The 144,179-nt window shown below is 36.5% G+C and overlaps 3 protein-coding genes, 1 long non-coding RNA gene and 1 pseudogene across 7 annotated transcripts in view; 2 read left to right on the top strand and 3 right to left on the bottom strand.

The window, feature by feature from the left end:
- The first annotated feature begins 28,835 nt into the window (after positions 1-28,835).
- NADK1 (NAD kinase 1) lies at positions 28,836-67,553 on the top strand. 2 transcript variants are annotated; one of them, XM_028233246.2, is made up of 12 exons: positions 28,836-29,073; positions 32,967-33,114; positions 33,240-33,359; positions 39,664-39,801; positions 44,706-44,905; positions 45,322-45,435; positions 45,629-45,723; positions 52,391-52,497; positions 53,284-53,357; positions 57,058-57,136; positions 57,373-57,680; positions 66,953-67,553. In XM_028233246.2, the coding sequence occupies exons 1-12, from the start codon at positions 29,047-29,049 to the stop codon at positions 67,259-67,261; spliced, it is 1,719 nt and encodes a 572-aa protein (XP_028089047.2). In that variant the 5' UTR covers positions 28,836-29,046; the 3' UTR covers positions 67,262-67,553. The 2 variants fall into 2 exon arrangements, with proteins under 2 accessions (XP_028089047.2, XP_082760182.1); XM_082904056.1 differs by lacking the exon at positions 39,664-39,801.
- On the bottom strand, positions 48,305-49,434 carry LOC145806650 (histone H2A.6 pseudogene; annotated as a pseudogene). The gene has a single exon (XR_014349966.1). The product of XR_014349966.1 is annotated as a histone H2A.6 pseudogene (transcript).
- Positions 67,554-90,478: 22,925 nt separating the features above from the next.
- On the bottom strand, positions 90,479-103,149 carry LOC114318115 (uncharacterized). The gene is made up of 7 exons (XM_082905243.1): positions 103,102-103,149; positions 94,798-94,988; positions 94,519-94,668; positions 94,174-94,316; positions 92,762-92,905; positions 92,483-92,607; positions 90,479-91,067 (listed from the first exon to the last, which is right to left on the bottom strand). Exons 1-7 carry the CDS (start codon positions 103,147-103,149, stop codon positions 91,023-91,025), a joined length of 846 nt encoding a protein of 281 aa, XP_082761369.1. The 3' UTR covers positions 90,479-91,022.
- A 56-nt stretch (positions 103,150-103,205) lies between these two features.
- On the bottom strand, positions 103,206-106,289 carry LOC145807282 (ferric reduction oxidase 6-like; the record flags this gene model as incomplete). The annotated part of the gene is made up of 5 exons (XM_082905242.1): positions 103,206-103,384; positions 104,293-104,731; positions 104,829-105,084; positions 105,559-105,862; positions 105,953-106,289. Coding segments are annotated over 5 exons (1,500 nt in total), but the record flags the coding sequence as incomplete, so codon positions are not given.
- Positions 106,290-131,149: 24,860 nt separating this feature from the next.
- LOC114289511 (uncharacterized) overlaps positions 131,150-144,179 on the top strand; it is a 24,373-nt gene continuing 11,343 nt past the window's right edge. For both annotated transcript variants that reach the window (XR_014349964.1, XR_014349963.1), the window contains exons 1-2: positions 131,150-131,397; positions 131,518-131,577. This is a non-coding gene — a long non-coding RNA (uncharacterized LOC114289511). The remainder of the gene's footprint in view (positions 131,398-131,517; positions 131,578-144,179) is intronic.

Genomic DNA, 144,179 nt, shown 5'->3' with positions numbered 1-144,179 from the left:
TGATGAGTTTTTCTACAAAATTTGCTACTGGCCAAAAAAAAAAAAAAAAATTAACAACAATAATAATGTGACAATAACGTTTATGCAATTAACTCGATGTGTTTTATCTATCTATCTATATATTATATAAGTAAAAAATGAGTTTTCAAGAATATTGATTGTGGGAGTTCTAAACTCTCAAACTAATTTTGTTAATTTGTTAATTTTTAAAGAATTTTTTTTAAAAAAAATCTATTGGTTAGTTCCTTAAGTCAAAAAACTAAAAAACAAAAAAGGCTCTAATTATCTATGATTTTTAATTTTAAAATTCAACACAATATGATAAGTCACCCTCAGTCTTTCCAAAAATAATGTTGATCAAAACAATTCAAATAAAGAAATAATAAATGCACTAATTATCTATGATTTTGAATTTTAAAATTCAAAATAATATGGTAAGTGTAAATCATAAAGCATTATAAATTTACGCAGCGGATAAAAATAATTCGTATCATACCTTAATGACACAACCTCATGGGTAAATCACGTGCTTCCAAAATCTGATCAGTCAACGAACCCAGCAGTGGAGTGATACTACAAAATGAGTATCACTCACACAAGTCACAGTGCAAAATGGCTTGATCGTTGTTTTCTGGGAGAGAATCAGAGAGAGAGTCTGGGAAAAAAGGTTATGGGTAAAAATCACATAACGTATATCTGATATACGTATATATTTAGATTAACCATATAATCTCATATATAACCAATATCTATCTATCCATCTATCCATATCTATTGATATGATAGATATAAATATCCTAAATGGTTATCCAAATAAGTTTTGAATTCAAATTCAAACTTACATGGATAAGATTCAAAAGGTTCAGGTTCAAAGGGTTCTAAGGGTCATACCACATGGGCGCCCAATTTCTAACATCTCCCACTTGGACATGAGTTGGCATGATACTGCCATATCTCTATCTCAATCTCCCCAAAAAATAAACAATCTCATACTAGCCACTGTACCGTGCGACTGCTGAGAACACCTGCACGTGGGAGCTCTATACTAGAAACTCAAAATGAGCCAGCATAGAGACATCAACCCAAAAAGAACAGAAATAGTGTCTCATATACCCCAGACCCATTTAATTACACCGGTCTAAAAAACGTCTCTAATCCCTCAAAAGAGCATGTTTGACCCTCTCAATTCTTGCAATATATTCACACTCAATCTGCTTCTCATACAGAGAGATGTGAGTTGCCGACAGTGAATATACAACAGTGGTGTAATACTAGATGATCTTCCCTTTGCCCTCATGCCATTTAGTTTAGGATTGACCACTTTCCCAGTGATGTCCCTTAAGGCCGAATCATACATGACCGCAAGCAACATACCAAAGTAGCAGAACATCAACCCCTTACCTTATGACATAGTCAAAAGTCACAAAAGGGTACATAAATGAAAGTCATATCAATAATGACACGTAAGACTCACACGGTGAGGAAACAGGGATCCATTCTCTCACCTCATTACTCAGTCGCCAAGCACATATAGTATGAATACATGTTACGGTGGAGTAACTCTTCCAAAAGAGTGACGCCATCCTCGATACACCGTACAGATATAAATCTAGTCGCTTTCTAGCGCCTAACCCGAATTCTCTATTTGCTCGCCTTCTAGGCGCCAAATGAGATCTCGCATCTGGCTAATCATACCAGGCACAACATGGAAAATGGGTACTAATATCCATGTTTGATCCTTGACACGACCTCATCTTGGTTGTAACCAAGGCGACATATATAGTGGATTATTTAAGCCTCTTTTGGCTCCAAATAAAAATAAACCACTAGTCTCATCCTTGCTCGCTCCCAAGCGCCAAGGGCGATTGCTCGTGTGAGTGAGCCAATCTTGCCTACTAACATCATCATCTGCTAATCATTATGACACAAACCATAATAGTGTCAACATCCCATCATCTCAAAATAAGTGATCGATTAAAAAAAAAATTTGACCACAGCTTGCGCAATTCTAGATTCCAAACATAAGCCTTATCAGCACCTCTTGCGATAAGTATATACAACGGAATCCACTATGTGCGCCTCACATGAAGTGATTCAAGATCACAATTCTAGATTGCAAACATAGACCTTATCAGCACCTCTTGCGATAAGTATATACAACGGAATCCACCATGTGCGCCTCACATGAAGTGATTTAAGATCATTACCTCTTGCGCAATAACCTCTCTAAAGATATTTTGATGACCAATTTGCGTTCATTCTTGATGCGCCCAACTAGCGCATATGCACCTAACTAGCGCATTGAATCTTACAAGGAGCAAATTAATATACTACTAGTAAAGCATTTTATCCACAGTCTAATGAGCACGGTCAATGTCTAAATAACTCAGTTGACCATTTACCAAAGATAACACTTATCATGCCGAATACGCCCACATAGCGTGCTTTAGGCTCCCACAACAAAGAAAAGATCAAGGAATATAGGTCATATGTTTCTCCCAAAGACAATTCGAGGATTCACTCAATAGCTAAGGCTCTGGCTTTTACCGATAGGTAAGTCAATAGGTTTACAATTTTGCATCTAGAATCGTTCTAGGATATTCCTTATGTAAGTCATCGAAGACAAAACATAAATTCTCCCAAAGCAATCCCTAAGGATTGTACATCCGAGCATATAAATTACATCACCCATGTCCATCATATCTAAAATAGAGGACTGCCCACCCTAGGTGGCGACAACCGTATAAATTCCTGGCTCATAATGACTAAGTAAGGAAAAACTTCTTTTGGACCATTGATCATGCCTCAGTGGTCTTCATCGATCATCGTTGGCCTATCATGGCTTGACGAAATCTAAGAACCACTATTTGGATAACTGTTTTAGGTTGTAAAAGATTTATTGGAACTAGAAACCTTTTTGCGCTCCTAACTTTTCACCATAAAAGTAGAAGGTAAATCCCTACGGATCTACTTATCCAATTCTCTAACGAGAAAGTTGGGTCACAATGTCCACAAATCAATGTTCCGAACTTATGTCAATCATAGCCTAAGTCAAAATAACCTCACTCCCCAGGAGGAAGTCTTCTCATGGTCTACACTTTCTTCAATGGTGTGACTTTTCGGTATCTAGCGAGCCTTATGCCTCAACAATGACTATCCAAATTACGCATAACTTTATAACAGTTTTGCGTCATAATGGAAAGTCAACCAAATTATAAAAAATAGTTAATCCTCAAAGACTTTGTCTTAAACTGCGCAACATTGATTCACTTTCTAAAAATAGGGGACTAGAGCCTTAGACATTATCCTAGGCTCTTTATCATCTTGCGAAGCAATCATGAATGTTTCCCTCTCAATCACCCAGTGATGACGTGAAAATTTTTCACATTCGCTATGACGCAACTAAGAATGTAGAGTATTCTTCTCTAATGGAGTAATCCATTAGTAGGCACATCGCTCCCACTGTCCCTAGGATATTGGAAATTTATTTCCATTCTCAACTAGACTACATAGAGCGCTATGCTTAGAATTCTCTAGCTTATAGAGTTCCAAAAACTCTATTCACGTCACCTTTACTAATAAAACTTTATATGACTTAGTTACACTACCACAAAGCTGCTTACCTATATGCACATGACCCGGAGGGTTTACATGACCACATACAATAATGCGCCACACGACCCTTTGTGTTTACAAGACAGCATACAATAATGTGCTATAGAACCCTAGGTCTTAACTTCACAATCTTATGAGAAGTAAAATAAAGATAAGCTGCTTAACGGTTACAGATCACCCATAGATGACTCTCCACTAACCCATTACTCAAATGAAGTGTAAAATCTGATATGGAGGGCACTTAGTTAGGGATATAGGCAACAAACTAGTGCAATTCCCAATTGAAAAACATTTTGTGCCATTATCCACCTAACATTAACAATATTTAATTCCTTATCTCTACTACACCATTGTGTTGTTGAGTACTAGGAATAATCAATTTTCTAAGCATCTATCTCTCTTCACAGAGTTTTCTAAAATAACTCAAATAAATACTCGCCACATTGGTCAAAACTAAAGGCACGAAAACTATTATCTCATTGGTCTCAACCTCATATGTGCTATGTCAAAAATCATCTCAAAACTTTTGACTTATGGGAGATCAAATAGTCTTGACTCAGATGCGTATCGTAATCTATAAATGTGTTGAGATTGAGGCTTAGCTATCATACCCTTACATATATCTAGTCACAAATATCATAGTGGACTAAATGCGCTAAAACAAATGACCTTCTACGGCTTTCCTACTTACTTGTGCGCACCCATTGCGAACAAAGTTACACATTCACATGAGAGCAGGATGTCATAAGCTAGTGGGTCCGAGAAGGCCTACTCAAACCATCGTGTCATCATCTCATTAATGTGATTAAGTATAATAAGCCACTGGTTCATGACCAATGTCATAAACTAATTCCAATTATCTTAATGTGCGAGTTCTCAAAGACAAGTTTTAAAGGTTTAGGTCCAACTAGGTAATGACTCACGACTAATTCATATTTACTAGATCATAAAAAGATGTCATGGAGATATCGAGTACGCCAAAGTCGCAAATTTAACTAGTAAGTGCTAATCCCCTGCACATTCAAGTCAATTTTATTCTCCATACACTTTACTGCATCTAGTTGAAAGATAACGATACTCTTCTTGCCATATCTATTTCTCGCTTCATAGTTACCTGCAATTAATTCTACTATCCACAAGAATGAGAGAATAAGCTATCAACTATGACAGCTCCTAAAGTAACTTAAGTGCGAATTAGGCTAAAGAGTCTAATTCAACACAATACTCTCACGAGCCATGCGTCAAATTCTTAGAGTCATAACAACCTTGTCAGCCTTGACCTTTTCATTATTATACTGCAACGTTTGCGCTTAGTGGTAAACGTCATTCAAAAACGTTAGCCTAGCTAAGGAATCATACAAAGAAGCCCCTCTTCATGTCTCACACTCAAGTGTGGAAATAGTAAGTGTCCAGTCTTAGACAAGTTGGCAATGCTAATAGATTTTGCAGCCACTAAGCGCTAATCTTTTCACTTAGTGTTAATAAATTTTGCAGCTTCTAAGTGCTAATCTTTTCACATAATGTTAATAGATTTTGCAACTTCTAAGCGCTAATCTTTTCACTTAGTGTTAATTCAACGCACACTATTACAGTGCATGAAATTTTGCTCCATCCACTCCTAATAATTGGGTAGAGAGCAAAACACTGCTCATACTGGCTACTTATCTTATACTTAATGACTAATTTATTTAAGCTCGCATTTCTTGGATGACGTGACTCTTGAATGTTACTTCATCTAATGATGTAACATTATTTACAAGTCAAATTACAAAGTCAATCCGCGCAGCTCAATAGTCAAGATCATATACAGATCTATTGTGGGCTTACTAATTTCATAACTCCAAAACTCGCCAACCAAAACTACGTAGCGTGCCGCTAACCATAGCGCACACATTAGTTTTTATTATGACAAACAAGGCAACAAAACCACGGCGACTTTGAGTCATGTTTCCTTACTTCTGCTCAATTAAGACTTGACCTAAAGTCTCCAAGACTTTTGCTCATCTAAAGAATGAGATTACATTGTTCACATTTGAACATCTTTACTAAGTCTAGGTCAACCAATTAACTTCCATAAGATAAGTCAATTTAGAGAGAAATTCGCATTGGGATTAATTTGATTAACATAATATAATTTTGCCACAAAAATCTAAATTAAATAGTGACAATATTACACAAGTCGCAAGATTGAAAATCCGCTATGCTCGTAATCATCTTTTGTGCCACAGGCGACAATTATCCAAAATTTAATTTAATTTATGCGCAAAATATTGGTTTTCGGGAGTTAATCTACAAAGATTTCTCTCAACCGAATAGCCTCTCACTGATTATGGCATCCCTAAAAGCATGATAAAAAAAAAAATTCTAATTCCATACAATAGCATCATAATGTAGATTCACAATCAATACATGCTATGTTACATTTAATAATGGAATTAAAATAAAAAACAATTAATCATGCTATTCTAATCACAACATATTACAAACTCAAAAAAAAAAATAATATGCTGTATTTAATATTCAAATTATGCCATAACAGAAACTGTATCACTTCTGAAATTTTCTGAAATTTTTCTGAAATTTTCTGGAATTCTAAATAACTAATAAACACACATTAAATTAGAAATAAAAAATTTCAAAATCTGATAAACTGAAAAAATTATTCCAGTAAATAGTAAAACATTTGAGAAGTCTACAATAAAAAATTCAACCCCAGAAAATAATTTATGCAATACCAAAAGCATTTTAAAGCATAAATAATGAATTATAATCACAGGAAAAATACTTTTTATTTTCATAAAATTTTACAAAAGATAGAAAATATAATTCTGAGTCTAACGGTACTAACCACGCTTAAAACAAAGCTATAATAAATTAATTATGACTATTTAACGTAATTCTGAATTTAAAAACAAAACTAACAGACCCTTACATCAACAGCCAAGCCGGCGGAGGAAAAATGGCGCAGCTCAACGCGCGCGGCTCAGCACGTGGCTCAGCACGTGGCGTAAGTGGAAAGCGCGGAACAGCGCGCGCGTAGAGGTGCGTGAGAGCGCGTGGAGGCGTGCGGAAGCCTCCCACGGCGTTAGGTCGCGCGTGAGGCCTACGCTCCGCCTTCCAGGGTGTTTTCTGGTTCGATTTTTGTACTGTCGGACTCCATTTTTCACAATAAAAATATTTATGGCATTAAAAATAACATTTAATGAACATAAAAATGAAGTGTATCACATTCTCAATCAATGAGAGTTGAAGTGCAAAAAACCGTGCACTTCATCTTCTTTCTCCATTAATTTTCATGCATATAATGTGTATATATTTATATAAAAAAAATACACATATTTTAATGCATAAAAAATAAGCACGAAAAAACCCATATAGGCTTTGATACCAATGTAAATCATAAAGCATTATAAATTAACGCAGCGGATAAAAATAATTTGTATCATACCTTAATGACACAACCTCGCGGGTAAATCACGTGCTTCCAAAATCCGATCAGTCAACGAACCCAGCAGTGGAGTGATACTACAAAATGAGTATCACCCACACAAGTCACAGTGCGAAATGGCTTGATCGTTGTTTTCTGGGAGAGAGTCAGAGAGAGAGTCTGGGAAAAAAGGTTATGGGTAAAAACCACATAACGTATATCTGATACACGTATATATTTAGATTAACCATATAATCTGATATATAACCAATATCTATCTATCCATCTATCCATATCTATTGATATGATAGATATAGATATCCTGAATGGTTATCCAAATAAGTTTTGAATTCAAATTTAAACTTACATAGATAAGGTTCAAAAGGTTCAGATTGAAAAAGTTGTAAGGGTCATGCCACATAGGCGCCCAATTTCTAACAGTAAGTCACTCTCACCCCACTCTCACCCTTTCCAAAAATAATATAAAACCTATAACTTTAAAAACCCAACCAAATTAAAAATTCAATACAATTTTCTCTTTAAAATATCTAGTATTTGATCTTTTTTTCAGTTCGACCAACTCCGTTCCAAATATAATGGTGCAAAGGTTAGTTTCTCTCTTTCTTTGCCAGTAGTTCAAATTTATTTCAAGTTTGTTTGTTTGTGTTTGTGTTTTTTTCTTTTTCTTTTTTTGTAAATTTCTATTTTCATGTGAGTATTTTTTTTCCCCTCTATATGTCTTTGTTTTTCTTCAATGTATTTTTTTTTCCAACTAAATTTGTAATAAAGATATATCTATTTATCTATCTTTGTTTTGGGAGTAGATTTCAAGTTTTGTTTTATTTTTATTTTTTTGGTGGATGTTTGTGTATTTTTTTATATGTCTGTAGGACTTTTATTTTATTTTTTATTATTTATATTGTTGTTACTATTTCTTTTGATATATGTAAATTCATAATACAGTTATGTGTTTTTCACAAAATAGGGCATCTTACACTGTTCTTTATGGTTTGGCCTTTTTTTTTAAACAAAAATTTCAATTTTTTTTTATTTGTAAAAAATTAAAAACGTTTAATTGACTTGCCCATCAATAAATAAAATTTTAAATAATGAACACTGTTCCATAATTTATGGATTTAAAAAAAAAAATTATCACCCATATATGGAATAAGAAAACCTAAAAAAAATTAATTTTTGATTATTTATTTATACCCGTGCTACGCACAGGTAATTATGCTAGATTGGGGTTGGAGGTAGTACGCATAGAAATAACAATGATGATGATGAGCTCGGCCTGAGTATTGTTTGGGCGGATTTTGAAAAAGTGAATATTACTTAAAAGGATAGTAGATAGTTTGGATGATTAATTGATTTAGAAAACTAATATGTGGTTGAGATTAATAAGTGTGAATTTCACTATTAAAAAAAAACAAAACAAAATTGAATATGGATCATAAGTTGTTTTTTTTTTTATATATATAATTTTGGGTACTTTTGTATAACCATAAGAAATTATTGTGATCACATGTATTCATCACATGTTACTTATCATCTCATGCATTGTTGTTGTATTATTGTAATGAGTTCCATTATTAATGTAGTGGTGAGACATATAAATAAAACAGTCCCGTTAGATAGCTCAAAAAATTGAAGGCTCGAGTGCTCCGAAATTCCAAAACGACGTTGTTTTGGCTTTTTTTTTTTCTTTTCTTTTCTTCTTCCTTTCCATGACTCGTAGAAGAAGAAGGAAGAAAAAAGAAGAAGAGAGGAGAGGAAAGAGATAGAGGAGAAGCCAAATCTAAAAAATCTAGAAAATCAAAGCCAAATCTGGAATGAAAATCAAAGCCACATCCATGAAACAAATCAAATCAAAGCCAAATCCATGAAACAAATCAAACCCACAAATCCATGAAACACACACACACACACACACACACACACACACACACATATATAGATATGGAAAATCAACATGTAACACACACACACACATATATATATAGAAAAAGAGAAGAGGAGAAGAGAGAGGGCGGCAACGGAGGTGGTATAGCGGCGACAGTAGTGGTCACAGCAGTGACGGAAGAGGAGGAGGCGAGGACGGCAACGGCAACGACAACGACAACGACGTGAAAAGATCGGCTCCCCCTTCCTTTTCTCTCTTCCTTTCTTCTCTCTCCTTCTTTCTTCCTCTGTTTGACAGATAAAAGAGAAAGGAAAAAAAAATCAAAATTACGTCGTTTTGAATTCGGGTCATTCGAGATTAAGAAATTTCGAGCTCTGAAGCATTTTTCAAATAAAAATATGTTTTGTTATTATTTTTATTGATAATTTATTTATTTATTTTTTCGTAATGTTCAAAAAAATAATTTATGTTCATTGTAGATGACAAGTCAAAAATAAATTTTAATCAATTTAAAAGGAAAGTTTGAAAGAAAATATATAATGTTAAAATATAAATTTTCAAAAGGACAAGTTGACATAAATGTAATGTTAAATTCAAATTTAATATCACAAGTCAATCCTAATTCATGTTTACATAAATCTTATAACATAAGGCAAATTATAATTTTGATACTAGACAAATTTTCAGACTTTACAAAATATGAAAAAAATTAATATATTAATAAATGTAATTTACTACTATCATATGATAAATTAAAAATGCGAAACTCATAAGACAAATGAATTTATATTTTATCATAAATATAATTTTTGTGATTTATTTTTTAATTTTTACCAATTAAATTATGACATATATTTAGAGTACAAAATTAATGACATAAGAATAAAATAAAAATTTTATACATGTAACTGTGACAAAAATAAATAAAATTTCATTGATTCTAAATCATTTTTGCTATAGATTCTAGATAAATTTTGTAAGGGTAAATTACAAATACACCCCCTGAGGTATAACTAAAATACGAATCGCCCCCTTTGGTTTTGAAAATTACATTTCATCTCCCGAGGTTTCTAATTTCATAACAAATCATCTCTTTCATTAATAATTCATCAAGTTAATTAACAGTTTTTAATGATGTTATAAATATGTTTCAATTAATAATTTAGATAATCTTATTATTATATAGGAGAGCAATTATGAATTTTATTTTTTTAGTTAATTTTGCTACTGTTGGCTACACATTTTGTGCTAGCCAGTGACAATTCGACGCGTGACAAAGTAAGGGTAATATAGGGAGACCAGGCAGGTCTTCGATCCTGATCATACACGTGGCAGTTAATATTGGTTGTTATAAGATCTGAGTAGTAGCGGATCAACAAAGAGATGTACGGTGACATGGCTTCAACGGTTGCTCACATTCAAATTCGAATATAGGGGGGAAGCCTAACTGCAAGTGAAGGCGTAGTGGAACTACTTATAAGGTAGCATGATCAGCGATTACGGAGGAGCAGTTCGACGGTTTGAAGTACAATTCGATGGTTATCTTCGGAGAGTATAAATAGCAGGAAGGACTTCAGAGAAGGGGGGAAGAAAGATCTAAAGAATTACTTTACAAATTCCAGTGTTATTTCCTGTCCTTTATATTTCTGTACTTTAAGTTCTTGCGCTGCACTTCATTTGTAGGAGTAGTTTTCGAGTATATTGCCGCTGTAATTCTCTACGGAACTAAGATCATTGTAAGTTTTCATACTAATGAAATGCTTCAGTTTATTTAACTGTTCTTATGCTCAAGTTCTCTGAAGTCAAATTACCAGTAAGCCACTAGTAAAAGTCCTCTTTATTGAGGCCAAAAGAACAATAACACAATCGTCTGAATAATTGTTTGGCAATTACAATTCTGTAAGGACTGATTGATCCTTGCTGGCACGCTCATAATTACAAAAGTAACATTCGAAAGCCAAAAAGCCAACATATATTTTTGGCACGCCCGGTGGGACCCTTTAAAAAATGGCTAGACGTAGGAGACAAGGAGAGAACGAACGATTGGAAGAACGCGTGGAAGGAGAAGTGGAGACATCCAATCCAGAGGATAATGTGATAACACATCCTGTGGAGACTACTATTTTATCAGAACCCATGGTCGAACAGACCAATACTTCAGAGCAAATACCATTTGTTCGTAATAGTGGACGAGACCAAGGAATTGGACCATCTAGTGTCCCATCTACCTAGCCAGTCAACCCGTGGGGCGGCTTAGTAGATGCTATGGGACAGCAATTAATAAACACAATGGAAAGGTGGGCAGTATCCTTTTTGGATTGAATGAATAACCACCAACCAACAAATGTAAGACACATGGAGGAAATAAATGTCCCTCAACAAAGATTGGCTAGACAGCCTATGCAAGCTAATGGACATTCCAATGGTCAAACCAGTAATCAGACTCATGAAAGATTCCCGCCTCAGTCTTGGTACGAACCCATTTCGAGGCCTGCGGCAGGCCAGAATGCCTCAATATTTAACAGTGAAGCCATGCAAATTGGTGGATCTGGCCCAGTACAAGAAAATGGCATAAGAATGGTTCCAAATCCAACATTCGAAGCCCTACCTGGCACTAGGGGGTACAATAATCCCTTATTCGAATTTATACACGGGGGGTTGGAAGGTTTCCCTACAAGTAGAAGGGATACAATACCTGTTCCAGCACCTTTCGTGGGTCCTTTCGTAGGACAGGCTCAAAGAGGTTACTTACACCCCCAACAGCAGCCTGTACCACAGGGACAGCCAGTCCCGAATGTACCACCTTATGGACTAAGGGGACCACAAGCACAAGTTTGCCCGCCAAATCCTGTGTTTGTTCCCCCAGTAGTGGTTCAGCAGGCACAAAATATGGTCCTTAGGGACCAAATTACTGAGATAGTTAAGGAGTTGTGTGGGCCAATGGCTCGGGGGGTCCAAACTCCTGTGTATAGAAAACCATACCCAGAATGGGTCGATAGGGTACATGAATATCCAAGAGGTTTCAGGGTACCAGATTTTGCCCTCTTTCATGGGAACGGAAACCAATCAACAGTAGAGCATATTGCTAGGTTTGCCACTCAATGTGGTGAATTTACCAATCATGACTATATGAAATTGAGACTATTCTCGAATTCTTTAACTGGGGGAGCGTTTGTATGGTACATTAATCTTCCACCTAGCTCCATCCAGACTTGGCAGCAAATGGAAAAGGCATTTCATGCCCAATTCTTCCAATCTGAGCCAGAAGTTTCCATGGCAGACTTGGCAAGATTGAGTCAAAGGCCTGAAGAGAAGGCTACTCAGTTTATTTCTAAATTTAGGAGGGCTCGAAATAAATGTAGAGTAATCTTGCCAGAAACGGAATTCGTAAGATTGGCTCAAAATGGCCTAGAGTTCAGGCTTCGAAAGAAGTTTGATTCAACAGAGTTTAGAGATTTAGTAGAACTGACTTATAAAGTATCTAGATATGAAGCATTACTAGAAGAGGAACAGGATCGAAATAATGCATCATATAGGACATACTACAAAGATCCTAATTATGAGATTGCTGCAGCAAAGATTGTGAGAAAAGAGCCTATGATCTGTGAAGCATTAATTCATAAAGATACGACAATTGACCAGCAGTTTAAAAAGAAAGATCTCCACAGGAAATATTCTTTCGATTTAACTAAGGCAGATGACATTTTTGATCATTTGCTTGCGGCCAACTTCCTTAAGTTACCAAAAGGTGTTAAAATTCCATCTCTTGATGAACTTAAAGGAAAAATATATTGTAAATGGCATAATTCTTGGTCTCACTTGACTAAAAACTGTGTTGTTTTTCGAAACAGAATCCAAGAACAAATTCGGAAAGGGAGTTTGAAGTTCCCAGCTAAAGCTGAAAAAGCCATGGGGATCGATAGCAATCCATTTCCAGAAATTGGAGAGGTGGTAGCCAATGTCATTATGTCAGACTTTCAGAACCTGTCTTTGAAAGAATTGGAGGAAGTCAATGTACAGATGCATGTGGCCAATCAGACAGCAACCAAAAAAGACCTTAGAAGTCCACCAGCTATGGGACGAGATTTCTCACATCAGAGGGAAGACTCTGATGAAGAAGCACTGGATGATGACTCCTTAGAGGCAGCCGTAATGCAACGATTGTGTCCCAGGTGCAGACTGAGTTATAAGTGGTTGAAAGGCCTTCCAGTCGATGGGAAACAGTATTACAGGGATGTGTAGAGGCGTCCCAAACCAACCAATGCTTATAATAAAAGGTCGTATCCGGCTAATGTTAGGCGGCAGCCATTACTGGTTGAGCCTGCAGTTGATAGAATGCATGCTAAAGGCAAGAGGCCCTTATATGAGTCCAGATCACCTAACTATTACAGGTTGGAGAATAGTCATTCTGAAAGAAGATTGGAGAAGAGTTCAGGTTTTGGGATCAAAGCCAGGAATTGGCCCTTTGGGCCAGCTTCACGAAGGACAAAAAATGATCACCATCATCGAGAACCTGAATCAGGTTCAAAGCTTTGAGACAAGGCCAAACAATTGTCTTCACAGCCAACCTCGAAGGTGACCTCGAAAGAAGAAAGAGGCAGTTCAACGTCTGGGTCAGTAAGTTTGTGGGTACCTGGAGTCCCAGATTGGTTTGTGATGCAAAACAAACCTAGAGAAATGCCTACCCAAAGGAATTTTGGAAATCAAAGTAGGATGGTTAAGCCTCCTTTGATGCCCCCAAACAACTGGGTATTGCTGAAACACCCAAGAACGAGGGAACCAGATATGGTCCCCGTTATTTCCAGATCACAAAGGAGGAAAATTCAGCGTAGGTACACCCAATACCAGAGAGACCTAAAAGAAAGTGGAGAGAGTTCTTCGATGATCCAGACTGGAGAAAAGAAGAATCGAAAGTCAGACCATAATTTAAAGCCAGTTACACAAAACGAGGTGGATCGCAGCAGAGAACAGTTGGCTAAGGTTCATTCTGAACTAAAAGTCAAAGAGAAGGAAAGTCTAGCAGGGTTGGAGAAAGCTCTGATGGACAGTGGTAGCGAAACGGAAGAAGATATTGGCGTAAGCCAGAAGAAAGAAATGGTGGAAGAAGAAATGTTCGAAGCTTTCATGGCCGAGCAAACATTTCTGGTTGGAAAACCAGCTGAGGAAAATCATTCGGAGGGACCCGTTAGCAATGAAATACCAGAATGCATCATGCAGGATGTTTCTGAGGTAATTGACCAAGGTGACCAAGAGGGAAAACAGGTACAGCCAGCCATCCAATTTGGCTCGTTTCCCCCGGTATCAGTGAACATGGTACACATACTACCACAGGAATTCCAAGCTGGAGATGAGAATCAAGAGGGGCAGGAAGCTGATCCAATTCCGATCTCTAGTGAAGATTCACAAGCGAGTATGGTACAAGATAATTTCGAAATGGTTACCCCAATGGAAGCTGAATATGAGAGAGAGGAAGTAGTAAGCATTAACCTCTCGTATCCATTCGAATATCCCTCGAATTCCATGACGCAGCATGTTAAGCCTTTGTACATTAAGGCCTTCTTCGATGGGGTTCAGTTAAACCGAGTCTTGGTGGATAATGGAGCGGCGGTGAACTTATTACCGAAATCCTCCTTGAAGAAATTAGGGAAGAGGAATCCCAGGTTGATCCCAACCAGTACAACCATCGCTGGTTTTGCTGGAGACAAGCAGATGGCCTAGGGAATTCTACCTATCAACCTGAGTGTGGGAACCAAGGACTGCATGACAGCGTTTTTCATCATCGATAGCAATGCGAAGTACAATGCTTTACTTGGTAGAGATTGGATCCACACTAATAAATGTGTGCCTTCCTCTTTGCATCAGAAAATGATAATAGCTCTAGGCAATGGGGAGACGGAGGAAATTAATGCAGATCCTCAACCTTTCATAGCCTGTGCAGATTTCGCAGAAGCCAAGTTGTATATTAATGGCGTGGCACCGCTCAGTATACTGATGGAATTCGATGGCTCAGCCGAAGTAATGGCTGATAAGGAAGTAGCACACCTGAAGCATTTAGTTCAGGAGAGTGCTGGTGAAGAGTTAGTGGTTAAAGATGACAATGATGCCTGGTTATAGGCAGCAAGATGAAGCACCAGAAGCCAGGTCTTTAGCTTTAATCAAGTTTTCAATATTGGATATAAAGTCAATAGTCCTGAAAGTTCGAGAGCAAGAGAAAGAAGTCATGACGATTGGCTGCAAGCGGGAGCAGCAACAAGCCAGAGTTTTGACCCTTGATAAATACTGTGCATTGGACATAGAAACAAAAGTCCAAGAAATACAGGAAGAAGAAACCTTGTGGACAGATTTTGTCTATGAGGAGGAGAATAAAGAGGAGGAATCAAAGAGCCTGGAAGCAGAACACAGCAAGGAGATTTCTGCAAAGTCAGAGAAGATCAAAGAAGGATTTCCAGTAAGTACTCAGATACAAGACCCCTTAGAAGAAATAAATTTAGGGGAAGATTCTGTACAACAACCCATTTATATAAGTGCTTAGTTGAGTTCTCTTGATAGGGACCAGTTATTGGTTATTCTGAGAAGATATAAAGATTGTTTTGCATGGTCATACAATGAACTACCAGGATTGGATAGGTCATTAGTGGAACATAGGCTTCCCATGAAGCCTAACTTCAAGCCATACAAACAAAAATCAAGAAGAATGGGTTCAGAGGTGATCCAGAAAGTCAAGGAAGAAATTCTTAGACTACTCAAGGCAGGCTTTATTAGAACAGCCAGGTATGTTGAGTGGCTATCTAATATTGTACCTGTAGTTAAGAAAAATGGCAAAATGAGGGTATGCATTGATTTTAGAAACCTAAATCTGGCAACTCCAAAAGATGAATATCCTATGCCTATAGTAGATCTGTTGGTGGATAGCTCAGCAGGACATCACATTTTATCAATGATGGATGGGCACTCAGGCTATAACCAAATCTGCATTGCGGAGGAAGATGTTCACAAGACAGCATTTAGATGCCCTGGGAATATTGGGACCTTCGAATTGGTTAAAATGCCGTTTGGCCTAAAGAATGCCGGGGCCACATATTAGAGGGCTATGAACACTATCTTTCATGACCTTATTGGTGGATATTTGGAATGTTATATTGACGACATTGTGGTTAAATCCCAATCCATGGAGGAACATTTGTTTCACCTAGAGGCAGCCTTTGAAAGAATGAGAATGTTCAAATTGAAGCTTAATCCTCTTAAGTGTGCTTTTGGCGTATCATCTGGAAACTTCTTGGGCTATGTAGTACACAAGAAAGGAATACAGATCGACCAGAATAAAGCCAAAGCCATCATTGAAGTCGGACCTCCATCAAGTAAGAAAGAATTATAAAAGTTCCTTGGTCAGGTTAATTTTCTTCGAAGATTCATTTCTAACATTGCAGGGAAAACTAAAATTTTTTCTTCTTTATTAAGGCTGAAAGATGAAGAGGAATTTGTGTGGACAACGGAGCATCAAAGTGCTTTCGATGGAATCAAAGCCTACTTGGCCAATCCTCCAGTACTGATGCCACCAAATGGCGTTAAGCCTTTGAAGTTGTACATAGCCTCAGCAGAAGATTCATTGGGAGCTTTCTTAGCCCAAGACAATGAGGAAGGCAAGGAGCAAGCTGTTTATTACCTTAGTAGGTTTTTAAATTCTTGCGAATGTAAATATTCAGCTGTAGAAAAGCTTTGCCTTGCGCTGTATTTTGCTGTAATGAAATTAAGATATTACCTTTTGCCTACAACTGTCTTGGTAATTGCAACCACAGATTTGGTTAAATACATGTTATCTAGACCTATGTTGAGGGGAAGGATTGGCAAATGGGTATTAGCCTTGTCAGAATTTCACTTAGAATATGTGCCCCAAAGGGCAATGAAAGGGCAAGTTTTAGCCAATTTTTTGGCAGACCATCTATCTCAAACAGAGAGTCAAGAAATAATGGAACTCAGTATGGCTAGTGTCGAGCCATGGCAAATGTGGTTCGATGGATCGAAAGCCAATGGCCTAATTGGAATTGGTATAGTAATCAAGTTACCACAAGGAATAGAAACCACACATGGTTTCAGAATAGATGAAACTACTTGTTCTAATAATCAAGCTGAATATGAAGCTTTGATAGTGGGATTGGAAATTCTTATTGGATTACAAGTACATGCAGTTGGCATATTTGGAGATTCCCAATTGGTCGTTAACCAAGTAAAAGGGATTTTCAAGTGTCAAAGTATAAGTATGCTGCTATATTATGTCGTCGCATTACATTTGCTCTCTCAATTTGAAATAGTAAATGTAACTTATGTTCCGAGATTCTTGAATAATAGAGCTAACGATGTGGCGCAGAAAGCTTCGAATTTCAAGAGTAAAGATGGTACCCATTGGGATGTAAGCCAAACGATATACCAAAAACCTATACCACCTTTAAGTAAGAGGAACATGGTCCTAGAAATCAATTATAATGATCTGCAGGAACAGGATTGGAGACATCCAATAATACAATTCTTGGCTGGCCCATCCTCGAAAGCCAGCAGAAGAGTTAAATTGCAATCTGTGCAATACATCATATACAACAATGATCTCTATAAAAGAGGGGGAGATGGTCTATTGTTAGAATGTTTAGGGCCAAAAGAAGCATTGATAGCTATGGCTGAAGTTCACGAAGGTATCTGTGGTGCACATCAGCCTGGTGTAAAAATGAGATGGCTGCTTCGAAGACATTCCTATTATTGGCCGACTATCCTTAAAGATTGCATAGAATATGCAAAGGGCTGCCAGGCATGTCAAAAGCAAGGTACAATAAGGCATGTGCCCATAATTGATCTACATGCAGTAGTAAAGCCTTGACCATTCAGAGGATGGGCCATGGATATGATGGGGAAAATACACCCTCCCTCTTCGAAGCATCATTGTTTTATTTTGGTAGCTACTGATTATTTCACCAAATGGGTCGAAGCCAAACCATATAAAGTTGTAGATCAGACGGAGGTTATTGGGTTCATTAAAGATTTGATCCATAGATTTGGCATCCCACAAACGATAACGGTCGATAATGGGACTGTTTTTGATGGGAAAATGGTAAAATCTTTTGTGGCTGAGTTCGGGATTAGCCTTGTGAATTCCACTCCATATTACGCACAAGCCAATGGTCAAGCTGAGTCATCTAACAAGTCCTTAAAAAAGGGAATACAAAAGGTTGTGGAAGATAATCCGAGAGATTGGCACAACTTATTGTTAGATGTATTGTGGGCTTATAGAACTTCCCCAAGGTCAAGCACAGGAGTCACTCCTTATGCCTTAGTTTATGGGCATGATGCAGTGTTACCAGTGGAGATCAATGTTAAATCCTTAAGGGTAAGATGCCAAGACCAGTTGGATCCTGAGCAGTACTATCAGAGTATGTGCTTGGAGTTAGAAGATATAGATGAAGCTAGAATTTTGGCATTAAATAGCATTCTCTTTCAGAAGAAGAAAGCAGCAAAAAATTATAACAAGAAAGTCAAACACATTGGCTTCGATGAAGGTGATTTGGTGTGGAAGACAATACTCCCAATAGGGATTAGAAGCCATAGATTTGGCAAATGGTCAGCTAACTGGGAAGGACCATATCAAATTCATAGAGTTTTGCCTTTTGGGGCATACCATTTGAAAGATTTGAGTGGTTATGTGCATCCCAAAAAGATTAATGGCAGATATTTAAAACCTTATTTTCCAACTATTTGGGAAACACAGGGAATAAAATAAACACTGAGTACAAGAACATAAAATAGTAAACAAGGAAATGTTTTATAAAGAGTCAAGTACATTGTGCCACAAGTTGGCCAAAAAATCATTGCAATGTTTTAGCTGTTTTTGTACAACAGATTTCCTATTGGTAAACGACGAAAACAGTTGAATAGCTGCAGCCATATCTTTCTTTTGATCAGCCAGTCCTTGATTGGTGATTTGCAGTTTGAGGTCAGTTCGGAGTAAGGCTTGATTCACTGCAGAAAGCTCCTCTTCGAGTTGAGCTTTCCTCTCCAGCAGTTGAGTTCAGAAGTGAGAGGCAGAGGAGTGTTGTTCCTTAAGCGTTGATACTTTAGTATGCACTTGAGAAACAAAACTTTGATCTCTAACCAATTTCTCATCTGCGGCCTTGGCAGCATGATAGATGCTGATGTAAAAATCGATGGTAGCTGTTGTCTGAGATAAGTGGTTAGAGACATCCATACCAGACTGCTCAGCAAGTTTGCAGCATTGAAGAAACCCGTTTTTAATTATAGGCCTTTGTAGAGCCTCGAAGGGAATCCTCGAAAAAGAAATTAGCAGGTCCAGACAGGTGTCCAAGTTTATCAAAGGCACAGAAGGTTGGTTGCTGGAGGAAGGAGAGCTCTCAAAGATTTCCAGCAAAGAATCAGCTAAAACTAATGGCTCAGCCTCCTCATCGAATGTCGGAGAAGTAGAAGCGATGTCAAAAAGACTAGCTAATCTTGCTTCAAAAATATCAATCTCATCAGTAGACATGAGGGGCGCAGAGAGAGTTGCCATAGGAGACACAGAAGATTGCATAGCGATAAGAGAAATGGGTGGTGCATCTTTAATGGTCTCCATGGTCCTAGTCACCAATGAATCAAGAGAAGGAGGGCTGGAGCTAGGTAAAGGTGGTAAGTCACGAATTGGAGAGCTGTCAGCACCCATCAAAGACAAGGTAGCAGTTGGAATCTCCTTGGAAGGAGAAAGAGGAGCAAGACTCGATAAAGAAGTAAATTGAGGAAAGTCAAGAGTCAAGTAAGAAAGATAGGGAGTCAAACCAAGAGGAAGAGGTGCAGGAATGCTTGGCCTCAAGAATAGTGTAGAAAATGTAGACCCTAAAAATGGAAGTATGGTCGGAGTAGTCCTTACATCCTGCATCTGATATACCTTGAGTGAAACTGAGAGAGGTCTCATCGGAAAGATGAACTCAGAAGTTGCTGCTGCCAGAGGAAGAAATGTAAGGCAATGTTAAACCTCGATACCAAAGGTTAACAGAGGAAAAATCGCAGAAGCATAAAAATTACCTGCTCCAGAAGTATCGGCGATAATGGGGGAACTACGAAGGGTGTAATCTCTGGCAGTCTGTTGCCTTCTTACAGTTTCCCTTTGTAGTATGTCAGCAGCGGCAGATTCATCTCTCAGAAATTGTTGCTGCCGTCTCTTCTCAGCTCTCTCGAAGACAATCATGGCTTTAGGATGTTCTTGCTCTATTGTCTTGACGGCTGCTTCATGGATGGTATCTTCGACTGAGACAGGAGCGGAAGCAGACATCTTTTTTCTCTTCTCTATGGCTTTGGTGATTGTCTCAGAATCAGAGTCTTCGACCATATCGGAAGGAGAGACAGTCACCTTTCTTTTCCTTTTCCTTTGTATTGGCAGGGTCTGCTCTTTCTCAATTTCTTTCTCAACTTTTCCCTCAAGTTCTTCAAGCTGCGATCTGGATTCCAAAGAGATGAATTCATCTTCTGACTCTCTGGCAGTTGCTTCATCCCTAACCGAGTCGGATGAAAAGACGATCGTCTTCTTCTTTCTTTTCAAAAATAACTCTTCCTCTTCATCTGATTCTTCCTTTTCTTCCCCTTGAATATTGGATGTTCCCTTCTCGAGTTCAAAGAGCCTCCTTTTCTTTTGTGATTGACCACCTCCACAAAAGAAGAATTAAAGATAAGGCAAAATGCTTTATGAAAGACAAAAGGAGAAAAGACAAGGGTATACCTTTCTTCGAGGCAGCCCAAGTGACTCTGGGAGAAATTGGAGCAGCAGGAGCAGCATGTGCTATATCTGAAACAGTGGAAGAAGTGACAACCCCAGTTTCTTTGGGCTTCGTCACATCTAACACCGTTAGTAGGCTTAAAGGTAAAATGGCCAAATAAATCTCCATGTTAGTCACCCACCAGTTTTGGTACCTCTTCAACACGGTACCTTGAGGAATGAAAGGGGTGTACTCAAAGTTGGCTAAGTCATCTACAAATTTCAAAGTTGCCTCTTCTAGCCTGGATTTCCGGACTTTCAGATCCCTTCTGGTAAATCTGAGATTTGTGTTGCTACAGAGAGGTATTGGGACCCCTTGTGTGAGGCCAAATTATCTAGCAAACTGAGCTGGACAGTAAAGTTCAGCAATGCATTTGTAGGCCTTCGGGTTCAAAGTCCCGATAAATAACTCTCTGGGAATCAGAATGGAAGCCCATATATCCTTATGAATAAGAGAAGTACAGGACTGGTCACTTAGAAAATTCCTCAACCAAGATGGACCAATGGAAGGTTCGAAGGGACGAAAGCGGTAAGTAGGAAGGGAGGCTGGAAGCTGGTGAAAGAAAGAGAAGTAAAAAGCAAAGGTAGAAGGGTAAAGTGAAGCATGCATGAGTAAGAGGGTTTGGCTCGGAAAATTTAAGGCATTTGGATTGTAATTCAGTAAAATAGGCGAAAAGCCAAAACTGAAGGATCCAGAATGGCCCCCCTTGATTAGCATCTAAGGGTTTCTCACAAAAAAGGGAGCAGACTCTATATATGTGCCCTAGAACATGTGGGGCTAAGGCCACCTTTTTCTGTAAAACAAAGGCTTTGGCAAGAGGGGCAAATTCAGGCATAATTCTCTAAGAGGAAGTGCAAAAAAGGAATTTGCAAAGCCAAAACAATAAGAAAGAAAAGAATTCCCGATCAGTCATAGGGCCCTCTCTTTTATTCTCAGCCCTAGCGAAATCACTATAAGATGAGTTAAGGGAGGGGAGAGAGAAAGGGACTGCTAAATCAGGATAATCTGGTCCAAAAGGGGTGCCAATGGGAGATAGTCCCAGTAAATGGCAAATATCAAGAACAGTAGGGGCCATCATTCCACATCTAAATTGGAAAAAGTTAAAGACAGGATTCCAAAAACATAGAGCAGCAGGAACAAGGAAAGGGTCCTCTAAAATAGTTACCCTAGATAGTCTGAGAGCATCGAGAAGACAGAGTTCTTGAAGGTCCAGGGTCCTAGCAGGAATAACCCGATCATACCATTCTTGCCACTCTGGTCTCACCGTGGGCCAGTATCGGTGGGGGCGATTTATCCTCCAGTTCCTCCAGTCAAGACCACCTTCATAGAGAAGACATTGGTTTTCCAGTCGGGGATACAGGGCTGGGAGCTCAGTGAGGACCTCTTTGAATATGGGCCCGAGCACATAGTCTGACTGCACATGGCGACGAGGGACAAAGATGCGTCCATCAATAGCGCTTTTCTCCCCAGCTTTGTACTTTTCACATTCTGCATCAATAATCCTCTTCAGGGCCACAGATGGGCTCGTACGCTTTACGACTGATAGTGAAGGAGAAGCCATTGACGGTATGCTTTTCTTGACAATGAAACCGGGAAAGGAAGTAGAGAGAAGCTGACGATCGGTAATAAGAGGGGTTTGTGTGATTAGAAGAGCAAGTGATTTCAGAACACGAAACAAAAGGGTTTTTAAAGCCCTCGTATTTGAAAATATATTACATGAGCTGTTAAGTATTAAAAGTACGAATACAAAAGCTTCCTTCAATATTGATGCTTTTGGAGGGAAAAACAAAGCCCGGTTGTTAAGGCTAGCTTCGAAGTAAGATATTTTGCTTCGAAGCCAAGTCAAACGGCTTCGAAACAGAGAAGCCAGCTTCGAAGTGGGTTGCCATACCCAAAATATAAAAATACTCGAGTGTTTATTTCACTTAAAAGAGTTTAAAAACCTGTTTTTAGATTTTTTAACAAAGGTAATGTCTTTCGAAGCAAAACTTGAGATTCTTTAAGGATGGGATTTGGTGTTCGAAACATCAAAAGCAATAATGACAATGACTAGATGTTGACTATGGTCAAAACAGGCTTTAAGTGTAAGATTGCTAGATTCGAAGCACTGTTTCCAATTGAAAATTAGCCAAAACTTTATTCCACAAATTGGAAAGGTTTACAATTGGCTCATTTAGTGTTTCATTTGAAACAATTAAGTCCAGATTCAAAGGATGAAATTGTTCGAAGTTCGAAGCTCTGAGTTGGCTTTTAAAACACAAGTAAAAATACAAGTGAAGACAGGGTCAAACAAAGACAAATGAAGAAGAATTTTGTTTATATTAAGATCAGAGCAATTACATCAGCTGACCCTATCTCGGTATGAACTCGAGCTCATAAAAATAAGGAATGGAATAAATAACAAGATCATGAAATTTAGTCCAACAATGATCAATGAACTTTTGTTCTTTCCTTATTCTATCTTCTAAATTTTCTAGCATTGGCTGCATAAGTTGATGTGCTCTCACTTCATAGTAGAGCTCTTCAGCCTTTATTTCAAAAGCCACCTCTCTTAATCCTTGTTCCAATTCATCAATGTCTAAGTCATCCCAATACGCAGAATCTTTATTCTTGAAATCATTGAATTCTTCAATAAGTTCTCTACTTCGTACTGAGCATGAATTCGAAGGGACGAAAGTTGGTCTAAAGATTGTGTAGTAGCCACAGAATTTCGATGCCAGTAAAGGAGCAATGGAAGTTGGTCCAGAAACATATGAAGTTCTGCCTGAGCAAAGGGATTAAGGACATGGCCCCTAGTCAGAATATCACAAGCCCATCGAAGGTTCTTGAGAGGGACTTCGTCCTCGAGTACATTAAAAGGCAAGTGAGAGAAGGCTGCAAGCAAAAGTTGAGCCTGTTTCCGCTCAACTGGGATAGGAGGAGGTAGAGGTTTATAAGGTGGAAAGACATTCTCCATGGATAGGGCAATCTTCAGTTTCTCTATCCAGGAAAGAATTGGTGGGGGACAAGGTATGCATACTTCAATTTCGGGAGACGAAGAAGAAAGTGTGGATGCTTCTGTTTTCGGGGATGATACGGGAGCAGAAGGAACAAAGGCATTAATATAATCAAGCCAGTCAGAAGAACAGATCTTCGCCTTCTGGGCTAAGAATGATGGGTTATACTCTTGTGCTTCTTCTGGATGAGGGGCAGCGTGTACTATCTTTGTAGGCATGGAAGATGTATACCATGCTACAAGAAGATTCTCCTCCAGACTACGCCGATGGTCAATGGGCACATAGGGATAAGCAACTGAACTTCGAGTATAGGAAGGAAACTCTAAAGGGTCAATGAACTCAACAAAATGGTGGTTGATTCGCTCCTTCAAATCATAAGTCTCAGGTACTGACCAGCTTGTCCAGTCAGAACCCCCAGAAGAGGAAGAAGTTGCAACTTTATCCCATACAGAAATTTGCGAAGAAGAGTTGCTCAAATCCATATTTGCAATTTTCCGAATCAAAGGTTTGAGAGCAGATTGTTCGAACTGTAAAGGTAGGTCAGAGGGGAAAATTCTTATGTCTATGTTTGTAGCCTTCTGAATCGAAGGATTAAGAGCAATATGTTCGTAATCCAAAGGTCGGTAATTTGCAAAGGCGTCCATGACCTGAATATAGAAAGGTGGGTAAAGGTGGCCAATAAATGCATGCTTTCGATGAGAAATCGCATCGACATATGACTCTTCGTATGCTTCATCACTGGAGGAAAGAATTAATTTGGCCATGAAATGTATCAGTCTGTTCGAATAACAAGACAGTGAAAGTACTTAAAGGATTAAGACGAGAGTATTAATACAGATGGTGAGTGACAGTTGCATTTCTGGGAAGATGCAAAACCCATGCACGTTCTAAGACGTGGGAAAAGGGACCCTGATCCACTAATATCACCAAGTCTTGGGTATATTAGTGCGGGGGGTAATGTTGGCTACACATTTTGTGCTAGCCAGTGACAATTCGACGCGTGGCAAAGTAAGGGTAATATGGGGAGACCAAGCAGGTCTTCGATCCTGATCATACACGTGGCAGTTAATATTGGTTGTTATAAGATCTGAGTAGTAGCGGATCAACAAAGAGATGTACGGTGACGTGGCTTCAACGGTTGCTCACATTCAAATTCGAATATAGGGGGGAAGCCTAACTGCAAGTGAAGGCGTAGTGGAACTACTTATAAGGTAGCATGATCAGCGATTACGGAGGAGCAGTTCGACGGTTTGAAGTACAATTTGATGGTTATCTTCGGAGAGTATAAATAGCAGGAAGGACTTCAGAGAAGGGGGGAAGAAAGATCTTACATATTCCAGTGTTATTTCCTGTCCTTTATATTTCTGTACTTTAAGTTCCTGTGCTGCACTTCATTTGTAGGAGTAGTTTTCGAGTATATTGCCGCTGTAATTCTCTACAGAACTAAGATCATTGTAAGTTTTTCATACTAATGAAATGCTTCAGTTTATTTAACTGTTCTTATGCTCAAATTCTCTGAAATCAAATTACCAGTAAGCCACCAGTAAAAGTCCTCTTTATTGAGGCCGAAAGAACCATAACACAATCGGCTGAATAATTGTTTGGCAATTACAATTCTGTAAGGACTGATTGATCCTTGCTGGCACGCTCATAATTACAAAAGTAACCTTCGAAAGCCAAAAAGCCAACAGCTACATAAAAAAAAATCTAACAAGGGGTATTTATAATTTTTTAAACTACAAAGACAATTTGTATTTGAAGCAAATCTCAAATATTATATTTATAATTTACCCATTTTATAAATAATTATTTAATTTTAAAAATTAATTTTTGATTAATTATTTATACCCGTGTATTGCAAGGGTAATTATATGCTAGCTATCTTAAAATGACAATCTCACCATGTTGCTACATTATTCAGTACAATCTTTTTTATTACATAACACAATTTTTAATTAACGAATTGTCAAGAAATTATTTAATAAATAATACCCAACATCAAACGTATTAACATATTTTCCTGTTGTCTTCTCAAAAAACATAAGAAAGTGGTAAGATTTATTATTTTAATCAATAAATAGTTGGAGAGCAACTGGACTTGCCTTCCTATATGGCTATGTTTAGTGGAGTTTTTAAAATATAATTTTATATTTATTTTTAAAAATTCTTTGCAATGTGAAAAAATTTAGACTAATTAGTCATTCTCTGGACATTCGGCTGATTGATCAGAACAGTATATTTTTTTTAACAAATAACACCTGTTATTTTTTATATTTTAAGTTAAAAAATCTAAATTTTTAAAAAAATTTTATGAGTTTCGAATAGAATTTTGAGTTATGTGTTTGGTTATGAGTTGTAAATTTTTGTATCAAATATTATATGTCACATCAAAAATTCCTACTCAATTTAAATTTTTTTTCAAAAATCATTTATTAAACAAATTTTCTACACTCAAATCATAATTTAAAAACTCACAAATTTAAAATATAATTATATTCTCAAATCATATTTAAAAAATTCTACCAAAATAACCTATAATTTTCCCAATCGATCATGTCCTGTGTTCGAAGACGCTAAACGACTTTGTCAATGATTGACCGACACGTGTACTGCCTCCATGTTTGACTGTCTGCCCCAAATCCTTCTGGGGACTGACCATGACTACGTGTTTCTGTTTCAGATTGTGACTCGCGGGTCACGCGTGACGTAGGCAGGCCAAGAACGAAAAATTATTATTTAACCCTCGTTTGGATTATGTTATTTTAATGATTTTTTAATTAAAATATAATATAAAAAATTAATATATTTAGTATAATTTTTTTTAAAAAAAATATGTGTAAAAAATACAGATTTTTTTTTACCTTTTTGGTATAAATTATTAATTTTTTTAAATTTTTTTAATGACTTTTTAATTTTAAGATTAAAATTTGAATTGCCAAACAAAGCGTTTGTCAAGCTACGACATGTGAAAATATCTCACAAATCACAAACTATTATGATTTTTATATTTTTTAATTATTCAATACAAAATTATAAATTTCACTTCTTTTATCAATCATAACACCATTGACAGACCAATAATTTATAGAAAATTATTAAATGCTCTATGACACCATGCGTTCCTATCTCCACTTAATCATTAATTGTCATGTCCCTTGCTATTTTTAATTGAGATCTTTCAAATAAGTTATATATATATATATATATATATTTATAAATTATATCAAAATTTTTTACCTTTTGATCAGCCTTGTGTACAAGAATTTTAAAAGTAATTTTTTTTTGAATATTTTAAAAATATTTACAAAAAACATAGCTTATTTTTTATTCTTTGAATTTTTTAAAGTTTTTTAAAAAATTTAAAATTTTCGGTTTGTCCAGTAAAAAAAACTTAAGTGTCTAAAAAAAAATTAAAATTTTCTATTAAAAAAAAAGTCAACTAAAAAGTCATAAAAAGACAAATCCCAACTACCCAACACGACGTGCCCAGTTACCTGGCGTACCAAATAACTTCTAAAGAAGTACCGTAGTCCGCACCGCACCCTATTTTTAACATAGACAAGAATTTGTATTATATGCAGAGTTGACTTTGCAAAGAGCTGTTATTGGGTGGTTTGGGTACAGCCGCACTTGGCACTTCATATATACAGTGTTGGTTTGGAAAGTGGGCTGACTTTTTAGTTTTTTAGACTATTTTAGTTTGGATTAAAAAATTTGATTTGAGAATAATTTTTTGGGTTTTTGATTTTTTTTATGAGAGAAGAGTGTAATGATTATGAATTAAATGTGATGTTTTGTTTGTTGCGGCTAAAATAAATTTTTTTTTATTTTTTGTGACTATTTTAACCACAAACCATATTTCCAAACGGACCTGTAATTGGTGGAATGAATATGATCATAATTTTATATTATGCGATTAAAAAATATAAAAAATTTATGATTTATCTAAAATCTAATCACGTAATATCTTAGGATTAACTAATATTTTTTCCTTTCCAAATGCCATATGGGCTGAAAATGTTGTAAGCACTGCTTTAGTGTTTTTTTTTTTTTTTTTTAATATGTATTTCAAGTTAATTTTGTTACTTATTTAGTTTTTTTTTTTAAGAACTTTATTTAAAATATGAATTGTATCTTGTAATTTTATAAATTACAAATACTTCATTGTTGTAACTTTTTATTTAATGAAATTTACCACAAAAAAAAAAAAAACACAAGAAATTTCTAACTATTTTACTATTCAACAATAAAATGAGTTATTTGTTATGCAATTAGAGACTTGAAGGGATGTGATGTAATTTTTCAAATTATAGGGATAATTCATATTTAAAGCAAACGGTGTATTTATAATTGGAGAAATTACTATTTAGTATAATTTTTTTAAAATAATTACAGATAAATGATAAACTTTATAATTATTAAAATTACAAATTTTTCCATATATGTGTAATTATTTTGTGGAACACCCACTGGATTGTAAATTGTCCTTTGTAATTTACCCTAGTATTTGTTTTTTTTTTTTTTATATAGAAATTGTGTAACTATAAAAAATTATATTAGCTAACTTTTTAAAAATATTTATTAACAAAACTCTTTATTTAAATTAAAATATAATGTATTTAATGTTAATTATATTCTATCGTAACTCTAAAGATTCAAACTAACAAAAAAAAAAAATTGATACCTAAACATTACTCAAAATATATATATAAAAACTAATTTGATAAAAAATTGAAAACATAAAAAATGTTCATTGTTGTTATATTTTTTTCCCCCTTTTTAGGAGATAAATAGTTTTTTTATAATTTATTTTCACCAAATTAATTAGTTTTTCATTTTAAAAAACCATATATATATATTATTTGTTTTGGAAACCAAACCAAAGTTTATTGAATGTTTGTAAATTAAATTTTAGTAGGGTTCTTATTTTAGACAATAAAAAATTTATCTTTAAAAGATCAATATGAAAAATGTGAATTAGTTCTAATAAATGAAGGGGACACACTACAAGGACTATATGGTATAATACACAAAATTTATTCAATAATCTTAAGATAAATTTAAGACATATTTTAAATTAATCAAATTTATAAAACTCATCAAAAAATGGAATATTGCTTTAATATTGGTAATGCATATGTTAGTGATGAGGTTAGTGTGGCCCCCCCCCCCCCCTCTCTCTCTCTCTCTCTAGAATCTCATCCCCATTTTCTTGCTCCCCCTCTCTATATCTATACCAACTGATGTCTTTGTGTCAGCTGCACAATTTCTAGCACCGTTGTGAGGGGGATTCGGTGATCTCTCTCTCTCTACATCAGAGCCATGGCTCCAAGCAAGCTCGACTCTAATGTATGAACTCTCTCTCTCTCTCTCTCTAATTTATGAAGTTTAATTGCATGAAGATCAGGGGATTTGTTCTTCTACTTTATGTGTTTTTTGTGAATTAGGATTTCAATCTCTTTATCTACCTGAAATTGTTCATTGATTTTGGGTTGTCAATTATTGGGATAATGATTGATCTTTCTAGAAGCTGTCATTCTCTGCCAGATGCGTTTTGTCTCTTGTCAAACTCAATTGATGATCTCTCTCTTGGTGGTGAAATCCATTTTTTAGTTTTTGAATAGTGGTAGTCTTCGTATGCTTTGTTTCTGATTCTGTTTATTTTAATTGATGTATAGCATCAAATTCACATATTTTGGGTAGATAATATGGAGAACTACATTTGCTGCATTCATGGAAGAATCAAAGTGTTGTCAAGTTGGTTGTTTATGCTAAATTCAGAAGAATTGTGGCCTTTTGCTTCAACTCCATAACTTACATATGGAAGGAAATACTAAAATAGACTCTACGCAGTCGTAATCGTGATTACTTGGGATCAAGAAATTGTTAATTATTTGTGGAATGAAGAGAACTTTATTATTTGATAATAGATGAAAAAGGAAAATAAATAAATAAAAAATACGATCAGCCATGTGGGAAGTCACATATGTGATGTTTGATGCCGCCTGTTGTTTTATTTTGATGTGTTATATATAGTGCATGACCGTGGCATGATACGCTGTGCATCAAAGCTTGCTATTTTTAACTTTAAAATTTCCAGTTTGTACACTTGAGTTCTAGGTTACCATACGAATGTTTACGAAATACCATCTGAATGTATACCCAGTTTAAAAGTTACCATTAAAAACGTCTTGATCACGTTCTCGAAGTGGATTGAAGTGCTATTTTGTATAGGCATTGCTTTTGTTGTGGCTAAATGGGCAGGGTATAGCTGACAAATCCGATTTCTCGTGCAACTTGTATTTATTATGTAGCTTACTAAATACAAGTCCACAACATAAGTTCAATCTGAGGGTAGAAAAGCCAAAGACAACTGTGAAAAGAATATAATCATCATTTATATCTTCTTAAGGCTGCAACATTATTTTGGTTGTATCAAATAGTTATTCGTGGGCAATGTAATATTTGTTCTGCCATTTTTTCTTAAATCTTGCATGATGTTTGGTTTCTTAGAAATATATGCGAAGTTAAGCACATCTTCTTTCTTGTATGGAAATTTTCAGTTATGTATCAATGGTCTGATCTAGTTAGGCTGTGTTATATTTACTGTTCACTCAGTCTTTTTCTCATGCCGACTTCTGGGAAATATATGAACATACATACTTCAACTTCATGGTTGCATGCAAACAATTTCCATTTTCAAGTTTCATCTCTTGCACGCTTCCCACTTTTACTTAAATGTCTGAGTAATTATTGTACCATTGAAAATATTTAGACTTTTACTAAACATAATATTATTAAATTTCATAAGGCCCGCTACTACAAAGCGAGGCATCGAATTTGCATTAAATGACAGTTTTTATATGGTCATATGCCAGTTTCAAATGACCTACGGTTTGAAAATCTAATTCATCGTCATGATTTAATATATGAGTATGAAGAATCCAGTAAAATTCTTGGAGTATTCTGAATATAAAAAGAGGAGATTAATACATTAAGAATTCCCCATGACTCGGTGGAAGGTTTGCTTCACGAAAACCTTATCATTTGTATGTCTTTGATTGATCCTTCAATTCATCTCTGTTTCCTTTTGAATGCCACTGTTTTAACATATTGAATTAAATATCTGTTTTGAGTCTATTAAATGATGTTAACTGGGGTAGTAATGAAGTCAAAACCTTGTAATTTTCTTTTAGTCAGTTTAATGAAATGGGCTAATTTGTCCTCCAATTCAAGTGAAGCTATTTTATTTTTGATGAGCAGGCGCTAGAAATTCTCTTGCACCAGAGGCATGCCAGCTGATGTTAGTTATTTATTAACTAATGTCCATACTTGTGTGATCTATTCTCATTGGTTTAAGATATTTTTTGCTATAAAGAAATTGAATCATCTTTAGTTTTACAGATGATTTATTGCTTACTTATGCTACATGAAGTCCAAAAATAAAACATTCTAGGGTTAAACCAATATACAAACAAACAAACAAAGATAAAAATGGAAATCATATGGTATTTGGGCAACCCTTCCCTATTTGACAGTCACATTCTTTTTAAATTTGAAAACACAGTAATCTTCTCCATGTGAGTTTTGCTTACATTTGTAATGCTGCTTTAAACAAGGATTTTTTTGGGTGCGTGTGGCGCACATATCAATTCTACAAATATGTTATTTCAAATGGCCTCTTCTGTGAAGTTTAAAGTAGTTTTATTGCTCTAAAAAATACTATTGTATGTATTACTACTGTGCTAATGGCTAACTTTATATGGCCTAGCATTTAAATTATGTGTAGTGAAATGAACTTATCATGGAAGAAGTCAAAGAACATGCTCCTACTATCACATTAAATGTGCCTATGATTTATGTTTCTATTACACATTGTTCAGAATGTATAGTTGTACCCAATATCCTTTATTTGCATAAGTATCCATTATTGTCAAATTATGAACTGAACCGTGAATCATTTTGTTAAAATAGTGAATTGTAAACTAAATCGTGTATATGTACATACATATAAAACCACATATCATAATAATTTAATAATAATTTTGTGAAGATGACACTGTTTTATGCATTATGCAAACATAACCGAATTGCTTGAATCACAATGAATTGTAATGAATCATAGTGAATTGCAATTGAATCATAAGATTCCCTCAATTTGAGATTCAATTGCATTAATCGAGTTGTTTTTCTTGAAACTTGTATTGAATTGTAAGATTCTAACAACCATGCAAGTAATCCATATATAGCAATTTGTGATTCTTATTCGTTGAGAGCTCTATTATTAGAATCTTATGATTTGCGATTCAATTTACGATTCAATTTGCGATTTATCCTAAATCGATATGAATCTAAGAGTGAATCTTTTTTGGGATAGAATCTATAATGAATTGTATGATTCATAATCGATTCACTTTTCATGGTTCATTCAATTCTTAAAAGTATTGTCTGACAGATTTTGACATTTTTTTTTACCTCTTGTTTTTAGTGAAAATAACATAATATAGCTTCTAAGAGTGTTTAGTATGAAAATAACCAATACTCATGATTTGTTATTATTTTGGTGATTAGAGGATTTTAAATAAGATTCAATTAGATCCTGTCAAACTCAACATGTTCTTAACGTTTTTTCCTTATTTTTCCTCAAAATAATGTTGTAATACATCTTCTAAAGATGGTTAAGGTTGAAGTAACTTGCACATATGAATCATCTTATGCTATTTTAGTGAAATCTATATGCTTCAATATTGCATGGGTTGGGTCGGTTAGACCCAATGGGTCCACAACCTTTTCTTAAAATTTTTTGTTGACCAATAAGCATAGACACCTTTTAAAGTGTATTACCCTTTAAAATAAAAGATTCCATTTAATTCTTTCTTATTTTTATACTCTATATAGGGTTCCTTGGTCCGTTTATTGAATTTCAAGAGAGATTATATTATGTTTTTGAATAATTTTATTGTTGGTGGGATTTGGAGCCACCCTTGCTACGAAGGCAATGTCTTCCCAATTAGACGGTGTAATCACGTCTATATAAAAGCTATTTTATAACATATGTCAACAACCATTTATTTCATTCTTTTTCATATATATGATTGTGTAACATCAGTTTTTATAATTTGTATTAAATCTTAATGATTCTCGATTTGATTCACAATTTGCAAAATAAGGATTTCCATTCATGACTATTCTTGATTTGTCAACTATGCTTGAGTGGCCTAAAATCTGCTTTCTTTAAACAGGGAAATGCAAGTGTTTCCCAGCAGGAGAATGGTTTTGTTGATTCATTATCAATCTTGAATTCTGAGAAGGCAGTGCAAGAAATTATTCAGCAACCGCTTATTCTGGGAATTGAGGATAATCTCATAGAGTTCTCCGAGGCAATGAGAAGTATGATTATTTTTTGAATCGATGTAACTGTTCATATTTTTAATGGTTACTATTTTCTATATCTGTGAATTTGGTCTCCTTCTTGATGCTTATATACATGTATGTATTTTCCCAAATCATTTTAGCTGTTGCGAAGGCATTAAGACGAGCTGCTGAAGGGAAAGCTTCTGCTCAAGCCGAGGCAGCTGAATGGAAACGTAAATTTGAATTGGAGAGGGCACGAAATCTTCAGTTGGAGCAGAAAGGTTCTAATGATCAAACATTGTTTTAATAAATTGTTCCTTCATGCGTCTATATAGCGAATATGAACTTACTGATTATGCTGTTTTAAACATTTACACACTTAAACTCAAGTTCATCTAAGCTTTAACCCAACTGGTCAGAGTTGGGACATGAATGTTCCCTTGTCATTCAGGTCTATCTGGTCCATTTATTTATACGATCTTCTCGGATCTCGTAGAGGCACCAGCGGAGGAGAAGGAGAATGAGCCGAGGTGGTGTGATGGGTGTTTAGGAAAGAGAGAGAGAGAGAGAGGGAGATCTAAAGCAGATCAGAGTCCTATGTCGAGATCTGACCATCGTGAGCGATTCACACGTATCTGTCGTCGGCAATGAAGATGGAGAGACCATGCCTAATGGTTGAGATCTGAATCAGATTCAATTTCGCAATCTGAAAATATCTTGAGCACTCAGATCTCTATGATTTCTGCACCAATCAACATCTCTCTCTAAGATCTAAGTCATATTCGATAACGGCGAAGAAGGCTGGGATTCGGTGAGAAATTGAACGATTGTCAAAAACATAGCACTTTGTTTTTTTTTTTTGAAATTCCCACACAGCTGTTGGTGATTGGTGACATCATCATCGTCCATGTACTAATGTGGTAGTAGGTGTAGTGGAGGTGATAGTGGGTTAGGTGAAGTGGAGTGTGTGGTGAAGTGGAGGTAGGTGAAGTGGAGTGTGTAGTGGAGTAGGTGAAGGTAAAGATGGGAGATTCTAACAGCCCCCCGCAAACTCAAGGAGGATAGAAACTAACCAACTTGAGTTTGAAGAGAGGAACAAAACAAGAAAATACATAGAAATAAAAAAAGGATAGGAGACACTGTATGGTCGTGTCAGACCAGTGGTGAAGACACTGTATGGTGGTGTCATAACGTTGCAGAGGACACTGTATGGGGGTGTCATAACGTTGTAGAGGACACTGTATGGTGGTGTCATAACGGTGTAGAAGACAGTTTATGGGGTCATGTCGGACCGTTGTAGAAGACAGTTTATGGGGTCATGGCGGACCGTTGTAGAAGACAGTTTATGGGGTCATGTCGGACCGTTGTAGAAGACAGTTTATGGGGTCATGTCGGACCGTTGTAGAAGACAATGGTGTGACAGTTTACGAAGTCTTGCTGGACCCTTGTAGAAACTAACCGGAATCAATGTCGGGACAGTTTACAGAGTCTTGTCGGACCCTTGTAGAAACTAACCGGAATCTATGTCGGGACAGTTTACAGAGTCTTGTCGGACCCATAAAGGAGCTAACCGGAATCAATGTCGGGACAGTTTACAGAGTCTTGTCGGACCCATAAAGGAGCTAACCGGAATCAATGTCGGGACAGTTTACAGAGTCTTGTCGGACCCTTGGAAAAGCTAACCGGAATCAAATGTCGGGACAGTTTACAGAGTCTTGTCGGACCCTTAAAAAGTCGCACCCTCAAAAGGTGTGCCCAATTTTGTCAAAAGGCGTGCCCAATTCATCAAAAGGTGTGCCATCAAAAGGCGTGCCATCAAAAGGCGTGTCCACTTTATCAAAAGATGTGCCATGAAAAGGCGTGCCAGTTTGTCGGGCGGCAAGAGGCGCGCGATACGCGTGGCTGCCGCGGCTATTTAACCAAGACGAAGGCTGAGGCTGAGGCATACCATTCTGAAACCTCTGAAACCAACCCTTCGCTGAAAAACTCTGCCTCTGCGGAGAGAGAAACTGTGGAACACTTTGTTGCCATTCTGTCACCAACCCTTCCGAACATTACCAGTCTGAAATTGCTATTTCGCTGAAACACTTAGCAACCCAAAAACATGGCCTCTTCTTCCCGTCCAGTTACCCAGAACCTGCTCACGCTCTTTCCAGAACTGAACGAGCCCACAAGAGAAATAACTGGTGCGGTGGCCAGTGAACTGCAACCAAACACCTCTGGTTTTGCTCCATTGAACTTTCCGATGCGGTCGGTGGAGCAAAAAATGGCGATGCAAACTGATATTGAGGCTAATCAGTATACTCTGAAGTCATGCGTGGAAACCATGACGGCGGTCACAAATTTGTCGAACCGGCTGCAGAGTAGGACAAATGAGGTGCAGCATTTAAATTCCTAGCTGGCTCTGCTCCAACGCATGTATAAGGATGCGCGAGCAGAGATAAGCGTGCTAAGGGCAGAAAATAAGGAGCTGAAGCGGAAGGCCACCGTGATGTTCCGATTTGGAGGGCCGCCATATGCTGCAGTGGAGGAGCAGGGAGTAAATGTGCTCGGTGGCATGGGAAACACGGAGGCAACACCGGCAAGGGCCGCCCAGGACGGAGGCAAGAAGAAGAGACCGGCGGCAGAGTAGAGAAGAAAAATCCCACTGTTCGGATTTGTGTTGGTTTTGTTTTGTTTTTGTTTTTTGTTTTTGTTTTTGTTTGTTTTTTTTTTTTTTTTTTTTTTTTGTTTGTTTGTTTGTTTGTAAAATGGTGATCGGGGTGAGCCCCGACATGAATAAAATGAGTTTGTGGAATGAGGAATGTTTTTTTTTTTTTTTTTTTTTTTTTTTTTTTTTTACAAAAAGAGAGCACCAATTAATTTGTATAATAAAAAAATAAAAGTGAGACGGGAATGGATGTGTGTGTAGGAATCTGCTGGGTGGAGGATGAATCATTTATTTTAAAAAGAGAGTTGATGGGAAGGAAAAGACAATGATTTTAAAAACAAAGAGAGAGTGGGAGTGGGGAACATGGACGGGAGGGTATGGGATAAAGTAAAATAAATAAATAAAAGAAAAAGTGTGCTAATGGTGTGAAAGAGTGCTAGTGGTAGATTTGTGAAAAGTGGCTGCCTAATGAATGGTCTTTCCCTCTCTCTTCACATGGGTTGCCTTTCTTTTAAATATGTGTGACAAAACGATACTGCTGAGATCAATTGCTGAAAGTATTTTTTTTTTGGCTAGGTCTTCTTTGAGGCGCCCCTTGGCGACCTTGTTGAAGAGCTCACCGCCTCTAACGTACTCCATGACGAAGTAGATTTTGGATTTTGTGGCCATGACTTCGAAAAGTTGGACAACGTTTGGGTGTCGAACGCGACGGAGAATCGAGATCTCGCGCTTGATGTGAGCGATTAAGCCACCTTTGAGGATTTTCTCTTTGTCGATGACTTTGATCGCCACACTCTCGCCTGTTTGGATGTTTCGGGCATGGTAGACCGTCGCGAAGGTTCCATGTCCGAGGAGTTTTCCGACCTCGTATCGGCCGTGGGGCTGGTGGTCAGATCGATTGGAATCGGATCGGGTCATGGGTTGTACGACCCAGGTGTGGTTGGAAGTGAAGATGGATTCGAAGGGGCTAATGAGATTCAGAGCCGACAGCGATTCGGAGATCACGAAGGGGTTCTGTTCGTGCTTGATTTGAAGTAGGAGGAGAAGCTGTAGGAATAGGAGGTATGTGTAAAAAATTCCAGCGGGCAGCGAAGGCAAGGTTGCCGGCCGGCTGCCCGCCGGTGAGAAAAAATATAAGCCTAAATCTTATTGCTCTGATACCATGTAAAAATTGATGCATGTATTATTGATTGATTTGTTGTTGATTGATTAATTACAATTCCTATACAATCTATATATATAGAAGAAAATGTGGTAGTAGGTGTAGTGGAGGTGATAGTGGGTTAGGTGAAGTGGAGTGTGTGGTGAAGTGGAGGTAGGTGAAGTGGAGTGTGTAGTGGAGTAGGTGAAGGTAAAGATGGGAAATTCTAACATTTTGCAATGAGGGTTTTCTCATCTGCAGACGAGAATAGTCCCCAGGATGAATGCACATATGTCCACATTTGTGCCACAGGTAAGCTTGGGAAATTCTCATATAGCTCACCCCAAGCCAGAGAGTTGAACCAGGGCATCTGTTTCCTTAGACACATGGCTCATAATCTTGCCTATGAACCCAGACATAACTACCCACTTTTTCATTTTTTTTTAAAAAACTTGCAATAAATTCAACTTAAAGAAAATGGTTCCACTATATTGCCATAATGGTTGGACCTTTTTGTTTAGTCCAGTAATGGTTAGACTTTATTGTTCTTGACATCAGCCGTCTTCCAAATTGAACCAAAATTTTCCTATGCATTGGTACAATGATTCGTTCTTTTCCAATTTTTTTTTTTTTTTTTGGGTGCAAGCAATATCTGGACTTTATGCTCTTGGCATGATCATTCTAAGTACTCTTATCAAATTGAAAAGCCCTGCCCACACTACTTTAAGACCCATGTATTTAGAAGAGGGGAACTGGAGCCTTATAACCAACACAAGTGGGGTAACTCCAGGCAATGTGGGACGCATTCTAAGACACCCCTTAGACCACAACATATAGTAGCCAAACAAATGGCACACCAATCATAGGCCTAATTAAGCTCTGATATCAAATTAAAAAGCCTAGCCCACACTTCTTCTTAAAACCTAGGTATTAAGGAGAGGAAAACTAGAGCTTTATAACCAGCACATATAGGACAACTCCCGGTGATGTGGGACACATTCCAACACACCCTCCTAGACCACAGCATACAGTAGCCAGACAAACGACACACTAGTCACAGGCCCAACACACCAGTCATAGGTCCAACCAAGCTCTGATACCAAATTGAAAAGCTCAGCTCAGACTTCTCCTTAAAACCTAGGTGTTAAGAAAAGAGAAACTGAAGCTTTATAACCAGCACAAATGGGGCAACTCTAGGCGATGTGGGATACATTACAACACATCCTCCCAAACCACAACATACAATAACCGAACAAACGGCACACCAATCATAGGCCCAACCATGCTCTGATACCAAATTGAAAAGCCCAGCACACAGTTCTCCTTAAAACCCAGGTGTTAAGGAGAGGGAAACTAGAGCCTTATAACCAGCATAGATGGAAACTCCAGGCGATGTGTGACACATTCTAACACACCTTCCTGGACCACAATATACAGTAGCCATACAAACGACACACCAGTCACAAGTCCAACCAAGTTCTGATACCAAATTGAAAAGCTCAGCCTATACTTCTCCTTAAAACCTAAGCATTAAGGAAGGGGAAACTGAAGCCTTATAACTAGCACAGATAGGGCAACTCCAGGCGATGTGGGACACATTCCAAGACTCTTATCTTTGTAGCTGGGAGACAATCTCGTCCCAAAAGCTTGATCTGTGAGGGAATGAGCCAATTATTTAGATCAATCTTACACCCTCCCTCAGTACAACCATCATTGGCATGTGGAGAAACACACAGACTGAAAATCCACAAACAAGATGGAGTGGGTTGCATGTGGATAAATGTAAAAAATACATACATCGGGACTTGAACCCAATACATCCCCAAACCAGAGGTCTAATATCATGCCAAGAAAACTCTTGCCGATAAGTGTAAGCTATTATGAATGCATATTATGTTCTCTTAGTAACTTTTAGTAAAATTTTTAAGAAAGAGAATATCTGCCATGGTTGTTCCCCATGAAAGGAAAGCCAAAATGATTTTCTGATGCTATTATTTCATCTATAGTCTTCATTTAATAGTTCTCCCTTGAGTTTCATTACGTCACTACCATGGCAGTTGGTTAGTTGAAGTATCAGTTTCATTTTGGATGTTATTAATCTTTATCATCTTGTTTTAGCCATTCTTTGACCAAATTGTTCCATCACTTGGCAATTGCTAAATCCTCCTGAACTTGGTTTTGCTGCATGATTTTAACTTGACATGCTCTCTACAGTATTTTGTCATCACCTTCTAGACAGTAAACATAACTTATGCTTTTACTTTTTAGTTGATCTTATCATTCAAACTTATATTTCTTGGTTTGCTCCATCCTCTTCATGTAATATATGAAGTTGTACATGTTGGCATACAACTAACAGTTTGCTTTGCATAAGGCGTCATTAGTTTCCCTTTTTGTCTCCTATCTTTCAGATGACTTCTCCTTTCTTTTTCTTTTTCTTTTTATTTTTTATGAAGGCTTGTGATAGGCTTAAATGGTATAAATATCAAATCCCTTTTGGAAATATTAATAAAGTTGGCTTGAAGATTTTTTGTTTTAAAGGAGAGGTTATCCTAGTCTTAGGGAAACTTTTTATGAAGAGGTTCTCATAAAAGTTTTGTGCTACATTTAGAAAACTTTTTTTTTTTTGGGCCTTCTGTGTGAAAATCTTTTCTTGTCTAGCTTTCAGTTGGCTTGTTGTTTAGTTGTTGCACCAACTCAAGCAGTGAAAACCTGGATCAATTATTTTCTTTTGGAGAGCTAGCTAATTATATTTGGACTCATTATCATCAGATTGTTGGTATTCAAATACCAGGAAACAAGATTTGTGCAAAGCTTCAAAATTGTTGGGCTCGAGCTTCTCCAGATAATGCAACGGGAATTATTAGATTATTTCTTCAATGTCTTGTTTGTTGGGATATTTGGAAGGAACAGAGTGGGGGAGTATCTGAAGGTACTTGCTCCAACTAACAATAATTGGTCATCTTGATGCTCTACTAGGGAAATTTGCTAACTTTTTCACAAAAAGCGAGTTTTCTTTTGCTTTTTCCGAACTAATCAGTGGAAAGCTGATGGGATTCCAAAGCTTCTGAAGTGTAATAGACCACATGCAAGTTAATAACAATGGAACTAGTTATGCTATTGGCTGTGTGGATGAGTAGGTAGTGAATTGCAATTATCTATGTTTCTCTAGAAGCTTTGGTCGGATCATATAGGTGAACTATTCAAGGGTTGCATGGGGATTAAAAAAAACTCTTCTTCAAAAGAATTTGGACATGCTTTTTTAAAATTTGTTTGTGAGAGTATCTTGAAGTGAACAACGCATAAAGTCTTAGGCTTCTGCAGTGTTTGCACTTCTCTCAATGTCTTTGGAATTATGCTAAAGAGAAGTGAATTGGATTTCGATTGTTTTTCTTAGTTTTGCTAGTGATAATACTCAAATTTTCCCTCCTAATTGATTTCACAAATTCTCAGGAAGGCTAGCAGTTTGGCTTGATTAGGCCACATGGGCTGTGTTTTTCAGTTTTTGTTTTTTGTAACTGTGTTTTTGAGTGTATTTATCTCATTTGAAGGAGTAAGGATTTTATGCCTTCCTCTGTCTTGTAGTTATTATTTTGTGGGATTATTAGGGGTTTCGTGAAAATACACTATGGTATATTTTTCTAGAAACAAAGTAGTTTTCTATTTTTTAATTAATTTTGGGTCATATATATTTCTGATGTGCCATTTTTTCTGTATTCTTGAAGGGTTTTTGTTTTGGTGGTTGTCATATGATTGATCAGCTGACCTTTGTTTACTAATTATTGTAAATATTGTTTCCCATCTGTTTACCTTTTTATTTTCCAATTCTCTTTCTATAATACATACGAAACCCTATCGTGGTAAGCATGTTTCTGTCTCTGTTTTTACTTTAAGCAAATGCTCTGTATCTGGCAATTGGTTGCTGTGGCTCTGGAGGTGATCAAATGCCTTTTCTTCGCTTAATTTATTTAAATCTTTATCTTCTGTTACATTGCATGCTATGGAAAGTTTAAAATTTCACTCTTTTGTAGAGGTGGCTCAACCATTAGGCCACCTAGTCTATTGCCTAAGGCCCACCCAAAAAATTTCTAAAAGATTTCTTATTACTGAAGGCCCCAATTTTCAAAGGCCTTGTAAAAAAGGCCTTATTTTGATTTTAAACCTGAAGCCTGAAGAAACTAAAAGGCCTTATTTTGATTTTAGACCTGAAGCCTGAAGAGACTTTGAACAGCTATTGCTTCAACTTTGTGATGCCCTGAAATTCCTTATTTTCTTCGATATGTTTTCTTGACATTAATTTTGAGGCGCTGAATAATTTTTTTCCTTTCCTTGGAAAACCCTTGAACTAACAACGACTACCTTCTATCAATTTCGCTTCTGCATACTATAGTTCCATTCATATCATTTTCCCTCTTTTGCATAAGAAGTTTGTAAATATAATTTCAACCATTATTGTCTCTCCTTTCTGTTATAGACAAGTTATTAGTTATAAGTCAACCAACTCTCTCCATTTCTGGTTTATACATTTCCACATTCATGATTTCCTTGAAAACCTTGCTCTCTTTTGTGAATATATGGTTTACTTACACTCATTTGTTGCCTGCAAACCTGGTCTAGCACAGCGTTATGAATTTATTTGATTCATGTTAACTTGGTTAAATTAAATCTGTCTTTTAGTGGCTACCTAAACAAAACAATTTAATTGGTGGGCTTAGGACCAGGTATAGAAGGGTGGAAAAGCTTTAAATTTGACAGATGCAAAAAATAGTTGTAATATATGCACTTGATGTGGAATGTGCAGACATTGAGATTTTGTATTTATTATTTTAAATTATAATTTAGTTAGAGTTTTATTTTAGTTAGATTTTTTTTTTATTAATATTAGCTCTCCATTCTATTAGGATTTAGTTTTCTAAGTTAATTGACTTTTATTAGGAGTTTATATTTTGATTAGTTTTGGAATGTGATAGTTAGCTTTGATTAATGAGAGTTTGAGTGTTAAAGGCTGTGGCCCGTTTCTTCTTCTCTACTCTCTTTTATATATATATGGAAACTTAAAAAAAGAAAAGGAAAGTTGAAATTGGCCAAAATTTCGTCATGCTTTTGGGATGAAATGTTAGGGAAGTCATAAAACCATGGCTTTAAAAGAAAATGACGTGAAAGTGAGGATGTTGAGATGGATGGATAGTAAGGAAAGATAAACAACTGCCTCAAGGTTGCTGGAGTTGCCGCTGATGGATGAATGGTAAGGATGTTTCTTGTCATCTCACAAATGAGTCGGAAGTCCTTGCACCATTTGTCAAAATTGTCTAGGACCAGCTCCAGGCGTGTAACAGCCACCCTCAAGTGACCACCAGTCAAGGATCAATGGCTGCACCCAAAGGTCCAGTCCTGCTGCAAAATGTGTTAGGCCTCCTTTGAAGGGAAGAGAAACAGATTGATAGGGCCACTGGCCATCAGAGACTTCCACTCCTGCTGGAACATTCCAAAACCAGTCAATCCACTGTTTTACCACCTTAACCTTCGCTTCTGGAGCATCCATCTTCCCCAATTGCCCTATGAACACGTACCCAGAAGCTTGATCACAGCATCGCCGGAGGAAGGGTCACCTCTACATCACAATCACTCTTCTGCTCATTGCAATTGACTCTTAACAACTTCTGAATCCAAGTGGGGATCACCACTACCTGTAGAAAGGTCTTCAGTTGAGACTCCCTTCTCTGAGCACCACCTGGGTCGAATTCCAGCAGTATCATCGCTGCCTCTGACCACTCCTCACCACAAACTCTGGAATCCGGACCCTGTCCTTCCTCTGCAAATAACAAGAGTTCACCTCTACAAATTGAAGGCTCAAATGCTTCATCATTCTACTTCCCCATCTTAAACTCTCCCATAAAACTACTATTATGAAGCCCCCGCAAGGTGGGAGATCTCTGATGACCTCTCCCATGCTCCACGACCACCACATGCTTACCACCCTTCATGTTCTCTGATGAAGACTGAAGTCTTTAGTCCTAACTGGGCTATGCTTCTCATCTTCAATCCTACATATATGTTCTCTACATCTTTCTAAACCAGTAGGTTGGCCTAGAAAATATTAATGGCTGTGCAAGTTACACAACGTGAATGGTCGAAGTTGAAGTTGAAGGCGTTGCAAGGAGAAGAGGAACGTGAAACATAAATCTATTTGTTGATGAATGATTTCAGTAGAAGCTAAGTTGTTGGGGTCAGGCACAAGTTCTCATGATTTTAATAGCTAAATAGAGGTACAAACTTCTTATATCTGTTCAATTTTGTGGAATGTTATTGTTACTTTGTTGAAACATGAGAATTTCTTTAGTATGTTATATAAGATAAATGTGAATAAAACTTTGGGGTGTATTCAACATTGTTCTATTGCCTAGTCTATTGGAAGTTGTTTCATGGATCATCTTGTTTCCATGACATAAAAGAGGAAAGCTGATGTATTTTGTGTTATAGTGTCCTTGCATGGTTTATCATCCTTCAGGTCTTGTGACCCAGTTGAGATTATTTCCTTTTGAACTTTTTAAGTAATGATTTGTCAGATTGTCATGATTTGGACAGATTGATGGTGTCTTCGTCAGCCGCTCAATTTTAAGGATATGTTTATATTTTTCTATTGCTGAAGATATTCAGAGGACAGTGACCTTTTACTAGAATTAAAGCAATGGACTACTCTCTTCGGATTTACAGTTAGGGAGAAACTCGAGCGAATAGAGGTTTCATCATTATGATCACCTACATTTGCTCTTCAATTTAAATCTTAGGCGGGTGGGTTGGATGATGGAAGATGCTAGTTGCATGATTCAAATGGACTTTCCATTGCTAGACATTAATGCCTTTGCCTTAGGGCCCTCCTGCTGTCCATATTGTTGGGTATATAAAATGGTCATCATCTCTAACAACTTAAGTTTTTATATGAGTTAACAGTGTTGGCTTTTGACAAGGTATTAGGGCTGGAAGGTCCTGTGTTCAAATCTCAATGTCCACTTAATAATCACAATTCATGCATGTTGAATGTATTATATATTCAAATTTGATCCTCTCTAACAGTTTATAAGCGAGTTTGTTTTCAACACTTGTAAAGTGTCTGGGTTTCAAATATACTTCCTTAAAGTTCCATTTTTCATTTGGACCTTTTTCCCTTGCCCTTACAATTATGCTGAAGGAAGAAAAATTCCAGAACAATTCCTTGGGATTGATTTTTTTGAGAGTCGAGAAGAAAAATATGTATTTTGTTTGACTAGGTTTTATGGTTGTCCAGCTTCCGGTTTTGCCATGTGTACAATGAGTGGGATAATGTTACTAATGGTTAGATGCTAATCGATTGAAAAGAGATTTATCAAAAAAGTTAATGGTTAGAGGTTAATGTCCATTCATTTGGTTTGTGGTTTTTGTTTGGATTTTGCAGGTGCTGTCCTGCTCTCCTATACCACCAGTTTCTTTCCCTTCATACTTTCAATTTGCATCTTATCATTGCCTATAGAGGAGGAATCTATGTAACAACATAAACATCTTGATTCATCACAGATGAAACACTATTCTTTCTTTCTTAATCTTTGTCCCCTTCCCTTGTTTGGCTTAATTATGGATATGATATACCACAAAGCTGAAACTTTATGATTATGTGATGTAATTCGTTCACAATTAGGTTTCAGTGTAGCACAGAGTGACACATACGGTTATGTTCTTTCATTCAACTTTGGTCTACCCTGGAACTTTGGCATCGATTTGTATTTAATTAATTTTTTCTTATTTATTTAAAAATTTCAACAACTATCTTCATACCCTGAGATTTTCTGATTTATCTAACAGTGCTGCCATCTGGAGTGAGTAAAGGTGATTTTTACAATGAGAGGGCAGACAACTCAGCAGACCAACCTGTGCTGCTGAATCAAACCTGTGAGCAATCTGAGGTGTGTTGTGGGGAGAACGGAATTTGCTCCCATGAGGTTCTACGGGATGGGGACCCTGATTCTGGTTTGGATGTGGTTCAGAATAGATTTATGAGAAAGGTACATTCCTTTGCATCTGCTGAATAACAGAGCAGGCTCACAATAGTGCAGCGCTTTTTGAAATTTCATTCACTTACCATTATCTGTATTTTAAACCATTACTCATTTCATTGGTATATTTTAATACTGTTACTTGATATTCCTTGAACCACATTGCTTTTAATCAAGCTATGGACTTTATGGAAAGTCTCTGGTCTTATTGAGTTTCTGGTTAGCTTGTTATGGTTGTTGACATGATATAGTTTCTATTGCTTGCCTTTTCATGACTGTATGCTTAGAGAATCTCAAAAAAGGGTTGCAAGGAACTTTTGTTGTGCATCTTTTTACCATTTTTGGTAAAACCAAAATCTTTTGGATGTTTTGGGTAATTAGATACCCAGATTGAAATGCTATTAAAACTTTGCTTTGTGATACAGGCGTCATTTAAATTATCATGGTGTGGCAAAGGTGATAACAACGATCAGCGAAAACATGACATTGTCTCTTTTGAGAAGGGAAATATAACAGCTGCAGAGCGTAGCAGTAAGCAGGTATAGCTGCTGCTGTCTTTATAAAATTTACTTTGCTGCTATTTGAGTCATATCAATGCTGTATGCTGTTTTGTTTATATTGCACTACTCTAGAATTCTTTGTTTCCATACAAAATATAATTCTCAGACTTTTATTGGTTTTAATTTCTCCATTTCATGCAGTGTCTAATTGAACACTCATTCTCAATTGCAGATATCTTTGAAGTGGGAATCTCAGCCACAGACTGTGCTTATTTTGACTAAACCAAATTCACCTTCTGTTCGTATTCTGTGTGCAGAAATGGTCAGGTATGGACAATAATGTTTCCTTAATTTTCACTTTCTGCAGTACTGAAATCAAAATTTTTAACAAATTGCTTCATTAATATGCTAGAGTTGTGTCTTCTGAATTTTCAAAACACTGTTAATGGTGTAGTAACTTTTGAATACATCTTTTGCAATTGTGCCATGCAAGGTCTCTGACATTATTGCTGTGGTGGTTGGTTGATTGTTTTGTCCTATGTTAGAGCTTGCTATACATCAGTTAGGCCATTTCCTAGCAGCTTAAGCTTTTGGGTCAGTTGGTTGTCTAACATGGTATCAGATTGTTGAGGGGTTGGTGGCGGTTAAGCTGCATCGTGATACCTGTAAAAACTAGGGATTATTATTGGGGAGGGGCTTTTGTACTTCAGTTTTTTTGGTGAGATTTATTTGGTGCATTATAAACCTAGTTGATAGGTTTTAATACTCATGAAAAGCCAGTTTGTACGGTCTCTAGGGGTGCTCACGGGTCGGGGCAGGTCTGGTTGCATGTCATCTACCACCTGACTGAATGGGATCAGGTTGAGAAAATCCATCTGCATACGACCACCCATGGTTTCAAAATTGACGTAGCAGATGCATTGGCATGTGGATGTGGATTGGGCATTACGGTTTTGGGCTTATTTTCTCAACTAGTTCCCTTTTTGGTTTGGCTTTCTTTGGGCCTTTCTCCGTTTTTTTTTCTTGGTTGTTAAAAAAACAAGGGCTTATGTTTGGGCCTATTTTGCCATTTTTTGGGAAAGGAAAAAAGCATCATTTTGGATACTTTAACAATTAAATATAATATATTGTAAGAATTTATGTAATTTATGTATTATTGATTGATTGATTGTTGTGTTTAGTACAAATGTGAGAGGCTCCTTATATAGGAGATATAGGTGTAGTAGGTGAAGTGGAGGTGGTAGTGGTGTAGGTGAAGTGGAGGTGGTAGTGGTGTAGTGGGTTAGGTTTAGTGGAGTAGGTGATGTGGTAGTGGTGTAGGTGAAGGTAAATTCTAACAGCCCCCCGCAAACTCAAGGAGGATAGAAACTAACCAACTTGAGTTTGGAGAGAGGAACAAAACAAGAAAATACATAAAAATAAAAAAGATAGGAGACACTGTATGGGGGTGTCATAACGTTGTAGAGGACACTGTATGGTGGTGTCATAACGTTGTAGAGGACACTGGATGGCGGTGTCAGACCGATGTAGAAGACAGTTTATGGGGTCATGTCGGACCGTTGTAGCAGACAGTTTATGGGGTCATGTCGGACCGATGTAGCAGGACACTGTGTGGTCGTGTCAGACCGATGTAGAAGACAGTTTATGGGGTCGTGTCGGACCGTTGTAGCAGACAGTTTACGGGGTCTTGCTGGACCCTTGTAGAAACTAACCGAAATCAATGTCGGGACAGTTTACAGAGTCTTGTCGGACCCTTGTAGAAACTAACCGGAATCTATGTCGGGACAGTTTACAGAGTCTTGTCGGACCCTTGTAGAAACTAACCGGAATCTATGTCGGGACAGTTTACAGAGTCTTGTCGGACCCCTTAAAAAGTCGCACCCTCAAAAGGTGTGCCCAATTTTGTCAAAAGGCGTGCCATCAAAAGGCGTGCCCAATTCATCAAAAGGTGTGCCGGACATGATGGTGAGGCACGTGAGTGCCTTGGTTGGCGTGCCTGTTTGTCGTCTTGTGGCAAGTGGCGCGCGATACGCGTGGTTGCCTTGGCTATATAACCAAGACGAAGGCAGAGGCTGAGGCAGAGAAAAACTGAGAGAAACCTCTGAAAAATCCTTCGTGTTGCTGAGAAAGAGAGTTCCTTGTGCGGAGAGAGATAGTCTGTAATACTCTGTAACGAGAGATATTCTGTAACACTCTGTTGCCCAGAAAATGGCCTCGTCTTCCCGGAGTCTGCTCACCCTCTTTCCCGACCTCAACGAGTCAACAAGAGAGAGAACTGGAGCGGTGGCACTGGAACCTCAACCGAGTGCCCCGGAGTTTACTCCGCTGAACTTTCCGATGCGGTCTGTGGAGCAAAGAATGGTAGTGCAGTCGGATGTGGAGGCCAATCAGTATACTCTGAAGGCATGTGTGGAAAGCATGACGGCGGTCACAAACCTGTCGAACCGGCTGCAGAGTAGGACAAATGAGGTGCAGCATTTAAACTCCCAGCTGGCTCTGCTCCAACGCATGTATAAGGATGCGCGAGCAGAGATAAGTGTGCTAAAAGCGGAAAATAAGGAGCTGAAGCGGAAGGCCACCGTGATGTTCCGATTTGGAGGTCCGCCATATGCGGCAGTGGAGGAGTATGGGGGAGTGATCGTGCCCAGTGGAGTGGGAAGCACAGAGGTAGCACCGTCAAGGACCGCCCAGGACGGAGGCAAGAAGAAGAGACCTGCAGTAGAGTAGAGAAGGGAAAAGAAAAAATCTCACTGTGGGTGTGGTTGTTTTTTTTTTTTTTTTTTTTTTTTTTTTTTTTTTTTTTTTTGTAAGTGTGATTGGGGTTGATCCCTCAAATGAATAAAAGAAGGGAAGGTTTGGTGTGCAAATCTGTATCACACGGAGTGGTGAAAAACAGCAATGGTGTTGGTTTTTTTTTTTTTTTTTTTTTTTTTAATAAATAAATAAATAAAATAAAATAAAATAAAGAAATGGGGGCAACGTGGGTGAGAGAAAAAGTAAAGAGAGAGAGAAAAGCTGTAAAGTGTTTGGTGACAGCTATCTTCTGTAGGTTCTGCTCATGGTATACTTTCTTTAATGCCTCGTGATAAGCATCTTTACAAATGTGCTCATGCTCTCAACAGTGTTGCTGCAATTCCTAGACGTGCAACTGTTGTAAATTGCTGCAGCCAAAACCTTGAATATGGTTGTAATAGGGCTTCCATGAGGAATTTTGGTCCTGTAAATAAGGGGAGCCAAGGAGGAGAGGCTGCCGCACAAAGTAGCAGAGGGCTTCGACGACCCACCAGTCTTCTTCGGAAGCAAAAGGGTGTGAATGTTTGGCATAACACCACCATTCGCAATGGTCACATCTCCAAGAAGCTTACTGAGTTCTTCGTCATTCCTCACAGCAAGCTGGATGTGCCGAGGCACAATCCGAGTCTTCTTGTTGTCCCTCGCAGCATTTCCAGCCAATTCAAGCACCTCAGCGGCGAGATACTCGAGGACGGCGGCGAGGTATACCGGAGCTCCGGCGCCGACTCGCTCGGCGTACTTAACGGCTTTCAAGAACCTGGCGATACGACCGACCGGGAATTGCAGACCGGCCTTGCTGCTCCTCGATGTGGCCTTCTTGGCAGCTCCAGATCCTAGGGTTTTGCCTCGGCCGGCCATTGATGATGATGGTTTCAAAGAATAGGGATTTGTATTTGTAGAGAGATAAAGATCGGAACTTTAGAGAGAGAGAGAATCAGAAAATTTGGGTTTGTCCGGCGGACGGCCAAGGCGAGGCTGCCGCCCGCCGGTGAAGCGGAATCACTAAGTTCTTAACCTTGCTCACCCTGCTCTGATACCATGTAAGAATTTATGTAATTTATGTATTATTGATTGATTGATTGTTGTGTTTAGTACAAATGTGAGAGGCTCCTTATATAGGAGATATAGGTGTAGTAGGTGAAGTGGAGGTGGTAGTGGTGTAGGTGAAGTGGAGGTGGTAGTGGTGTAGTGGGTTAGGTTTAGTGGAGTAGGTGATGTGGTAGTGGTGTAGGTGAAGGTAAATTCTAACATATATTAATAATATGTAGTAGATATATTAGTATTTTAAGTGAAAGCCTAATTTCATGCGGTAGGGTTGGGTTGGGTTTTGCAGATGGAATTATGTATATCCGCCACCCAACCAAAACCCGACTTTTTTGGGAATTGCTAGACCTGCATCCGCCCGCTCATTGCATCAAAACCATTCATTTAAGCTTGAGTTGGGATGGGTTGGCTATATGTTTGCCGAGCCTAGTATAAGGGTTGCAAACAAACCGAGCCGAGCTTTGTAGGGCTCAAGCTCAGCTTGATTATCCAGCTTGAGCTTGGCTCGATAACTAATCGAGCTCAAGCTTGTTAATATTAGTCAAGCTTGAGTTCGGCTCGAAGCTCGATAATAAAATTGTTTTACTATTGTTCACATAGTTATTTATTCTATAATTTAATTAAAGATAAAAGAACCGAGCTTATTTGAGCTCAATCTCATTTATTTACTTAACAAACCAAGCCAAACAAAGCCCTTAACGAGCCAAGCTGAGCCAAGCTCGCGAACAGCTCGGTTCGTTTGCAGCCTTATCTAGTTTGGTCTTATGAGTGTACTCCTTTTGAGAATTTGATATACCACCATTTGGTCCATATCCTTGCTGGTTGAGCTTTGGGGATATTAGTTATCTAGAATGCTTTCTCTGTAGTATGATATAATTACAAAAGAAGAATTTATATGGATATTGAGTTAGTAGCTCAGATTCCGGTGAAGGTTTGAAAGATTTCCAGTAGGGAAAGTAAAAAAAGAGACACTCCATTCCCTCTTTTTTCTTCTCATCTCCCCATTTCGGTTATTAAAATAACTTGTAATTAATTTTGGCAGAGACCTTCACTTCAAATCTGATTTGGCATTATGTAAAAGCACTGCATTTTTCTTTTTACAAATTTTTAGAGGACAATTAATCTGACATAATTTTTATTCTATGTCCATTGCCCCATAACCAGATACCCTAGGTTTTCATATATCTGTAGTTTGAGAACTATCCTGGTAAGGTCCAAAATGGTTCAGGAAATAATGGTTATTTCACCACAGGATTTTGTATTTTTTGACCTGATCCACAAGATTTTGAACTTGCATGTTAAAGGATATTGTGATGCTGCGGATTATCATGCCAATTGATACTCTAAATCTTTGAAACCATCCAAATGCTGGAAATGCAATTAACCAGCCCAGTTTGAATTCTGGCCTTCAAATTTCAGGCCCATTTCCAAGTTCAAATTGCATCTTTGTTGTGTTTTATTGTCTTAAATTATGTGTAATGTCATATGTCTGTTCAGTTGATATCATACCTTTCATTACTTGAGCCTTGGTAGAATGGTCCTAGGATTAAAACCATTTATATCCATGTCAACTATATAGAACCTTTTTACCATGTAATAATTTCCAACTTGTTTGGTAGGAGGTAGAAGTGGGAGGAATTGGCTTATGTGAGATCTGATTCTTTCTCAAGCTATTCATTTGCATTTGAACTAACCTAGTATTTCAAGAGTTGGGATGGAGATACTCTTTGTAAATGTAATAGGAAAAGCTGGTTGGGGGATAAATCCTTGCAGGCCCACTAGAAAATTTATCAAATGATGGGCAGCAATCAGGAAGGAGGGAAAGGAACCTTATTTCCTCCTTTAGATTGTGTTAATATACAAGGGTAAAATAAAAACAAGCAGGAGATGATCTTTCTTCTAATCTTTTTCCTTCCTGTTCAACCAATACACCAAGGCTATATTTGAATCTTGGATTTGTTGAGGAAAAGTAAAAGGAAAGGGAAAATACAGGAAAAAGGAGAAGGAAATAAGATGATCCAAATTCCATGCTCTTGTTTGGTAGGGTTGGAAAATGAGAAGGAAATGAACAATTCTCAAGAAATGGTTTTCCTCTTTTCTTTCTTTCTTGATGAGTTGATCTCATCTGATTTTGCTATCATAGCACAAGGACCCAATTGCCAAAAAATCTGCTGAGTTGCTTTCTCCGCCCTCTTTAATTCGTAATGTGGGCCTTTTCAATTGGATTTCTCATTGTTGGTGGGTCTGTCCATAACCCAGAAATTTTTGTAAGTTTCATTCTTTGACTAGGTTGGCAAAGTAGAAGAGAAGCTTTCACATGATTGGCTTTAGCATCGAGATTTCCTCTCTATTCACTATTTTGTTTTGAATCAATGATCTAATAATCACATAACTATGGGAAAAATAATTCTCCATGTTTTCATTGCTAATTGTGGCTCAATAACTCATTCATTCTCTCTTCTTGGACACATGAAACTCAACCGATATAGTCAGATCTTAAAAAAGTAAGGAGTCTCTGTCTCGGTGTCTCTGCTGTTATTGCAGTATGTGCTTGAGCTCATATCGCTCCTCTAATGGTGAAGAACCAATAAAAGGAAAATCTACCATTAAAGTCGACATACCAGACTGGTGTATCTATGTGGCACTGGTTTTCAGTTGTCTTTTCTATCAGTGGGCTGCTAAAGGTAGGTGTATATTGAATAAACGGCTGAGGCTGCAGAGGCAGTGAAAGCAATGCTGGAGGCGGAGGAGTTTTATGCCTTTTTATCCGCTCTTCTCATTTAGGAAGCTTGGGAGCCATCGTTCATAGCTCTTCCATGCTATTCCTTTTCTTTTTTTCCCCTTCTCTGCGAGAAGCCATCGAGGCTCTCTGGTCTGTGACGAGCATGATTGTGCCCTATAAGGGAAATGAGGATCTTTACCCTCCACTTTCCATCACTATGAAACTAGGGAAGTAATTTCATTTCCCTTAACAATTTTTAGAATCTAGACACAACCTGAATGGAAGATGTCATCCTTTGCTTCTGCTTACAATTTGTTTGGAGCTTACAGTGCAATATTATTTTGATTTCTTTATGGTTTTCTTACCTTTGTGGCTGGATCAGATGAACCTTGGGTCAAATATTATGAGATGCTCATTCTCTTGTTTCATTCCCAGATGGTTGAAAGATCATAAAGAGCTGAACATTGTTGTGGAACCACGAGTGAGGGTAGAGCTTCTAACAGATTCAATGTACTACAACTTTGTACAAACCTGGAAAGATGGTGAGCTTTGGTACATTTTTTACATTCTGAATATTGAAATTTGAACAAGATACTATTTCATGTACCACTTATGATCATGTTTTCATGCTTTTTAATGCTAATTTAAACTCCTAAACTCCTCTTTTGTGTCATATGTTTTGAACTTAAATAAGTTTACTTCTTTGGCATTGCATATGAAGTATCTTTTTACACCGAGACTTGTAACCACTCTCATTGGAGTTCAATTTCTTCTCATGGTTATTGAAACTTATTCATGCCATAGTCAGATTTTATTTTATAATAGCAGCTAAAAACATACATTCACTCTACTATATAGTTGAGAGAAAATCATGTGGTCTGTCTATTAGCTTCTTAGAGGTGGAAGCAATCCTTAACATGGACAACTAATAACAACTTGCTGTTTGAAAATGTAGATGTAGTTGTTGTTTCTCAGTATTGCTATAAAACCTAGCTGTCGAAATGATAAATTGATATATACAAAAAAACCATAACCAGTATTATTGATCTATGAATAGGGGTAATAAGGATAATGTTATTTTGTCCAGTAGTTTTCAGCAGCTTTATTATTGACTCATAACTTGTTTGATGGTTTGGTCAGCAAATCAACATGTCCATTCCATGCCTTCCCTTCTTTTGATTGAAGGTCTAAAGTTACTACACCTTTACTGGCGTGGATGATGAAATTGATCATGTGATTAGATGAGAATCTTTTGTGTTTATTTTCTATTATATTGAATAAAATTTGACTAGTAACCACGTGAAAATCTCTGTTTTCATTATGAACAGACAAGGAAGTTCTGCTTCTGCACGAGAAAGTTGACCTTGTTGTAACTCTTGGTGGGGATGGAACTGTTCTTTGGGTATGTGTGTTGGATCATTATATCTTGATTCAAAATGATTTGAGTATATTTTAGAACATTGCAGCATTATTAATTCATTTGGATGAATACAATCTAATTTTATTACTGTCACATGTAATTTTGTTAGCGGTAGAATCACACAGGTTTGGAATCAGGTATATTTGTGCTATTTGTTTATAAGATACTTAAGGAAATTTAGTTTATACTTTTTAATAGTTTTATTTATTTATTTGTTGATGTTTGATTTGAGATTGAATTTATTGGTGTAATGATAAGGAGAAGGCAGGAGGATATCCTCTCCTGCCATGAGAAACAACAGAAGAAAGGCAACAAGATAATCTAACAAAGGTTGAAGATAACTTCCAGATCTTTAGTCAGTCAAGTGTTTCTCTTGGTTAAAAATCAATTTATAGTTGACTGATTTCTGTGTCAAGAGAGGGAAACCCTCAAAGAAAACCAATGTCAAAAATCAGTCAATGCGAGCACAAAAGCATTGTCAATCCTTTTTTCTCTTATATTCACTTTTGATTGTGCTATAAGACAAACTATCCACAGGCTAGAACTAATGTAAAAAATAAAATATCTAAATGGTGTTTCAAGTTGAGTTGGATTGAGTAGGAGTATTGTGACTACTGGGGTTCATTAGAATCCTCTGAGATCAAATTTGCCGTCCAGGGATTCAATTTCGTCTGTCGCAATCTGAGACTTATAAAGGCTTTAGTCTATGAAGCACGGATACTTCAAATAGGAAGACATATCCGTATCGTATCCGTATCGGATACCGATACTCCTCGGATACTTACGGATACGTATCAGATACTTCTTAAAAGTATCGGATACTTTTCAATTAATTTTTCATTAATTTTGAAGTATCGGATACTTAGTTTTGAAGTATCGGATACTCCGACTCACATATTATCGGATACTTCTTAATTAATTTTGAAGTATCAAATCCTCCAAGTCACATTTTACTCCTTTTACGAAATTAGAATTGTATTATTTCTTGCATAACATCATGATATAATATAATTGCGAGAATAAATAGAATATTTTTACAATACTTTGCTTAGTTTTTTTTTAATAAAAATAACATAGTAAGCTCAAATAATAGAATTCATCAAATTGGCATATCTTCATTATATCATGCGTGTCCCCTATAACCACATAGAAGTAAGGATTAATAAGATAATATAACAATAGTAAAATTAAATATCAATAAATAAATAAGAAAATAAACTTGCATAGAATATTTTTGACTAGTGCAAAAGGAAAAAACATAGGGTCAAGTTATGGATTGTTTTGATATTATAATATCAACATATTAGACTTGTTATTGAAATGAAATATTTGCAAGACCTATTGAAAATTTAAAAACTAAACTAGCTATTAGCTTAAATTAATACCTAATTTTTAAAGATTAATATTTTGCATTATAAAGTTACTGTGATTTCTCAACATTCTTGAGCTTATGTGTAACTCATTGCTAATAATTTATTTATTTTTTATTTTTTACAAACGTATCCTAGCCGTACCCGTATCCTACTTTTTTAGGTTTTGCTGTATTGCCGTATCCGTATCGTGTTGTATCCGTATCTCGTATCTGTATCCATGCTTTCTAGGCTTTAGTTGGTAGGATTAGTTTAGTTTGGTTTAGTTCAAGGCACTTGCTCTGGTGCAAGCTTAGGGTATGGTCATATCAGAACCTGTTCAGTTGGTTCATTTCTTGATACAGACATTGTTACGCCAATTTGAACTGAAAATCAAGCCTTATAGGAGTGTATATCATAGTTTTATTGGTTTGTTACAATGCAGCTTGAGGTTCATGTGAAAGTGGTTCAGACATGTATGAAAGGTTCATGGGTTTTATTTAGTTGTTTGTTTATTTATTTATTTCGTCATTGTTATTGTTGGTGTAAATAGTACTTTCTTTTCTGCTCAGCCCCCTTGTGGAAGGTGGCCTTCTTTGCCCTCCACCTAAGCTGTACTAGACCCTTTGTATTAATAATTCATTGTGATTTATTATTGATTTTTAATGAATAAATTAAGCATAATTGTTGGACTAGCCTTGAACCATGCAAATAATTTGCGCTTATTAAAGAGAACACGTATAGCAAATTAATCATAAAAGCACCAGGCAATGGCAATGAATTATGCAAAACAACCTCTAAACTCTTTCCTGCTATAAACTAAACCTTTTATTTATTTATTTATTTATTTCCTGTTGGTTTAATTATGCTTAATTGTTTTGAAGAGACCTGGGTTCAAATAATTGCTCTCTGTATCTCATCACAGCAGGGGGCACACTTTTCCTCTGGTGTATGCCATGGTTTGGTGCTACTCATGGTATCAAGAGAAACATAAAGTCTAATCTATATTGGGAACTAAAATTTGTCAATTCTCTTAGTGGGACTAACAATCTCTAGAAACATATTGCTGTGCATGTTGGGTTTCAGTTTTCATTGGCTGAAGGCTCCCATCTGAAGATGCATTTATTGATGGTTGTGAAAATGTACCTTTTAAGACAATGTAGGAAACACTGTCAGTTATTGGTACTACTCTTATGAGTTATGCCTACAAAAGTGATTAAAATTGATAAATAGGAACTATAGTGCAATATTGTTTCTTTTATGTTCTTATAGTTTTGTAGTTATCCATTGATAAGGTAATTGGTAATTGACATTATATATTATACATATTACATTCAATTCAACCCTTCATTCCTTGCAGTTTAGTATTATGCATGATGTAGAGTGTTGTCTGTTAAGTTCAGCAAAATAATTTAACAATTAAACCATATTAGCATGTATTGACTCTTAAATGCACACAAAGTAATTTTGCCCTCATCTGATATGACTTTGATTAGAAAAGGATTCTAAGTTGTGGTAGGACACCAGTTACTAACAATAAGGAAAAAGTAGGTTTTTGAGATGTTTTAGAATTAAGATGTTTTGGTCATGTACAATGAAGACCTATAAATGCAATGGTTAGGAAGAGTGATTTGATCATCATAAATGGAAATGTTATGCGGCGGGAGGACATAAACTGACATAGGGTGTAGTTGTAAAAATAGATATGAAACTATTTAATTTAACTGAGCATATACCCATTCATAGAGCAAAATGGCAAAAAAGGATTCATGTAGCTTACCCCACTTAAGTGGGACACAAGGCTTAGTTTGGTTGTGTTAATATACATGGCAGTGTTGCTCAATTTAATGTGATACTATTAAAACTTTCTACCCAATGACAAAGCTAGAGAGAAATAAGAAAAAAAGAAAGAAAGGGGCAAACCGCTGTAATTTCTCTTTCTCCTTCATGGAAAATTTATTTTTAGGAAAACATATAAACAGTAAGAAATTGCTTTCAGTATGCGACTAAACACTACTTTTCATTACCCGACTACTACTACCATTTGGTTAATGAGGTATTACACTAAACCCTTGGATTTGACCTGAACCATTATTCACTCAAAAATTGTATCCCAGAGTCAAGTATGGGCGTATAAAGTACTATTCTACTTAAATACCAGTCACCATGGAAGTGCAAAATTAATCCTTCAAGTTGAATATTTTCTTGGTTGTTTAGTCAAATTTGATAGCCTCTTTTTATTTTTCTTCCCTTTGTGATATTATCTTGTTTTTTTTCTTTTCCTTTTGGCATAAACCTTCATTAGCAATTACAATGTGCCTTTCTGTATGCAGGCAGCATCAATGTTCAAAGGGCCAGTTCCTCCCCTTGTCCCGTTTTCTTTAGGTTCTTTGGGCTTTATGACCCCATTTTGTATCCTCCATTTTTGTTAAAAGGGTGTTCTTTCCTGCATAGTCTGATTTAAATTCGGTAAAAATTGAACCTTGGGCCTGCTGCCTGGTTGCAGTTATTTGTGTGCTGCAAAGCTTTGCCCAAAAGGGATAAATTTATTTAGCCAAATTATACTTTGAACTAAACCCTGGAAATACTAGCTTTTGTTTCTGCAGGTTACTTTCTCTGATCCAAAAGTGATCCTTAACATTATTCAGATAGTGAACATTACAAAGAAACTCTTGATTCAATCCTTCGGGGTCCCGTTAGTATCACATTAAGACATCGGTTGCAGTGCCATGTTATTCGTGAAGCAGCTAAAAATGAATATGAGACCGAAGAACCTATACTAGTTTTAAATGAAGTGACGATTGACCGTGGAATTTCATCATTCCTTACAAATTTGGAATGCTATTGCGACAACTCATTTGTCACCTGTGTTCAAGGGGATGGTTTGATCTTGTCAACAACATCTGGAAGCACTGCATATTCCTTGGCAGCTGGTGGATCAATGGTCCATCCACAGGTATGTCCATACACTGATAATATCTAGGTATGCATGCTTATTCAGTGGAAGTTGGTTTATCTTGACAATGGATTGAACCATAGTATCTGTATTTTTTTGAATTTATAATACCCACAGATTATAAATAACGGCTAATCCATTGTAGTACATAAAGCCAATATACCAACCTTGTCTGAGAAACAATTTTGTTGGGGGACAGTTTTAGTCTGACTTTTGTAAAGTGCTTCCATTTGTCAATAATAGAGAGGCTTTGGAATCTATATGTAAGTTAGAATGAGTTGGAAACAACTGCATCTGTGTATCCTGTCCTCACTTTAATATTCTGAAAGCTGAGTGGGGTGTCGTTGAGTGGAGTTTTTGGAGCTGATTTTAATGTTCATATATGCTCTACATTCTTTTTTGCTCAATAAAAGATTACATGCTTACATGAATGAACCAGCAGAGGAACAAGCATGATGCATGCATTTATCATGAATCATGATAATTCTATCTTGCAGCTTTGAATTCTGATATAAACCAAATCATAGTCGAACCTCTGATATTGTGGGAGATTTTAAATCTTCTCTGATTTATATTCATAAATATTCCACTTAATGTAGCTTCTGTACACCTTTCAAGAACACTTGTTAATGGCTATAAGAAGGGCTTCTGCCTTTTAGTGATTCCTTGGTTTTGAAAATTTCATTCTGAGACACGTCATCACTAGATGGTTGCTTTTTGGCATCACAACTGTCTTGGCCTGGTTGTAAGTTGTGATGTGTGTGGACGTGGTTTTAAAACCTATCTTGTGTAAAATCAAAAGCAAAAATAAATAAATAAATAAATGAAAAGGAGATTATTTTATGCTTCTGTCACAATAGATTTTGCTTTATATATATAGGAATTCATGTGTTTATGTATGTATACATATGTATATATTTGATAAAATAATCATAGATGTACATGAACATTGTTATTATATATTTTAACATTGATAATATAACGTTAATTGTTCCTCGAAATAAAAAATCTATATATTATAAGGTAAAATTGTATATCATTAAGTAACTGTCGCAAAACAATTTAAATTTTCAAATTCTTTTATTATTATTGTAGATTGTAAATCTGTTAATTGCTAGTTGGAGGGTTGACTTAGGTCTGAAACTATATACTGAAAAGTTGATGGCATCATTTTTCTGGCGAGAAGTATGTTCAATAAAAGTAGCAAAAGGGGCAAAGCATACACTGAATGTATTACAACTCGAAAAACTACGAAACTCAAAAACCTACAGATCTCCAACAAAATTCAACCCTATGAAATTGACCAAAACTAAAGAATTACTACAAAAGTTTCGTATAAGCTAAAAATGTGTAGAACGAAGCAAAGACATCTTAAGGTGAGGAATTGCTACCACTCCATTGTCAAAAAGTTTTGTTGGTTCCTCTCCTTCCAATTGCACCATCTCAAAGATACAGGTTCTCCCAATCAACTCTTCCTTAACATCCTGATAGGACGCTAGATATCTATGTTAACTCGCCAATTTTCCCAAAAGCTTAAGCTATTAGAGAATGGGCCTAACAATGTATATCAAACTATTGAACACCCTCCCTCACGTGCAACCCCATCTTGCAAGTGAAGATGCAAACACAAAACCAAACAAAAAGCATCATACAACCAAACAAAGAAAAAGAAACCAAACATAAACCAAATACCAAATGCCAACAGAGAGACTTGAAGCCAAGACCTCTCTCAACTAGAGCTCTGATATAATGTTAAGTCACCAATTGTCCCAAAAGCTTAGGAAATGGGCCCAACAATGTATATCAAGTTATTCAACAATCTAGTTTAGAAAGAAAGAAGTACTTAGTGTCAAAAATTTGTTATAGAGTGGCAAAACACATCATAGGTAGGTACCGGAGACTCAAAGGGTGTCTAGAAAGAGATGAAGGAAACCAGCTGAATAGAGGAGAGAGAGGTAGTGGAGAAATAGAACTTAAACTCTACGAAAGTACAAAGCTTAGTGTTCAAAATGGAAGCCTCAATCTCAAGTGGTGTTTTACACAAGGACACAGCAGGGACATTGTGGGGACACACATGGGACACACAAGTGGCGTGTCCTTCTATTTAACTAATTTTTTTTTAGAGGACATGCCACCTAGATTCTTTTTCCCCTCTTCTTTAGTTCTTTTGATGTATGTTTCATGTTGAATGTTTATTACTTTATGCTTCTATTTAAACAATTAATAGATCATCCATAAAAAAAAAAAAAAAAAAATAAATAAATAAATAAAAAAAAAAAAAAAAAAACATAAACGATAAGACTTAACTTAATAGTAAGGTTTTGTTTTTTTATTTATTTTTTGTTTTTATATTGAATTAGTGTTAGTTTTTGTTAATTTTGATTATTTATGGATGTAATATTAATCTATATAGAACATAAAAATATATAGTTTTTTTTATTGCCGTAACCTCGCCATGTTCATGTTCCTATTTTTTTTTTTCCCCTGAAATTCCCATGTCCGTGTCTGCATTCGTGTCTGTGTCCATGTCCGTGCCCGTGCAGCTTACATCTCTAGTGAGAAACTGTTATGTTTGACGTAAGAGACGTGAGCCTCTATAACTGAATGTTTGAGAATGCTGACAACATCTAAGGGCATTCGTTGGGCTTGTTAACATATAATTAAGCCATTAGAACTTAGAAATGTCTCTTGGTTGGAAACAAGAACTTCTGCAAGTTTGCAGAGTATAGCTTAGTGGTGAGGTTTCTCTCTTTCAGTCTGGCCTATGACAACTTGATCATGTAGGGTGGAGCACTGTAGCGAATTTCCTCCATTTCTAGCCTCACTACAAGTCCCTAGAGTCACACAGTGTGTGCCTAGAGGTTTGGCATCTTGGCCTAGGTTGAGGATGCACACACTGTAACTTCTGCGGAATGAAGTCATGAGGTAACGTAGACTCTTTACTCCCACAAGACATAGATGCTCGACTCCTGTGGGTGACAAAAAGGTAAGGCCTTTGGTAAGTTGTGGTTTTGTTTTTTCTTTTAGAAACAAAGGCAATCAAAATTTGAAAACACCCATCATTTTCATATGGTTTTCATCGTTATGTGAAAATAATTTTTGAAAATCGAAAATCACTTTTTGGTGTTTCTTAGAACGTGGATATTTCTAAAAAATTTCTCGAAAATAGTTTTCAGAAATAATTTGCCAATCAAGTTTTTTGTGTTTTCCAAATAGTGAAAACAAAGCCAAATAGATCCTTAATGTTTGGACCGAAGCATGCATGAAGTGTTGTAGGCCTTAATATATATATATATATATTGGTGGGTTTTTTGGGTTGATAAATGATTTAGTACTTATATGTCTAAGTATTGCTATATTGGCTTGTGGCCTCCCTCGATTAATTGATTGAGCAGGAAGTGGAAACTGAACATAGTTTACCAAAATGGAAATGCAACCAAACTTGACACCATAAAAATGTATTGACGACAGCTTAGGCTTAAAATTTCTACCATTGGTTAACGGTCTAAGAATGGGGATAAAGGTTAAAATGATGGAAATGTTGTTGATTTATGAGTTTCAGGATTAGTGCAGTTAAGATAAATTGTATGTGAAGTATGTAGTAGACTAGCTTTGAAAAGAGTAAAAAGTACACATTGGTGTCCAGGAGATGCACAAGAGATTCCATTTTTGTTACTTTGGTTCATCTGCTAGGAAGGGAATATCATAAATAACATCTGTAAACTACAGTGGAGTGAGGCAAGTGGGGAAGTTCCTTTAAATTTTATCAGACTGCTGTAAGGCTATTGATGAACGCTTGCAAAACAAGGAAAAATGTCTGTCGGATGAGTTGATGTAGGACGATTATGGACAGCAGCAACAGTGTGCTTTTGGGGCTGATTTTAATTGGGTTTATGGCTGAAATTGCAATAATCGTATAGGGGTTTAAAGGGTTTGTTTAGGGTAATAAAGGAGTAACAGTTTGAGTATGAAAAGGTGAGATTTTGGCATTGTTTTAGGCTGTGAACAGTGATTCATAAGCAGTATTTGGGCTATGAAACTGCTGAAATAGAAGTGGGAAAAGAGGAGAAGAAGATAGGTCTAGGAATCACTCTTAGAATCCCTAGGCATCACACCTAGGGTCAGGGTTGCATCACATAATCCATAAGATAGCTTCAAAGCTTTTCAAATTCTCAAAAATATCAATCCTATTAAATTATAATCATTACAGGACTTTATATAGAACTAGGAGATTTCCTAAACCAGCTATTATAATATTTTTGACTTCCAAAATTAATCTAAGATTAAATAAGAAACAAAACAAAGACTAATTAAATTACTTGACCCACAACTCATATTCGAAAATTCTATAAATTATCAAAAAAGCCAACCAATCAACCAACCAAACCAAGCCTTAAGTCCCATCAAATGGGTTTACATGAATCTTTCTTCTCCACTCGACTCTATCCAAGGCCATTTGGTTTGTCAAATTAAGGAGATTTATATCTCCATTTACTACATTAGCCCACGTCAATCTAGGTCTGCCGCTTCCCTTAACACTTTCCTCTACCGTCACTGTCTCATATTGTTAAAAAAAATGTATTATTGATTGATATCTAGATGTGTTACAAGATTGTTATTGATTGATTGATATCTTGTTGATATCTATTACAATGATTCATGATTCCTATATATAGAAGAGGGTGAGTGTGTAGTAGGTAAGGAGTAGGTGAAGTGGAGGTGGTAGTGGTGTAGTGGGTTAGGTTTAGTGGAGTAGGTGAGGTGGTAGTGGTGTAGTGGGTTAGGTTTAGTGGAGTAGGTTTAAGTGGGTGAAGTAGGTGGAGAGTAGGTGGATTTTAACAGCCCCCCGCAAACTCAAGGGGGATAGGAACTAACCAACTTGAGTTTGGAGAGAGTAACAAAACAAGAAAATACATAAAAATAAAAAAGGATAGGAGACACTGTATGGTCGTGTCAGACCATTGGTGAAGACACTGGATGGTGGTGTCATAACGTTGTAGAGGACACTGTATGGTGGTGTCATAACGTTGTAGAGGACACTGTATGGGGGTGTCATAACGGTGTAGAGGACACTGGATGGCGGTGTCAGACCGATGTAGAAGACAGTTTATGGGGTCATGTCGGACCGTTGTAGAAGACAGTTTATGGGGTCATGTCGGACCGTTGTAGCAGACAATGTTGTGACAGTTGTTGTGACAGTTTACGGAGTCTTGCTGGACCCTTGTAGAAACTAACCGGAATCAATGTCGGGACAGTTTACAAAGTCTTGTCGGACCCTTGTAGAAACTAACCGGAATCTATGTCGGGACAGTTTACAGAGTCTTGTCGGACCCATAAAGGAGCTAACCGGAATCAATGTCGGGACAGTTTACAGAGTCTTGTCGGACCCTTGTAGAAACTAACCGGAATCAATGTCGGGACAGTTTACAGAGTCTTGTCGGACCCTTAGAAACTAACCGGAATCTATGTCGGGACAGTTTACAGTTTCTTGTCGGACCCCTAAAAAGTCGCACCCTCAAAAGGTGTGCCCAATCTGTTAAAAGGCGTGCCATCAAAAGGCGTGCCCAATCCATCAAAAGGCGTGCCATCAAAAGGCGTGCCCAATTCATCAAAAGACGAGCCATCAAAAGGCGCGCCAGACACGCGGCGATGTACGTGATCGACAGTGCGCGTGTCGGCCTCTTCGTCATGTTCTATATAAATCAATGCGGAGGCTGAGAGAACAAGTGGAAATCAAACCAGTCTGAAGCCTCTGAAAATCCTTTGAAAAAAACTCTTCCGTTTCTGAGAAAGAGATTCTGGAACACTCTGTTGCCATTCTGTAACCAACCCTTCTCTGAAACACTCAGCAACCCATAACATGGCCTCTTCTTCCCGTCCAGCTAACCAGAACATGGCCTCCTCTTCCCGTGGGCTGCTTACGCTCTTTCCAGAACTGAACGAGTCCACAAGAGAAATAACTGGTGCGGTAGCCAGTGAACTTCAACCAAACACCTCTGTGTTTGCTCCGTTGAACTTTCCGATGCGGTCGGTGGAGCAAAGAATGGCAGTGCAGTCGGATGTGGAGGCCAATCAGTATACTCTGAAGTCATGTGTGGAAACCATGACGGCGGTCACAAATTTGTCGAACCGGCTGCAGAGCAGGACAAATGAGGTGCAACAGTTAAACTCCCAGCTGGCTCTGCTCCAACGCATGTATAAGGATGCGCGAGCAGAGATAAGCGTGCTAAGGGCTGAAAACAAGGAGCTGAAGCGGAAGGCCACCGTGATGTTCCGATTTGGAGGGCCGCCGTACGCTGCGGTGGAGGAGCAGGGAGGAGGCAACTTGCTTGGTGGTCTAGGAAGCAACACGGAGGCAGCACCGTCAAGGGCCGCCCAGGACGGAGGCAAGAAGAAGAGACCTGCGGCAGAGTAGAGAAGAAAAAATCCCGCCGGTGGATGTGGTTGGTTTGTTTTTTTTTTTTTTTGTTTTTTTGTGTAAAAGTGTGATCGGGGGTGTGCCCTGAGATGAATAAAAGATGATTGGTGGTGCAAATTTGTAAATTGTTTGCAATGGTGTTTGGTATTTTTTTTTTATTTTTTTTTTTATTTTTTATTTTTTTTATTTTTTTTTATTTTAATAAGAAGAATAATAATAATAATAATAATGATAATAATAAAAATAGGTATGGAGTGGGTGATATAAAAAAAAAGAAAAGAAAAGAAAGTGGAAGCCCATGTGCTGTCTTCTACGTGTATCAGTGTGAGTGATATAAAAAAGAAAAGAAAAGAAAGTGGGTGCCGCATGTGCTGTCTTCTACGTGTATCAGTGTGAGTGATATAAAACAAAGAAAAGAAAAGAAAGTGGATGTATCAGTGTGCCCCCCAAACCGAGATGCCTTTATTGTTAAAAAAAAAAAAAAAACTTTCTCTCCCTAACCTCTCTCCCCCCCAAACCGAGAGAGAGAGATCGATGTCAGACCGAGACAGGCAAATAGAGCAGCTGAAGAAGTGCGAGCCCTTGAAGGAGTCCGAAGTCAAGCTGATCATGGGTTGAGGGAGACGCGAACGCAGTGACTTTCAGTGATGGAGCCCCATTACTTCTCAGAGCAAGCTCCTGCATCAAAGAAGCCCACTGCCCACCATAACCAATGTCGAAATCTATAACATGAAGTCGATCAAACCCTTCTAAAACTTCAAGGAGTGCTTGGTTACAAGTAAAATGGGCAAATTGAATGAAAGGTGAATTGGGCGGCATCGGGTTCATATTGCTTGTATGGAGAATGAATTGCAGAGCCTCTTTACAGAAAAAAAGCAGCCCTATTGAAAGGCCTACCGATGGGAGAGAGCTGGTGATTGAGCCGATGGTGGCTCGATGTCGCCATTGATGAACAAATATGTGTGAGGCAGAGAAGAGTTCAGCTATGACTTTCTGGCAGCGGAGTGTAGGTATGTGTAGAGGTCCGGCGGGCGGCCAAGGCGAGGCTGCCGCCCGCCGGTGAAGCAGAATTTCTAGCTTCTCAACCTTGCTCTGATACCATGTTAAAAAAAATGTATTATTGATTGATATCTAGATGTGTTATAAGATTGTTATTGATTGATTGATATCTTGTTGATATCTATTACAATGATTCATGATTCCTATATATAGAAGAGGGTGAGTGTGTAGTAGGTAAGGAGTAGGTGAAGTGGAGGTGGTAGTGGTGTAGTGGGTTAGGTTTAGTGGAGTAGGTGAGGTGGTAGTGGTGTAGTGGGTTAGGTTTAGTGGAGTAGGTTTAAGTGGGTGAAGTAGGTGGAGAGTAGGTGGATTTTAACACATATCTTTTCTCTACTACCTCTATTGGTCTCTGTTGTATATGACTAAACCATCTCAATTTATTCTCTCTTAGCTTATTCTCTATTGGTGCTACTCCTACCAATTCACGAATATACTCATTCCTAACTCTGTCTTTTCTAGTCTTGCTGCACATCCACCTTCACATCCTCATCTCAGCAACGTTCATCTTATCTATATGTTGTTTCTTAGTTGCCCAACAATCCCATGCAACATCACTGGTTTAATAGCCGTTCTATAAAACTTTCTTTTTAATCTAGTGGGTACTCGTTTATCACACAGTACTCCAGACGCCCTCCTCCACTTAAGCTATCCCGCCTAAATTCTATGGATCACATCTGCTCCAATCCTTCTAGCTGTTGTGATAATCGATGCTAAATAACAAAATTTTTCACTCTTAGGTAGTTCTTGTTTCTCAATCTTCACTTCTCTATTTCAATTGTTACTATTACTAAAATTAAATTCTATGTACTTTGTCTTAGTTCTACTTATCCTAAATCCTTTAGATTCAAGTGCTGCTCTCCAAGTCTCCAACTTAGTGTTAATTTCTTCTCTATTCTCATTTACTAACACGATATCATTTGCAAAAAAAATTACTAAAAAAGCCTTAACCTAAAAATTCTAGAAAACATAAAAATAATCATAAAATAAGATTCTAATGATAAACATAGTTATAAGATTCCTATTAATTTCTCTTTGAAATCATGCCAATGTCCAAATATCATTTCTTCTTTGAATTTAGCCTTCCTTGAGCTTTTTACACTCTGCAACATGGGTGCTAGGACAAATGAAGTTAAAATAAAAGAGGGACACATTTAGAGGATGGTAGATTAATTTTAGTTAGGTTGGCTATTTCTAAAGATCAAAATCTTCGGAGTCTCTAATTTTGGGGCTTTGGGTTGGTAGGATGTTCTAGTTGGTTTAGTGAGATTGAGTTCACCACATGAAAGATATTCTTTGGCAAGTGATGCAGTCATTCCGTTGCTAACAGGTCCCTTGCAGTTGAGTTCGCAATAATAAAGGACATTGGGAGATCTTTCACTGATTTGTTTAAATCATGTGGTCAAAAAACAATATGAACTACGGCGTAATATGATTTAAATTAAACAGACACGGATACGCTGTGTATGGATTAGGTGATATCATGTGAGATGACTAATTATCCAAAAAAACACAAATGTATATCAAACTAACTGTTTCTTTGGTTTTTAAATTTTTATTTTCATGGACTTTTTCTTACTCATTTTTTTTTTTTTTTTTTTTGGGGGGGGGGGGGGGGGTAGTACCCTAGTTAGTTTGGAAGTCACATTTTGGAGTTCCTTCCCATCATATATACTTATTTTCTTCCATGTTGTGGATTCATATTGCTTGCAGGTTCATAATAAGATCAACTTAATGTTATCTTGATACATTTTTACTCGTTTAAGATAATTTTATTTATTTATTTATTGAACTGCAGGTTCCTGGCATCCTGTTTACACCAATTTGCCCACATTCCTTGTCCTTCCGCCCTCTGATATTACCAGAGCACATAACACTGAGAGTTCAAGTACCTTTCAATAGCAGAAGCCATGCTTGGGCATCTTTTGATGGAAAAGACAGAAAAATGTTGGCACCTGGGGATGCACTTGTGTGCAGCATGGCACCTTGGCCCGTGGCAACTGCTTGTCAAGGTGACTCCACCAGTGATTTCTTGCGCAGCATACATGAGGGTCTCCACTGGAATTTGAGGAAGACTCAATCTTTTGATGGCCCTCGGGACATATAACTGTTTTCTTTTCTTTTGTTTTTTAATTTTATTTTTTCTATTTTTTTTATCCGTTCTTCGGCTGAAAGAAGCTATGTTCTGTTGGGACAGTGTATCTGTTAGTAAGAATGTTCATAGCTTCATCCCACTGTTATTTTAGGGAGGAGATAGCGTCTTCTTTTTTTAATGTTTTTTTAAGTACTTAAAAGTGAAACAGAGTATTTCTTATCTTATGCGAATTGTATTAATATTTAATCATAGGATAACAGATATTACTACCAGAAGTAGATAGAAGAGAATTATATCCTTTATATTATATGTTCTTCTACCTCTCTCTCTCAAGTCCCATTTTCTACTGTGCAAATGTAATGAAATTTCAACTTGCAACTGTAATCTCTTCTGCAATATGAAGCACTTTTCCAGCCTCTATTTGTGCAGCAAAAAAATGAAACGAAGTACTTGTCACTGGGCCAATTTCCGGAGAAACAAATACCCTGTTTGGTTGTGCTTCCATTTTGTTTTAATTAAAAAAAAATGTTTGCAAACTTTTTGAATTTATTATTATTATTATTATTATTATTATTATTATTATTTTGTTGAAAATAACTCCCTTAGGAAACACCAAAAAGTTGATTTTCAAATTTTAAGAATTATTTTTCACAAAAATAAAAATGATGCAAAAAAAATTGGGTATTTGTGAATTTATTGTTAGTTTTGTTTATGAAAGAAAAAAATTTAATTGGACGGATTGATAGGGCAAGACGCACATTAATCATAGATCATTTTTTGAGTTGGGGACTAGATTGGCATTTATTTATATTATTATATAAAGTGAATATATTTAGTGGTGTCTTGAAACTTTCTCTTTTCTTTTGTCAAGTGTCTATTTCCCTACTCAAAATTGTTGACACCAAAATCTTTATTTCCACACACTTACTTACTTCTATGCACACCTTTAATGATTTATTCTTTTATTACAATTTCATCTTAAAATAAAATTACTAAAATGTCCTTATCTTCTCCACAAAAAACTCTAATTTCTTAACCCTAACCCTAGCTACCACCCACCGCTATTGCCGCCACTATTATAGTTTTGGAAACCTGAGCTCATGGAAAAATTTACTCCGAGCAGCCAATATACATCTGTGAACACCTATTGGGATGTTCTCAACAGCAAGCTCTGTGCCACTATAATCACAGCTGGAGTCAACTAGAAGTTGTTCTAAATTATAGCTAAGCTTCCTTAAACTGATGATTTCGACACTAGACCCTCCCTAGGAACCAGAGGCTGGTCGTATATTGTAGCTAAGGGATCCATTCGATACAAGGGAAGATGAAGTGAAGTTTATTGATGAAGATGGTTCAGCAGAATTTGCCATTAACCAAATATCTGAGAATTTGAATCCTCCTCTTGTAGCCCAATTAAGGTTTATATCGATCATACACTATCTAGCCCTATTAATCTACAAACACTCTCTCTCTCTACACCAATAATTTCTCCAGCAGCATCCCTAGAGACTTTGGGAAGAACCGTCTCTTGTTGTCGAAATTTTTTGACAACGGCTTCTCTGGAGAACTACCAGCAGCATTGTGCAATGGTCTTGCTCTCGAGGAATTGACAGTGAACGACAACAATTTCACCGGGCCATTGTTGGAATGCTTGAAGAACTACACTTCACTAACTAGAGAATAGGTGTTGGTTTAGGGTTTCAATATTAAGAGAGGGATATTTTTGACAAAAAAGATTATGCATTGAGTAAAATTACAAAATTCAAAATTAGTTGATGTGTATATTGAGAGAGGACGTGGAGTGAGATATTTTGGTGTGTGGAAATAAAATTACCTCAAAATCTTGAACTTGATCTGTCGACAAAGATGCTAACGTGGCTTAACTTAGACGGTTGTGGTCCAGGATGATAACTTGTGAAATAGGTATATGTCTAGAGCAAGTGTTGGAATCACAGCATGAAGTTTTGAATCTCGACAAGAGTGTTAATGTGGTGCAAGTTCTTTGATCGTGGTCCAAATTGAAGATTTGTAAAGTGGACAGGTGTCTTCATGTTAGAACATGAAACAAAGTCAGCAGTAAGAAGAAAAAAAAAAAGGCAGTTAGAAGCAGTTATAGAAAGTGGACAGTTTTCCAAATGATGGCTGGAGTCCACTTGCATCTTTTAAAGAAGGATATGTGTAGGGGTGTAAATTTGGCCCAGTCTAGTTTGGCCCATGTCAAGTCTCGTGAGCTCCAGCTAAAATTTAGGCCCTGACCCAAGCGTATTTGGGCCTTGGCTGAGCCAGTGGGCTTGGGCTTGAACAATCTTTTTTGTTTTTATTTTTTATTTTTTCAACCAATATTTTATTATTTTCCATTAAAAAAGGCACAGGGCATCAGGCAGGCCGGGCCACGGGCCGAGCCTTGAGTGAGCCTTAAACGAGCCGATGGGCCAAGCCAGGCTTCTAAATGATGGCCTAGGCCTAGGCCTAGGGTCTCGAGCTAGACTCAGGCTCAGGCCCAAATAGGCCTAAACAGGACAGATCCACCCCAGGCCGAGGGCGGGCTTCGGGCCGCCCACAAGCCACAGACTATTTTTACACTCCTAGATATGTGGCTGTGTAGATCGTGGCCAGTGCAAGGAGGATAAAGGCTGGAGATTCAAAGAGGAAAGGATATTCTTCAACCTATTCACAACACTTCTGACATTTAGAAGTAGCAGTAACTTATTTTAGGAGTAGCAGTTATCTAGGAGTAGATCTTGTAACTAGGAGTAGCAGTTAACTTGTAATCTTTGTGACTTTGATCTTGTAACCCTTTGTCCTTGTTATTTGATTCATGTAATGAAGTGGCAAGTTCAATTTCAGTTCGGTTTTAATTTGTTTCTTCTCTTTTACAAATCTGCAAAGAAGTCCTTAAATTTGTTAGGGCAAATTACACAATCACATTGCTTGATCTGTTTTTGTTTTGTAAGAATTTAGTTTTGTCTATTGATTTGTTTTTGTCAATTCAACCTAAACTGAATTTTTACCAACATAATTTGGCACACCGAGTAAGACCTGATAGCGAAAAAAAAACAGACTAATACATACGGAGATCTTGGGAAAAGGCCTGTTGATGGGGTGAACCAAATAAACAATATGAGGAAGTTAGAGATAATGCAGAATATAGCCATTTAGTGGCTTGGCAAGAAGAAGGCCAAAAAAATGGCCAAGATGCAAGTACCTTGGGCCAATCAAGTTGCTCAAATTTGGATATTGGAAACAATTTTGCTCAAATGAAGCAAGTGGTTGATGGCATGTCTGCACAAAGACAGCCAAATGCTGATGGCAAACATGAGAGCCATATTTGAGGACCTCAATGTTGGACCAAGCCAAACAAGGCAAGTTAGAGAGGAGGTTCAGATAAACAAGATACAAGTGTACACTTGGGCCTACAAAGGCCTTACCCATGACTGAATCAACTTCCTTTTACAGACCTCCTACTTTTCAAGAGAAGTTTGAGAAAAGATTTAACATGAACCCAACTTTTGAGTCTAATGGGATGAAAGAATACACTGCAAATCCAGTTTCTCACTTTCATCAAAGTGAATGGAGACCAGGATCTGGACATGGGGGACAACATAGGCCTCTGATAGATGAACAACCTGTATTCGACAGACCTAGAGTTGGAAATTGTGATCCAACAGACCAAAGGTTTAGACAACCTAATTTGGAAACCAAAGAATAAGGCCTCAAAACTTTCATGAACCACGCAATCAACAGCCATATTAGGAGCCTTATCTTGTTGATCTGAGGCCGAGAGGGCCTGGACCTCATCCTCCCCAACAAGAGTTTTATGGAGGGGGGAACAGTAAGCACAAGTAGGTATTGACCATGTACAGAACCATAGAAACCAGATAATGGAGATCAGTTCAGTTTTAATTTGTTTCTTCTTATTTATAACTGTGGGAGCTAGAAAAAAATATGTATCAGCTTATTGGGACTAACCTAAACAGGGCCTACAATGGGTTTAACCCAAACAAATATTAGACCCCATCTATATAAAGAGGAGGGGCATCCCAGAGAAGGGGGAGGTAATCTCTCTACCGCACACAGCACACAAACACTCTTCATTTCTATACATTCATTCTTTCAATCAAAGGACTAACTTTACCATCAAAGTGTCTCCGGGCGACAACCCCGGTTGATTGGTGCTGATCATGCTGTAGATACATAAGGGCAAATATCATCTCTTCGTTGGATCTCTACAATCCATGTGAGAGGATATTTCATGGTCTCACAACTAGCCCCGTCCGTGGGAAAAATCTGAGAAATTCAATGAAGAGATGAATAAATACCACACTCAAGGTGCCCGAACCAGTGAGCACCAAGATTAACCAATCTCTCTCTAGAAAAAGTAGACTCAGGATTTGGTCTTTGTCTTCTCCCTTTTTTTACTATGTTTCTGATTTAAATTCAACTTTGATATATATATATATATATATATATATGTCTACGTATTTTTATGCTCACAGATTTTGTCAAATGAATATCAATTTTGTTTAAGACAGTTGAAAAACAAGAAAAAAAGTTTGTAGATCTCCAACTGGGTCTTCACTTTCTCTCTCTATACGTGCTCTTGAAAAGCCAAAGAATAAGAAAAGCTACCGACCAAAGTTGGAGCCACACAATGCAACTAATTCGGCAACCAAGTGTGCTCAATGACATACCAAGTAGCTCGCTCATTGCTTCGGACCATTGCCCATTTTCCGAACTCACTAAGCGGACTCGTGAAACAATCTCTTGGCAAAAGGTGAAAGTCGTTTGACGTCGATGAAAGGCTAAGAATAAGCCTCGCCGAGCACGTAAAATCGAAGATCATTCTCCCTGACCAACACCAAGGTTCTTTGGCAAGATCGCCTATGTCACTCGGTGATGCCGTCATCTCGCAAGAAGACCCGTTTTCTAGCAAAGGCATTGGCCACCTTGACCAAGCTCAGCGAGGAAAGCTAAAGTTCACCAGTGCTAAACCACGCCGAGTAGAATGGAACGCTAGCTTTCTACACAGCTGAAGTATCTCATTTGGAAAACTGTTTCAAATGGTCTGAATCCAACGCCTTGAATCACCTAGTAGACCACAAGCCATACCGACGACTGCAACACTACAACGAGCTTTCCAAGTTACTAACATTGCGAAGCCACTAGATTAGACCCAAGATCAAGTTCACCAACTTGGCAACATCGAAAAGCCGAAACACGTTAGTCATGCATAGCCACCTCACCGACCAATTTTCACGCCAAGAAGTAAACCGGCTTGATTATCCGCTGCTGAGTACAAATTCAATAACCCATCATGAGCCTCATCAAGATCCTTTGCCGAGCACATTCCTTCACCAAGCACACTCCTCTGCCAACCACACTTAAGCCAAGGACAAGAACTGAACACAATTATGCTCGGCACACACATCCAACTCAATAACATTCTTCGACACAACAACTCAAGTTCCTCAACTTTGCATTGAACAAGATTTTGCAACAAACATTGTTTGGCAAACCGACATGTGGAGCAACGAAAATTTGGGGTTATTTCCCTAAATAAGCCAAAATACTAAATCAATTCCCAAACTAAGCCTAGTTTTGAAAGAATTCTCAAAATAGGCTAAATCGTGGTTCACAACCACGATTTCAACATATATGCGCCTGTCTCGCGTGAAATTTGGGAAGTCTTAAAATCGTAGTTACAAAATGTGCTTTTGATTAATAAATCGCGATTAGAAAATGGGCTTTTAATTAATTTTTTTTCTTCTGAACTCTCTGTTTTAAACCACGCTTTTATCCAAATTTTTTTTTCTTTTGAACTCGCTGTTCTAAACCACGCTTTTATGAAAAAAAAAAATTTATTTTGAACTCACTGTTTCGAACCACGCTTTTTGGCCAAAATTTTTTCTTCTGAACTCGTGGTTGTGAACCACGCTTTTTATACAATTTTTTTAAGTGAACTCATGGTTTGTAACCACGCTTTTAGAACTGATATAAACCCTCCCCAGCCCCGTCTTTTGCAATCACGCTTCTTAGACAACACAGTTCGCTCCTGCTCTCTCTCTTGCTCAGCCCCGTCTCTCTCGGTCTTACTGCTCTGTCTCTCTCTCTCGCTCTTACTGCTTTCTCTCTCTCGCTGTGCACGAGCTCCCTTTCTGCTCTCTGTCCTCTCTCTCGTTGGTATGCTTTCTGTCTCTCTCTCTTGATCTACTTTGTTGTGTTTTTTGTGTTTGTGAAAGTGGGTATAATGTTGGTAGAATAGGGTTCATGAATGTGGTTCTAAACCGTTCTATGGTTAAATCTAACATTTAACATTAATTTCGAATTGAATAAGATTTTTGTTACATATGCCATAAAAATACTCTAAATTCATCCTCAATGAATTGTGAAAATGCCATAATCGTTCTATGGTTAAAACCCTAATTTGATTTAAAAATACTCTCTTAATCTGGTTAATATATATGTGAAATTTGAGAAATTAGGATTACATTTATGGCATCTGTTGAATGAACCTGAAGTTTAGAAAAATTTAAATATTATGTTTCAAATGAGAAAATGAGGGTTATGGTTTTCAATTGAATGTGAAATGAGAAATGAGGGTTTTGGTTTTGAATTAGGGTTTTGAATTGATAAATGTGAAATCATTTTTCAATTAGGGTTAGGGTTTTAAATTGTGAAATAAAAAATGAGGGTTATGGTTTCAAAAATTAGGGTTTAAGAAATTTATAATAAGTTAAATTTTTTTGATAATGTTATATGATTTTTTTTAGGAACAAATTATGTAAAAACGTAGAGAAAATAAAATCCTAAATGATTTGGGTCAAATTGGTTGAATAATTTTAATAATTTAATTTGATTACAATTTTTTTTAAACCATGCCCAATTAAACTTAAAAAATGAAAGCCAATTTTGGGCATTTGGACATTTTACAATTTTCGGCAATTGGACATTTTAAACAAAAAACCATACCATGCCACACCCAATAATTTTACAATTTCGGGCACTTTTGGCCAACTTTGGTGTTTTGTGTTAGATTCATTATTTTGGTATTTTGTGTAATGTTGGTAGAATAGGGTTCATGAATGTGAAAATATTGTCAAAGCAGAAATAATAAATTAGGGTTAGGGTTTATATTTGTGAAATCTGTTTAGAAATCTGTTGAATGTGAAATCTTAAATCTTAAATAAGGGTTAGGGTTTATATTTGTGAAATCTGTTTAGAAATCTGTTGAATGTGAATGTTGAATGGTTTATATTTATCTTAAATATGTTTATAATTGTGAAATCTGTTGAATGTGAAATCAGATTTCTATTGAATGTGAAATCAGATTTCTGTTCAATGTGACATCTGTTGAATGTGAAATCTGTTGAATGTTGAATCTGTTTAGAAAAATTTAGATATTATGTTTGAAATGAGAAAATGAGGGTTATGGTTTTCTATTGAATGTGAAATCAGAAATGAGGGTTTTGGTTTTGAATTAGGGTTTTGAACTGATGAATGTAAAATCGTTTTTCAATTACGGTTAGGGTTTTGAATTGATGAATGTGAAATCATGTTTCAATTAGGGTTAGGGTTTTAAATTGTGAAATCAGAAATGAGGGTTATGGTTTAAGAAATTAGGGTTTAAGAAATTTATGATAAGTTAAATTTTTTTAATAATGTTATATGATTTTTTTTAGGAACAAATAATTTTTACATAATGAATAAATAATTATCTATAATAATAATAATAATTTTCTTGTATATTATTATCGTAATTAACTTTATAATTTCTTGGAAAAAAACATGGCAAAACACAAGAAAATCTAATTTTGTCTATATAAAAATTATCTATAATTAAAATTTCAAAATTTTCTATCCCTTTCTTTCAAAATTTCCAAATTATTATTATTTTTTTCTTTCACTTTCACTTTCACTTTCCACAAAATTTTCTTTTTAATCAAAACATATTTAAGGAATAATCATGCCATTTCCTTTTATTTTCATTCCAATAAATTAAGCACAGCTTAACAATATTTACGATATATTAAAAATAAATAAAAATAGAATCATATAATATATATCAGTGTCATACAAAATTGAATTACAAGGAACTATGTTTAAAGTTGTCATGGTTAGTCTGGAACTAATTATCCCGAGCTCATAGATCCAACTGATCATTATATCATTTTTTATTTCTCTATTATGGAAAGTATAAGGGGATGTTTGGCATAAAAGAAAAGCAAGTTCAGTCAAAAGAAAATGAGGAGAAAATTAAGGGGAAAGGGGCAGAAAATTTTCAGTTGTGAGAGGGTGGCCGTGTCCTTCGCCGCGAATAGTCTAAGTGAAACCCAAAATGCCTTTTTACCTCTTTCCCAAAAAATTACCAAAACATTAGAAGTCAAAAAATTTGATATAAATAAATGAATTTTTAGAAGTGATCCACAAAAAATTACCAAAACATTAGAGGTAAAAAAATTTGATCCACAAAAAATTAGAAGTAAAAAAATTACTTTTTACCTCTTTGCCAAAAGAGGTCTTTCAAGTCGTCATGGAAAATGCTATTATCAAAACATTTGATATAAAAAAAAATTATTTGTTTAAGAATTATGTTTGAAAAAATTAAAATATTTGATTTATAAAATGACTCATTCTCGATAATTTTTACCCACTTGAATTATCCAATTGACTTATTCTCTATGCGCTTGCATTATGTTTATTCAATTAAGTTTTAACTTTTTACGACTTTTTTTTAATTGAAACCTGCAATTTTTTTCCCCCTTTGAATAGTAACCACCAACCATATTTTGCGGCCAAAGGAAAAACTTATTAAAAATGAAAGAAAAGCAAGTTTGAAACAACCCATCCTGTGCAATTCAATTGTAGCAAATGGGTTTAGGTGGAAAAAAAAAATGAAATTCATATTTGTTAAAAAAACTTGAATAAGTTTGATAAGTTAAAAAAAAATAAGTACAAAAGTTGGCACAACCCACTGTTTAGTGCTGATTTTTTAACATTTTTTGTTAATTTTAAATTTAGGATAAATTATATTAGTAGTCTGTAAATTTTGCTTCTTATGTCATTTTTATTCTTATACTTTTAATTAATTCAATTTTGACCCTTAACATGGTGGCATCTCTACATGTAATTTGGTCTAATAAATAAAGACATTAGGATTTTTAACGAAAAATAATTACTAAGTTAGTTGATTTTAACTCAATAAATTTGTAAAGTTTATAAATTTGCTCTTAAAGAGGGACACATATTGCTCATATATGCATTTTTCATAAGTTTTTAATAATTGTAATAAATTGAATTAAATTCAAACAAAGTCGTAAATAACTTATTTTTATCCAATTGACTTATTTTTTATTTATGTTATTTCTTACGTTATTTCCCTAAGTTATTTCTTACGTTATTTCGTATGAGGTTATTTCCCTAAGTTAGGGAATAATCTCATAGGAAATAACCTACCAAATAACTTTGTCATTAAGGTCCCTATTGGCAGAAGCTTGAGCAAATAAAAATAACTTCTCTTTAATTGTCCAAAAATCTCACTAATTGAACCACCAGTTTTAAAAAATTACGTGAACAATGTTTGAAATAAAAATTAAGAACAAATCATACAAAATCAGTGGAGTTATTTCAACCCAATGAAAAAAATAATAATTTCATAGAAAAAGTTACACTATGATTTAAGATTTTTGTATGACTTGTCTACTTTTGTCCAATCGCACTGAATAAATACAATACTTGATACAAATTATACTATAAAATTATATGAACAAAAAAATAAAAGAAGAATCTTCATAATGTCTTCATATTCAAAATTATTGATATATCTGTCTAGTTTATCGAAATACTAATGTCTGAATAGATCAAGATTGGGAAATAATATCCTCAAAATAAGTGTTTTTAAAATTGTTACCATTTACATTCATACGATTAAATCATTTGCATTACCAGGCATTCCAGCTTGCCCATCGGGGAGATCGTTTGCATTACGGCCACTACGGTGTACACACTTCAGCAGCTGCTCCAGACACATTAGCGCCGTCCACGTCAGCGCCTTCCACTTCAGCGCCTGCCACATCAGCTCCTTCGACATCAGTCACCCCACCACATACTACCCCATACATATCTGCAGATTCCCTCGACGTACTTCCTACGCAGCATACTGGCATACCTTATGTGCTTGACCCTGATTGGACACCGCCCCGATACATGCATGACGTTGTTACCCCACCCACCCAGTTACTACCACCAGACAGTTCGACCGCGACCATGAGTACACATGATGCAGTTCTCATTAACATCTCCCACGTTGACGTTGAGGCCCATATTGAGCCCCCCCCAGAGTGCGCGGGAGAGGCCGAGGTTTTGGTCGTGGCGGACGTCGCGGCCGAGGTCGGGGTGCAGGCAAAGGCAGAGGTCGAGCTCCAGCTACAGATCGTGATATTGTTGCCCCAGATGATGGAGTTTCACAGCTCACAGCAGTATCCGATCTTTCGCCACAGACAGGATCAGGAGCAGCACATGCAGTAGAGGGGGGGTCACACTCACAGGCTCCACAGGATACGCATTTACGATTGGGGGAGCCAAATATTCAGAGAGTCTACCACAGGAGACCGAGGAGGGAGGTCCACGGTCGGGGTTTTGGGACTCGGGGCAGGTTAGGGCATTAGCGGGTGTGATGTGGAGTGTATAGTTTATTTTATTTATAGTTTTTGTAAATTAAACTTGTACAGATGATGTAAATGTGTCATACTTATTTATTCGAAAAATATAATTTTACAATTTTTTATTCTTGTTTTGATGATTTCCATAAAAATGAAAAGGAAAACAGGAAAAAAAGGATAAGAATTGATAGGATTTTATTATTGAGGGAGATTGGAGGACCACTTGTGTTGCTATAGGTTAGTAAAAATTTTATACAAAAAAAATCTGGAAAAAAAATGTAAACATTGCATAATGGATAGTTGTGGGGAGAAATATGAATAAAAAGGAAATAAAATAAATATCTAAACAAACACATAATTTTGTTTTCCCTTTTCTTTCACTTTTCTGAATGATTGCATTCACTGTCTTCTTTTCATGTACAAACCAATGATAACCAAACAAAATGTAGACATATATATTTGTTGTTCATCTAGCTTAAACGTGTATTTCAACTATTTGTTATATGAACATGTACTTCATTAAGTATCATTATTATATTCCACATCAATAATGCATGAAATCATGAAAGTCTAGTTCAAGTAGTGTTTTTCAAAATAACAATAACGGAGAGAAAGTAAAGGTGGCATTACAAGAAATATTCGAAAACAATTGAAATATCTCCATTCATTGATAAGTCGTGGATAAGCATTAAAAATTGCATGCATTACAGAAATGGTTTGGGCGTTCATCCAAACAATTTCATTCATTATCATCATCATCTGACATCTCAATATCAGATTCATACATAACATCCATGCTCCAGGCGTAGTACTGGTGTGCATCATCCATTAACCCATCTTCGGCACGCTCATTTGCGGTCTTCATTAGTCCGGACCTTTGCAACGCGGATACGATGCAATGCCCTTTGCAACAACTGTGGAGTGTCAGTTGGCATACGCATGGCTAACCGATGAGGAAATTTAAGATTAACTTCACGACATAGCTCAACGAGAACGTTTGCTCGAGTTTTGCGAAATTCCCACTCAGCTCTCATGGTATTGACGGTGGCACGTGAGTAACGCAAATTTGGATTTATTGGGTATTCAAATTCATCTCCATCTGTAACCCAATAGTGACCCATTGCTGAATATAGATCAACCATCGTATATCTCATGATGATATCGCTCGAAATAGCTGTAAAACTTTTGTTGTGGTATGATGTGATATTTATACCATATATACACATAGTAGCTGTATGTATGAAATTATTGTAAACAACTATGCATCAAAGTTGTCACGTCAACTTTTATGACCTGAACAACTATGCATCAACTTGATAGGAGTTGTCACTTCGACTTTTATGAATTACATAATTTATTGTTATTCCAAAACAAAAAGTAAAAAAAAATAAAAAATAAAAAAATAAAAACCAAGCTGATCAACCGACTAAACGTCTGAATTAGTTAAATTTCTCTGCCTGAATTTTTTTAAAAAAAATAAATGTGAAATTACAATTTAAAAATCTTTAAAATATTTTTAAATTTTTGGAAATATTTATTCACAAATTTGTTTTACTTTTTAGGTGTATTGACATATTTATTATTTATTGTTATTTTGTTATGACACCCCCTCAAAATTTTAATGGATTGAATAATTCACAAGGGCACAGTAGGTATGGTACGATAATAAATTGTAGCTCAGCGCAGTGATACGTCCAACATTTGTCAGTGATGCTCGCCAATGACTTGAACAGATGTAATAATTTGGATGCTTTGTTTTTTCCTCAGATGCTATGTGACTTTGTGCAGCGATGAGGTGATGCATCTGACTTTGTGTAGCGATGTAGTGATGCATGTGACTTCGTGCAGTGATGCATTTCACTTTATGCAGTGATGCAGTGATGCAGTGATGCAGTAATGCATGTGACTTTCTGACTTTGCGACCACATGGCACATCAATACGACCACATGGCAATAGTGTTGATAAACAATTATGTGATGGATTGAAGGAGTAAAGTGTAATTTACTGAATATAAAAAGAAGCAAAAATGTAAAGATGGGAAAATGGGATGACTGTGAAGTTCATTAAGTGAAAATAAGATAAAATATAGGTTGTTTATGAATAATATTACTTTAAAACAAAGAAAATTTAAGCATTTAATTTCAATTATAATTTGTTGAAAACACCAATTTGTACTGAAATCGTCAATTCCAAGTGACTACTTACTGTATTAAAAAAGTAAGCATAAAAAAATAGTTTCATGTGGCGATGTGACAACTCACTGCATGTTGTTTTATTTGACAACTCACTGCTCCAATGTGAAGGGATTGCATTGTCATCCTCTAGCCTACAATTATGATTTTATCTGACAACCATGTCCGTGACTACATCATAGGTACACAAAGTCACGGGTACTCAGGATTGCATGAAATGAAAAGCTAAAAAATAATATCACGGGTATCACTTTTTCCATAGTGCCCCAGCATGCATTATCGTCACTAGATCATCTCTAGTTAACCCTCAGTATGATGTCTATAAATAGCGACACCCCCAGTATGATGTTTGTTCAAGTCATAACAATAGTAATATATCTACAATTACTATTATTATTTGTTTGTTTATTTTATGAACAATGTCTTCAAGAGGTGCAGGAAGTTCACTCCAGCAAAGAAATCCGAAAGTGTGGCTGCTACCTCCATTTACTTATGACTACAAGAGCGAAAAGTACTCGAGTCCGAAGGATTATTATGCTGGTATCCGAGCAGAATGGGCGTTCAGGGTAACGGAGCAAGAAAGATTGTTTAATGATCTACGTAACTTTGGGGCACCGGTACCTTATCGTTGTTCATTGACCATGGCTAGACGAAATATGAGTGACTATGAAAAATCAGTTAGTAGAATTAAGAAGGAGAACAATAGAATGTTGATGCAGAGATGTCGACATTTCATGCTTCAGCTAGCCACCGAAATGGCAAAAGCAAGCAACAGAGATTTGACAGTGATTGAGGGAAATAATGTCTTAAACAATGAAAAATATCTCTCTGACTACTACATGTCAGATGAGGAATGAGAAATCAAACACCTTTATCTTTCATATATGTTTGTATGTTGTCTCATATCTTCGTTACTGGAGTGTAAGACAATGTTGTTGTTCATCTAACGTACGGATGTATTTCAAGTATTTGTTTTATGAACTTGAAGTTTATGAAATAACTACATTTATAACTGCACATTTATTAGTTCATGACTTTCTTTATTGAATTGTAATGAGTTAATGAATGTTCCGGATTAATGAATCGATTAATGTATGTTGAATTATGTGAATACTTAAAACACATAAAACAGAACAGGTAGCTCGGTGAAAAGCTTCCCTTAACTGGGGCTCGTGAAATAGGGATCTTGTACATAAAGAATTTCAATCTCCATCGGGAAAGAAGAAAGAGTCGCCTTCCAATTCCTGGAAGTCCAGTCAAAATGACGACTCTGGTAACGAATGGGGGGTTGATAGATAACTAAACTTGGGGGGCTAGACAAACAAGCTCAAAGCCAAGTGGTTGGTCCAGTTGGGGAACTAAATAAAGTTCATACAAACGACCAACCGCCTTGAACAACACATAAAACAGAACAGGTAGCTCGGTGAAAAGCTTCCCTTAACTGGGGCTCGTGAAATAGGGATCCTGTATGTAAAGAATTTCAATCTCCATCGGGAACGAAGAAAGAGTCACCTTCCAATTTCTGGAAGTCCAGTCAAAATGATGACTCTGGTAAGGAATGGGGGGTTGACAAATAACTAAACTTGGGGGGCTGGACAAAGAAGCTCAAAGCCAAGTGGTTGGTCCAGTTGGGGAACTAAATAAAGTTCATACAAACGAACAACCGCCTTGAACAACACATAAAACAGAACAGGTAGCTCGGTGAAAAGCTTTCCTTAACTGGGGCTCGTGAAATAGGGATCCTGTACGTAAATAATTTCAATCTCCATCGGGAAAGAAGAAAGAGTCGCCTTCCAATTCCTGAAAGTCCAGTCAAAATGATGACTCTGGTAACGAATGGGGGGTTGACAAATAACTAAACTTGGGGGACTGGACAAACAAGCTCAAAGCCAAGTGGTTGGTCCAGTTGGGGAACTAAATAAAGTTCATACAAATGACCAACCGCCTTGAACAACACATAAAACAGAATAGGTAGCTCGGTGAAAAGCTTCCCTTAACTGGGGCTCGTGAAATAGGGATCTTGTACGTAAAGAATTTCAATCACCATCGAGAACGAAGAAAGAGTCGCCTTCCAATTTCTGGAAGTCCAGTCAAAATGATGACTCTGGTAAGGAATGGGGGGTTGATAGATAACTAAACTTGGGGGGCTGGACAAAGAAGCTCAAAGCCAAGTGGTTGGTCCAGTTGGGGAACTAAATAAAGTTCATACAAACGAACAACCGCCTTGAAAAACACATAAAACAGAACAGGTAGCTCGGTGAAAAGCTTTCCTTAACTGGGGCTCGTGAAATAGAGATCCTGTACGTAAATAATTTCAATCTCCATCGGGAAAGAAGAAAGAGTCGCCTTCCAATTCCTGGAAGTCCAGTCAAAATGATGACTTTGGTAACGAATGGGGGGTTGACAAATAACTAAACTTGGGGGGCTGGACAAACAAGCTCAAAGCCAAGTGGTTGGTCCAGTTGGGGAACTAAATAAAGTTCATACAAATGACCAACCGCCTTGAACAACACATAAAACAGAACAGGTAGCTCGGTGAAAAGCTTCCCTTAACTGGGGCTTGTGAAATAGGGATCCTGTACGTAAAGAATTTCAATCTCCATCGGGAATGAAGAAAGAGTCGCCTTCCAATTTCTGGAAGTCCAGTCAAAATGATGACTCTGGTAAGGAATGGAGGGTTGACAGATAACTAAACTTGGGGGGCTAGACAAACAAGCTCAAAGCCAAGTGGTTGGTCCAGTTGGGGAACTAAATAAAGTTCATACAAATGACCAACCGCCTTGAACAACACATAAAACAGAACAGGTAGGTCGGTGAAAAGCTTCCCTTAACTGGGGCTCGTGAAATAGGGATCCTGTACGTAAATAATTTCAATCTCCATCGGGAAAGAAGAAAGAGTCGCCTTCTAATTCCTGGAAGTCCAGTCAAAATGATGACTCTGGTAAGGAATGGGGGGTTGACAGATAACTAAACTTGGGGGCTGAACAAACAAACTCAAAGCCAAGTGGTTGGTCCAGTTGGGGAACTAAATTTAAAACCCAATTGGTTTTACTTGATTTGCTTGTCAAAATCACTATTTACAATTAATTATACACAAATAGATTTACCTCAACACCAATTTGATATATGTCGGATTCTCAATTTAGAAAGTCACATGGCAACAGTGAATTCACTGATTTACCTTACAGTGAGCATGCCCTTATTTTGTCGGTATATACAGATGGATTGTCAAGTCATGTGACTTGGGGCATAGGCTTTGGTTTTCTCGATTTTTTGCTCGATTTTTTTATTACAGTGACAACTCATTTATTATTAATATATGTGGGATTCTCAATTCAGAAAGTCACATGGCAACAGTGAATTCACTGATTTACCTTTCAGTGAGCATGCCCTTACTTTGTCGGTATATGCAGATGGATTGTCAAGTCACGTGACTTGGTACACAATATTTCCTTTTCTCTGTTTTTTCATTCTAGTGACAACTCATACCTTGTTCGTATATGTGGGATTGTCATGCAGGGCCATCTTTCTAAAGCTGTTTATAACCAATTATATAAACGACTAAAGGTGAAGGCACAACCTTACAGCTCATTTCGCCCTACGAGATTATCATTCATTTGTTTTAAAAAATTAGCATGGCTACATGGTTCATGGGAGGAAGTGGGAATCGCAGAGGTGATAAGAACTTACAAAGGGGTGACAGTTCACGACGAGGAGGGAGAAGGGGAAGTGGCGATGCTGAAGATGAAACACCATTTACTTTGTTAGATGCCTCTTGTGCTTATCATGATAGGTTTGGGAAGCGACATTTTGTCATGCCCAAGTACTATCGAGATCCATGTGGTTTGGTGGAGGAACCATCAGATAATCAAACAGGATATGGTTTAGCAAACGCTAGACTTTTGAAGTGGCCCGCACTATTTATAGAGCGAGTCCAAATGGAAAGATTATGTCGGGAAAATCGATTGAAGGTGCCAAAAGCACGTTTTGTTGAGATCCAAAAGGAAGATCACGATAATGTTGATCGACTATGTGAAAGATTACAACGTGAGATTTCTCAAATGCGCCGTAAGTTAGCTCGCGATATGCAGCTATACATAGTTAAGAAGGATGCCTAGAAAAACAAAACAGAATCAAATGATGCGGCTATTAAGGGTATCATGGAGGATCTTGAGCTTGTCTCTGACGCTGAGCTTTTGGATTATTCAGACTCTGAGCCACCTACCGATTTAAACGCGAATTAGGTGTTAATGTCTACACTTCGGCAATATTAGGTCATGCATTAACATGTAATGTCTGTGTTAGAGTAAGTGTTTTCGTAATGAGTTTGTCAGATTGTCTGGCTAATATTTGTCTGTCTAACTGTTATGTTTATCTATGTATTATGTGTTCAGTTCATGGTGTCCACAATGTATTGTTGTCTGAGACTTATGTCTGTACTACCTATGTATTTTTGTGGGAGACTTATGTGTTTTTTCCTCAAGGTTTTATGAATTACATTATCACATTCTAACCCAAAACAAAGACAACATAAAAAAACAAAATTATTTAAATGAAAACGGCTTTAGTAAAGCCAAAACAAATTTCTGAATAACACATTCTAACCCAAAACAAAGACAAGAGAAAAAAATAAAAAATAAAAAACTTCACATGAAAACGGCTTTAGTAAAGCGAAAATAAATTTATGAATTACATTATCACCTTCTAACCCAAAACAAAGACAACAGAAAAAAAAAATTATTTACATGAAAACGGCTTTAGTAAAGCCAAAACAAATTTCTGAATAACACATTCTATCCCAAAATAAAGACAAGAGAAAAAAATAAAAAATAAAAAACTTTACATGTAAACGACTTTAGTAAAGCGAAAAGAAATTTATGAATTACATTATCACCTTCTAACCCAAAACAAAGACAAAGAAAAAATATATATATTTAAATGAAAACGGTTTTATTAAAGCCCAAACAAATTATTGAATAACACCTTCTAACCCAAAACAAAGAAAAAAAAAAAAAAAAAAAAAATTTACATCAAAACGGCTTTACTAAAGCTCAAAAAATTTATGAATTACATTATTACCTTCTAACCCAAAACAAACACAAGAAAAAGCAAAATAAATTTACTTTAGTCAAGCCAAAAAAAATGCTGAATTACACATTTTAACCCAAAATAAAGACAAAAGAAAAGAAAAAAAAATTAACATGAGAGCGGTTTTAGTAAAACAATTTTAACCCAAAAAATTATTCTGAAATACATTATCACCAAAACAATGACAACAGAAACAAAAAAAAAAAAAGCCAAAAAAAAAAAATTTCTTCTTCAAAGTTCAGTTAAATTGAAACTAAAAATTTTTTTTGCCAAAAAGCGTGGTTCAGAACCGCGCTTTTAGAAGAAAAAAAATTTAGGATAAAAGCATGGTTCACAACCATGAGTTCAGAAGAAAAAATTTTGGCCAAAAAGTGTGGTTCAGAACCGTGCTTTGAGAAGAAAAAAAATTTAGGCTAAAAACGTGGTTCACAACCACGAGTTCAGAAGAAAAATTTTTGGCCAAAAAGCATGGTTCGAAACAGCGAGTTCAAAAGAAACTTTTTTTTTCATAAAAGCGTTGTTTAGAACAGTGAGTTTAAAAGAAATTTTTTTTTGGATAAAAGCGTGGTTTAGAACAGCGAGTTCAGAACCAAAAAAAATTAATTAAAAGCGCCTTTTGTAACCGCGATTTCTTAATCAAAAGCGCGTTTTGTAACCACGATTTTAAGACTTCCCAAATTCCACGTGAGACAGGCGCATATATGTTGAAATCGTGGTTGTGAACCACGATTTAGCCTATTTTGGGAATTCTTTCAAAACTAGGCTTAGTTTGGGAATTGATTTAGTATTTTGGCTTATTTAGGGAAATGCCCTGAAAATTTGTGCTGCAACCGACCAGGAGTAGAAAATCTGTACAGCCTAGAATCGCCCTTGAATAGGTCTTTAAAAATAAGAAAATGATGCAGACCACTAATTAGTGGTTGCACTAGGGATGTGGCAGTGGGTCCCACCCACTGCCATATGTGTTTTGTGTTTTAGTTTTAGTTTTTTTTTTACTTGTGACATCATTAGTGGTGGTGTTAGTGGTAGAAATTTAGTGGTCTGTAGCATTGTTGTTAAAAATATGTTCGACAATCGGATGGTTCACATCACAGAGGTACTAGCCCAACTCAGCACAGCTAACAACGTTACTTGGCGTATTTGCAACTAGCCCAGTGGCGGCGCTTGAAGAAAGTTGCCCGGCATTGTTACCACACAGCTCAACAGCACTACATCGGCTCTCTTCAAACGTGCCTCTCAATAATGAAGCCGACCCAATGAACATTAACACTCCCAAGTTGTGTAACTGATGCCGAAGTGGTACAACAACGAAGATTGCGAGGGTACTCCAGCAACATTAGAAACCTTTGGCGAGCTACTGAACTTGTCGACTTGCCAACCAATGTGTTTTGCCAAACCAAGGAGCTAAGTTGCCAACCAATTAATGTGTCTTGGCCAACACAACCAAGTGGCCGACCAAGTTTAAGTGCTTGTTTTCTCTCTCTAGAATTTGGTTTATGTTCATCATGAGAGCAACTTTTCGGCAATACAACACAAATTTCTCAGCCAACCAAAGGGTTCTTGTTGATGTTGGGTCTGATCTTACCAACCCGAAGAGTTGAGAACTAACCGACGTTCACCGATAATTGCGAAATAGATTAAATCTCCAGAAACTAAAATTTTGGAAATTATCGAAATGCCATTTCGAGTACACCAATGTGAAGTGCTCCGAGATGAATCCAACGCAAAAAACTGTGTCAAAATTAGTGTTAAAACGAAGCCATACGGACCCGTCCAAATTTGCCCCGAAAAATCCACTGTTTTGTTAAAGAAGAAGAACCAGCAAGCAAATGAGAAAAGGCATCTAGACTCCAATCACAATGATCCAATAGTTCTTTCCAGCTATTTGACACATTCCAGGCCCATCCGTATGGTCAGAATTTGCAAATTCAACTAAAAAAAAAAAATGCAGATTTTATTCAAAGAATTTAGTGCAATGGCTCTCTCTTTGCATATCACCATGCATCCTACTTTGTCTCGGCTTCATTTCGATATCGCCACGGCACCGAACAGGGGCACGAAATCCATTTCAAATTGTTATCAGCCTACTTGGCAATTTTGGCCCAAGTTAATTTTATTCCTTTCGAATAACAAATTTTATTCAAAAGCAATGGGGCGAATATACATTGGACAAGAAACTCAACTTCAATAAATCGGCAACCCAGTATTAGTCGGCACACTGTTTGGCAACTCAATATTATTCGGCACATTATTCGACACTGGACAAGAAACTAAACTTCAACAAATCGGCAACCCAATATTATTTGGCACATTATTTGGCAACTCAGTATTATTCGGCACATTATTCGACACTGGACAAGAAACTAAACTTCAACAAATCGGCAACCCAATATTATTTGGCACATTATTTGGCAACTCAGTATTATTCGGCACATTATTCGACACTAATACCCAGTATTATTCAGCACATTATTTGGCAACTCAGTATTATTCGGCACATTATTTGGCACTAATATCTCGGCATAGAACTAGCATCTCGGCTTGCTACATACGGTCCAATTCTGCAAATTCTGAGTCGCATATTGAGCTTAATACATCGGCCAATCGGGAACATTACATGAAAAATCAACGATCAAATCATATCCAATCGGCATGCACTTTCAGCAACAGGATATTGGGGCTATGAAATAATCCTCTGTCTTCCCCGATCATTCATTTCGTTACCTTGGCCATTTATTGCCCACTGGGACATCTTCGTCAATTTTTTGCTTTCCAATTGGGGTACATCAGTCGATCATCATCTCGGCACCTTTGATATGCATGCATACTCGGCTAGCTTGGTACAAACATTATAACGAAATTTACTTGAGTTACAAACTCCCGCTCCTTTTCACACCGCTCCAAGCAAGCGCCAGTTCTGAGGCAATACATTATACACTTGGCAGTCGGCAGTTCACATATTCTTGCTCGCCACAACATAGGGCAATGGAGCAAGTCCAATTTGCATTCCTTCCGACTAACACCTGTCATTCGAAAGCAATGAGGCAAATCTACATTAGACTAAACGCAAACCGAGCAATGCTAATTGGCCCAAAATTAACTCGGCAATTAAATAGTTGGCCAAATATCTACTTGGCCATCACTGACACAGGATGCATTATTCAAAATCCTTGCAATATTGGCACTTGATCACCACTTAAAATCAGCAAAAGTCTCCGAGTACAGCGTAATCTTTGCACTCGACACGGAACGCCATCAGCAAAGGCCTACACTCATGCTAGAGGTTATAATACTGCAGGCCTACACCCTTACCCGGGGGTTATAATACAGCTGGTCTACACCCTCACCCGGGGGTTTTAATACCGCAGCTCTACACCTAAGCCTGGAGGTTAGAATACTGCGGCCTACACCCTCTACTGGGGGTTATAATACCGCAAGTCTACACCCTCGCCCGGGGGTAATAATATCGTGGTTCATTTTTTGGCTAATATATCTACCTTATTTAATCTATATTATTTGGTTTAGGCAATCATTTTCGTGCTCGGTACATAGAAATATCTCTAGCTCGGCACGAAAGTCCATATTTTGAAGCGCTCTTCGCACTCGACAATATACTACACCCTCGCCCGAGGGTCATAATATCGCGGCCTACGACCCTTGCTTGGGGGTAACAATATCGTGGCCTATCGTTATGATTTGTTTGGAACTCATGTGATATAATTTTGTACTATGATCACTATCATTTGTTTAACCTCTCTTCCTTATATATATATATATATATTTGTACATGCATTCAAACATACATGCATTCATACAGTCATCCATTCATTTATCAAAAGACCTAACATTTATTTGAACAGGGTAACTCGGTAAGAAAAACTCTCATTCCTTCTACCGCAGACAATGAAAGTTTTGGGGCAATTGTGGGAGTTAGAAAAAAATATTTATCAACTTATTGGGACTAACCCAAACAAGGCCTACCATGGGTCTAACCCAAACAAATATCAGACCCCCCTATCTATATAAAGAGGGGGGGCATCCTAGAGAAGGGGGAGGTAATCTCTCTGCCCCACACAGCACACAAACACTTTTCATTTCTATATATTCATTCTTTCAATCAAAGGACTAACTTTACAGTTGGAGTGTCTCCGGCCGGCAACCCCGGTTGGGTGACGCAGATCATGCTCATCTTTGTAGATACACAAGGACAAATATCATCTCTTCGTTGGATCACTACAATTCATGTGAGAGGATATTTCATGATCTCACAATAACCTTCAAAGAAGTCCTTAAATAACACAATGCTTGATCTGCTGTTGTTTTGTGAGAATTTAGTTTTGTCTGTCGATTTGACTTGACCTGAATTTTTACCAACAAAAATAAAAGAATTCCTTATGCCAAGTATCGATTTCTTTATTTAAAATAAATATTAAAAAAAAAACTATATAAATGAGAGGGGGAAAGAATCAAACCTCCACTGCTGGAAAATTGACTTTTAGCGGCGTTTTAAAAACGCCGCTAAAGGTACTGAAAACATCGTTAATTCTTTTTGTGACGTTTAGTACCAAACGCCGAAGACGCGGCCGTCGCTATACCTTTATGACGTTTAGAAAACATCGCTATATTAGCATAGGCGGCGTTTTTAAAAACGCCGCCAAATATCCTACCCTAACTGTGTTGTGATGTCACTATGACATTTAGCGACGTGTTGAAAACGCCGTCAAAGACATTTATACATTTTAAAAATCTAACCGTTGGAATAGGGATATAGTGACATTCAAAAAACGCCGCCATAGCCTTTATTTTTATTTTTATTTTTTTTTATTTTTGAAGTTGTACTAATTTTATATGGTTGAAAAAAATACCTGTCATAAATAATTATTAAGAACTAATAATTGATGTTTACTAAAATAATAAATAAACTAAGTTTGAAAACAAAATTAAAAACAAAAAAACAATGCAATAAGATGTGATACATGTACAATTACATAATATATCTAGACAAAATATATTAGAAATTCGTGAGGATTTATTTACAAAGTCAGGCTTGAAAACTCAAGCAGAAAGCGAAGAAGACATCCATACTCCTAATGACACAATACCGATAGTAGCAAAAGCTTGGCCCAGTTCATAAACAAAATTTTCTTTCTGAACGAGGCAAACTTTGCCAATTTGTCCTCCTACAAAAAGTCACAGCCAGGACCAAATTAGAAAGGTTAATATCAGTACAATAGATTGACACATTAGATTAGAATGGAAAACATTAGATTAAATTTCATATACTAATATCAGTACAAACCAACTTCATATATATACATATTTAAGTCCAAAAACCAACCAAACAAGACAAACAAGTAAAAAAAAAAATCAATTTAACAGAAACATATAACTCATTTAGGTGCTAACCAAAATTGAGTGGATGCATCAAGAATTCACATCCTGTTAACAAATACAAACCACTTTGATATATATATATATATATATACATACACATTTAAAGAGGTCCACGTACTCCATGAAATCTGAATGTGCATCTCTGTTGAGTTGAGACAGCATGTACCGACTACATAGCACTTACAATACAGTGCTTGAGAAATTTGCATGGATCTATTTGCTGCAGCAGCAAGTGTGGCTTCATTTAACCGAAGATTGGAACTTCCGCATCACCGGTTGAACTTCTTGTGTGGTGATGCCAATGAGGTTGTTGTGGCTGATTCAAGCTGTAGTTGCACTGCTTGGTTGTTCCCTTAGCTTCCTCTTTGGATGACACTGCAGCGAGGAGATCTATTCCACCCGAATGCACCTTACTGAACATGAGGTTAGCAACAGCCCTGTCAATGGAATTCGTCTCTGATTCCATAGTTTTCATGTCCTCCAACCTGAGAGAATAGAATTAGCCTTGTGAATATCTATCGTTGCAACAAGAACACCAACACCATTGTTCTCATGACAAAATGAAACTTCATCATTTGACATGTATAAAAATGCAAAACATTACACGCACAGAAAGTTTGTGTGCACAAAATGCAGCGATTTGTACATTTTGTGAGACATTGGTGGATACTGTGTGCGTAAACTTTTATGCACATATCATTGCTGATGCAATTGTATTTAACATGAAGGAAAATAATAAATGATGCAGTAGAAAATTTTAAGAGAAGTAAAGATGACAACATGAGCTTCAGGAAGAGGAGAATAAAACAGGTTATCCTGATTGCCATAGATCAAGGCATTTAAGCTATTAGTAAATGAAATTGTAGCTGAGTTTCAGAGTACATTGAATAATAAACTCTGAAACATTAGATTATAAGTGTATGACCTTATCAAGAATAAAAATTGTAAACACTCCAATTTTTCATTTACTAAAACAAATGCAAAAGGATTGTTCTGCCGCATGGAGTATGGGACAACATCAGATCCTACAGTGTTCAGCAGCTTGAACTGTCATTGAAGGAATAACTGTAGATGGGGAAAATGTAATCCCCAGTACTTACAGGGTAATTAATCAGAAATAGATACCCTTGTTTTTAGCTAGAAAAGCAAACTTGTTTTAGATAAGCTCTGGGCATAGATCAAATGCATTTACCCTTACTGAGAAAACTCAAAACAATTGAGTTCTGTAAGGAAATTTCCTACAGTGTTGAACTATAATCTTGTTAACTATCCTGGATGGTGACAATACAATGAGAACTTCACCAGTTTTTGTCTTTTATCAATCCTACATGTACTTCCAACAGATCTTGATGGTGATTTGAAATAATGACAGAACTAAGGAGCAAAAATACTGAAATGATAGGGGTATCTTTATAAATCTTGGACGAGGGTAACATTCAGAGATATTTGTCTAGATTATTTAAACATGATACATAATTATATGATCTTTATTTCTTTTCTCCATCACAGATTCAGACAATATACCAAATACTTACCTAGACATAAGACGGGGGTCTTTGTGTCCTTAAACCCACGGAAGATGCCTTGAATGGCCAGTGAAAGAACAACTGCAGGAGCACCAATAGCTCTAAGTTTAAGAAATTGTTGTGCTGGAATGTGCATGGGTGAAGCCTGTTAAGAAAATCAACTTTAGGAAATTTTGGTTCCCTGTAGCTAGAAAATGATGCATATGAAAATTTGAATGGTGAGATTTCTGAAACAAGCATAATGGGAAAAACAGAGCTCTCCCAGGAGTGCAGTAATAATATCAAAGTTTGAGTCTAAAATGTGATCAGTTAACATAAAGAGTTAGTTATGGATATATGCTCATTACTCATATAAACTAACATGTTCTACTCACTGTTGATATGCCCATCATGTTGAGAAATAGTCCAGATCCCAAATACATAGCTAAAGCTTCACATAAACCAATTCCAAGCGCTAAAAGTAAGGCAGTAGGGACTGAGGGTAGTGCCGTTCTTTCATCTGTTTCATCAAGGAGTTTACTGTTGTTAATTTCTGTCACAATCGTCATTTTACATCAAATTCTCAAAATGAACAAATGGAAGAAAAAAAAATTCGTATTTTTGTGTAATGTATTTCATGCTCAAGAGATTGAAGTCACCTATTCTAATTTTACCTGAAGTTGATCCCTTGCTTATATTTTTGGAGATATCTTCAGCTACAAACGAAGTCGCAACACTAAGGAGAGGGATGTTGAATACCTTTGATATGATGTTAAAAATTGATGTTGAAACACCTGCTGATGCCAACTCCAAGGGACCTTTCCAATACAAGTGCATTTAAGAGCTCATCAAGCAGTGAAGCGGCAGACGATAATGGAAAATAAACAGAAATATACATTGGTCAAGGGTGAAGTTTTGACAAACCAGACCATCAAAAAAATATCACAAGACAAACTGACTATTAAAATCCCAAACAAACAATTAGATCTTTCACAAAGGAATCAATCCATAAACTCACCTAGAAGAATCTAAAACTAGGTCTTTACATAAATGATTGATTCTTTCCTCATTGAGAGTATCATCTTATAATTATATGAGATCAGTTAAATTATAAGATAAATGAAGAAAAAAAAACTAACTTATGGTATCGTACAAATAGAAGAATCATGGCCACCACCCTAAAACAAAAAACAGAAAAATAGAAAATTTAAAAAAAAAAAAATTGTTTCCAGGAAAGAAATGCATCAGAGAGAGAGAGTTTTCCTTTTATCAAGGTCAAATAAGATAAATCTATTTTGGCAAAGTCACCAAAAGTGTGTCAAATTTGATGTCTCTCGCTAGAAGAATCACACAAAATAACCATAACCCTCGGTAGACCTGGACAAGTCAAGTAGATTCTATGCAGTAGTCACTGAAGTGTATAAAATGCTTTCTCACATTGGATGTGCCTTCTGTGAACTGAGGTACTTAAACGGCCACAGAACATGCCAAAATTTTATATGCTGATGAAGGTGAAGACCATAATTCTAACATGAATACTAGGATTAATCATAGATTTTCCAATTTATATATATGCATGGGACACTAATGTTGTGTTTGGATCATGGATTTGAATTGGAATTTGGAAAAGGAGAAGCAAAAAGGTAGGTGAAATGTAACTATATATTTTATTCACATTTCACCTATCTTTTCTTTTTCCCTTTCCAAATCTTTATCCAAATCCACGATCCAAACATAGCCTAAGAAACAATAAAAAGCAGAACTTCCTCAATTATGTAACCCAACTTTTTCATTAATGGTAACATAGACAAATTGAAACAACAATATTCTTACACAAACCAACCAAATTAAGAAAGTAAATTTCCAGATGGAGAAACCACTATAGAATACCAACGCCTCCTAATAGTATTATAGTCAGGGCAGATTGATATGCACCTTATCGAATTTGTCTCAAGCACAAGTCCTCTTATAAATCTACAAACAAGATTATTAGCAGTTAAAGCAAAGAAAAAGACTCTCCTGGTCCCCATAAAGTGGGAAAGAATACAGATGCAAAGAATAAAATAGAGAAGAGGGGAAAACTTACCCATTCTGCCAATATAAGCTGTCTCCATGAGTAGTGCCAAGGGCTCAATGGCTTGCCCAGCAATTGCTGGTATAGAAAACATTATAAGCTCAGTCTGGACACTTGGAGACCGTGATTGACTCGCTGAGGTCCCCGTATGCGCGCTAAGAAACAATTCAGAACTTTCAACAACCATACAAAGTACAAAAAAGAAACTAACTGCAAGAATCACAATTCACAAAATGCAAAGAGAAGTATCTGAAAGACCATGAAAGAATATTTCAATTATGTGAATTGGGTGATAAAAATATGCAAAAATGATTTAAAACAACAGGGAATTGATGGTGGAAGAATCATGAGTCTTACATGAATCCCTCAGTTGAGCCATTAATGAGTCTGTGTGTGGTGGAATCTAATATTTCCTCTACAGTAGAAGGAACCAATTCATAATCTAAAGCCTGTTCACCACTGACTAATCCACAATTCCGAACCACTTTGTTTGATCTCAATCCCTTTCTATAAATCGCAATGCAAACCAGACCAACAGAAATGGCATTTTGAATCTCAGCACACTTGGACCAAAAATCAAGGCAATGCAATCATGCCGAATTCCAAAAATCAATCATGCCGAATTCCATTAATCACAATGCAACAAGGCACAAGAACTTATGGAGAGAGGAGAGCTGACCAACAGAAATGGCATTTTGAATCTCAGCACACTTGGCAACAGCCTCCTCAGAGTCAATACCCTCCTCTGGTTCATCTTCTTCGATCAACCTGTCCTTATATCCATCCAAACCAGACCCAATTACCCTCACCTTTGACACCAAAAACCACTAAAACAAAGCAAATACAACCCCACTAAAGCAGCCACAGGTATCACAATCTGTGTTAGGCTCTCACCCATCAAACCCATTTCAAAAACACTCCCAAATGTGTTCTATTTTTGGAAACTACGAGTCTATGGTGGCTTGTTTTGAAGAACATACAAAAATTTTGAAACTAGAACAAGAGAAGAGAACCTATATATCTATTATCCAAAGGTATAATAAAATTAGTAGCTCTGCTTTGCATTGGGTCCCTATTTAGGAATTTGATAAACAAAAACAAAAACAAAAACAAAAACAAGGTTGGTTTGATTGACAGATAGGCCAGTGGTGGTTTTATTCCATGGAAGCTGCTTGAAAAAAAAAGGTAGGTTTGATTATCAAGTAGCCATTTCACATTTGGTGGTATTTACCAATTTTACTTTGAATTGAATAGATACTTCTACCCAAATTCCACCTTCCTTGTTAAGACCTCATTATCATTTAATTATGCAAAGTTTGAAAATTCCATATCTCCAGATAAGAGGAGGTTCCATTTGTTCGACAAATAACAGATGCAAATCAGCCTTAAACTTTATTAACTTGCGCCTCTGAAATGCATTAAGCCACTGCTAACATATCAAATCGCAAACAAAGGGACTGAAATGTAATCAAAACAACATTTAAACAATTGAGATATTTAAGCACAACAAAAAGTAAAGTTGCGAATAGAAACGATGATATGACACACAATCTGACCTCACATCCAACCCTAGGAGGAGATTCAAGACTGTAAACCCTAGGAGAAGAATCAGCGGAATGAAGATTTTGAGAGAAAGAGAGAAAACTTTGACATCGAAATCGAGATTGTAGACAGTAGTGCTCACCTTAGTAGACGATGCAGATGGTGGTGGTGGTGGTGGTGGTGGTGGTGGAGCTTCAAAATCGAGAGAGAGAGAGAGAGAGAGAGAGAGAGAGAGAGGAGAGAGAGAGAGAGAAAGAACTTCGAAATCGAAATCACCGAGCTGAAGAAGGTTGAATCGTATCTTCCAAATCGATATTGAAATCGATTCTGCTCTACGAAATCGAAATCACTCTGAGATTGGATCACCGAACTTCGATATCGAAATCACTTTAAGGGTTTAGAGAGAGCGGGCAAGCGAGATTCATACACTGGTGTTTCTCAGATTTGAGTGAGTGAAAGTGACAAGAAGGGTTTCTCAGGTTGGAATGAGGGTTTGAAGAGGGAGAGAGAGCGCGTGGGAGTGGGATACATTCGAAGGCGTTTCCAAACGGGTTAAACGGTACCGTTTCATTAAATTAAAATGTGAGATACATACAAAGGCGTTTTTAAACAGGTTAAACGGTACCGTTTCATTAAATTAAATTGCGACGTTTATAAAACGCCGTTAAATATTAAAAAATGTGGCGTTTAAAAAAATGCCGTTAAAAATACGCCACTATACCACACATTTCCTGTAGTGCTCATACCTTTTATCACTTAACTAACATACAATATATAATGAATATTTTATTTTATTTTTACTTATTTGAGTTGTACACACATCACGTGTGACAACCACTAATATATGTATATGTGTGCATATATGTGCACATGTACTAGTGGCCCATGTGTGAGAGGGGTCAAACTGGGAGACTTTTTATTTGTGGAGAATCAAAACTATCACGCAACTCACATTTACATATCGAATTGGGGAGTTTAGGTTTTCTAAGGATTCCCTATTCTTGGTATAGCTGGACCATCGAAAATCATAGTTGCACAAAAATTTGCAGCTGGAATATTATGGGGTTAAAAACTCTAACCTCCCAAAAGCTCCGAAGAAAGTTATTACAACTTGTTGGGTAGTAAAAGGCAATTCTTATGTCTCTCATCTGTTTGAATCCCTACGCTTGGAGGCTACAAAAGATTGGTGATTTAGGATCCAGTTGTTTGATTTGAAGCAAGTCAACTTGACAAATAACAATTATATGTACAAAAGCCGAATCAACTTGAGGGATGATTTGAGAAGTTCGTTAAAAGTTGACTTTTTGATTTTTTTGTCCGTTTGTGTGTAAAAAATGTAAGAGGTAATGTGACCTAAAATGGGTTAAAAGTTAAAAGCTAGCTTTTAACTAATTTCCCAAATTGCCTCTTAATCTTATTTTAAAAATTTTAAATTGGAAATTATTAACCTTGGTTAGCAAAATTATCGTATATGTAGTTGAGTAGTGTCTTTAAAAATTCGAAAAGGAAGTTAATAATTATTAGCTGTTTCTTAAATGTTGTTTGCACATGGGTTGAAATTTCCCAGAAAGTCATTAAATCTTTTAAAATTCAATAGAGTACAAATCCTAAATTCAATTAAATTTGTTTTTGATTATTATTTTTCATTTTTTTGTTGTTGTCTTAATCTACACATTTCATTAAATAAATCAGCTTAATTAATAAATTAATTATAATGTACTCATCGAGAGGTAAAAGTTAACCATCAGGAGTGCATTAATTAAAAGGGTTAAACAACGTTATTGAGATGTAAGTAACGGAGGAGACTAGAAGAGAGATTGGTCTTGTTCGGTACAACTTGTTGTAAATTAATAGTTGTTTTAGTAAGAGAGTTTTTTTGATAAGTTCTTTTTCTAAGAGTTTTATTTTATCAAATCCATATTCTTTTTGACTATTCCATTAAATTCTATTTGAGGTAAAAATACCAAAATACCGCCAATCTCTCATGCCCCTTATTAATGTTGATTGTTATTATGTGTTGGTAGTTCCCAAACATCAGGATATTGACTGTCATTATATTCATATTAATTTGAAATGAATTTTTGTCATTGTGTTGTCAATTATATGATGTGAATATTCACATCATGTAATTGAAATGAATATTCACATCATTATATTCACATTAATTTGAAATGAATTTTTCTCATTGTGTTGTCAATTACATGATGTGGATATTCATACTAAAACATACGAATGTGAACGTTCACATCACTACATATTGTAAATAAGGATGTGTTGTCAATTAAAAATATAACATGCTGTGAACATTCACATCACTATATTAGATGAGAGAGAATTTTTCGGAAAGGTGTTGTCAACATTCACATCAGATGAGAGAATGTTCACATTATTTTTAATGTGTTGTTAATCAAAAATAAGAAGGTTCACATGTTGTGAACGTTCACATCACTACATTAGATGAGAGAGAATTTTTTGAAAAGGTGTTGTGAACGTTCACATTAGATAGAGAGAATGTTCACATTACTTTTAATATGTTGCCAATTAAAATATATTCACATTAGATGAGAGAGACTGTTTACATTATTTTTAATGTGTCGTCAATTAAAAATATATTCACATTATATAATAATATCAATATTATTTAATTTGTGTATGAAATTTCATATGCCTTGATCCTTTCTCTTCGCTCTCCACATTAAATATCAACATTAAATATAAGGGCATAAGAGTCTAAGAAAATAATGTAAATCAAGAAAAAGAACTTTATGGAATAAAATTATAAATACATGGAACTAAGTGGGTTAAAAAAAAATTTCATGAACTTCTTGGGTTAAGACACTTCTAAATGGGATTTATCAATAAAAATCCCTTTTAGGAACTTACAATGATAGCTTAAAAATTATTAAAAAAAATTAAAAAATTAAAGAATTATACAAAAAAATCAAATATTTTTTTTTTCTTAACTTTTTGTACAATTTCTTTTTTTTTAGAAAGCCAAATAATCATCGAAAATATATTAACTTTTTCCATCTTATATTTTAGTAAAAAAGTTACTAAAATAATCTATTTCCAAACCAACCCTTTGATTATCTAAAAATAGAAGTCAAAATTACATCTCACTCAATTTTTTAATTTTTTTTTTCAATTCATTTAAACTATTTCTATTAATAAGTTATAAAAATTGTACCAAATAATCTAAGAGTGACTCTTAAAAAAAAAAAATTATAATCAGCTTGATAAGCTACACCAAATGAGACGACACGTTGGAAAAAGGTCATCCTATAGTGTGCAACCCTTTTAGTGGTGCATACTCCAAAAAAATGTATAACTTCATTAGAAAATTTTATAACGTCAATTACAAAATGCATAATATCGCCACAAATTCATATAACAAAACATCCAAAATTTTGTTGTTAATATTACAAACCAGCAGGTATTCTTTTTGTATTTGTCAATTTAAGTAAACCAACGCGCCTGACAATTCGGACTCCAGATCTTCGATCTAGTTTCACAAGTGCAATGTGAAATGTAAATGAGAGTTCATATCCGACAACTTTTGTAGAAAATTTATTTTATTGCAAAACCTGCCAAAAAATATACTAGATCACCAGATCTCTAAATCGCCACCTAATCTTTTGGGAAAACTAGGAAACCCGCGACTCGTGCCAAAGGCCACTGTCCGTCATAACCAAAGTATTTCGGTTTGGAAACTTATGTGTAAAGGAGGAAGATAATGAATTGAGCACCCTTGCTTACCTGATCAAAAGATCGGCCTCTACTAAGTCATGATTTGAGTTTTATAACCACTATATGCTCATGTTCCAGTTATTTTAATAATACTAACATTACTATGTGAAGCAAACAAGTATAAATTGTGTCACTCATTTTAGCTATGCTTTGATTTCATGCATTTTGAAAAACTTTTTGAATAACTGTACAACTCAAAAAAAAAAAAAACTAAGCTCACATGGATAGCAATCAACATCATTCCAACCCAAGCAATACAACCTTCATCCACTGGCATGCAATGAAATATATCACTTAAGGACGTAGCTGCAAGGTAAGATGCTATAGTAGTAATGACATACACAATTGTGATGGTAAAACTAGAAATGCGCACCTAGTATCCATCCATGGCAAACCAAAATTAATATGTTATAGACATATGCATGATCCTATATGCAAATAGCTAATGCAATACATACACAAAACGTAACTAAGGAATCAGCTACTAATATGTGACATGTGAATCATCTCAAGGCAAGAGGTAGCACACAAAACCAAATTTTAACTGATAGATCCCACAAATGCAGATGAACCGAATTTGGATGCATGAAAAATGGATACAAGGTATGGATATGATAAATAAAACATGATATTTAACATGTATGGAAAGCATAGGAACAAAAGGGATAGAAAAATGTGATGTTGGAAGTTATTACATCAATAAATGAATTGAAGACGTGGGGTTGGAAGTTATTACAACAATGAATGAATTGAAGACATGGGGTTGGAAGTTATTGCAATAATAAATTGATTTAGTCAAATTAAGCTAAATTAATAAATCATAAGATAAAAGCAAACAAACTACAAACAGTAGCCTTAAGACCCCAGGTGATCACCCTCTAGAAGCTGCACTGTTCAGCTTTGTTTTGCCTGGAGACACTACAACATGTTGGGTCTTAAATGACGAAATTTTTTTGTCTCCAAAGAGCTAATTTCGTCACTATAGATATTTGTGAGGAAATATTTTCATCACCGGTTTCGTCATTGAATGTTTGTCACTAAAAACCACTGTGACGAAAAATAATTTCGTCACCAATGAAATTACTTCAGTGACGAAATTTTTTGTCACCAATAAAACAATATTTTGTCGCCAAAAATTCTCATTTTCGTCACCAAATAGTTATTCAGTACCATATTTTTAACTTTAGTTGATGAATAAATTTGTCACATGTTGATTATTGATGAGAAAATAATTTCGTCACAGTAAGATGTAAAGATGACAAAATTTTTCGTCTTCAAAAGTCATACATGGGTGATAAAATATATTTCGTCATAAATATATATATACGTGACGAAATTTTTAGTCATCAAATAACAAAATCAATAAAATATTTCTATATAAACTACAACAAATTTTGTCACAAAAAATGTTTATTAGTGACGAATAATCACTTTGTCATAATAACAAGTACAAATGACGAAAAAAATTCGTCACTGAACTTGTTCCATATTTTATATTTCAATTTAAATTATTATTTTACAAATATCCCTACTCATATCCCAATAGCCTTTTAAATGTACTAAGAAATCCACTAGCTATTATACACCACTCCACAAAATAATTCACTAAACAATTTATATCATAAATGAAAATATATCCATCAAACAAATTTAATAATAATCCATTAAGTATAATAAAAAAAACCATCATAACAAATTCCAAAATGAACTAACGTGGAGTCCACAAAAAAATAAAAATAAATAACACTCAACTAGGTTTAAAACTAGAACTAAGTATCAGTTCAGGAAAAAAAATTCAACACTTGATCTTGATTTGCAAGTATGCTTCTAATAAATGTCATCAAAAACCAATCTGCAAAGAAATTAAACAAGGAAAACATTAATATATTATGAATTACATCTAAACTCATATATAAATAATTTTATTTTATAAACCAATTTAGTAGAAATGCATATAACAATCCAAAACTTCAAAGAGTTGAGGTGATCCTTGATGATATAGCAACACGGATAACAGAAGATGCCAAAAAATTGCAAGAATACCATATATCACTATCATTAATGCCAGAATATATTTAATAGCTTGAAAATATAATGTAGCATTGAGATACATTTGATTCATGACAATGGGTTGATGACTTCTTCAATAAGTAAATTTGATCAGTGGAATTCAACACAAGAACCTTATAAGACTTTTGGATTGTACCATTGAAGGTCTAGACCGCCTTGTTTATGAATTTGTACCCAACAAAACCTTGATCAAATCCTCTTTGATTAGGAATCATTGTGATTTTTTATTTTTTATTTATAAACATATTCATGATTTTTTTGGCTCTTACTTTGGTTTTTAATTTTGTCTGCTTTTGGCTAAAGATAAAATACTGAATTGTTTAAATTTTTTGCTTATTTTCATCTTTTTGCAATAAAATGGGAGCAACACACATTTTTACATTTCTTCATATATTTAGAAGAACCCATGTATCATTAGATTTGTGTAATTGAAGTTAATTGTGTAACTTGCATTACTACACAAATTAAAGAATCACTGAATTCACTCAAAATTGCAATTACAGATGTATTCATGTAATCATATCACATAACAAATCATGCAAACATGCTTTCTAAAAAACTACACAAACATACTTATATGTTTTAAGAGTTTCCAAAATACTCTTAAATAACACTGCTTTTACCATCAACTTGCCTATATGAGATTTATCCTACTCCCTGATGGAGTTTCACATTACTATGACCTGAAACATGTAACTTTTTTTTTTGTGTGGCTATACTATAATTGACAAAAGCATATAAAGAAAAATTTGAGATATCCTTGCACCTTCTTTCAATTGTATCTTTAAGTGGCGACACTCTTTTATTCCATGCAGATAAGAACAAGACTCAAATTCTAAGCTAGAAGTAGTAGTTCGACATCATATTGGAAATGGCAAAGGGGCTTGCATATCTCCATAAAGGTTCTTAAGTGAAAATTATCCACACAGACATCAAAAGCTGGATTACAGAGACATCAATAGCTAGTAAATAATAACTCTATCCATGTAAACACAAATTGTGTACACAATGAATCTAGCTCAACAGCCAGAAGGTCCTTTCTACATGGCAAGGTCCTATTAATCACATCACTAGCTTAGAGTAACTCCAACACTGCCTAGAAAAAATAAATTGATTCATTCTCGGTCTATAAAAGGTTGCATGGTTGCACCCTACTGTTGGCACTTAATAATTGTTTCCTTATAATAATAATAATACATATTAATATACTAGTTCTATAGGTAAATGCATTGCACTCACCAATCCTGTTTAACGTTTTTGATCATCTTGCAAATTTCCAAGCATCTTGAAATGTTTCTGTTTATTCAATTATAATTCTTGCAAAGTAAGTATTCAAATGAATATCTAATGAAACAAATATTAACAGCCCTTTCAACAGCATTCATAAAGGGAATAAAGCAGAAATCACCAGAAAGTAGTGAAGGAAACAGAGCAGCATATCAAAGTCACCAGATATAGTATTTTGAGGAGACACTAGTTTCAGACACATGAGACACATAAATCCACTAAAAAAGCAATATGAGTAAACAAAACATAGCATATCTAAACCACAAAATGCAGGCATGGTCAAAAGAGGCTTACCACTATGCCCAATAAAGAGAGAAGATCCCTTGCCCCAATTCGCCCCATACGAGATAGAAGAATCGAAGCTAAAACCTGAAGTTACTTCAATCCACCTTTCTTTTTTTGCCTACTTTTCTTTACAATATTTTCATTCCCAACCACCTTCTCTGATTGTTCTTTATTATCACTGACCCCATTGTAGTGACCAAAACGATCAGGCCTTTTGCCACAATATCTTGATCGCAAGTATGCAGCTGTCCCACCAGGAACCACGACACCAGTAGCAAGTACAATTGTTTTCCTGTAGAAGAAAAGAAAAACTATGGGCCCATCACTGACAGAATGAAAATAGAAGGATCATACTAGAAAAGGAGTCACTCAAAAAGATGGTTCCAAAGTAATGAATTTACAGTTGATGCCAAGGACCAACCTAAATTTAAACAAGTCTTGAATTGCCTTATATTAGGTTAAATCTCGACAGACTAAATTTTTTAAATGTTTTTAATTATTTCAGTAAATTTTGTCAAATCCTACCAGACTCTACAAATTCTCATTCAAACAAAAACTATTATTTATTTTCTTAGTAACAAATAAAGCTATCACTAAATAGCACCAGAAGAGGTGCAATCCAAATAGGCATGGGCATACAAAAGAGACTGCCTTGAAGGTCACATATTTAGCCTGTAATGCAAGTAGTTGAAACAAAACCCTTCATTGGAAGCCATGAATACAAAAGAGCATACCATGCTTAATCTTGTGGACCAGGATCTCATCCTCCTCAATGTAGGTCTACACAATTATCTCTATACAGTCCACCAAACACTTGACATTCAAATTATGGCCCCATTTGGCACCTTGGTTTTTTGACTAATAAAGGCAAAAGGCTACTAAAAAGACCAAAAAGTCAAAATTACTAAAAAAATCAAATCAAACACACTAGGCATTCAAGTTTTTTAATACAACTAAAAAAAGTCATTCCCAAGCACATTAACTTTTTTGTTATACTCAACAAGTCAAAAATTCAGACAAATGGAAAACATAAAAAAATAATTGCAAATCAAATGGATTAAAAGTAAGATATGTACCCAGTGCAAGTAAAAATGGCATAAAAATGACAGTTCTCATATCCACTTGCGCTCCATTGATTTGCAATTATTTTTTCCTTTTTCCATTTATCTAATATTCTTCCAAAATATTTTGAGGAAATACCTTTGAAGTTCGGTCTGCGCTCATACTGAATAAAATTTGAACTAGCAACATAATCCTGACTTGACTCCTTATGTGCCCTTGCCTCATTACCCTCCAGGGTGTCAATCTTTGGGCCATCATCTTCATCATGAGCCTCCCTTGCTAGAGTTTTTCTTTCCCAAAGATGCCATAGACCAATCACAACACCCCCAAATACAATAGGACTTGCAACCATGCAAATAACAAATAAAAGCCCTTTGTACCACCAGTAAGTTATGTCAAAAGGGTTTATATAAAAGATTTGTAACAAGCGCACAGAGAGAACCAATCCAATTGTGGACACCATGACATAAACTCCAGACCAAATGATGTTCCCTGTTCCAACCAATACAGAAATGCCACATTTGTTGCGGATAGGGTATCCAAAAAAGTTCACAGACTTGCTAACTTGACCATCCTCCTGTAGTTGATCATAACAGTCACATACTAGAAAATAAATAAATTGATGTGAGGTTAGAAATTGGAATGATAATTGAGGAAAGTACAAGTGGACCTACCAGTTGAGGTTCTGATTCTCCAGTGACATAAGTTTGAACCTCAAGATTCAGTATGTCGGAAAAAAATGGACAGATTGATTCCATGTCAAGGCTGTAAAGAAGACGAAGCTCATCTGATTTTTTCACGGCCCAAACTATTAAGATATTCCTTGGCATACACGGTTTGTTATCCTTAATACGGTGGAGAATATCGCTCAGGATAGCCAGGAATGGGGATATTCCAATTCCTCCAGCAACTAAAATAAGGTTTTTATATCTGAAAAACAAAAAGTGTTAGTGCATTAAAATGTATTAAAACTTGAAAGAAGATAAATTTTCTATCACTCTGCTCATTTTCCTTTCATGGTAGCTGTAACACTTTGCCAATGCTAGCTATGGTACAATTGCAAACTTTACATGACACTCCAACAGTTATAGCCTTTCCAGTAGGCGTAAAGTTGTGTACATCTTGCCCTCCCTAGATCGTACTTTAGAGAGAGCCTAGTGTACTGCTTGCTCTTTTTTTTTTTTTTTTTTTTTTTTTTTTTTTTTTTTTTTAACACAACACTCCAATGAAATATAATGTTGGTGTAAAAAAATATTTATATATGAGTCCACCTTTGGATCAACCATTATATTATCACTTTACCTAATTAGCACAGAGCCAAACTACATGCAGTATCAAAATTGTCTTTTATCAGTATTGAATGTACATACATATACATCTCCATAGACATACATACAGCCAGACCTAGAAAATAAGACTGATTCATCATAATTTGCATCTGAGATTCTCATGTATGAATGCCCATAAGGCCCCTCTACAGAAACAGTTAGGTTTGAATGAGGCTGCAATGGTTGCTCTTCTTGTGGTTTAGGACCATTTAAGATACTTCCTCTTAGCTTTTCCGTCCATTTCCCAAGAACCATAATGAGAACCGTAATGTGATATTTACCATCTAGAGGACTTGATGAGACACTGAAAGGATGCCGTTGTAGCCAGGATAATTCCCGAATTTGAAGAAAAATAAAACTTAGGGCATTGTATTGCAGATCTACATTGTCAAAAAGGAAACAGTGAGAATTGTGGTGAAAAAATGTATAGAAATGAATAATCAAGCTTTGAAGAGATGTTATGTTATTACTTCCAGGTTTTGAAATGACCAATTCAACGGTTCCACATGGAAGGCAACTAGCTAATATTACATTGACAGTCTTTCGTGATTGACAGAATCTCAAAAACTGATCGAGAACAAAGAGAAATATTCCTCCGGCAGCAATAGTGAAAATGAAATCACCAACATGCAAGGCCAAGAAGACGACGAAGACTATGTATAGTTGATGGGCGTAGAAGAACAATTCAAAGTATGTCCTCCTCACTGGCTTAAGTGATGTCACCCACATGAATAGACCAGCAGCAAGACTGATGACTCCTGCAAGATTGGCCACACCAATATTTTTCCATTGCAATATCTGCTCAAAACAATTAAGAAAAAGTTAACAGTATTTTGGGCATTTAGTGTAGGGGAAAAGGAGAAGATTCACAGAGGAACCTAAGAATTTACAGGATTTTGCTCATAAACATTTTTTTCAATTAAGTCACCCGTTTACTAATTTTGAGAATTCACTTAAATTTCATAAAACAAATGTTGCTAAAAATTCCAAACCCCAGACGAGGACTATAACTTATTTGTCTTGCTGTTGTTCTAATTCAATAAACGAGTCCAATACAAATCTGAAATTCACCAAAGTTTTGCACATATAGGTTGTGTACAGTTTCACCATCATAGTTTAACAACAGATGCGTGATAATATATTCTGAGAAGTTATGTAATCCTTTACAAATTGTGTACACAATGAATCAATTTTACAATGCAATGAAGGAGAATTAAAATGCAAGTCTTGGATTTGTGATGGAAATTTTTTCAAACATAACAACTCATACCTGGTGAACTAAAATGACCATTCAACTCTAAAATACCTAACAATATGGCAATGTTTCACACAGGTATTTTATCAAACACAAGGGCTTCTACACCGTCTCCCTCTCCCAACCCTCTTTTGGCTCCCCAACTTCTTCATTCCCCTTAGGAACCCCTATCCCAGCTGGTTACACTTCCCCTTCTGCCTCTTGAAACAGCCCCTCCAACCCTCTACTACCATAGATCCATTGCCTCCTTCCCTATTATCCACAACCACAAAACTACTTTTTTTCTCCACCACAAATCTAAAATGCCTGCCTTTTCCCTCCCTACTCAAGCACCGCTAGCCCTCCTCCTCTCACACCGCACCTCCGTTACAGCTTTCCATCCCCACCACAGCGCCACCACGTTACCGAAAACCCTTATCCCACGATTAAACAACTACGAGAGAAAGAAACAGAGAGAGAGAGAGAGAGAGAGAGAGAGTATAGCGATCCCAGGTTTACCCTTGTTGTATAGTGATCCGGACATGTGTCCGTGGATGTTGGTAGTTGTTTATTATCTTGTTTACATCCTTTCTTACGTTGTATTTGAGTTATAGGATGTGTTGAGCGGGTTTGTTACAGGTTGGTTGAGTTTAGAAACCAAAACTAGTTGCCCAGATTTTTGGCCTGTACGCTCGAGCGGAGGTGTTGGCGCTCGAGCGTAGATTACACCCTTTCAGTATTTTCCTGTGCAGCGTTGTACGCTCGAGCGTAGGGTTGGGAGCTCGAGCGGAGGCCTGGTTCTGCAAAAGTGCTGGGCGAGTGCATTCTGAGCTCGAGCGGGCGGTTGGCCGCTCGAGCGGAAGTCTGTGAGTGGCCGCTCGAGCGGGGTGTTTTACGCTCGAGCGGAGACCTGGGTTAAAGTCCCGAATTTGTGACTCTTTAAATCACTTTTTCGCTTTCTCTTCTCTCTCTTACTTTTCCAAAATCACCATTGTTGAGCCTCTCACTCTAGACTCTACCTTCTCTCTAGGTTTTGATCTAGTAGGAGTGATTTACTCACCTTTGGCCTTTACAAAAAAAGTTGTTGATCGTCGAGGGCTTCATTTTAATCTGAAAATCTCGAGTTTTGGAGCACGTTGGGTTTTGTCGTCTTCTCCTTTGGGACTCCGAATTTGAGGTAGGGATAACCTACTCCTCTCTATGGGTTTTGTCTTTAAATTTTGGTATTTTGAGATGTTGGGCTTGGTTTGGTAAATTTGTGAGAGTTTGGGGCTTTTGTGTAATTTTACAAAAGTTGGGGTTTTATTCATAATAAACCTAGATGCATGTTTGGCATAGAAAAATAGAATGATTGTTGAATCATTGATGAAAATGGGACCTAAGGGTTGAAATGGTAATTATGGAAAATGGCCTAATTACATTGTTTAATTAATTGGGATAATTAATTGGTGAGAAATGAGAAAATGAAATGTTGATTGAATATCCATTTGTGCATTTATTTTCTGTTTTAGAAATAATTGCTTTGGGCTATCGGTGGAGGATAGTCGAGATTGTTGTAGACAATGCATGATGATTAGGTAAACGGAAACTAATCAATGGAATGTGTCATGGAACTTGACGGTTGATAGAATACATTAAATGTGTGTATTGTGTGATTGTATATAGAACCAATGTGTTTATATACGTTATGTGTAGAGGAGGAGATAGGGGATGTACTCCGCGGTTTAGGGGAAGATAGGGGATGTACCTCTAAACCGGATAGGTATTGGGAGGAGATAGGGGATGAACTCCGTAGACAGAGCTCATATGCTTGTCTAGAGAAGTGAAGATAGAGCTCATATGCTTATCTTGGTGAAGTGTGGATACAGCTTGTATGCTTATCTGTGGATATTGTTGATATACATATCTGTTGTAGAGTGTGGATACAGCTTGTATGCTTATCTGTGGATATTGTTGATATACATATCTGTTGTAGAGTGTGGATACAGCTTGTATGCTTATCTGTGGATATTGTTGATATACATATCTGTTGTAGAATGTGGATACAGCTTGTATGCTTATCTGTGGATATTGTTGATATACATATCTGTTGAGATTGTGGATATAGCTTTTATGCTTATCTGAATGTGAGATATAGTTTTTATACATATCTGTGGAAATAATGATAGAGCTAGCATGCTTATCTGTTGAAAAAGGGAAAATGAAAAGTAATTGGGACTTGTAAGTCGTTGACATAAATATGTAATTTATGTGATTGTATCAGTATTGACCAACTATCAATTGCTAATGTTTTAGTCATTGTCCATAGTTGGTTTAGTGTATTTCTACTGGGCTGTGGCTCACCCTATATGGGAATATCATTTTCAGGTACAGGAAGCATGCCACCTCCAAGAACATAGCTTGGGAGGCTAGAGGCGGACATAGTGTAGTTGTTTAACTTTTGATGTATTACATGTAATTTCAAGCCAAGGGCTTAATGTGTAAACGAGTTAGTACTCTTTTGTTGAAACCAAGTGTTAACTTGGAAAGCTGTAAGCCCGTAGGGCATTTTGTTTTGATGTTAACATGTAATACTTATGTAATGAAACTCAATGAAATAAAGGAATGTGGTTAGTTTAATGTTATTATTTTGAGGGCGTTACAGAGAGAGAGAGAGAGAGGCCATACCTTTGTGTGTTTTGCAAGAGAGGGATGAGACGAAAACTAGAGCACCCCAAAAAAACAAAAGGGATGGGGGAGAATCAATAGGGTTACTTTTTTTCATTACCGCCAAATCTCAAAGTTCCGCCTTCAAGATTGGTTGGTGATAAAATAATTTTATCATTAAAAATTTTAAAATATTAAAATTATTGACAATAAAAATATATTTCTCATTAAATAATTTTAAAATATTTAAAATTAATTTCTTTTAAAAAATATTTAAAATTATTTGTAACGAAAATATATTCTTCACTGATAATTTTATAATTGGTGACAACTTTTTTTCTTACTAACAATCTCAAAATTTTGGCGTTACCCAAAAAAAAATTAGAGGAAAAATCTTTGGTGACGAAATTTAATTTTTCTTCACCTAAAAATAAGTATTCATTGACGAAAATAAATTTCATCACCTATTATTTTTACTTTTTATTATATGTGACAAAATTTTATAATTCGTCACGGATTATTCTTATTTAGTGACGAAATATTTTTTTCACTACTTTTCGTCACCATAGGTTTAGAGAGTTAATTAACTTGTATTTTTGTTTTGAGAGAGAGAGAGAGGGGAGAGAAAAAGTGATAATTAAAAATAAAAGGGGAAAAAAAGTTAGTAGTCTATTTTTTCCATTACCGTCCAATATGTTAAAATTTTTCCTCTAAAATTGGTGACAAAATAATTTCCTCACTAAAATGTCTCAAAATATTAAAAATTATTAGTGATAAAAATATATTTCTCACCAAATGGTATTAAAACATTTAAAATCAAGTTTCCCAAAAAATATTTATACAAAATCATTGGTGACGAAAATGTATTACTGACTAATGATTTTATAATTGGTGATAATTTTTTTTCTCACCAAAAGTCTAAATTTTTGGCGCCACTGAAAAAATATTAGCGGGAAAACCTTCGGTGACGAAACTTAATTTTTCCTTACCTAAAAAGAAGTATTTGTTGACAAAAATAAATTTCGTCACCTATTATTTTTATTTTTTTATTATACGTGATAAAATTTTATAATTCGTCACGGATTATTCTTATTCAGTGACAAAATTTATTTTCTTCACTACTTTTCGTCACCATAGGTTACTTTTGTTGTAGTGAGAAAGTAAGCTGGTTGGATGAAAGATTGGCTGGCTGGATGGTTTTCTTGGCCAGCTAGATAAGAGATCCGAAGGAAACTCTTTTTGTGCAGCAGAACCCAAACAAAACAATAACACACCTTCTAAAGGGTGTTCATCCTCTCTACCTCTCCCTCTCACAGAGACACTTAAGAAGGAGGTTGATAGGCCTCAAAACTCAATGAATAACTCAAAAAGCTATGTACAATAGGATATTTACAATAGTTTATCAAATGAAATAGTAATTAAGGTTGGAAGAAATCAAACCCAAGAAATAAGTCAAACCTACATTCATCTCTTTGTGGAAAAGTGTAAATGAATATCCAAGTCCATGTTATCACTGGAGAGAGTAGATCGCCACCATTTCTTAGTTAAATCTTTTCTTTAAAAGTAAGAGATTCATTAAAGGTGATTGAAGACTCCTCTTTCTATTCATGGAATAGGGATGTGACATCCCTTTCCATGCTCAACTTGGATTGAGAAGAGTGTTTTCTACACTTTTGATCTAAAGACTCTTACTTTACTTCCAAGAAAACATTGAAAAACAATGAATGCTAACAACTTTCTCCACACCAAACCTCAAGAATCACCTAACTAGCTCCATGCAACAACCACAACTACTCATTAGGGTTGAGTATGGATTGAAACAAATGAAACAATATGCTTAGATGATAAGAAAGGTGATGAGAAAATGTATGAAAATGAAAGAAATTACACTACACAATCAAACTTGTGGATGGGTGGCTACTTTCTAACTCCCTTCACATCCACAAGGTTCCATTTCACACATCTATATACACCAACAATGAATTATAACACTAAAAAGTAAGAAAGAGCATGCAAGAGTGTAAGTAAATGAATAATTCAATCAACTCAATAGATGGTTGGCAACATCCTAGTTCCCCCCACATCCATGAGGAGCCATCATGTGATTATAACACACTAACAATGAAGTACAAAGCTTAAAAGGAAGAAAGACAGAGAGAAGTTGATAAAAAAAGGGTCAAAACTTCACCTCTTGAAGAGAGAGTGAGCTTATTAGTTGTCAAACTCCTTTCTAGCACCCTCAATATCCTTTAGTATGGCTTAGAATACTCAACAAGGAACTCCAATCCAAGTTTGGATGGTGTTTAGGTGATGGAAGCAAGATAGATGGAGGTTGAAGATGAGTAAAGGGAGTGAGAGTGTTGGGCTCTTTAACAAGTCTCTTGGCCTTTTGAAAATTTTGTAACCCTAAGAAAATGAACTAGAGGTGTGTATTTATAGACTTTTGGGATGAAATTATCTAAGATATTTGTCTAAAACTTGCAGAAAAAGCTGAATTTTCTGAAAATGCTCTGTACCCGGGCAATTAAGCCAGTTGTACCATTATTCAATTGGCCAACTGCATTTTTCATCCAGCCACAAGTAGTTATACGGCAAGTGAGAAAAATGTACTGTTAGATCAATAATATAAAGCTAGCATAATTTGAAAGGAAAAACAGGTATTTCTAAAGAATTCCACTATTCCATTCATTCCTACTTTTTGCTTGGTCTACTAAACAATACAACGTGTGGAGTTAAAAAATGCGAGCCTGAAAATATTGTGGAAATATTTGGAACTATACAACCCAAGCACTTTGAAAAATGGTTTTAAGAAGATCAACAATGGTTTTGGCCAAAAAAGGTATAGGCTAGGATAGTTGGGATTAAAGCTTGAATCTTAGTTTTCTTGCTGAGGAATTCAAAAGACTTCACATTGTGACTTTCATCATCAGGTGTTTGGAATAGAGTGCCCAAGTCTTAAGGTCAGTCAAAATGGGGTGTTTATAGTTGCCCCTATTTGACAAAGCTCGAGGTGTCATTCCACGATGTGAGTGAGTGTCAAATCCCGAAGACGACCTTTTTGACGAGGCCGTAAAACTTGGACAAATAAACAAAATGCAAATATAGTTTGTTGAACCCGAGGGTTGCCTATGTATCTTTTTGCAAGGAATCAAATCAACGTAGTTTAAGGGCAAGATGAAAATGATATGCAACATAATAAAAGATGCAGTGGTGAAGAATGCAACCTTTCGGTGTTTTTCACATATCAAGCAGGTAAACAGAGTGATAAAAAAAGTGCATCCCGCATAAACGTGCTTTCGCATAAAAAAAAGAAAGAAGAGGGAGCTGCATCACACATAAATGTGCTTTCACCAATATGAAAGGGGGAGTGCATCACCTACAAATGTGTTTTCGCACGAATGAAGAAGAGCGTGCATCACATACAAATGTGTTGTCGCACAAATGAAGGAGGGAGTACATCACATACAAATGTGTTATCGCACAAATGAAAGAGGGAATACAAATATGTTGTTGCACAAATGATGGAGGGGGTGTATCGCATACAAATGTGTTGTCGCACAAATGAAATAAGGGGTGTACATCGCATATAAATGTGCTTTCACATAAATAAAAGAGGGCGGTGCATTGAATACAAATGTATTTTCGCACAAATGAAAGAGGGGGATGCATCGCATATAAATGTGTTATCGCACAAATAAAGGAGAGGGGTGCATCACATACAAATGTGTTTCACACAAATGAAATAGGGGGTGTATCACATACAAATCTATTGTCGTACAAATGAAGAAGGGGGTACATCATATACAAATATGTTTTCGCATAAATGAAAGGGGGGTGTTATCGGTGGTACGATGAGGCACACCTTATTCAAAAATCTTATAAGTAAAAAGGTGCATGATGTATTTCTCAAGGCATGGATGTCATGAAAAGCAGTTCATGATGAATGATGTGAGATATACGTAGTATATGGAGCGATACACGATGCATTTTATGAGATGAGCATGATGGAGAGTTTGCATCACACATCTGATTAAATGAATGCAAGGCAGTGTGCATGTCATATCACATTTATGCAACGAAACATCATAACTTGTGTAACATATTAAAGTAAAACCAACTCCATGGGTTAAAGCTAAACACCAATCGAGGCAACTTAACGCAACTTAGCTATTGATATTTACAAGTATAGAACAAAGTCAAGAGCTAAAGAAATCAATCATGTAGTTTGAATCAACTAGAATGTGTGAATACGCATACGTGAGCCAAAGCATATATATCTGAGAGGGAGATTTATGAGCTGGAATGGGCCATGGTAAAGGCCGGGCAAAATGAGGGGCCGAACATGTTTGGGTCGTGATAGCTTGGGCTCGTCCAGATAAGGTTTTGCTCGGTTGAGGCCCAGGACCATGTTGGGACCGAGTTACTTGGGCTTTCTATGTAGAAAATCGAGCTACTTGAGTTGCTCGGCCGAGATGATTGCCTGCCATTCTGGATTCCACGGTTCACGCGTTTAGCGCGGCAGGAAGGCCTTCGGTTTGCTGGCTCGACCTATCTTGAACTCGACTTTGCCGGAATGCAACTGAGCTCGGTCGTTCTGGAGCTTGGCGAGTGGAGCACTCGGGTACGCTGTGCAACGCGGTCGTGAAAGGCCGAGGTGGTTCCGCCGGTCTGCCAAGCTCTGCTAATATAGCCTGACAACTTGGTTAGGTGGTGATTGCTGAATTTATGCTGACGAATGAGGAAGCAGCACCACGTGTCAAGAGACTAATGGGAGCAGATTTGGAGTGCAGAAAGTATATAAGCTTGACTGTGCCCCCCCATGCTGGAGAGGGATCATTTTTGGTAAGAAACACTTGAACACTCAACTCTCTCCTCTCTCTCTCGATCCCTGAGTGTGTGCTAACTTGACCGTCGGAGGGGTTTTCCGGCCACACACCGCCGGGTAGCTCATCGTCGTTGTGTTCGCAGGTCGATCGGACAGACAAGGAGCTTGGTAGAAAGGAGTACGGGCATGCCAGAACATTTGTTCCCCGTACATCAATCAAAGAGAAGAGGGTAACCAAATAAAGTCTTGAATTGGTTAAGGATAACTGTCAAAGGTTAAATCATATCAGAATCATCATGAGGGTGAGCTCACCCTAACCTAGGGAAAAATGGATGACAAATAGCTTGAGTAGACTAGGAGAAAAGTATGGTTCGTGCCCTTTGTTTAGTTGATAGCCCAGTCAGATGTACTTCTGCTCCTAGTGTCCAGTCATTGTTTTCATTTTCAACATTATGCAGGCACCTGTGATAGGGATCATTGGATCCTTGAGCAGTTGCTAACCAACACGACTTATGCTTCTCCCATGCTGCAGAGTGTTAAGAACTTATTCCAGTCCTTGAAGTAGTGATGGATTTGTCGCATATACTTTACAATGATCATGGACTTGATACCACTTGCGTGGGCATTCTCAGCTTGTTTATGACTTCCACACATGGACTCGTTTTGAATTCGGAGCGAAGATTTGTGTATGAAATTTTGAACACGCCACTCAATTGAACTTTAAGCCATGCACACACTAACAGACACGAGAAAGACTCGACAAGCGTAGACTGAGACACATGCTTGACATGAAAACAACAAGACTCGCAACTGACCCCAAAAGCCAAAGAAGAAGAGAAAAACTCAAGATGGATGATCATTCATTGTGCCCCTAGTATTCCTTATGCTCACTCATTTATTTAAGAATTGCTTTTAGAAATAGATTTTGTAAAAAGTCATGTTTTAATTTCCTTTGGGCTCAAGTTGAAGATTTCATTGATGAATTCAAGTATTGAAAATTTCTCCACCTATTGATTCGAACTAGTTCTTCCTCACCTAATGCAGATATGTTGTATGTAGTAGTCCTCGTAGCTCATGGATGGATGCAAAGCTGAAGATGTGAGTTGGGTAAGGATATTGGGTTGAACCTCAGGAAAAGGTTACCTATGTGTCTCAAAAATGAGAATCTGACCCCACATAGTTTACGACTAAGGTTCACTCGAATATTGGTACTCTCCTTTTGTGCTTTAACTTTTGCCAAAGCATCCCTTTTGGGTTTTCAACCTTGCGAGGTCTTATTTTTTTTTCATTTTTCACTTTTTCATGCTCTAACTTTTGCTTAAGTCACCCTTTCAGATTTTCGACCCAGCGAGCCTCTCAAGGGTAGTGTTACAATATTTGCAGTGAATTAGATCAATAATCATCCTTACCCTAACAATGAAATTCGCTTCACGTCGATTTGAGCTTGGTTCTCTCTTGACTTATGCACGTCATCTTCTTTGCTTTCACTTCACTTTCAAGGTTAATTCTCCTCACAATGTGGTACCTTCTTGCATTTAGCTTCTTTGAATTCATACAAAACTTCCTTTCACCACAGTTGATTGGATTTCATTCTATGGATGCCCTAGCTTGATGTTTGGTTTTTCCTTTTCTTTTTCTTTTTTTTTTCTTTCATTTTTTTTTTTCAATTTTCTTATTTTTTTCCTTTGTTTGGTTGATGAAAAATGGCACGAGGAAAAATTCTATGACTATGAGGTCTGAGAGCCATCTTGTGTTCGCCAAAATGATTGCTAGAGTGAAGAGAATTCCTGAAACAATGTCGAGCACCACACACAATTCTGAATCCATCCTCACAAGTTTTGTAAAAACAATTGCTTGAAACTTTAGAATGATCATGAAGAGTATTGCGATGACAATTTAGAATTTATTTGTACCATTTGGAGGATTTTCCTCAATACTCGAGCTAATTAGTGCAAGCTCATTCTCATTAGTACATTGGGCAATTTACACATTTCCTTTGTTTATTGAAATTTTCAAAGCTTTTCTTTTTTTCATTAGGTCACACATGGATTACTGTAGGCACAATTGATCGATTAAAAACTCGACTTTGTTTCTCTAATTAAAGGACGAAGACCCAAAGTACATGAGAGCAACTCAAAACAAAAACTCAACTGACACAACGACACAAAAAAAGACAAAGAAAATCACATTATTAGCATCCCAAACACAGAAAAGTTTTCCATTTTCCAAGTCCATCAGCAAAATTCATGATAGACTTCAAGTAACCCATTGGTGGGTCCCAACTCGTCTTTATTTCAGCATCACTATCCAAAACCTAGTTGGTAGCCTCCAAACTTCTCTTTGACCAAAACAACTTTCCTTTCAAATTTCTCTTACCATGCCCTTAGTTCAGAAGGTCCTTTCTAAGCACTTTCAACAATTGCCCTTAGTTAATCTCGAGACTCATCATTTCAAACATCATTGCTGGTACTAGTTAAGGGAGCCTTCCATTTCACTTTAACACCATTAAGGTTGAGCTTATCAAGATTGAGCAAGCCTTCCACCTCTTGAAAGATTTGTTCATTCAACTATTCTTTCTCAAAACTTTTGATGAGGTAGAGATCTGAAGATTTTGGAATGAACACCATGGTTTGGGCTTGGTGGCACGTATGGTGTATTGGCTAGGGTCAAAGTTGATTGTTGGCCAAACCTGGATGGAATTTATGTCGTAGGATGGTGATTTGTTGCGGTCGGGGAAAGGTTTGTTGGCAACTTTGGGATTTTTAAGTGGGGTAATGACCTTGTTATCAATTAAGTCTTGAATTTCATGGAAGAGGCGAAAACAATGGTCAGTATCATGGCCATGTTGCTGATGGAAAGCACAATACTGGGTGGGGTTATGTCTAGTTGGGAGTGGATACGTGAGCGGCTTTGGTTCGAGAGGTTTGAGATGGCCTTCCTCTGTGAGGATTTGAAAGCTTTGGACAAGGTCATGTAGAGAGTATCGAAGGTGCAATTTTGGGAGCTGCGAGTACCAGGCCTAGAAGCATTGGCAAAGGGGTTGGCGGGCGTTGACTGGGTACTCATGGAAAGGATGCCTACAGGTTTGGGATTGAAGTTAGGATGAATATTTCTGATAAAGCATCTCTTTCTATGGCTTGATCTTCCTTTGTTTGTTAGCCCCTAATTTAAAGTGCCCTCATCTTGGCTTCTCACATTAAATTCACTTGTGGTAACCTTTACCTTGGCATTGGGGTATTGAGTGGCAAAAGTTTCATCCATAATCTCCTCAACAACTATAAAGATTTGCTGTTTGTTTAGGCTTTTGATCTTCAGGGTCTCAATAACCTATCGAAGATATGCACAAGGATCAATACTTGCCTCAAACTCATTCTTGCTACTTACTTTAGCCTTGTCAAGGAATTGGATGGCTATATCTGGGTAAGGCCTATTGGCTGTTGACATGGTATCACCCAGACTTGAGATATCTTTGAATAATGTGTCCAATAGGGCTACCTTTCTACTATCACCATCAGCCTTCATCACAATTCAACTTTGGGTTAGTCCATTTCATTTTTAGTTTACGTCAAGGTTGGAGAGCTCTTTGATGCAAAATTCCTAGCAAGAGATATGATCGATGGCGGGGCCAAAACCCCAAAGGTTAAATCTGCCACAGTTCTTTGAAGGTCTTTAATTATTCCTAACATCTCAGAAGGAGTAGGTTCAGTCATTGGTGCACTTGGTGTATCTGAACTGGATTGGTTTGACTGAGCTGGGCTTTTTTGAGTGATTGGACTTGAATTGAACTGAGCTGAACTGGGCTTTTCTGAATGGGTTTTTTGGGATAGAATGAATTGGACCTTTTAAGAGTTCTCTTTTTGGGATTTGAGAGGATTAGGGTTTAGGTGTGTTCATCATGCACAAGTCTATGCCCTCTGAAATGAACACCTCAGGCTTGGGTAGATGGGGTGGATGATATATATAATGGGGTTTTAGGTAAATGATAGTGTATAGATGAGGCTGAGGCTGAGATTGAGAGGGGATGGTATTCTATCATGGGGAGGCAATGGGTTGGTAGTGACATTGCGCTTTTGTGGTTAAGGTGGAGCTATGGTTTTAATGTCAATGAGAGCTTGAATCTCATGACAAAGATGAAAACAACGATTGGTGGCATGACCGTGTTGTTGGTGAAAGATGTAGTATTTGGTAGGGTCATGTTTGGTTAGGAGAATATTAGAGAGAAGTTAAATGTCAAGGGGTTTGAGGTACCTCTTTTCTACCAAGACTTTCATGGCTCGGGTTGGGGACATATGGAGAGGATGGTAAGTTCTTTTTTGGGCTCAGGTTGAGTTGGTTGTGTGTGAGCAGGCATTGGTGAAAGGACTGGCCATTTTGGCAATGGTGGTAACTGTATTGATTTTTTAGGGCTTGGCATTGGCAGTTGTGCTGCTACTAGTGGTAGCATTGGAACTGCGGGTGAATGACTTCTTTATGAGCTCATTTTCCTTTACAATGATTCATTACTTAATGGCATCTTCAATTTGAACCCCAATCTCACATAGGTCTTTGAAATTGAAGAGAAAGAGAACTATTATCTCATGCAGTAGTTTTCTATGTAGATTTTTCACAACAGTACGAACTTGATCTTTTATCAAGGGCCTATTTGTCATCATGGTTGCTTTTGCCCTCTATCTGGTGATGAATGCCATGAAGCTTTCATTGGGCTCTTGGTGAGTTGCCTCCAGCTCTCAGGTGGTTACCTCGATGTGTGTTATAGGAGTACTGTGCAATGAATGCTTCAACTAACTCTTCCTGGTTCTATTTGATAGAATCATCTAATTTGGCATACCAAGTAATAGTCACTCCAGACATGGTTCTCCCGAACGAGGAAAGCTTTTGGGCTCGAGTCAAACCCAAGGGTTTCATGATGATTAAGAAGGCAGATGTGAACCATAGGGTCTCTGGCTCCATCGAACCTGTTTATGTGTGGCATCTTGAACCGTTTTGGCAATCTCATAATAACCTCTATATACCCATCCTCAATGTCCAGAATGGAGTTAATTCCCTATGACCCTTTAAACAACTTTTCAAGTTTAGCTATTTTCAACATAGCTGGGTCAAACTCACTAAGATCGAGGGGGGGAAATCCTTTAATGAGTTGTGCTGGAGCTTTGGCAGTATGGGTCTAGCCTGGTTCTTCTTGTAGATAGGATTCTGGAAGTCTTCAACTGGCGGAGGTGGATTTGGGACTGGATAATTGACTAGAAGTAGATGAGTAGTGGATACCCCAGATGGGTGCTGCAATCTAGCAATAGTCTTAGCTTAGGCAACAACTGTGTGACTGAGAGCATCTACAGTCCGCTGAAGGGACGTAAACATGTCCACTAGGTCTACCGGATTTTGAGCCATTGTGAAATTTAGTGGATTAGTAATTGGGGAACTAGGTGGATGTGACCTTGTTGGAGATAGCTTTTTCGGGTTTGGATGGACTAGAATGTTTTTGACTCGGATCGATCATATTATATGGAGTGGGATAGATTAAACTTTTTCTAAGTTGGATTGGATAAATTTTTCCTAGATTGGGTTAGTTGGGCTGTTTCTGAATTGGGTATGATTTTTCCCGAGTGACCCACCAAAGTATACATAATTAAGCTCTTTTGACCTTGGTGAATCATTAAATAAAAAAAAAAAACCCCATCAAATCATGGTACTAGACATGTCGGTCAAAATAAAGCAAGACACAATTTTTTGATTTCTTGGTTCTGATTTTGCTATAAATTCACCCATTCAAATATAATTCCCAAATTCTGATACTCTATCAAACACAACCTCTTAGATTCTGACCAAAATTTTGATTCTGATATGACCCTAAATTTTGAAAGAAATCCCTTTAAAGTTAAGATTCTCCAAGAATTGGGTGCCCTTTTTCTTAAGATTTCACATTTGCACATAAGTAAGCATTTTACATTCGCACATAAATAATCATTCCAAACATCCCTAGAGATTAGGGTTTCCCTGTCCTAGCTTTGAATAGATCTAGGGCTTTACTATTCAAACAAGTAGTATCATCACATCTTAGAAATGGGAGAGCTTCTTGTCCTAAGTTGGAAAGTCACTACAGCTTAATATATGCACTAGGTAGGGTTGGTTAAAAAGTGTACCCTAGCAAGATACCAATATACCTACCCTACCTAGGGATGGAAATTTAAACCCGGCCCGACGGGGACCCGGACCGTCCCGTCCCGATAAATAGGATTTTCCCCAAAGATTATTCCCTGTAGGGCCGGGGCCGGTATTGAAAAACACATCCCCGATAATTTTCGGGCCGGGGACGGTGATTGGTCCCCCAGCCCTGGCCCCGCCCCGATTTTCCCCGAATTATCCCCGTGCCATTACCCCGTATTATAATATATATATATATATATAATACAATATATTATATATGTGTGTTTAGTTTAGAGCAGTTCAGATTCTCAACACACTCTCTCTCTCTCTCTTTTTCTTGTTCGTTCTTCTCCCTTCCATCTACTCTGTGAAACTCACACTCTCTCTCTTACTCTCTCGTCCTTCAACCGTCTCCTGCCTCGTCTCTACTGCCTCGTCTCCGCTGCCTCGTGATGGCTTCAACGACTTTGTCTTTAGATCTAGATCTAAATATCGTCTCCGGTGTCTTCCACCGTCACCGACACCGTCTTCGCAAATCTGAGACTGAGATCTGTGTGTGTGTGCAATCAAAGGCAAGAGAGTGAGTGAGAGAGAAAGAGATTTGTGTGTGAGCAATCAAAGGCAAGATGTATGTGTGTTTTAATTTTTTTAATTTTTTTTTTGGGTTTTCTTAGATCTGTGTGTGTAATGAACATTCTAATTTTTTTTATTTTTTTATTTTTTTTGGGTTTTCTCAGATCTCTGTGTGTGTAATGAACATTCTAATTTTTTTTTTTTTTTGGGGATCTAATTGTGTGTAATGAACATACTAAACTGTTGGGTTGTTGATGATTTTGAGTTATCTAATTTTTTTTTTGTTAAATTGTTGATGATTGAGCTTTTTGGGGGATTTGTCAGAGTTGTGGTTGATGATTGTCGGGGATTTTGCGAAGTCGGGGAAACCCGATCCCTGTTGGGGACGGGGGTGGGGGGGGGGCGATGGGTTCCCCGCCGGGGATCGGGGGCGGGGGCGTGGATATTTTGATCTTCGGGGATCGGGGACGGGGAGGGCGATCCTCGGCCCCGGCCCGGCCTGTTGCCATTCCTAACCCTACCCAACACCTATAAGTGAAGGGAGGATCAAGCGGTACGTTAGTGATTCAGATCCGATGCTTGTATTCCCACCATTACAAAGCCCATGTCTAGTAAGCCATCAAGAATATTAGATGGCAAACACAGTGACTTAAGCGCACCAAGCACGCAATGCAATAAACATATATATGTAAATAAATCTCATATCATGGAGTTCAAGTCAAGGTCTCTTAGTTTCCCAGCAGAGTCACCAGAAACTGTAGGATGTTTTGAACATATATACGAAAAAATTAAATATTCTCTTTTCTCTTTTTGGTACATTTTTTTTTTGTAAAAAGTCAAAAAATTATCCAAAACATATTAACTTTTTTCATCTCGTATCTTAGTAAAAAAGTTACTAAAATAACCTATTCCCAAACCAACCATTTGATAATTTAAAAGTAGAAATCAAAAGTACATCTCATCTAATTTTTTAAAATTATTTTTTTTCTGTTCATTTAAATCATTTCTATTTAATAAGTCATAACTAAAAATTATACCAAATAATCTAATAGAGACTCTTAAAATAAAAAAATAAAAAAATTATAATCAACTTGATAAGCTGCACCAAATGAGATGAGACGTTGGAAAAGGGAAATCCTATAGTGTGCACCCTTTTAGTGGTGCATACCATATAACTTTATTATAAAATTTTGTAATGTCAATTACAAAATGCTTAATCTCGCCACAAATAGACGTAACATAATATCCAAAATTGTGTGATTGATATTACAAACCAGCAGGTATTCTTTTTGTATTCGTCGGTTTAAGCAAACCAGCAGGTATTCTCTTCTTCCTGTAAGATGTTTTTGGGGGGATACCGAAGTACGCTCAACAGTTTAAACTCCCGATCTTCGATTTAGTCTCACAAGTACTGTGATAACCCTACCATGTAATATAATTACATTTATTTAATTTGTATGAGATTTGAATGTTAATTATGTGTTTGGTGTGTAATTTGTATATATCTGCTCATTTGGAGAATTATCTGTTAGAAATTCTGTTTTGAAATTGAAATTGAAAGCCTTAATGACTTCAGAAATCGAAATTGATGAGTTTAATTAGGTTGTCATGATTTTTAGAGCCTTTTGGAAAGTTTGATAAAAAATTGATTCAGTTTAGTAAAATTAAGTTTTGTTTAATTAAGTTTAAGTTTTAATTAATTAGCTTAACCTTTAATTAGCATCCTAAGCTAATATAGCCTATATATATGATATGAGAGGGGAGTTAATCACATTTACATCACAAAATCTATTGGAGAAGAATTATAGAGAGAGTGAATTCATTTTAGAGAGAGAGAACTTGAGAGCTTGGAGATTTGCTAGTGAATTGGAGAATTTGAAGAGAAGATCAAGATTGTGCAAGGTTAAACTTAATTCAAGGCTTTAGGTATGGAATTCATCCTTAATTCATGTAATTGAGTCATCTAGCTAATAAATTCATGAAGAATTTGAGATTAATTACAAGAAAATAGCTTTAAGAGGTTGAATTTGAAGCTAGACATACATGCATGCATCAATATGTAAAGTTTCATCATTTTGGACATGATTTTTGTCATCTATGTTGAATATGGGAGTTGAATCATACATGTATCCATGAATTATAATGTTTTGAAGTTCAATTTCATGTTTTCAGAGTTGTGAAAAAGAGTTTGTAAACAATTTATACATGCATGAAGAATTGAGTTTCAGTTTTGATGAATTTATGAAATTTTGAGCTAAGTGTTTGAAATTGGTCATACATATATGTTATGAAAGTGTTTTCATGGTCTAAAGCATGTCATGCAAGAGTGTTTACTTTGAAATTAAGTTTAGAGCATTTTTCTTTATGTTTTGAAAACTCAGAATTCGACCTCATTGCTCGAGCGATGACGTTACTGCTCGAGCGCACATTGTGAACATCTAGTAGTTTTGCAAAGTTGTACAGATCGCTCAAGCGACCTTAGTTTTCATTACACTTGGCTTGAGCGACCATCGAGCATACATTTCGGCCACCTATTACTTTTGCAAACCATGTAGTCTGCTTGAGCGACCAATTGTGTGCTCGAGCGGACTGCCCTGTTTCAGTTTATGATGAAAAGTTGTATTCTGTCCATATTTGCATTCTCATTACTTTCCGAGCATTCTCAGGCATGAATTAAGCCTCATGAATGACTTAATAAATTAGAATTGGACTTAAAGGAATTGGTTAAGAAAGAAATGATTCGATTAAGCTATGTGTTCCAATGTGTGTATATGTTTATGTATTGTGTATGTTGATCCACGGAGACGTGACAACAATCTAATCATTGTGAGTAATATCTTAGTAAAGATATTTTCGTATAATCTATTTTCTAAATGTTCCATTGTGGTAAGCTTTTCTGAACTTATGATTTTGTGAACATGAATGGGCTTTCCGTCTGTTTAAATGATATACTATCTGAAAGAATAAATGTGTATAATGGATCTAAGGTCGTTCTGTATTTTTTATAAGGTGGACCCAAGGTTGTTCTGCATATTTGATAATGTGTTTGAGCAAATGGTCATTATATTGATCTGATGTAGCTATAATCAATTGGACCCCAAGTCGTTCTGATATGCTATATTCTGTTCTGTTTTGTACATTTGTCATATCTATTATAAGTTAGACTAGAGGTCATTTTGCCATGTATTGGACCAGAGGTCGTTCTGTTATGTAATGAATTTGCTATAAGAATGATTATGTTTAAGTATTGGTACTCATTTATGAAACCTTTTACTTTGATATTATTCACTAGGCTTTAACTTACTCTTATATATATATGTGTGTGTGTGTGTGTGTGTGTGTGTGTGTAAGCAACAGGATATCCAACCCTAGTGATTGTGTGGAAGATTACCCAAGTTTTGTGTTGTTTGCCGAGGAGTGCCTCTTGGATGATTCTTTTATATTTTTATCTTTCTTTGTTTTTGTTGGGTATGAAGGAGTGTCTCGATTCCATTTTCTCTTTACTTTTTGCACATCTTTTCATAAAAAATAAAAAAGTTATTCTAAACATACTATTTTTTTTTACCACATATTTTAGCCAAAAAAATCAAAAAGTTACTAAAATAGCATGTTCCCAAACGAGGCCTAAGTCATGATATGAGTTTTATAGCCACTATATGCTCATGTTCTGATTATTTTAATAATACTAAAATTATTATGTGAAGCAAGCAAGTATAGATTGTGTCACTCATTTTGGCTATGCTTCAATTTCATGCATTTTGAAAGACTTTTTGAATAAATGTACAACTCAAAGAAACTGAGCCCATATGCATAGCAATCAACATCATTCCAACCCATGCAATAAGATACATCACTTAAGCACGTAGCCGCATGGTAAGATGCTATAGTAGTAATGACATACACAACTGGGATACTAAAATTAGAAATGCTTACCTAGTATCCATCCATGGAAAACCAAAAATAATATGCTATAGACATATGCATGATCCTATATGCAAATAGCTAATATAATATATATACAAAATATAACTAAGGAATCGGCTACTAATACATGACACGTGAATCATCTCAAGGCATGAAGTAGCGCATAAAATCATGTTTTAACTGAGAAATCTCACAAATGCATATGAACCGAATCGGATGCATGAAAATGGGTGCAATGTGTGGATATGATAAATAAAACATGATGTTTAACAACATGCATGAAAAGAATAAAAATAAAAGGGATAGAAGATGCGAGGTTGGAAGTTATTACACAAATGAATGAATTGAAGACGTGGGGTTGGAAGTTATTACAACAATGAATGAATTGAAGACGTGGGGTTAGAAGTTATTGCAACAATAAATTTATTCAATCAAATTAAGCTGAATCTAACAAACTACAAAAAGCAGCCTCAAGAACCCAAAAGTTCACCCTCTAGAAGCTACTCTGTTTGGCTTTGTTCTGCCTGGAGAAAGTAAGCTGGTCGGATGAAAGATTGGCTGGATGGACAAGAGATCCGAAGGAAATTGTTTTTGTGTAGCAGAATCCAAACAAAACAACAACACACCTTCTAAAGGCTGTTCATCCTTTCTACACTCAAGGAGGAGGTAGATAGGCCTCAAAACTCAATGAATAACACAAAAAGCTATGTGCAATAAGGTATTTACAACAATTTATCAAATGAAATAGAGATTAAGGTTCGAAGAAGTCAAGCCCAAGAAATAAGTGAAAACCTACATTCATATCTTTGTGGATAAAGATAAATGAATACCCAAATCCATGCTATCATTGTAGAGAGTAGATTGCCACCATTTCTTAGTAAAAGCTTTACTTTGAAAGTAATAGATTCATTAAAGGTGATTGAAGACTCTTTTTCCTATTCATGAAATAAGGATGTGACATCCATTTCCGTGCTCAACTTGGATTGAGAAGAGAGTTTCAACATATTTGATCTAAAAACTCCAACTTTACTTCCAAGAAAACATGAACAACAATGAAGGCCAACAATTTTCTCAACACCAAACCTCAAGAATCACCTAACTAGCTCCATGCAACAACCACAACTACTCATTAGGGTTGAGTATGGATTGAAACACATGAACCAACATGCTTGGATGAAACGTGATGAGAAAATGTATGAAAATGAAAGAAATTGCACTGCATAATCAAATTTGTGGATCAATGGCTACTTTATAACTCCCTCTACATCCACAAGGTTCCATTGCACACATTTATATATACCGACAATGAATTATAGTACTAAAAAGTAAGAAAGACCATGCAAGAGTGAAGTAAATGAATAATTCAATCAACTCAATGGATGGGTGGCTACGTCCTAGTTCCCCCCATATCCATGAGGACCTATCATGTGATTACAACACATTAACAATGAAGTACAAAGCTTAAAAAGAAAAAAGAGAGGGAGAAGTTGATAAAAAAAAAGGGGTCAAAACTTCACCTCTTGAAGAGAGGGTGAGCTTCTTAGTTGTCAAACTCCTTTCTAGCGCCCTCAATATCCTTTAGCATGGCTTAGAATACTTAGCAAGGAGCTCCAATCCAAGTTTGGATGGTGTTTAGTGGACGGAAGCAAGATAAATGGAGGTTGAAGATGACTAAGGGTGTAGAAGTGCTGGGCCCATTAACAAGTCTCTTGGCCTTTTGGAAAATTTGTAACCCTAAGAAAATGAACCAGAGGTGTGTATTTATAGACTTTTGGGATGAAATTATCTAAGATATTGTTGTAAAATTCACACAAGAACGCTGAATTTTCTGAAAATGCTCTGCATACGGACAATTTTGCTGGCTGTACCATTATTCATCCGATTAACCACATTTTTCATCTGGCCACAAGTAGTTATACGACAAGTGAGAAAAATGTACCGTTAGATCAATAATGTAAAGCTAGCATAATTTGAAAGGAAAAACAAGTATTTCTAGAGAATTCCACTCTTCCATTTATTTCCACTCTGTCCTTTGCTCAGTCTACTAAAAAAGACAGCGTATGGAGTTCGAAAACGCAAGCCTCAAAACATTGTGGAAATATTTGGAACTAAGCAACGAAAACACTTTGAAAAATGGTTTTAAGAATGCCAAAAATGGTTTTGACCAAAACAGGTATAGGATGAGATAGTTAGGATTAAAGCTTAAATCTTAGTTTTCCTACCAAGGAATTCAAAAGACTGCACATTGCGACTTTCATCATCGGGTGTTTGGAATGGAGCGCCCAAGTATTAAGATTGGTCAAAATAGGATGTTCACAGTTGCCCCTCTTTGACAAAGCTCGAGGCATTATTCCATGACGTGAGTGAATGTCAAAACCCGAAGACGACTCTTTTGATGAAGTCATAAGACTTGGGAAAATAAACAAAATGCAGATACAGTTGGCTAAACCCGAGGGTTGCCTACGTATCCTTTGCAAGGAATCAAATTAGCGTACTTCAGGGACAGGATGCAAATGATATGTAGCATAACAAAATATGCAGAAGTGATGAATGCAACCTTCTGGTGTTTTTCGCATAGCAAGGAGGTGAATGAAGTGATAAAGAAAGTGCATCCCACATAAATGTGCTTTTGCACAAATGAAAAAAAGGGAGGTGGCATCACACACAAATGTGCTTGCCACAAATGAAAGAAAGGATGCATCGTATACAAATGTGTTTTCGCACCAATGAAAAAGGGAGGATGTATCGCATACAAATGTATTGTCGCACAAATGAAGGAGGGGGCTGCATTGCATATAGATGTGTTTTTGCACAAATGAAAGAGGGGGTGCATCACATACAAATATGTCATCGCACAAATGAAAGAGGGATGGTGCATCACATACAGATGTGTTTTCACACAAATGATATAAGGGGTGCATTGCATATAAACATGTTTTCGCATACAAATCTATTGTCGCACAAATGAAAGAGAGTGGTGCATCTCATATAAATGTGTTGTCAAACAAAAGAAAGAGGAAGGCCGCATCACATATAAATGTGTTTTCACACAAATGAAAAAGGTAGGTGTATCGCATACAAATGTGTTTTTGCACAAATGAAGGAGGGGGTGCATCACATACAAATGTGTTGTTGCACAAATAAAGGAGGGGGTACATCGCATACAAATGTATTGTTGCACAAATGAGAGAGAGGGTGCATCACATACAAATGTGTTTTCACACATGAACAAACTCCACATCTTACAAATAATAGAAGGCTTTAAATAGTAAGTCATTAATAACATACTTTTTATTATCACCAATAAATCATTCTTTTAAATCATATAACAGAACATTACTTCATTAACAACCCAAAACGTATGAATTACATCCATCGATTACTCATCACAAAACTATTAACCTCCCATATGTCATTCAACTATAAAACATCCTCATATTCTCCTACATTTACCGGCTTCGGCACGGAAGGGCAATTGGGCACCTTGCAATCCAATACAACAAAACTGACTATAACAAGTCACCAAATCCATAACACGATTTACCGGGTGCTAACCGGAATGTATTGAAACCTATCTTAATACGCCACGCTTTACTGGTGGCTAGGTAGAAGGAAAGCAGAACCTCCATATAGCCCAAACAATTCACATGCTTTATCAGGCTCAAGCCGAAAGGTAAGCAAACCCTATCTCAATGCGACATGCTTTACCGATCGTTATCTAGAGAAATGAAGAACCTCTGACCAAACTTTATCGAGTGCAAATCGGAAGAAATGAAGAACCTATGTCGATGTGCCACACTTTACCGGTCACAAGCCAGAAGGAAATAGACCCTTCACATTGCTCAAGCAGCACCACAACATTCTAAATTACAAGAATAATGAACAACACATAATACTCATGGCCAATTCAATAACAATCAACACCATCCTTCACCGATCGCCAAAAACTAATCTCAACATAGTAGATAACACAAACCATCAAAGATAAACAATAAGATTTTCAATATATATATATCATCATAACCTTCCTAACGTTTCAATTCCCAACATAACTCAAGTCCACCTTAACTTTCATTTCCTTCCATCTCCTCTAATCCATATATAGCTTTATAATCATTTGAATAGTTCATATATTCTTAGAAACATCATCAAATATTTAAAAATAGAACTTTGATTTAATCATCATGGACATGACTCATTAGTTATTCACAAGCTTTATGTCATTAATCTTTATAACATGAACCCATTTCATTAATTCATTTCTTTCTTTCCTTTTCTTAGATGTATTTTCTATCCACAATAATTAATTTGGTTCAATAAATCAAGAATTAACCACAATCTTGTTTTTTAAATTATTAAGTCAACCAAAATTTAGGGATTTTTATTTAAACCATCAAAATCAAGTTTCATTTATATCAAGTTCTCAAAATCAACTTTAAAACATAAGATTTACTCTTTGGATTCAAATCCCTAACTCACATCTATATGCCTGTCACAAATCTCCTTTCAAACCATGATTTTATGCAATATAAAAATACCACAAGTCTATCTATAGCAAGATATTGAAGAGAAGCAATGAAATCCCTACCTATTGAAACAAAGAAGAGAACTCGAAAAACTCAATGACGACGAAACCACAAGCTTCTTGGATCAAAAAGAAGCCGTTGACGAGATCTACAATCTATTTCAAAGAGCCAAGGCGAGGAGATGACCTGAAGTGAGTAGATCTGAATATCTAAGTAAAAAAAATTGAGTTTGGAGAGAGAGAATGGTGGTCACTATTTAGAAGGAAAAAAGATAGAGAAAGAGAAAGAAAAAGTGAGGAAAGAAAGTGTTTGAGGGCCTATTTATAGTGCTAGGGTAATAATAGAATATTAGCCCAAAAATCAACTAAAAGAATAAGTTAAAAATACCAAAAAGTAGGGCTCAAAACGCAAAAAAGAATATCTTAAATTACTATCAAGTGTTGACACCAAAGAGAGGGGTGTTGACACCTTGGAGCAGTGGTGTTACAAAGTATGTTTAAAACAGGTCCGGGTGTTGTATGACGCCCAAAAAATTAGAAACATCAAGGAATATATTACCAAGTAAATAAAGGGTTTTTCTAAGGCTACAAGTGTAGGAAATGTCACTAATAAGTCCTTGTCAACAACCAAGTAAGATCCCAAGAAAGATTGGAGAAGTCAAAATAGTCTACCTTTTAAGTCCAATCTTGATAAGGTATTAACATAAGGTCTACATGAGTTGACGGAATATTAGTATAGGCTATAAAAGATATATATAGATATATAGGTAAAGTAATAGTTATAAGATCATATTTTAATTACGATAAAAGTTTTAAAACTTTCAATCCCAAAACATGATTACTAATTCTTAATTCTTCTAGGATATCCATACGTCTTCAAATATTTTTGCTTTACCATCATCCCTGTAAATTTTGTCAACACTTGGCATGAAATGCCATAAGTTTAGAATGCCCAGTAAATGCATACATACCCCATTCCTTTTTCCTAATCCAATACACAACTACAATCATAACATACAATAAAGCATGACATACAAATAAACAAGCAAATGGTTATGAAGTTAGATGTTAGCAATCTAGAAATCCCTCAAAGAGATCTCATCCTCCCAACTGCAAGAATTGGACTTAGATTAATCTCTATGTCCTCTCTTTTGTTGTTTTACAGACCTTACCCCGGATGTCTACAACAGTTACATACCATGTAGCGCCAACCAAGGACCTCAAAAGAGACAGTAAAATAAGGGCCTAGCCCATAATCTCCTCTAATTTTATCCATCATAAGCACCTAGAGTCTGAATACAACTAGTCCATTTAAGGGTTCCGAGACAGCCACTTGCACAAGAATTAACCTTCAATTGGGGAACAGGTCTAATCAAACCATACTTAAAGTTAACACATTATCATCTCATCATTATTCAAGTGATCGAAAACCCAATACCACTCCATTTAATTTCCCCTTGAGTTAGATGTTTTAAGTTAAGGTTAGAACGCACTACAGGAAATTACATTTTCCTTGACCGATTTTGCTGACTAACTTTTATTTAGTTACAAAAGGTTTGCATTTGGTGACTAAAAAAAAATTTGGTGGGCAAAGGTTTGGAGTTTTGCCGATTAATTTTTTTATTTTCCAAAATATAATTTTCTATGCCTAAAATCAAAATTTGGTTGGCAAAAGTTGAAGAGGGAAGGCTTAAAAAAAAAAAAAAGGAAAAAAAGAAAGCAGGAATAAAAAAGTTTTTAGCGACTGAAATAATTTGGTTGCAGATAATAAAACTAAGTGATTTTGATTGTTATTTAACTAATATTTGCTGACCATAGAGTTTTGTAGGGGAAAATATTTTCATGTCAGCAGGAATTTTTGAAACCTTCCATATACGTATCTCCTTTCTCCCGCGCACCATTCCTCATATGCGCCTCACCATCGTTTCTCCTGCTCGATTGCAGTCACGAAAGTCGCTTCTTCTCCGTCATCGCAGTTGCCGACATTGCTTCTCCGAGCAAGCATCAACGGCGCTTCGAGAAGTCGAACGACCTCCATTTTTACGTATGTAGTTCTCTCTGTGTTTCTTTCTGTTTCTCTCTCTCTCTCTCTCTCTCTGAATCTTTGTATTTGTTTTCCATTACTCTTCTTTCTCACATGGTTGCTCTCTCTATTTTTGCTCAGCACCGCCATCACCATTTTTCGGGCACTAGCAGTTCGCCTATCTTCAAAAACCAATTTCAAGTATGGGTCCTCTCTCTCTGTCGCTCAATTTCTTTATTTTCCTTTGTTTTCCCTAATTTTCAAAACCAATTTCTTTGTTTTCCCTAATTTTCAAAACCCTAATGAGTGTTTGAAGGGATAGCCTCAAATCTTACTCTCCAGATTTTGTTAGTTGCTTAAAATTAACTTACTCAATATATTTTTATGTTTAAATATGGATTTTTTTTTTGCATATATTTATTGCCACTTAGAATAGATACTCAAATATTATTTATTGGCCTCAAATCTTACTGAGTCAATTGATCAAAAGGCTCTATGTTTTGATCACATTTCATAGTGAAGCTTAGTTGGCCCCTGTTGAATGAATCAATTGATCAAGGTCCCTCTTGATTGGGACCTCATTTTCTAAAGGCAAGCGTCTCACCATTTTCATCCCTAAAACGTATAAACTGATACAATTTATAGGGTAAAAAACTAATGGGCAGAAACTAACATTATAGATCCATAAATATCAATTTTGGCGCAATCCTGACCCGTCTGGATTGCAACGCACCTTCGGTGTGTCGCGGGGCCCTGCCCCCCTTGGTTGGGGGTATAGTGAATACAAGACATCTCACAACAATTCAATTTCATGTGTTGGACTTTTCTTCTTCCTTTTTTGTTTGTTTGTTTGTTTGTATGTTTATTAATTTAATTTTAGATAGCACAAACCAAAAATATGATATGATAAAATTTTGTTCCAACTTGCTGCATATATTAGACTCATTTTAAAATTAAAGGGTTATCTTGCATGGTTCAAATTTAGAAATGTCAACGTTAGATTATTTTTTTTATGGAACACATCAAAACTCTGTAATGCAAGTCATTCTTTCGGTTTGATCACGAGCCAATTATGGTATTAACTAAATTGAGCTTTTTGAAACTAATTAAATTCATTGGGATCTGTTGAACTTTGAAAGGAGATCCATAATATGCATTTTTTATTTGTTGTAAAAGTCTATGCCACAAAGTGTTTATCTTCTACTTGTTGTTTGTAAGTCTAAAATGACTAAACTAAGGTAAAGAAAAATTTGATTGTAAAAAAGCTAAAGAGGAAATGCTTTAGTTTTTTCTTTTATTTTAGATTATTGGCTTTAGCTTTCCTAGAAGCTGCACCAAAGGAATACCTTACCCATTTTTTTAGAAAAGACTTGCCTTAAGAATCACTAATTAAAATAAAAAAAAAATTAGATTCATAAGAATTATTATAGTTATAATAACGGTAAGACAATGTTATTCACGTATTCCTCATTTCATTCTAACATAATAACATGGAACCACATCACGAGAGAGAAAATTAATTTTTCTAAATGCACGTGTGTACAAGAAATTATTTCATGTGATTGTCACATAATGTGATGACTATTGTGATTTCAATATTCTTGGTAGGTCTCCAATAGGGTACACAAATGAAGTTACATGGATGTGACTGCTATATTCTTAAATAGTGAAAATATGAATTTTTTTAGATGAGGAGTAGAAGGTACTCCAATTCATAAATGTACAGATTTGAGAGAAGTGATCAATGGTGAGAAAGCTATCGCCATGTGATGTCTCACAATTTTGAAAGATGGCATAAAAAAGGAATGGGTTATACTATGTGAGAGAGTGCATCTGCATGCTTAATGTCTTAAAGTATGAGAGGGCATAAAAAAAAAAAAAGAATGTCTACAATATGAGAGTTCTCTCGTAAGAGAAGATTGTTAAAAGAAGTGAGGATTGGTGTGAAAATTGCTTAATACATATACCCTTGCCTTTGATTTTGAGAGAGGAAGGAAGTTATAAGTGATGAAAGAGTCATCGTCAAAAGTGAAATGCCATCTCACGTCTCACAGTGTAAAGAAGGGCATATATAAAATGTTGCTAGAAAAATGAGATTAAAATAATACATATATTATTTTCTATTGTTAAAAAAAATAAAAAAGAGATTAAGAATTCAATATAAGAAGTGATAAGTAGTGAGAGAGACGTAATCAAAAGTGAAACATGATAAGTGGCGAGAGAAGCATCATCAAAAGTAAATGCTTTATCTTGGGCTCACAGTTAGAGAGGATGCATACAAAAAAAGTTGTTAAAAGAAGTAATAATTTCTTTTCTTCAATGCTTTTTAGTTTACCTTTCCAACTTTTTCTAGATGTTTCCAACTTTAGCATTAGGGGATTGAAACAAGACTACCTTTGGTGCAATTTATTTCATTGACTACACAAGTTTCTTCTATCTTTTAAAGTGCCAAATTCACAAATTGTAGGATTGCTATTGTATTAATGAATTCCCAATGAGTGAATTTTGACTTGATTAGTAAAGGAACATATGCTCAATTTGTATTAAATAGCCAACTTTTTAGATATCAACAAATAGATACCAGGATTTGTGATTGAGTGTTTCTTCTTCTTCTTGTTCTTGTTCTTGTTCTTCTTCTCTTTGACTTTGAGTGCTTTATTATATGTGGATTTCAAATGATAAAGTTAAAATAATTAATAATTATTTTAAATCCTTAATAATGAGGATTCTATAAATGCATGTTATCAAAATATCTCAACTCCAAGCCTTCTTCAAAAAGCCAAAACAATTATCAATTCAACTCTAATTAATAACTAACTCTCCCAAGCATTTGCAAATAAAAACATAAATCTATTATCTATCCAAAAACAACATATATATATATATATAATATACCTATGTGTTTGTGTTCCTGTGTGAAGTAATTATTATGCCATACTTCTTTGTTATATCATTTTCATTTTTGGGACTTAAAAATGATTATTTTTCTTTCATTACTATAGTGTTTTTATTTTTTTTATTTTTGAAACTTTTCTTCATTCAGTTGCCTTTTCTTCTACTTGAATTTACCAAATTAATAGCAAGCAAAGGTTTGATATGGTTAAAGCCTGAAAAATTTAAAAATTCCCGAGATATTGATTTGTGATAATGTATTAATTTTAAACAATAAATAACAATCTCAATCAAACAATCAAAGACAAATTGACACAATGATTTAACATGAAAAAACCAAAATTGGAGCGCCTCCAATTGTGATAAAAAAAATCACAGGCCAAAATCACAAAACAATCAATTAAGAAGACAAAAAAAAATTACACAAGTGTATTCTCAATTACCTAGCGAATCTGTACTCGAATTGACCCGACCCAATGTGCCTATTCCAATACCGTCTTCACTTCAGAATTGTCTTGTCCAACGTTGAATCCACAACGTTGATGTCGAATCCACGACGATGAACCACTCCAGAATCCACCAAAGCTTCAGGCTCAAGTTCTCCGGAAGGCATTGAAGAACAACTCTTTCTTTTGTGAATAAACGAAAACAAACAAACCCTTCATGATGTTGATATGAAGTTCACGGATCCATTGATCACTCTTAAATCATCAAGAAAATACTCAGAAAGCACCCTCCAATATAAAACACATTGTTTATTCTTCCTCTCTGAAAATCTGGACGGCTCAAGCCCTAAAAACAGCGAACAATGCACTTTATAGAAAGTAGGATCGTGCAGACTGCTTGAGTGCATATTTCATCGCTCGAACGATGTGACTAAAAGCAGTGCGAAACATATAGGTTAACCGGTCGAGCGCAACTTTCATCGCTCGAGTGATAAAACTTTCTTCCTAAAAGTTTAGGTGCTCTGCAAAAATACCGGATGATTTGTTTCTTCGCCTGAGCACACAAATGGCCGCTCAAGCGGTCAAACAATTTCGACTGTATTTTTTGCCTATTGCTTTCAGCTTGATTCCCGACATAGTCAGCGAAGTGGCAAACATGAAAGAATTAAGATTACAAACTCCTCTGCAAGGCAAAATCCAGGTTGGATTCGCATCTAAAAACTCATAGTATCACTGAAGTAAAAGATCGAATAAAATTACGACTGAAAAGAGTTTTGTTAAATGGGATTGTCAATAACAAAACCTTAACAATCTCCCCCTTTGGCAATTCCGTGACAAAACACACCTAACAAATAAAATCCTAATCACTTCAACCCGTTACAGCCAGCAAACACAAACTTTTTTCTCAAGGTCATGATTTGCAAAACAGCTATTAGTGCCACAAGAGTATATGAAAAAGCAATAGACATATGACAAGATTATCTTGAAGCATAAGATGGAAATATAAATAGATGAAAATTGGAGATTTTAAGAACATGCAGCATGAATAGATGAAAATCTTAAGAAATATGCAAAAACACTCAAAATTTTCCCCTCAAAATTCTTCCATTTTTTGTCATGAATTTTCAAAGGAAGCTCAATCAACTAAAACACGAGCGTCAACCACAAGCAAGAACATGATAATGTAAAAATTAATAGCATGTGAGAAGTAAGTAATAAATAAGTAGTGCATAGCAACATGCAAACCAACTAACGCCAATCTCCCTTACCAATCCAATCAATGTATGTTTATGCTAAAAAACCCTTGTTCTGATTAATCAAACTCCCCCTCACTAAAAGCAACCATAAGCACTGAAAACAATGAACAAGAAATAAATAAAAAAAAAATATGGTGGAGCAAGTAAGGAATTTCAAATTTTTACCTTAAAATACATAAGATTATCCAAGAAACTCAATTACTTGAACACACAATATGCATGGCCTCTAGAAGATTCGTCATGAAAGAATGTGATGCAACATGTGAAAAACATAGATCCCATGATAAAAGTGTATGTGACTCTTGGAGTTCAACAAACACTAGATTCAAATCCTAGTAGTGATCTGATAGCTGGACCTCCGGCAAGAGAATCTAACCACAACTTAGAAAAGTCAAACCACTAGGAATCAAGGGGTATTTGTTGAGTTAATGAGGAGGCCCCCCTTCAATCAATGAATCCGATTTTTTTTTAAATATTTATTTATTTATTTCTTTTTTTTTTAATTTTTAATTTTCTTTCTTTTGCGCACTCATTGGTGGCTTTCATGCTCAAGAGTATGGAAACCGAACCAGAGAAACATGGATAAAATAAGGATAGCCTAGTTGGTGAATCTAAGGTAGCCTTTTCCGCATGCCTTGACAACAAAGAACTGAGGGGAAAGCTGTGAAGATGCAAAAAGATGAAAGGTGGTTAAGAGACTCAACATCACCCATAATGTGTTGGTATAGGTCAATTCCTCTAGAAATGCAAAACACACAATGATATAAGTCCATAGAGAAATCTGATCACTTATGCAGAAGAGTCCGATATTTTATAATCCAAGAGTGTGTACAAAATGAGACATACTAATCTAAGTACACATGCTTCGAAATGAGTAATGACAACAGAAAGTACACACATATTAACATGTAATGGATATTCTTATCAATTCCAATATGCACCAAGAACTTCTCAAAAATGTCAAGCTTGCACAACCATACTAAGAAAATCTTTTTGGAATTTTTTTTTTTTTTTTTAATATTATAAACAAAGCAAGACAGAAAACGAACAAGCACACACAAAATGGCCCCAAAAGAAAAACAAACAGAAACCGAAAAATAGAGAGAAAAACAAAAAACTAAATAAACATGTCAAATCAAGTCAAGCTTTCTCACCCAAACCGCTGTAGTATTAACAATGTTGTGGGAATTGCGGTTCTTCCATGGCGTCTTAACGTTGTGGTTCTCTTCCCTTTCAGTGGGAGCCCGTGTCGACTTGGTTTCCTATTTCTAGGTCTAGACAAACACAACCTCTCTTCATGTTTGGTCTCAAGCAAATCAAAACAGCTAGGTCTTGTATGGCCCTTAATCTCATTACGACCAATGAAGTGTCTCCTACCCCACGAGATATTGGAATTTCTTCTATCTTTATGAGACACTCTCCCATGCAACTCATAACAATAAGGGCGAATATGACCATACATGTCACACCCCAAACCCGCCCCTAAAAGTTTGGGCATGACCCGTTCGAAAACGAACACTTAACCTGTTGTAAATAACATACGGGGCCTCATCGGAAGCATAAAGTAAGAAAATAACTATACATATAAATTCCATTGAGCTACATCTACATGCCAGGACCTCTTATACATCACATTCATCATGGAAAATAGATAAAGTTCCAAACCATATTTTGTAGCATCGGTGATAAACAAACATACGTATAGACCCAGCCCCATCATTGGGTTTATACAAAAATCATTGAAGTTCTACGTCTTCAACCTTAAATGGGTAATCAAAATTAAGCTAACATTTCAATAGACTTTACAAAAATAAATGGCTTCGTGCAGTGCCTGAACTCACGAAGGTTGACAAAAGAAAACGGGTGTCATGACTAGGACTGACCACCTGGTTGGTTACCTACAGAAACAGACATTAACAGAGTGAGCCAAGCTCAGTGAATAGTAATACATAAATAAAACGATGCTTAACTTGAAACATAACACATAGCAATGCATATAAAGATGTAGAGTTCACATAGTTAGTCTGATTCTGTGCTGAGTACATAACGGCCTTAGGTTCAATCTTGCAACATAAACATGGTGGCTATAAGCCCTTGAAACATGGTGGCACGAGGCCCTTGAAACATGGTGGCTATAAGCCCTTGAAACATGGTGGCACGAGGCCCTTGAAACTTGTGGCATAAAGCCCTTGTAACATATGGCACTAAGGCCCTTGAAACATGTGGCATAAAGCCCTTGTAACATATGGCACTAAGGCTCTTGAAACATATGGCATAAAGCCCTTGTAACGTATGGCACTAAGGCCCTTGAAACATATGGCATGAAAGCCCTTGAAAAGTTGGCATGAAGCCTTTGATACAAAGAACTTGTAACATCCTTGAACTTGTAACATACATAAACTTGTAACATACATAAGCTTGTAACAGACTTAAACTTGTAACATATACTTGAAACATACCTGAACATACTTGAACTTGTAACATACTGGAAATATGCCTGAAACATGCTTGATTCATTAATTCAAACGGAACATATCATAACTAGAGCATTTCTTGTTGTATCATGTCATTATCATATGCTTAACAATGAGAGACTAATTCACATTCTCATGAGGGTCACACAATGATGCTAAACCTTGCACTTATACCGTAGATTCTGGATAACTTCCAATTCATAACCAACATAGCAAAATAACTTCAATTCATCTGGATACACATAGCTACTCTTATATTTACTCAGAATCCATTCTTCAAGAATGAATATAAATTCTTTTGGTTAAATGACTTACTTTACGTGCTCTATTAATCAATAGCATACACCTTTGTTTAATCATTCTTTTATGTTAACATAGTTGCCTTGCCTTGTAATTAACAAAGTCCTAATGGTAACCGTTACATCATTCCCATGAGTTGACATTGTTAGAATTTCCCATCTTTACCTTCACCTACTCCACTACACACTCCACTTCACCTACCTCCACTTCACCACACACTCCACTTCACCTAACCCACTATCACCTCCACTACACCTACTACCACATTTTCTTCTATATATAGATTGTATAGGAATTGGAATTAATCAATCTTGTAATACATCAATCAGATATCAATCAATAATACATATATTTTTTACATGGTATCAGAGCAGGTTTAGAACCTAATATTTTCGCTTCCCCGGCGGGCGGCAACCTCACCTTAGCCGCCCGCCGGACCTCAACCTAGTCTACTAAAATTTTCTATACATACCTTCTCTACAGATGCAGCTCTGAAACAAGTCCCGACTCCAGACTTCTCTACAGATTGTTGTTCTTCGATTTCTTCATCTAAGGGGTTGGTGCATAGCCATAGCTTTTGGAATATACTAGACCAGTTATCTGGGTTCCGCTGAAATTTGCTGTGAAGATCAACTAGGGTACAAGAAAAGATGATGATCATGAGAAGGAGACTGGCTTGCTGTTCTCGGGACAGAGAGATTAGCCTTGACTTTGATGAACAAGAGAGAATAATGACATATAATGGCCTAGAGAGTTGCATTCTTAACAGTCGTTCTTACGAAAATGAAAGCGGCTTGTTCTTGAAAGCCAGTATTTCCCTTTCTCTCTCTTGTTTGGAGATGGTGAAGCAGAGCACATGGTTTTGTCCCCTCTTTTGCTTTATTTTATTGTCCCCTTTTTTGCTTTATTTTATTTGGTCAAGTCATGAGTACACAAAGCCACACGTAAACAACTACACCACCGCCCCCAACATTATCTTTCTTTATTTATTTTATCTTCTCTTTTTTATTAAAAAAAAAAAAAAAAAAAAAAAAAAAAACCACGTTATTTCTCACTTTTCTTTTATTTTAATATATATATATATTTATATTTTTTTATTATAATATATTTTTCCTATCTCTCTGTTTATTTTATTTTATTTTCTTTTTTTTTTTCTTTCCATCAATATTTCCTTATTCTACAACTCGTCAGTGAGCATCCCCAAATATTTTTATCTATTTTCTTTATCCGTTGTTTTATTTTATTTTGTTTTTATTCTTAAACAAAACAACAACACCAAATAACACCACAAACATTCCACACACTTGTCATTTTTTCATGCCGGGGATCAATCCCGATCACCATTTTACACCAAAAAAAAAAAAAAAAAACCAACAACACAAATCGAAACAGTGGGATTTTTCTTCTCTACTCTACTGCAGGTCTCTTCTTTTTGCCTCCGTCCTGAGCGGGCCTTGACGGTGTTGCCTCCGTGCTTCCTAGGCCACCAAGCAAGTTGCCTCCTGCCTGCTCCTCCACTGCCGCATATGGCGGCCCTCCAAAACGGAACATCACGGTGGCCTTCCGCTTCAGTTCCTTGTTTTCCGCCTTTAGAACACTTATCTCTGCTCGCGCATCCTTATACATGCGTTGGAGCAGAGCCAGCTGGGAGTTTAAATGCTGCACCTCATTTGTCCTACTCTGCAGCCGGTGCGACAAGTTTGTGACTGCCGTCATCGTCTCCACACAGGACTTCAAAGTATACTGATTGGCTTCAATGTCAGTTTGCACTGCCATTTTTTGCTCCACCGACCGCATAGGAAAGTTCAACGGAGCAAACCCTGGGGCGCTTGGTTGAGGTTCACTGGCCCCCGCACCCGTTATCTCTCTTGTTGACTCATTAAGGTCGGGAAAGAGAGTGAGCAGACTCCGGGAAGATGAAGCCATTTTCTGGGCCACAGAGTATTACAGAGTATCTCTCTCAGAAATCTCTCTCAGACAACAGAGTGTTACGGACTATCTCTCTCAGCAAAACGAAGAAGAGTTTTTGTTTTTTCAGAGGTTTTTCGCAGCTTTTCTCTGCCTCAGCCTCAGCCTCTGTCTTATAGCCGAGGCAGCCACGCGCATCGCGCGCCTCTTGCCACCAGCCGACAAACGGGCACGCAAGCCAAGGCGCCCACGTGCCTCGCCATCATGTCCGGCACACCTTTTGATGAATTGGGCACGCCTTTTGATGGCACGCCTTTTTATGGATTGGGCACGCCTTTTGATGGCACGCCTTTTGAAAAATTGAGCGCACCTTTTGAGGATGCGATTTTTTATGGGTCCGACAAGACTCTGTAAACTGTCCCGACATTGATTCCGGTTAGCTCCTTTATGGGTCCGACAAGACTCTATAAACTGTCCCGACATTGATTCCGGTTAGCTCCTTTAAGGGTCCGACAAGACTCTGTAAACTGTCCCGACATTGATTCCGGTTAGCTCCTTTATGGGTCCGACAAGACTCTGTAAACTGTCCCGACATTGATTCCGGTTAGCTCCTTTAAGGGTCCGACAAGACTCTGTAAACTGTCCCGACATAGATTCCGGTTAGTTTCTACAAGGGTCCGACAAGACTCTGTAAACTGTCCCGACATTGATTCCGGTTAGCTCCTTCATGGGTCCGACAAGACTCTGTAAACTGTCCCGACATTGATTCCGGTTAGTTTCTACAAGGGTCCAGCAAGACTCCGTAAACTGTCACAACATTGTCTTCTACAACGGTCCGACATGACCCCATAAACTGTCTTCTACAACGGTCCGACATGACCCCATAAACTGTCTTCTACAACGGTCCGACATGACCCCATAAACTGTCTTCTACATCGGTCTGACACCACCATACAGTGTCCTCTACAACGTTATGACACCCCATACAGTGTCTTCACCAACGGTCTGACACGACCATACAGTGTCTCCTATCCTTTTTTATTGTTATGTATTTTCTTGTTTTGTTACTCTCTCCAAACTCAAGTTGGTTAGTTTCTCTCCTCCTTGAGTTTGCGGGGGGCTGTTAGAATTTCCCATCTTTACCTTCACCTACTCCACTACACACTCCACTTCACCTACCTCCACTTCACCACACACTCCACTTCACCTAACCCACTATCACCTCCACTACACCTACTACCACATTTTCTTCTATATATAGATTGTATAGGAATTGGAATTAATCAATCTTGTAATACATCAATCAGATATCAATCAATAATACATATATTTTTTACAGACATAATTAACGTAAAGTTAACAGGACATTCCTGATAATTAGTAACGAAAAGTAAGTACATTTTCATTAGATTATAGATGACTTTATTGGTTTCACAATTTCACAGCTCGGCCCTTGGCCTGAGGGGTTCACACATTCACAATAGCTTTTGGGTTTCATAGATTTACAACTTATCACATCGCCCTTCGGCCCTTTGGATTCACAAGTTCACAAGTTTGGCCCTTGGCCTCATAGCTTCATAAGTCACAAGTCGGCCCTTGGCCACATAGGTTTGATCTTCACGAGTTCTTTTGATGTTTTCATAATTTCATGATGTTTCTCACATAACATACATAACTTCACAAACTCTTTTGAAGTTTCCATAATGTCATAGTGTTTCTCACATAGCATACATAACATTTATGTCAACATAATTCTTACGACGAAGATTTAACATCAATAACGATAAACGGTTAAAGGTACATCAAAGTACTACTACTCACAGCGTTCAGGTGCTTGATCCGTCCCTGTAGCTGACCCTACACAATTCACATAATTCAAACATAATTCATCATAGTACAACACCAATCAGTTCACTATGAGTCAACACAACATAATCCAACAAAGTCAATATCACTTAGTTCATCAACACCATTTGTAATTTAACATAATTCAAAATAAATCCTTGAATCCCATTTCAACATTCCAAAACCAAGTTCATATCATTCATACCATTAATAGATTATTTCCCTAATTTTCCCTTCACATGATAGCATGAATTCCAATATTTATAACAAAGTTCATTCGCAAATTTTAAACATAATTTCCAAACATTTTCAAATTCTAATTAAACTTGAAGACATATAATTCAATACTCCAATTTCATTATTCTACTTTCAATTTGGGCCAAAACATTGGGTATCATCATTAATCAACCTAGGGTTTCAAGAAAAATGAGGATTTTTAACAAAAATTCACACTTCTTAAATCACCACTTTTAATTCCAATTTTCCCAATGATTCTACTTCTAGGATTCACAATTCATCATTTTAACCCACCAATTTAACTTCCAACATCTCAAACTCTAAATCCCCAAATCTCATAATATGCCCTAGATGATAAAAATGAAGATTTTTACATTAATATACTGAAGTCACCATAAATCTATCCATAGATGTAAGTATTGAGGAGATCTAGAACCCCTACCTCGAAGAACAAACAAAGGAGCAAGCTTGGATGAGATTCCACCTCAATTTCGAAATTCAATCGGTTGGAAATGTTGACCCTTTCTTGTTCTCCATCCTTGATACAAGATCCATGGAGGATTTGTTGATAAAAGTGGAGGAAATCAAGGTTTTGGAAGCTAGGGTTTCGGACATGGAAGAGGGGAGAAGAAGAGAGGAAAAGAAATTGCAAGGAATGGCCCCGCACGTGCGGCGCTTTTCCCCGCACGTGCGGCTCTGCTTCCAGCACAGATGTGAAAACTTCAAACGGGTACAACTCTCTCATCGGGACTCCGTTCTAGGTCGTTCTTGTGTCCAAATCGGAGCCCCGGAAATAAGCTTTCCAATGGTTCTAACCTCACATTCAAATTCAAAGTGTGGAAAAAGAAAAGGACAACTGAATGACGGCTGATCGTAGGTTAATTATTCGAATTAAATTCGTTGGTCCAATCTTACTTTACCATCATACCACCACCTCAAACAATACCCCAAAATAAGGTAAGAACATTCTAAATACACTATTAAGAATGTCAAAAATGAGCCCATGCTCGAGCGGAGGGTAAAAAAATTCCAAGCCGATACAATAAAGGTCGCCATAACTTAGTAGATAAGTTTTTAATTCCGATAGATATAGTTGAATTAAAACACATTAACCCCTAATTAAATAAGGATGACTTTCTATGCGCATTTTGGGGTCATTACAATACATACCACAGTGATAACAAATAAAAATAGGGTGCACCTTCTTTTCTTTGGACTTACCAACTCTACGAAGAATGAGAAGTCCATCCTCATGTTGAATCGTTTGCTCTTCCTTTCCTTGAGTTCTGGTATCATGAGATGTAGATACACTCCATTTTTGCTTTTTGTCACCACCAAAGCCAATGCCACTCTTGTCATAACACATTTGTTGAGATGCAATGATATTGTCCAAAGTCTTTGATCCTTTGTTCCAAAGACCAATGGTAGCCATAGCCCACTTGAGC

Source organism: Camellia sinensis, chromosome 14, assembly GCF_055761805.1.
Source record: "Camellia sinensis isolate YWXY chromosome 14, ASM5576180v1, whole genome shotgun sequence".
Taxonomy (NCBI): domain Eukaryota; kingdom Viridiplantae; phylum Streptophyta; class Magnoliopsida; order Ericales; family Theaceae; genus Camellia; species Camellia sinensis.
The sequence above is the reverse complement of the archived record's forward strand: the minus strand, read 5'-3'. Positions and strand labels throughout refer to the sequence as shown.

What these genes read in the sequence shown, in the direction of transcription:
- NADK1 (XM_028233246.2), top strand. Translation starts at nt 29,047, where the DNA reads ATGGCTCCAAGCAAGCTCGACTCTAAT. An exon ending in TCTTCAGTTGGAGCAGAAAG is followed by an intron (nt 33,360 to 39,663) that starts GTTCTAATGATC and finishes TTCAAATACCAG; the next exon opens with GAAACAAGATTTGTGCAAAG. An exon ending in GATCAATGGTCCATCCACAG is followed by an intron (nt 57,681 to 66,952) that starts GTATGTCCATAC and finishes ATTGAACTGCAG; the next exon opens with GTTCCTGGCATCCTGTTTAC.
- LOC114318115 (XM_082905243.1), bottom strand. Translation starts at nt 103,149, where the DNA reads ATGGGGCGAATTGGGGCAAGGGATCTTCTCTCTTTATTGGGCATAGTG. An exon ending in TTCTTGTGCCTTGTTGCATT is followed by an intron (nt 94,669 to 94,797) that starts GTGATTAATGGA and finishes TGCGATTTATAG; the next exon opens with AAAGGGATTGAGATCAAACA. An exon ending in AGCTTATATTGGCAGAATGG is followed by an intron (nt 92,906 to 94,173) that starts GTAAGTTTTCCC and finishes TGTATTGGAAAG; the next exon opens with GTCCCTTGGAGTTGGCATCA.